The sequence below is a fragment of the Schistocerca americana genome, chromosome 10, assembly GCF_021461395.2.
Source record: "Schistocerca americana isolate TAMUIC-IGC-003095 chromosome 10, iqSchAmer2.1, whole genome shotgun sequence".
NCBI classification, from domain to species: domain Eukaryota; kingdom Metazoa; phylum Arthropoda; class Insecta; order Orthoptera; family Acrididae; genus Schistocerca; species Schistocerca americana.
In genome coordinates this window covers 163,013,355-163,157,533 of record NC_060128.1, presented here as the reverse complement: position 1 = coordinate 163,157,533, position 144,179 = coordinate 163,013,355, and the positions used below count along the sequence as shown (strand labels likewise).

The following is a 144,179-nucleotide window of genomic DNA, read 5'->3' as shown; positions in this document are numbered from 1 at the left end:
ATGGTGTGATTCTTGTTCAAAATGACAGTGGACAGCCATGTGTGTTGATCGCCAAAGTTTGCAAAAAGAAGTGTCACAGTTAATTCACCAAGGACACTGGGGGACTGTTCGTACAAAACCGATAATGCATTGACAATGTACTTGGCAGGGTATAGACACCCAAATAGAACAGATGACATCATAGTGTCACACTCTGCCACAAAAATTCTCTGCTTGGCCTAAGTTGCAATTGCTGTGGCAACAGGTGCACATAGACTTTGTGGGACTTTTTTGGAACACTCGTTGGTTGATTGTGGTTGACTTGTATAGCAAGTTTCCTTTTGCAGTGCCAATAAACTCGACAACATCGCGTAGCCTTCACTTTCTGCACCTCCTCTTGTGCTACCAATGGAGCTGGATCCGTCCACACCACAGCAGTCACCGCCTTCTTCATCTGGTTCATGGCATCAGGAGGTGGACACATACCCTTCTGGTCATTTTCTGGAGGATGTTTCTGCCAGTGCAGAGGCCAGATGGCAGGGTATGACCGGAAGCTTGATATCGCCTGCAGCCACAGCTTCCGGTCCAACACTGCATCCTTCCTCCGCCACTGTTGCACTCCCTACATGACACCAGGAGGGGGAGGGGGGGGGGGGGGGGGAGAAATATTCCAGCGCAATAACAAGTGCCAGCAGGAAGGTCAAGAATGATACAGCGGAAAGGCTGTGGGATGAAGTCAGCCAATAGCATGCTGACTAGGATATCACCACGACAGGAGTGGCATCCACACAAAGAGAATAAAAGCAACGCGCCTCCTAGCTGGGGCCCCACTAGTAGACCCAGACAGTAGAAGATGTGCACTAGAAGAGCCACAGTGATATTAATGACGACAGTGACTTATGAACTCAAGTGATTAGCTTTCGAAGAAATTGTATATATCAAAGGCCATAGATTATTTGTATGTCACCAATTGCTTGCGACCCATCATGTAGAAACAAAAGTTAAGTATTGTTGGTTCAATTTCTGTAATAAACTCCATTAATATGAATTGCTTGTATGTTGTCTAGTTATCTCAGAAGACTGCTTCCTAGGCACCCTATAAGAGATGACGGCGGGATACCACATTGTGTTACACCATCTAGATGATATGTGGGATGTATAACATTATGACCTGAGTCAATTACAGCTGTACAAGTGATACACAGGTGTACACTCTGAAGCCATTGAGCAAATTGCCAGTCAAAGATCACAAACATGGTCTTGGTCGACTGCAAGCAGTGTTCTTTGTTGTTGCAGAGTGCCCACAAATTCTTTATAATAGTAAGTGTATACTGAGCAATTGCAGGTAATTTTAAACTGTTCATAAATTACTTTGAAGCTCTATTGGCACCAAAAAATTGGTTGCTGATGATTTTAACATATACTGCCAGAAAAAAATTAGTACACCTGGAAAGAAAATGTCAATTTTGATCCAGTGATGGCATATGGCACCTAGGGGACAGTAGAGGTACTGATAAAGGTTTCAACATCATCCACCAACAGACAGCTTAGTGGCATAGCTACCAGAGCACCCTCTACGTCTACGCCTTAGTAAGAAATGCTCACAGCCAGAAGGCTCAGTGTGGTGCAAACATGTGAAGCAAGCAACCGTGCCACAATGGTATCAGTGGTCACATGAACATCCCCACACCTGTGGACAAGGTTCTTGATGTCCACGCAGAATAGACACCTGTCAGGATCATCATATTGTAAGTGCAGCAGTGGTAGATCCTACAGCTACCACAGCACAGATAAGAGGGCTTGTGCAAACCGATTACTAGCAGTGGGACCACAGGCACACACATCTCTAGCCCATCTTCCACTCACATCACAGCTCTGGAAATTAATTTTAATTGTATTTAGTATGGCTTATGAGAAATTACTTCAGTTTCCTCTGGAATACATGAGGGTTGTCAGTCGCCTTTTTCATATTCCGTTGGAGCTTACTGTAGATTCTTATTCTGGACTGAGTAACTCGTTTTTGTTCTATACTGAAAGTTATTGAGTCTTTGTTAATGCTTTGCTTTGCCCTGTGCCACGATTGTGATGTACACAGGGCCATGACATGAACGAAAAATACCAAACATTTATCAATAAAGTCCTTACTTTACTCAGAAGCTGTGTCCCCTCCCCAAAAGTAACCCAGGTTGGACCAAAGACTACAAAAAAAGTCATGGAGTACTCAGAGAAATAAGGTATCCTGTAAATCAAAAAGGAAACTGTACCTGTCAGTCATAAAGAACCCTGATGATGGTGCTATAGTTCAGACTGAAAGTATTGAAAATAGTAGTACAGACATCAAAGCAAGGCATTGTGAAAAAGATAGTCATATTAGGTAATAAAAACAATACTGAATACTGTGAAGGAGGAGAAACAAACATACAATAGGGCAATCAGCCAAAAGAGGTAAGGCATCCTGAAGACTAACCAATAAACGTTGTAAAACAATGTTCAAGATGCAAAGTTAACCAGTCAGCATTAGGCATGAAAGCTATCTAGTGGAGGATCCAAATGCAATATGTAATTTATTCAATAAATGCTTTCTCTCTTCTTTCGACAAACCAGACCTGGTTATACATCTACAGACTGAGGCATTAAATAATAGAAATAATATCACACATTGTACAGGAGTTGAGTCAACAGGAGACATTTAAGGCAATCTAAACGCTAAAGAACAAACACTTATCTGGACAGGATAGTATCTCAAGTTGACATTAAAGAAATGTGGCAATGTAATCATTGAACCCCTTAACTATCTTCTTAACTGTAGTATTAGTGGAAACATATATCCAATTGCCTTAAAAATAGGTGTAATTCAGGCATTCCATAACTACTTGAAACTGTTGTCCTACCCCAATTGACACCATTCTTCTCAAGACAAGAAATGCTTACTGAATCACAGCATGGATTTAGGAAAGAGCTATGTATGGCCACTGTTGTCATCTGTTTCTTCCATGAAGTATACAGTAATATAGAACTCAACATGCACACTGCTGAACATTTCTAGACCTGAGTGAAGCTTCTGATTCAGTACATCATGTGCTTCTCTTAAAAATGAGCTACTAAAATGAGTACAGTACAAATCACATTTAGCTGAAATTAGCTGACTAAATGTGTTTCAAACGTGAACATTAGACTACACTACAGGTCAGTCTGTTACCTCAACCTTTATTTCACATTCTCATTTGATGGCTTTGTCATCTCATGAAAGAAAAGAAAGAAATAAATAAATGCATACAATATCAACAATAAACAACTTCTAGTCACATTCCTGATGAATGAGGATCAATTCATGAGAAAATAGTATATGCAGGATAATTGTGGGGGAAGCAAACAGGTGTAAATACTTAGGTGTCTATCTGGACTTAAACCTTTAGTGGATCAACCACATTAATGCTCTGTGCAGTACAGTCAGCAATGACCTGCAACTTCTCAGCAAGCTGTCCAAAATCATGACCTCCCACATCCTGAAAACTGTAATTATGGGACAATTTATCCCAGTCTTAGCTACTGCACACAAACATAGGGTTTTGTTGTAGATGTACACCTTATTAGAGTATTACTGCTACAGAAAAAGAGAGTTAAGTATCATACATGGACTGGGCTATAAAGATTCTTGCTATGAAGTTTTTATGCACCACAAGTGCTCCTCCATATATTCTTTGTACCTTTACAAAGTTACAACCTTTTTTGTCTACCAGAAAGCAGAAGTAATCAAATTTAGAGATATACATGACCACAACATCAGGTCCAAAGGTAACTACTTCAGCCAAAGAAGTAAAAAAATGACAGACTAGAGTCTTTACATTAATGAGTTGATATATGTTCCACATTGTTACGAAATGTCAAATTCATGATCTACGGAACAAGTATTAATAATATTAGAGAAGGAAAGTTGTTACTCACCATATAGTGGAGATGCTGAGTCATGATAGGCACAACAAAAAGATTCACACAATCATAGCTTTCAACCATTAAGGCCTTTGTCAGCAATAGACACATCTACACATACACGCACACACACACACACACACACACACACACACACACACACACACACACACACACTCATGCAAACACAACTTGCAGTCTCAGACAACTGAAACCATACTGCCAGCAGCAGCACCAGACCTGACAGACCTGACAAAGACCTTAATGGCCAAAAGCTATAACTGTGTGAATCTTTTTGTTGTGCCTATCGTGACTCAGCATCTCTGTTATATGGTGAGTAGCAACTTTCCTCCTCTAATATTGTTACATTCCATCCTGGATTTTCCATTGTTTGAACAAGTATTAATGTAATATAATGTGATAAGCTGCTTAAGACCCTGAAATCTAGTATTTTAAAAAGTTCAAAACAAAACTAAAAAAAGAAATTAATGGAACAGCGCCTATATTCATTTAACAAATTGTAAAGCAGTAAAGATCAAGAGCCCACAAGTCCGTTGAAACATATTGTATACGCAAGCTAGATATAAGATGTTTCAAGTGTTTTTATAAATCAACAAGATGATTTTGTAAAATGCAGAATGTACAGTATACAGTAAACTAATGATTCTTGTTGTACTGATATGCGTAAAGATAGTAATGTATTCTGATAAGCATTATTGATCATTGTAAATACTAAATGTGATATTAATATCTGTATGTATTTGCAAAAGCCATTACACAAGTAGTGGCCAAAAAATGATGTCTCAAGTGATGCAGGCCTTTAGTGCATTAGCTGGACCAGATACGTTACCTAAACAGTCATTACACATACATTGGCTGTGAAAATTGCTTGTGAACATTTGCACAGCAATAGCCACTTATCAAGGTTTGTCACTACAAGAGGTAGTGGAGAAGGTAGGTGTTATAGTGAATAGCCTGTCAGAAGTGTCATTGTGCACTGCTGTTGGAAACAAGAGTAATAAGAATCAAGAAAGAGGCACTTAATTGCTGCAAGCCATCAAAGAGTCATGTGGAGATCGTACAGAGCAGCCAACGCAAGAGCAAGGGGAGAGCAGTTGGAAGAACAAATAGCATACTCAAATCTAAATTTATCAAAATAGCAGTGCAAGGTATGATGCCCTTTCGACCGTACTCCAAAGAAGCAGACTGTGTACCAGAAAGAAGTTAGATGCACATCTGAGATGGATACAGATCAGTGGTGCTGTTATCGTGGGCACTCTGGCAAGCTGCACATCATCTTACTACACCCTGCAGTTACCCAAATGCTGTGGATGGATGTTAAAGAATGCCAATGTCTGCCACTAGCGGCTTGTGCATCCACAAAGAAAGTGCAAAGACAGCTAGCAAATACAATGCGGACAGCAGGGCACAAGTCACAGACATCATTTGCACATGACTGCATCTCTGGCAAGAATTTTTTGGTGGATTCTGGCTCTGAGGTGAGCATCTATCTGAAATGGTTAAATGTCAGGCCTGTCACACCAACATAGCATAGACTCACAGCAGCATCGAACCCTACAGAGAACAGAGACAGATATTGAATTTGGGTCTTTCATTTGAATCTATAACACTAACATATTTCACTCTTATAACCAAACATTTAGTCCTGTCACGAGAAAAGCCCTTATTACGCTAACACGCTGTAAAACACGCTAATGTTGCCCAGCGAGAGGATTTCGAAGTTTGGCCGCACGTGTGTCTAATGGACGAGGGTATCGGACTATAATTTTGAATTTGGTGAAATAACAGAAAAATGAAATGGGCTTTAATCTTGGGAGTCAACAAAAGTGGTAAAATCATAAATGAATGAAAAAAAAAAGAATGGTTGCCAGTCCAATTAGGCACATTAGTTTGGAAATATATATTTAAGAAAATTGGATATTAGTTACTGAAGTTATTTTTGTTGAAATTTCCCTTCGAATAGCAAACAGGATACAAACTGACGCGGTGCACTCTGTACTGTGTGTAGCAGCACTTACCAACAGCACACACACCAGTAAATTATGGGGAAATGTCACTGCATGAAGTGCAGAACTAAATTTGGACATGAGGAATTTCTGTCTTGACTGCCATGAAAAACACAAAGGTGTATAACATCATAAATACACTGTTTAAGCTCCTCTACAATTATCAGTTTTCCTTAGCAACAGTAATAGTTCAATTTTTTCCTAATAGGTGGAGAATATCATGGGAACCCATAAACTAGTATAGTTTCACTAGTCTACACTCTTTGATTATTACAGTAATAAAGACTAACTCAAAAAGCTAATCATTCACTTCACTTGGAGTAGTTCATAAATTACTTTACAAGACAATAACATACAACACTGGGCTTAATTAACTTCAAAAAAGGAACCATTCATGATAGAAACCAAAACCACCCCATTTATGAAAATGAGCATGACTTCACTTCTTATATTACTGTCATAAATCTGTTCATTAAAGATTAGTATGTATTTGCCTTTTGATCACCTGTGAAGCAGGTATTCTAGACAATAATATTTACACAATCTTGCACTGTAATCCTACAAAACTATATTTTATAATAAACTAAGCATACTTTAGCAAAAGCCTATCCAACTTCACTTAAATCACTTTTAAACACTTGAAGGCAAGAATTGTTCATTTAAATCAGGATACTCAGTTTTAGTGGCACTTAGGTGAGGACCCTGCATAGGTTCGTGATCAGGATTGAAAATACGGTTCCGGACATGAATTCAGGTTTTATATGGTTATTATTGAAACAACACACAAATAAACTGGTCCATGTCCATATACATTACTTAACTGAATGTATGAAGTTTGTGAAGCAGTAGCGAAGATTGGTGGCAGGCAACATGGTGGCTAACAGTACTTGTGGCTCTCGATGTATGAATGCTCTATAAAATCTCTTCTTGGCATCGGATTTTCAACATATTAGAGTCATTCCATTATGCTGTGAATACCAAATAATACCCAGATCAACATCTGAGCCAAATCCTTTATAATGCAGCTTCCAATTGCCTCTCTCAGCACTGTCAGAGTGTACTGTGCTACAGCTAGCCACATACTACATGCTGTTCACACAAAGGAACCGCTCGCTCAGTGCGACTGCCAAGCCCACCTTTTACATTGTGACAAGCCACTTCCATTGTGGAGGGACTTCCCTACAGCTTTTACATGTTACAAGTACAATTTCCCTAAGCATGAACCAACTTTTAACAAACTTTTTTTTTTATGAACATACTCATATTATAATAACTTATCACTTCAACATGTTATTTTGCTTTTTTTCATCTATTCATTACAAAACTCTAATTTTCTTGCCATAGATCGAGGAGTTTAAACAACATAGAATACACACTTCATAAATTGAAGGTACACAATTACATAATATAAACCTACTCCTAATCGATACAACTGTTACAAGTCCACGTGGACATTCACAGTTGCAAATGTCACTGACCCCGTAATCCGTGCCAACTATTTGTCACACTTTCACCTGTTTCCTGATCTAATCAATAGACAATTAATTACAATTAATTGTGGTTCTGATCTGACAAATGTGTCAGGGTACTGGTAGATGAAGAAGCATCCATCAACAGGGTAAAAACCAATCGACTACACTACACAATAGGATGTCCGACAGATTGAAGGCTATTCAGTCATTGGAAACAGATACTACAGCATTCGTGGATTAACACTTCAGCCAGATAATACAACAGTTCCCACTGCTCAGCCATTAATTCACTGTCGAGATGAGATGCAGACACTCTACGAGGCACCACACCCGTGCAATTCCGAGTCAGCCGGCTGCAGCTCATCCAGGAGACTGCCACCAGACAAACTCTTAGTGGCACAGCCTGGATCTGAAAGCTCCTGCAAGCAGGTACTCCACACAGAGTGGATAGCCTGAGGGGCATCTCCTTTACAAACAGTGAGAAAAAAATACGGATCATGACGATTATTCAGAAACTATAGAGCACTCAGTACTCGATACCTGACTGACACATAGTGCCAAACATAACAGACTATAACAGTGCTCAATTGTTTAGCGTAGTTTACTGTGCAAAAGCCTATTTGCAAATTCCTGTAGCAGCAGAGGATATACTGAAAGCCACAATAACAATACATTTCGGGGTTTTCTAGTACAAATATATGCCCTTCCGGTTGAGGAATACTGCACAGACATGGCAGTGTTTTATGAAGGAGGTACTACGGCGTCTGCCATTTCTTTACTGTTACACAGACTATATCTCACATTTTCACCAACAGCTGAACAACATGCATCCCATTTACAGCAGCTTTTTCAGTGTCTGCGTGAATTTGGCATAATAGTTAATCCCAACAAGTGGAATTTGGCAAACAAGTAGTTCCCTTCTTAGGATATGTCATCTCTTTGGGCAAGCTGGCACCATAATTGAGACAGGTCAAGGCCCATACCAAAAACATTTAAGGGATTACGTAGATTTTTAGGTACAGTGAACTTCTATCAATGACACCATCTGGTTTTTGCAAGGTAGCAGGAACTGCTCACCGTGTTGCTCGTGGATTTACCACTGTGGCCAGCAATTGGAGGTACCTGAGATGACGGCAAGCAAAGTCACATTTATCACCGTCGGGCAGTGTTCGGCATGAGCAGCACAGCTGGCTCATCCACAAATTAATGCTCCGTTGGACATCTGATGCAAGTAAAAATGCTGTAGGAGCTGCACTGCAAATGGCAACAGCTCATCTTTGTTCACACAGGCTTAAGTCGCAGCAAAGGAAATGGAGCGCCACTGTTCAGGAATTGTTGGCAATTCACACGGCCATTAATCAGTTTCAGTCATCAGTACATGAGATCTTTAAAGATCACAAACCACTAAGTAATTCTCCTGACATGCTGCAGATCACAGCTTGCCATGACAATACAGACGGGCAGAATTTACGGCACAATATAAGAGTGGTGTCACCGCCAGACACCACACTTGCTAGGTGGTAGCCTTTAAATCGGCCGCGGTCCGCTAGTATAAGTCGGACACGCGTGTCGCCACTGTCAGTGATTGCAGACCGAGCGCCACCACACGCCAGGTCTAGTGAGACGTCCTAGCACTCGCCCCAGTTGTACAGCCGACGTTAATAGCAATGGTTCACTGACAAATACGCTCTCATTTGCCGAGACGATAGTTAGCATAGCCTTCAGCTATGTCATTTGCTACGACCTAGCAAGGCGCCATTATCAATAGATATTTAACTTGTGATGCCTGTACCGTCAGACCGATGTACACCACTTATGGATTAAAGTTAAGTATTACATCAACTACGTACTTTATTTGCTACTATTAATTCCCTTAACTGTTCCAGACCTCGCGCCAGCCTGCGTGAGCTTAAGCGCATGCTTTTCGGCTTCCTCTCATAGTGACTTGGCTGTCTTGCCAAGTCACAACAATAAGACTGATGTGCAGGCCATATCCAGCAAGGATAACTTTGTCACAGATTGTCTGTCACGAAACTGTGTTAGTTTGTGGGCAGTACCGTGAGTGGAGACAGCAAAAAAGCAGCAAGATAGTACAGTACTAAATGACTTGTTTGCAAATGAACATGCTGCCCTATGACTATGACGCATTCCTGGCCCATGTGGTGACACAACCATTTGGTGAGATCCATTATGAGAAGTACAACAACCTTACATCCTGCACAATTTAGATGTGGGGTTTTCCAAGCACTACATAATTCAGTTCACACAAGCATATATGATATGGCAAAATTAGTGGCGAGCAAAGTGGTGTGGCCCAGAGTACAGAGGCACTGCAGAACTTGGGCACCCTCATGCCTTGGCTACTGATGTGGCAACATCAGTCCACATGTTTTTCCACTGGTTATACAGTTTCTAGCCCCCATCATCAAATTCTCCCATACTTGGACATTTTGGGACTATTACCACATTTGGATCACCATCATTATCTGGCTTCAGTCACAGATCAGTTCACAAAACGGCCAGAAGCAATCCCTACACCAGGCATCTCAGCAGAGATGATAGCAAAGGCATTTATGAGTGGACAGTTTTTGAGATTTGGTGTTCCCCACTCAATTACAATGGATCACATATGACAGTTTGAATCGCAGTTTTATGCAGCAATCCTACAGCTGTGTGCTTGCAACCACCTGTGCACTACTGGCTATCACCCTAAGAGTAACAGAGTGGTGAAAGGCTGCATCTTCCTCTACACAGACGGAGTACTGCCACTCATATTGCTGGTCTGCACATGGCAATCAAGGAGGATTTAAATGCTGTGGGTGTGGGGCTCATAAGCCCATCAATAGTTCAGACCCAAACACCAGAAGTAACAGAGTTCATATGGCAGCTCAGCATATACACGAGATATTTGTGGATAAGCCCACCAGTCAGACACAGAGAAAGATGGATTTTCTTTCACAAGAATCTAAGTACTGTATCACATGTCTGGCTCCGAGACAATACAGCACACCCGCCATTATGGCAACCGTATACTAGGCCATGCAAAGTACGTTCAAAGCACACAAACACCTTTAAAACTGACCAGAACAGTAGAAAGTAAACAGTCTCTGTAGACCAGTTAAAGCTGGCACATTTTGGCATGGTGGAACTGGCACAATGTCAGTTCATGAACTTTCCACTGACACGAGATGATCCATCAGCACCGAGTAATGTCCTCACTGGCTCAGCATTCATTTGCTGCGTTCGGGCTTGGTGATCCCAAAGTTTCTGAGCTGGGGGCCTGTCAAGTGCCACCAGTCTACTATCACTGTAAGCTCTGGGTGCGCTTTAGTGACCACCGTACAGTATGTCAATGGAACAGTGTATATCACATGGAACAGGGATCTTGGTTTGACAGTTAAAACCTGTGTAAAAAAAACCTCAGTCCTAAGGTGTGCTATGCACTGATGTGATGCATGGTCGTTGAAATGAAACAGATATTAGCGGGTAACCTCTGGGGAACGTGCTGGATCTCAGTTTATAAGGCTTACCTAGGCACACGGATCTCTGTCTAGGTGGACTTTTATTTCACTAGCTGCTTGTGGAACCGAAATAGATCCTTCAGAAGTTCCTTCTCCTCCCCATGGAAAGGGTGGGCTCCTGGTAGGTACCAACAGCCAATCAAACAAGAGGGCTTGGATAGGCAACCCTCCAGTAAATAGCAACAGATTGTTTGCTGGTTGTCAGAACGTGTCTACCATAATTAAAATGAAAGAGGTTAGCTTTCATAAATTTTCACCATTATATATACAGAAAGGTTTAGCGGGCATTGCAGGAACTTTAAAATCTGTCAAGTACTTACAAAATTGGATCCTGTTGGTCAAAATATCTAGTTCCTAATAAGAGAAGAATGTCCAGAAAACTCAGTGCCTCACGGAGTACGAAATTGAAATTGGGCTGTACAAAACCTTGACCTACAGCAAAGTGTTGTGACTTGCAGAGATCTAGTTGGCATTCTCTGAGAACAAGTGAAAACTGAGTTGTCCTGGGAAGGCACTGTGAATACGCAAAACATTATGAAAAGGGTGGATGGTGATATTGACAAGTCAGACTCTTTTATTCTTACATTTAACAGCACCAGTCTTCCACAGCATGTCAAGGCAGGTTCCCTGTATCTAAGTATATGGCATTATTTCCTAAACCCAATATGCTGTTTTAAAGGCATGCACTTTTACCACATTATTCTTCATTGCAAGAGGGAAGCCATTTGTGGTAAATGTTGTAAACTTGCCCATGACAGAGTTGGTTGTTCCTCTCCTCCAAACTGTGTCAACTACTCTGGGGATCACTATGTCTGGGGCAGGGACTACAGTGTCTTCCTTGAAGAATGGAAGATCCAGGAGATAAAAATGACAAAGGGAATTCTGTATGGTGAAGCCGAAGCAATATACAAAGACATGCAGCACCAACATTTGCTGCCTCCTTTGCTTCTGTTGTCAAACAGTCTGTCCAGAAGACCAGAGCTGCTACACAATCAGAGGTTGCTAGTGTCAGCACTAGTCCTGTGTTTGTCGATGTACTTCCACTGCTGCAATTACTTTGAAGTCTGCCCTTCCCCCAGAACTTCTGAAAAGGCCATGGTTGCTGACATTGTAGAGCTTCCTGCCCTTCCAAATATCAAATCTTGTCCACTTTCCAGTGCTGCAACTACCACTTCTATGGTTGTGGCACTGAGGCCATATCAGGCAAAAAAATCAAAGTCAAAGGTGACGAATCACCCACTGATGAAGACGGGAAGTGCACAGTCTGACAACGCCTCTCTCGAATATTCTGCATAATCAATGGACCATGATGTCAGAGTGGGGCAATCATTTAGCCCCAAGACCAATTGTGGACTCCCATCTCTGGCAGAAAGTCAGGATGAAAGTGCTACCCTCAAGATAGATGGCTCCTATTCTACAGTGGAACATTAATTGGTTCAGAGCACATGTAGAGGAACTGAAAATCCTAGCACAGGAACACCCCCTGTGCTTTTGATTGCAGGAAACACACTTTAAAGCATCCGATGTCCTTGTACTATGGGGCAATATGCTCTATTGCAAGGATGACATAACTGTGGAAAGGGCTGTGTTTGTCCATAATGCACACCAGTCCTCTGTTTTTCCCCGGTCACTGATCTGCGAGCAGTTGCCATCAAAATTCATTTTTGCCGGAGGATCACTGTTTGCTCCCTGGATCTACCTCTGCAAGATGCAATAGACTCAGAGGCTCTCACAGATATGATGGAACAACTCCTCTGACCATTTTTCCTAGAGGGAGACTTCAATGCCCATCATGTTTGTTGGATTCTGGAGAGCCTCACGATTTCTCACTCACTGTGCATCCTCAGCACAGGTATTCCCACCAATTTCTGTGCTGCTACTGCGTCATTCTCAACCATCGACCTACCTTTCTGATGTCCAACCGTTGTAAACTCTGTTCAGTGGGTCATTGACAATCTTAATTCCAGTAATCAATTCCCACAATGAATTCGCCTACTGGATGGAGCATTACCTGAAGAGAAGCCACCAAAATGGATGATCAGCATGGCTAACTGATGCTGTTCAGCCAGCTGACCGTATTTGAACACAGTGACCGTGTCCAGGAATGAGTGGACCACATTACACGAGTGATCCATCATGCCGCTGACTTACTTATCCCAAAGTCCTCAGGCCATCTTAGAATGCAACCTGTTCCTTGGTGGACTGATGAGTGCCACGCAGCAAACCGGGCCAGGGTTGCAGCTCTTTGATGGTTTAAGTACCTCCCAACAGCAGAGAACCTCACAGCATGTCATGTTGCAAGAGCCAAGGTTCGATGCGTAATTAAGGAGAACAAGAAAAGGTCATGGCGAGCACTGCTGGACTCCATCAATCTTTCCACTCATTCTACAGAAGTATGGGAAACCATCAGGAGGATTTCTGGTAAACACAGTTGTTTAGCAATAGCAGCAGTGCTGAGACACTGGTGCCTCCAAACAATGCCCGGAGACATCACTCAGACACTGGCAGAGAATTTTGCACAGACTGCTGCCAATGCCAATCAGGATCCAGCATTTTGCCTCCGCTGTGTAATTATAAGGAGGGGCAAGTTGGACTTCATATCCACTGATTATGAGTCTTACAACTGCCTTTTCTCCTTGTTGGAGCTGGAATTGGCACTGTCTGATACTCTTGACATTACACCTGGTCACAACCAAATCAGGTACTGCATGCTTCAATATTTGTAAGCGGCATCAAAAGAAATCCTCCTCGAATATTTTAATCTTATATGGCAGACAGACAACTTCCCCAGCTCGTGGAGAGAAGTAATTCTGATACCTTTCCTCAAACCAGGAAATGACCACACATGTCCCAGTAGTTACTAGAGAATCGTCTTGATAAGCTGTGTAAGAAAGACTCTGGAGCACATGGTGAATCATTGCCTGATCTTGTAGTTAGAGATCAGGCAACTGTGTAGCCACTCTCAGTGTGGATTCCAGAGATTCTGGTCCACTGTCGACAACCTTACCGTACTAGAGGCATCTATTCAGCAGGCTCTTCTAAATAAACATCACTGTCTCAGTATATTCTTCAATATCAGTAAAGCATATAACTATTTCTAGACATAACAGTCTCATGTAACTCAATTTTCATGCAGTTATTCCTCTCTATGCACTTTCTTAGGTCTCGAGTTGGTGAGGTGCTGTTGAATCGTTTTGAGCAGGAGAATGGTGTTACTCAGAGCAGTGTTTTAGGTCATACCTCTTTGCCATAGCCATCAACAGTATCACATCTACAATAAAGAGTTCTGTACAGTGCTCCTTATTTGAGGACGATGTTGCTATTTTCTGTTCCTCCTCCAGTGTTGCAATAGCAACCTGTCAGTTGCAAATTACAGTGCAGAGATTAGAGGAGTGGGCTGCAAAGAAGGGTTTTCAGTTTTCTGCACAAAAGTTTGTGTGTGTGTTCATTGTAATCATTCCCATCATATTTTTAATTTACCTGACTTGTATCTGAGAGACACCAATGTACATTTTATAGATTCAGTGAGGTTTCTGGGCCTCATTTTTGACTCCAAGTTGTTATGGTTACCGCACCTGAGGGGCCTGACAGCCAGAGCCCAGAAGGCACTGAATATCATAAAATGCCTTAGCCACAGGTCTTGGGGAGCAGACAGGGTGTGTCTGCTCCAGTTTTATTGGGCTTTTGTGTGTTCACAGTTAGACTGTGGATGCACAGTGTAAGGGTCAGTGAGTCATGCCTTCTTACCTGAAGGTTATTGGTGCTATCCACCATGAGGGTATTAGGCTGCCACAGGTGCTTGCAGGACCAGCTCCATAATCATTCTCTGTGCTGAGGCTGGGGAAGCACCACTCACCATCCAGCAGTAGCACCTCATGGTGTGTCAGGCATGTAAGCTCCTCACAGCTCCAACTTCACCTGCATAACATACTGTTGCTCATCTGCCTCTGGAATGCCTTTCCTCCAACTGCCCAAGAGCTGCAGTGCTGTTTGGGATCTGTGTGCATCATATGTTGGAGTGACTCAGATGGAGCATGTCCAATCTCAGATACAGAGTTTTAAAAACCTACCACTGTGGTTACTGCAGAGCATCAGTGGTATTTTAAATTTGGTGCAGTACAGGGGAGATCGCACACTTGCTTCTGTTTCTAATGCAATATTTTTTAACTTCTGTATGACACGTGAGGCAATACTGACCTTACGACTTATCTTAGAAGAAAGATTAAGAAAAGGCAAACCTACGTTTCTAGCATTTGTAGACTTAGAGAAAGCTTTTGACAATGTTAACTGGAATACTCCCTTTCAAATTCTGAAGGTGGCAGGGGTAAAATACAGGGAGCGAAAGGCTATTTACAATTTGTACAGAAACCAGATGGCAGTTATAAGAGTCGAGGGGCATGAAAGGGAAGCAGTGGTTGGGAAAGGAGTGAGACAGGGTTGTAGCCTCTCCCCGATGTTGTTCAATCTGTATATTTAGCAAGCAGTAAAGGAAACAAAAGAAAAATTCGGAGTAGGCATTAAAATTCATGGACAAGAAGTAAAAACTTTGAGGTTTGCCGATGACATTGTAATTCTGTCAGAGACAGCAAAGGACTTGGAAGAGCAGTTGAACGGAATGGACAGTGTCTTGAAAGGAGGATATAAGATGAACATCAACAAAAGCAAAACAAGGATAATGCAATGTAGTCTAATTAAGTCGGGTGATGCTGAGGGAATTAGATTAGGAAATGAGGCACTTAAAGTAGTAAAGGAGTTTTGCTATTTGGGGAGCAAAATAACTGATGATGGTCGAAGTAGAGAGGATATAAAATGTAGACTGGCAATGGCAAGGAAAGCGTTTCTGAAGAAGAGAAATTTGTTAACATCCAGTATTGATTTAAGTGTCAGGAAGTCGTTTCTGAAAGTATTTCTATGGAATGTAGCCATGCATGGAAGTGAAACATGGACTATAAATAGTTTGGACAAGAAGAGAATAGAAGCTTTCAAAATGTGGTGCTACAGAAGAATGCTGAAGATAAGGTGGGTAGATCACGTAACTAATGAGGAGGTATTGAATAGGACTGGGGAGAAAAGAAGTTTGTGGCACAACTTGACTAGAAGAAGGGATCGGTTGGTAGGACATGGTTTGAGGCATCAAGGGATCACAAATTTAGCATTGGAGGGCACCGTGGAGGGTAAAAATCATAGAGGGAGACCAAGAGATGAATACACTAAGCAGATTCAGAAGGATGTAGGTTGCAGTAGGTACTGGGAGATGAAGAAGCTTGCACAGGATAGAGTAGCATGGAGAGCTGCATCAAACCAGTCTCAGGACTGAAGACCACAACAACAACAATGAGCATCACAACCATGTAGCTGTCTTTACATATGGGTCTAAACAGAGGGACTCTGTTGGTTGCTCTGTTGTTTTCTCAGACTGCCTCAAGTCTTTATTGTTTTCGCTGCAGAATTATATGCAATCTTGCGGGTGCTGGAGCAGATGAGTCATTCTTTAAGTGCTAAATTTCTTGTCTGTTCTGATATTCTGAGTGCTCTTCACTCTCTACAATGTTTGTACTCAGCAGATAAAGTAGCCCAGAATATCCAGGATGCCCTCCAACAACTACAATGAATGGAAAAGAGGTGTCTTTCTGCTGGATGCCAGGGCACATGGGAATTTTGGGGAATGGAATGGCTGATCAAGTGGCCAAGGAGGCATCTCATGATCCTCAGATATTTCAATATTCTGTCCCCCTGCTTGTTATAACCTCATTGTCGAGGTCCAGAGTCTTGTATTGGTGGGAGGAAGAGTGGCTGGAAGTGATAGACAATAAGCTCCATCTTGTAAACCCCACAATGCAGCTGTGGCATATGTCCTCCCAGCCACATTGATGGCATGAGGTTCTCATTACTCATCTTCACATAGGCCACAGCCCTATGATGCATAACTTCTTGCCCAGACAAGAGGACCCTCCAATGTGTGATGCTTGTGGTGTACACATCACTGTGTGCCATATTTTATTATATTATAACAACGAAAACAATCGATTTTTGACAAAATAATTTAACTGGATACATAAAAAATATACCCACCAAGTGGCGACAGTACACACACATAAAAGAGGGTTGTAATTAGGCACGCTTTCAAAGCCAGTGGCTCCTTCTTCTGTTTGACGATTGGGAGAAAACCCTGGAGTCTAATGAAACATAAATTGAAGAAGGAGCCACTTGCTCTGAAAGCTTGTCTAATTACAACCCTCATTTATTTGTGTGTTCTGTCACCACTTGATGAGTATATGTTACCAGACTGTGTTTTATTTTCTGATTAGTGGGTCATAACAGATTTGCTGATGGATCTGCCCTCAATTTTAGGTAATATTCAAACAAATGTGGTTAGAGTTTTAAAGTTTTATGATTTGCCCAACATTTTTCCCAAGATTTTAGGGAGATGGTTTTAATGTGTTACCAGGGTGTCTGGCTCACCCATACTTTTTGTAGGTGGTCAGCCAATCACATTTCCCTGTGCCTTTCTTTTAGCTCCTTTACATTTTACTGTGTTTTAATCTCAAGTACAGCATCTTTCACTCTTTCTTCATTGTCTTTGTCCACAGCAGATGGAAAGATTGTGTGATCAGTCTGAGTGGTGTGGGAGTGAGTGCATGAGTGTCATTTTACAGATTTCCAGCTCATTGCGTGCAACGATTTTAGAGATTTTATCCACATTCATTTGTTTTAACAAGCACACACACACTGCTGTACCATGTCAGAACCTTCGTAGGCTGTTGTTACGAGGACCAGATGTCATATCAAGTGCCAGTCCCCCAACATTCTTGGGACACTGGACTTTAAAAATGGGGGGGGGGGGGGGGGGGGCATTAGTATTTTGCTACAAATTAGCAGCCAAAGAAGCAAGACTAGAGCCTTATAGCATGAAGGAACTAGTTGTTTATTCTTTGATTATTTAGTTGTTGCTAGTGATCAGATAAAGCAGCACAGTACATTATCTTATGTGTGGTTATTTTGGCTTATCAGAATTGGAAAAAAGTAACCACCAAACCATCATATCCATGACTCCATGCAAAAAAGTTAAATAAATAAACTACATTAGTAAATACTCCAATGAACTTTGGTTTGGTAAATAGTGCGTAACTGGCACATATAACTTTCATAAAAGAACCTTTGTTCTGCTTGTAAACTATACTGAGCTTAAGCTGTGTGTCTCCAAGGTAAGTATTTTGCACCTTTTTATACACTGCAGAAGTATGGAACCTATAGCTCCACCAAGCAAAAGAAACTAGATACGTCAGTTTAGATGTAGTGATAATTAAATGATTCACTACTGGGTTTTGACACTGATTAATTAATGAAAAGGCACTCTTTCAAAGATTCTTGGTGCTTTTATTTTGCCTATATGAATTGTAAGCAAATGTTTTCTGAATTGGCAGATTTTTTTTTTAATTTTGTGAATGGAATATCATTTTGTCTATCAGCAATGCCTTTCGGTCAATGTTGTACTAAAGTAACATAGTTTTACTTGCAGTAACAAAGTGTGACAATATTTTTGGAATACACCATATATGGGGCATTACTTATTGAACGACCTCATATCATTGTGCTGGAATCAAGAAACTTTTAAAATATTGACAATTGTGGAGTATTGTGAACTTCTGCAAGTCTATATATAATGATATGAGGGTCGTTCAATAAGTAATGCCCCACATTTTTTTAAAAATCCGTTAATATACATAGACAAATGGCCTTGTTGGTGCTTCACATTTTATGTTTGTTCTGTGCTCCGGTGAAGTTTCAAACTGTTCTGTCAGATGGCAGAGCCGTAGCACAGCATCAAAATGGCATCTACATATGACTCACACTACAAGCGGTGTGCTATTATTGAATTCTTGTGTGCAGAAAAAGAAACTGTGGTAAACAACCACTTTGCTCCAGAAACAAAAAGGCAGTCCATGGAGTGGCATCATCCTCATTCACAACAAAAGAAGAAATTCAAGACAACCCCGTATGCCGGAAAAGTCACGGTGACAGTCTTCAGGGATTGTGATGAAATCATCCTCATGGATGTGATGTCAAGATGGTCAACCATCAATTCAGAGGCATATGTAAAGACTCTGAATAAGCACAAGAACCATTTAACGAGTTCAATTGGACAAGAACCCAGCAGAAATCTTGCTCCAACATGATAATGCACGCCCATACACAAGTCTGAGAATCCGGGAACACATTGCCAAATTGAGTTGGACATCCTTGCCTCAACCACACTACAATCCAGACATGGCACTCTTGGACTTCCATCTCTTTGGGCTGGTTAAGTACTCTCTACAGGGAATACAATTTGAAAATGATGAGAGTGTTAGTCATGCAGTGAAAACATGGCTACACCTACAGGACAAGAGCTTTTACCAGCAGGTAATACATGCTCTTCCACAATGTTGGTGTACGACCATAGAACGTGATGGAGACTATGTAGAAAAATAGGAAATGGACATGACATGTTGATGTATATTGTCACCAAATTCTGGGTCTTAACAATAAATACATTCTGAGAAAAAAAAAAATGCACGGCATTAACGATTGAACAACCCTTGAACATTTTTATTTTCCATCGACAAATGTGGATGTTAATGGCAAAATAGCAATAGAACATTTACTTGTTTCCTCAGATATTTAAAGCTAGTTTTGATGTGACAACAAATCCAATCAGAACATAGTACTGTTCTTAAGGACACAACTGATGAATGATAACTTCATTCTGCACTATGGTATAACATTTTGGTTGTAAAATTTGATACAGGAAAGTGATACTTAAAAGTGGCTGTCATCTCTCAGGACACTGAATGGCTCCAAGAATTTATTTATTCATCCAGGGATCATCTCAAAATGGTAAAAGCTTTGTCATCATCACACAATGAAAACAAATTCCTCGAAATACCTATACACAGAATAAATATATCTGCCAAACGAAAGCGCTGGCACATCGATAGACACACAAACAAACACAAACATACACACAAAATACTAGCTTTCGCAACCAACGGTTGCTTCGTCAGGAAAGAGGGAAGGAGAGGGAAAGACGAAAGGATTTGGGTTTTAAGGGAGAGGGTAAGGAGTCATTCCAATCCCGGGAGCGGAAAGACTTACCTTAGGGGCAAACAGACATATACAGAGGCAAAGAGTTTGGGCAGAGATGTCAGTCGAGGCGGAAGTGCAGAGGCAAAGATGTTGTTGAATGACAGGTGAGGTATGAGTGGCGGCAACTTGAAATTAGCGGAGATTGAGGCCTGGTGGATAACGGGAAGAGAGGATATATTGAAGAGCAAGTTCCCATCTCCAGAGTTCGGACAGGTTGGTGTTAGTGGGAAGTATCCAGATAACCCGGACGGTGTAACACTGTGCCAAGATGTGCTGGCCGTGCACCAAGGCATGTTTAGCCACAGGGTGATCCTCATTACCAACAAACACTGTCTGCCTGTGACCATTAATGCGAATGGACAGTTTGTTGAATGGACAGTTTTGTAGAATGCGTCACAGTGTAGGCAGGTCAGTTGGTAAATCACGTGGGTGCTTTCACATGTGGCTCTGCCTTTGATCGTGTACACCTTCTGGGTTACAGGACTGGAGTAGGTGGTGGTGGGAGGGTGCATGGGACAGGTTTTACACCGGGGGCGGTTACAAGGGTAGGAGCCAGAGGGTAGGGAAGGTGGTTTGGGGATTTCATAGGGATGAACTGAGAGGTTACGAAGGTTAGGTGGATGGCGGAAAGACACTCTTGGTGGACTGGGGAGGATTTCATGAAGGATGGATCTCATTTCAGGGCAGGATTTGAGGAAGTCGTATCCCTGCTGGAGAGCCACATTCAGAGTCTGTTCCAGTCCCGGAAAGTATCCTGTCACAAGTGGGGCACTTTTGTGTTTCTTCTGTGGGAGGTTCTGGGTTTGAGAGGATGAGGAAGTGGCTCTGGTTATTTGCTTCTGTACCAGGTCGGGAGGGTAGTTGCGGGATGCAAAAGCTGTTGTCAGGTTGGTGGTGTAATGGTTCAGGGATTCCGGACTGGAGCAGATTCATTTGCCACGAAGACCTAGGCTGTAGGGAAGGGACCGTTTGATGTGGAATGGGTGGCAGCTGTCATAATGGAGGTACTGTTGCTTGTTGGTGGGTTTGGTGTGGACGGACGTGTGAAGCTGGCCATTGGACAGGTGGAGGTCAACATCAAGGAAAGTGGCATGGGATTTGGAGTGGGACCAGGTGAATCTGATGGAACCAAAGGAGTTGAGGTTGGAGAGGAAATTCTGGAGTTCTTCTTCACTGTGAGTCCAGATCATGAAGATGTCATCAATAAATCTGTACCAAACTTTGGGTTGGCAGGCTTGGGTAACCAAGAAGGCTTCCTCTAAGCGACCCATGAATAGGTTGGCGTATGAGGGGGCCATCCTGGTATCCATGGCTGTTCCCTTTAATTGTTGGTATGTCTGGCCTTCAAAAGTGAAGAAGTTGTGGGTCAGGATGAAGCTGGCTAAGGTAATGAGGAAAGTGCGTCCAGGGCCTCGCTGCAATGGAGCACTTCCTTTCACGCCGATCACCTGCCACCCTACCTAAAACCTCTTTCCTCATTATCTTAGCCAGCATCATCCCGACCCACAACTTCTTCACTTTTGAAGGCCAGACATACCAACAATTAAAGGGAACAGCCATGGCTACCAGGATGGCCCCCTCATACGCCAACCTATTCATGGGTCGCTTAGAGGAAGCCTTCTTGGTTACCCAAGCCTGCCAACCCAAAGTTTGGTACAGATTTATTGATGACATCTTCATGATCTGGACTCACAGTGAAGAAGAACTCCAGACTTTCCTCTCCAACCTCAACTCCTTTGGTTCCATCAGATTCACCTGGTCCCACTCCAAATCCCATGCCACTTTCCTTGATGTTGACCTCCACCTGTCCAATGGCCAGCTTCACACGTCCGTCCACACCAAACCCACCAACAAGCAACAGTACCTCCATTATGACAGCTGCCACCCATTCCACATCAAACGGTCCCTTCCCTACAGCCTAGGCCTTCGTGGCAAACGAATCTGCTCCAGTCCGGAATCCCTGGACCATTACACCACCAACCTGACAACAGCTTTCACATCCCGCAACTACCCTCCTGACCTGGTACAGAAGCAAATAACTAGAGCCACTTCCTCATCCTCTCAAACCCAGAACCTCCCACAGAAGAAACACAAAAGTGCCCCACTTGTGACAGGATACTTTCCGGGACTGGAACAGACTCTGAATGTGGCTCTCCAGCAGGGATACGACTTCCTCAAATCCTGCCCTGAAATGAGATCCATCCTTCATGAAATCCTCCCCAGTCCACCAAGAGTGTCTTTCCGCCGTCCACCTAACCTTCGTAACCTCTTAGTTCCTCCCTATGAAATCCCCAAACCACCTTCCCTACCCTCTGGCTCCTACCCTTGTAACTGCCCCCGGTGTAAAACCTGTCCCATGCACCCTCCCACCACCACCTACTCCAGTCCAGTAACCCAGAAGGTGTACACGATCAAAGGCGGAGCCACATGTGAAAGCACCCACGTGATTTACCAACTGACCTGCCTACACTGTGACGCATTCTACAAAACTGTCCATTCAACAAACTGTCCATTCGCATGAATGGACACAGGCAGACAGTGTTTGTTGGTAATGAGGATCACCCTGTGGCTAAACATGCCTTGGTGCACGGCCAGCACATCTTGGCACAGTGTTACACCGTCCGGGTTATCTGGATACTTCCCACTAACACCAACCTATCCGAACTCTGGAGATGGGAACTTGTTCTTCAATATATCCTCTCTTCCCGTTATCCACCAGGCCTCAATCTCCGCTAATTTCAAGTTGCCGCCACTCATACCTCACCTGCCATTCAACAACATCTTTGCCTCTGCACTTCCGCCTCGACTGACATCTCTGCCCAAACTCTTTGCCTCTGTATATGTCTGCTTGTGTCTGTATATGTGTGGATGGATATGTGTGTGTGTGCGAGTGTATACCCGTCCTTTTTCCCCATAAGGTAAGTCTTTCCGTTCCCGGGATTGGAATGACTCCTTACCCTCTCCCTTAAAACCCAAATCCTTTCGTCTTTCCCTCTCCTTCCCTCTTTTCTGACGAAGCAACCGTTGGTTGCGAAAGCTAGTATTTTGTGTGTATGTTTGTGTTTGTTTGTGTGTCTATCGACGTGCCAGCACTTTCGTTTGCTAAGTCACATCATCTTTGTTTTTAGATATATTTTTCCCATGTGGAATGTTTCCCTCTATTAATTTATACACAGAATAATATATATGTAAGCTTTTAAGAGAATAGGACAAGTGGTCACCTGTGGCCCTGATGAAGGAACTCTTTGTATTGGTATTTGAGGTGGCCATTAAATACAATTAGACATCTAGAAAAAGGTAACACATTGATAAGTTTATTTACACTATATGCTCTTAATAAATGAGTTACGCATACTCGTAACTTTGAATACTGTAGGTTCTTCGGTTGTATTGAGTTATTTACATTGGCAGTAATTTTTTTGATTTTAAGTACATAATCTTGAATGCTGATTCACATAAATATTCAGTAGCATTGTGCTATGTTCATTGTATTATTCTCACTACAGTCTGCCACTACAGTTACATTGATATGTCTTTAGAAGCCCAAACAAGACCAGCCCACTTTGTATTATCATACAACGTGGGCGAGAGTGTCATGGATATGATGAGCAAGTTTAGGGTGGCTATCATTAAAACAAAGACATTTTCCACTGAGGCAAGAATTTTCACAAAATTTCAATCACCAACTTTCTCCTCATTCACTGTTAAGGAGTCGAATAGTAAAGAAACAGTCTGCATGTGTTTGATGTAGAACCATCCGCCAGGCATTTGAGTGTGAATTGCAAAGCAGTCATATAGATGCAGACAGATGCACAGTATCTGGGGCGAGCTCTGAACTGCGACTGCTTAAAAGGATGTGCTGGTCAATCAGTAAGGTCATACAGATCTGAATCCTCTGGTGGTGTGTACATGCCTGATGCCATCTGATGGAGAATAGCAGGTGACTTAAAAGGGTCATCTCTCACATAGCTGCAAACGGTGCACAGGGTGTGGTTCATGAAGATACCATCAATACTGCAGGAACTATCCCAGCATTTGCCTGAAATGATTTAAGATAACTCCAGAAAACTTAAATCAGCGCGGCCAGGCAGAGTATTCTCCATCCTCCAAAATATGAGGTCAGTGTCTTAACAATTTCCCTGCCTCATTAGGATGGTCCCTACCGTACAAAGTTCTTTGATTTACACACAGAAATTGAGTCAGTATCGCCCACGACTAGTGAAATGTTCAGCTAAGGGAATGACAAGATATTACTACTACGCACTACAGATATTGACACGATTTTCTTGTAAAATCTTACATTGTGATCACATACGAGAGGGGACCCAAAAGTAACCGGAATCATAATGTTGCACATCGTGTCCTTGTAGTACCTGGTTGCACTGCCAGAAGGTTGTAGTAGGAGCTCTGCTGAGTCATTCTGCCATGTGGCATCACCCAACAGTGAGAAGTGTGGTTTCTTTGGCAGTTCTTTGAGTGTGCGTACAGTGCAGACGTGACACGAGGAAATGGCTAGTTCTTACGAACAACGTGCGACAGTGAAGTTTTGTTTCTTGCTCAGCAAGAATGCTGCTGAAACTGTTGCAATAATTCAGACAGCCTACAAAGGCCATGCTCTTAGTAAAACCCAAGGGTATGAATGGTCTTCTTGGTTTAAAAAGGGAGAAATGGTGGTTGAAGATAAGCCCCGTTCTGGTCGACCTTCAACTGCTCGAAGCGAAGACAACATCGACAAAATCCGTGATCTCATCAGTGAAGATCGACACAGGACAGTCGACCAACTCAAGAACTTGTCTGGGTTGATCTGGAGCTCAATTTAGCGCATCTTGACCATCGATTTGGGGATGCAAAGAGTGGCAGCAAAATTCGTGCCGAGGCTTCTTACCGGAGATCAAAGGGATCGCCGCGTTCAAGCCTGTCTCCAAATGAAGGATGCGTTCAAATATGATCCACATTTTTTCAACAAAATCATTACAGGTGAGAGTCATGGTGTTATGGGTACAATCCAGAAAGTAAACAACAGACATCACAATGGTAGTCACCTGGCTCACCTCGACCAAAAAAAGCTTGACAAGTGAAATCGAATGAGAAAACGATGTTGATCTGTTTTTTTTTGACATCAAAGGGATCGTACACTCTGAATTTGTCCCTGAAAGCTAGACAGTAAACAAACAATTCTATCTGGAGGTTATGAAATGGCTTCACAGAAGTTTGTCGCGGACATGTCCAGCTTTGTGGGATTCTGGCATGTGGTTTCTGCATCACGACAACGCTCCTGCTCACACGGCTCTCAGCGTTCACCAGTTTTTGGCCTCAACGAAGATGACTATCTAGACCCACACGCCCTATTCGCTGGATTTAGCACCCTCAGATTTCTTCCTATTCTCACACGGCTCTCAGCGTTTGCCAGTTTTTGGCCTCAACGAAGAAGACTATCTAGACCCACACGCCCTATTCGCTGGATTTAGCACCCTCAGACTTCTTCCTATTCCAGAGGATGAAAAGAGACTTGAGAGGGAAGCGTTTTGCGGATGTGGAAGACGTAAAACGCAATGTCATGAAAGTGCTAGCAGGTATCAAAGAGGACGAATTTAAAAGGTGCTTCGGACAATGGAATGAACGTTTGAACAAGTGTATTAATGCTAATGGAGAGCACTTCGAAGGAGATTAAGGTTGTATTTGAAGACAATAAAGTATATGCTTTCTAGAAAGAAATTCCGGTTATTTTTGGGTCCCCCCTTGTATTGCAGTGTGGCAGGTTGTTGCAGTTATCCTCTTTTTATTATTAAGCATTAATTTGAGTCTGCTAAGAAATGTTTAGTCGTGTAGTATGAACTACTGATGAGGATCATTTCAGCTGCCTTTATTTAAACAGATGTATTTTAGTAATCTTTTTCATCTCTTGGAGAAATTTATTAATCTGTGATAGAAAATGTTGTTTTTGAGTTTTACTTGTTTGTTTCTCCTTGGTAAATGTAAGTCCAAACTGGCTCTTGTTCCAAGATTGCACACACATCATAAAAAGTTTTGCATCACCCCAGTTCCCAGAACTCCTGAAGATGGATGTTGACTATAGATATTGTATCAGAGACACAGTCCCTTTGACTGTTCAGAGATGTCACTAAACCCGCCCAAAGATGTAAACAACCATGCATGAGCAGTGCCTAATAGATTGGGGGGGGGGGGGCGGGGGGGTTCCGACAGCCAATCAGTTCCAGTCATTCTACCAGGAACGAGGTACACGGGTCATGTTGTGTGTACTACAACCATGACTAGACGGTCAATACTGCGGTTCAATTGTGTCCACATTGTTACTTTCTGCCAGGAAGGGGTCTCAACAAGGGAAGTGTCCAGGCATCTTGGAGTGAACCAAAGTGATATTGTTCAGACATGGTGGAGATACAGAGAGACAGGAACTGTCGATGACATGTCCCAAGGGCTACTGCTGCAGTAGATGACCGCTACCTATGGATTATGGCTTGGAGGAATTTTGACAGGAATGCCACCATATTGAATAATGATTTTCGCCCACAGCCACAGGATGTCGTGTTACAACTCAAACTGTGTGCAGTAGGTTGCGTGATGCACAGCTTCACTCCCGACATCCGACAAGGTCCAGCTTTGCAACCATCACACCATGCAGCGCCATACGGATGGGCCCAACAACATGCCGAATGGGCCGCTCAGGAATGGCATCATGTTCTCTTCACCGATGGGTGTTGCATGTGCCTTCAACCAGACAATCATCGGAGACGTGTTTGGAGGCAATCTGGTCAGAATGAACACCTTAGACGCACTGACCAGTGAATGCAGCAAGGTGGAGGTTCCTTGCTGTTTTGGGGTGTCATTATGTGGGGCCGATGTGCACCACTGGTGGTCATGGAAGGCACCATAATGGGTGTATGATACGTGAATGCCATCCTCCAACCGATAGTGCAACCATACTGGCAGCATATTGGTGAGGCATTCATCTTCATGGATGACAATTTGCTTCCCCATCGTGCACATCTTGTGAATGATTTCCTTCAGGATAACAAAATCGCTCAATTAGAGTGGTCAGCATGTTTTCCAGACATGAACGCTATCGAACATGCATGGGATAGATTGAAAAGGGCTGTTTATAGATGACATGACCCACCAACGATGCTGAGGGATCTACGCCGAATCGACGTTGAGGAGTGGGACAATCTGTATCAACAGTGCCTTGATGAAGTTGTGGACAGTATGCCACAATGAATATAGGCACACATCAATGCAAGAGGATTTGCTCCTGGGTATTAGAGGTACCGGTGTGTACAGAAATCTGGACCAAAGCCTCTGAAGGTCTCGCTGTATGCTGGTACAACATGCAATGTGTGGTTTTCATGAGCAAAAAACAGGGTGGAAATGGTGTTTATGTTGATTCCTATTCCAATTTTCTGTACAGGTTTTGGAACTCTCACAACTGAAATGATGCAAAACTTTTTTTTATGTGTGTGTGTAGAACTGCTACTGAAATAGTAATGTTTTTCCTGATATATATATGATAAACTGCTAGATATACTCACTTGGTGCAGTAAGGATGCCTAGTTTTTAAGTAGTTCTTTACAATGAGTCCCGCTTTGAACTGAGCCCCGATGACCAGGGAAGACGTGTCTGGAGACGCCTGCAACAGCTGTCGGTTACCAATCTTACTGTCACCCACCATATGATTGTCCAACTGGGACTGATGGTCTGGGGTGCCATTTCTTTTCAGAGCAGGATCCTTTACGGTGTCATCCACAGCACCCTTATGGCACTGTAGTACCTCGATGATACTTTATGTCTTGTTTGGTTGCCATTCATGGCAAGCTATTCTGGGCTTACATTTCAGTAGGATAATGCTGCTGCATATCTTTGTGCTTGGCATACCATACCTTCACCTGCAAAGTCACCACATCTTTCCACAATTGAGAACGTTTGGAGCATTATGGACAGTGCCCTCCAGCAAGCTCAGGATTTTGATGATCTAAGGCACCAACTGGACAGAATTTTGCATGACTTCCCTAAGGAGGACATCCAACAACTCAGTCAGTCAATGCCAGGCCAAATAATTGCTTGCATAAGGGCCAGAGGTGGACCAACACATTAATGACTTGTTCAATTTTGTGAATCTCTTTCTTTTGAATAAAACATCCAGTTTTTCAGATTTTTTTTTTTTTTTTTTTTTTTTTTTTTTTTTTTAATGTACATCATATCTATCAGTTTCCATTCCATTCAGATAATTCCTTCATGGTGTATCTTTTTTTTCATTGTTTTTATTTTAGGAACAGAATTGAACCCAATACAGTGTCCTGAGGAAAACCTATGTTTATATATCGCTTGTTTGACTGTTTTGTCACTAAACATTTATCATCAGCAGACATGTGAACAACCTCCACTTTTTATACCCTCCTTTCCATGTAAGACTGAAAGCTCTCATTCACTATTCCTCTTATACGTAATGCCGCTAACTTGTTCAATAGTATTTTATGGTCCACAGTGTCAAAAGCCTTTGCCAAGTCTCAGAAAAGGCTTGTAACACAATCATCCCTATCAAGAGCTTCAAGTTTGTGAACTCTGCAATGGCTGATATGCACTTCTTCCATTTCTGAAACCAAACTATGCTTCGTTACAGAGGCTGTATTTTCTCACATAAGTTATCAGTCTCTCTTTCATGGTTGCTTCTACTGTATTACTTTTGAGAATGATGACAGCAGTGAAACTGGCCTGTTGTTTTCAGTGCTTTCTGCATTACCTTTCATTGGTAAGGGCACTACTCCTATAGGCTTTAGGTACTCTGGGAAAATATATGAACTACAAGAATGACATATTATGTTTATTAATGGGCCTTGTATGCTGTTTATAAACGCCTTGAGAACAGAGACAGGAACGTCATCTATGACTGCTGAATTCATTTTTTAATTGCTGTACTGTCTTTCTAACTTCAAGAAATAACACCATTTTGCTTGCTGTGTAAGTCATTGTGGGTGCTACATCTGTTTTAGGAAGCTCTTGCTACAGATTCTTCACAATACCACAGAAATAATCGTTAACAAAATTTGCTGATTCCTGGGAACTTTCTATTATTCTATTACTGTCTTTGATTTGTATGCTATTATGTTTGTGGGTGCCTTTTCCAGTTTCTTGTTTTATAACATCCCACAACATTTTGCTTTTATTTTCTGCATGATATATTATTTTGGCATTGATTTTTTTCCAGAAAATAATACCCTCCTGTAAATTTTTTTTATACCTGTGCTACTACTCAAAGAACTGTGTATTAATGCAGCCCTTTACCAAAAATGTGAGAAACTTAAGTATCTCTCACGACTTCCTAATACCTGCAGTTATCTATTTTCATAGATTTTTTTTTTTTTCATTTTTCTCTAGCAAGCTGTACCCTCTGCAATTTTTTTTTTATATCTGTGATAGTACATGAGATACTGAGTATTACTGTAGCCCTTTAGCAAAGAGGTGAGAAATTTAAGTGTCCTTGAGGATTTCCTAATACCTATAGTTATCCTTCTATTTTCATAGATTTTTTTCAGCAAGCAGTACCCTCCTGCACATTTTTTTATACCTGTGATAGTACTCAAGGAACTGTGTATTAGTGTAGCCCTTTACACATCATCATAGGTTTGATTTTCCAATGTCCTAGAAAAAATATCTTTTTTTTCCACAGATCCTGTCTTTAACTTTATTATCTGATAAAGTAATGATCCAAAATGACAAGATCTGTCATAAATACTTTACAGTTTTCTCTGTCATTATTCATAAGTACATGGCCTCAAATTGAAGCTGAACTTTTTGAAACTCTCATAGCAGTATAAATGATTTGTGCCATGCCAAAAGTGCTCAAAATGTGGAGGAAGTTATTACTAATTTACCCTCAACACCTGCGTTTAACATTCATGTCTCCACATATTATGACATTATTATTGGAGGCTGAGACTATTTCTAGGACTTCACTTAATTTGTTGAAGAAAGTGGCCACATTACCACAGGTTGGTGGTAAACACATAGAATTATCACATTATTATTATTTTTATTATTTATTCATCCAACTTTAAGGATTTGGATGAAATCATTGCGTCACGTATAATGTACAAGAGATTTTATAAATTATGATTCATATGTTACGAAACATATTTACATTGACCTTAGAGATTTACTCCTCAATTTGGTCCTACAGAACTGGACGTCTAAATGAATAATACATAATTGCACTGCACGTGATCTAACTAAAGTACACTTAATAGAAGAAGAAAAGAATAAAATAATGTAGGTGATACATAAATATTTCTCCATGTCTTTAATGGTTAAATAAGGAACTAAGCATTGTTAAGTTGCTTATTAAGGTATACACAATGAAAGAATTGAGGTTATACACAAAAATTTGCCAGTGACGTTAAAAGTAAACTATGATATGAAGGCGATGACGAGAAAGGATAATAATTGTTATAAATATTTCTGTTTTCCCTTTCAATGTCTTTAAATATATATGGTCTACGACTGTTGCTGATCTTTTTGAGGCCCCAGTGGCAGCTTTTACCATTTGTACCACGCTAAATGTGTTCAAAATGTTTAGGAAGTTGTTACTAATTTCACCCTCAACACCGTGTTAAAACTAATGTCTCCATATTTTTTTATTTAATTTTTGGGAGCTGAGAATGTTTCCAGGACTCCAGTTAACTGACTGAGGAAAGTGACCCTATCACCACTCGGTGATCGGTACACATACAGCTCCGGTAGTACAATAGCTGCCAATTCAAAAGGTTTATTTATACTTATTATGTATTAAAAAAACCAATGTGGCGAGTATTGGTAAGCAATACGTCGCATATAAATTTGGAAATCGTGCATTTTTGGAACCCAGTACGCCCTGATAAATTCCCCAGTGTCTGATACCTTATCATAAATCGTATGTACTTTAATGTGAGTTAGATGGCTTCTCTAATACGTGTATATAGTATCTACCTCCTGTAAATACAAAAAAGCTAAACCGTAAAATGAAATCGATTTTTTTGCATTCGAAAATTGTTTACGAACGACAATTTGCCCCCTGCTAATAACACTCTCTCAGTGCGTTTGAAGCCTTTAAGTGATTTATACGTGTAATCTATTTCTTCGCCCTACTTCTGTGGAACAGATTTTTTTCTAGCCTCCGAGGGTTATAGTGAGGTGATTAATGAGCAAGTTTTCGTTGCGTTGCTCGTTGTATGTCTGGGAAATAGTCTTCGTCCATACTGGACCCTTGTGAGAACTGATATTATGGTCAATATGACTTAATTACCTATGAAACTCTGAACTTCAAACTAATACTTAATTATCTATTATTACTAACAACCACTGATCACGAAAAAAAATCTACCGAAGGTGTATTGGTTGGCAACTGCTATTACGGTGATAAATCCAAAACTATTTTTGATACATTTTACATTCTACATCTACATCTAAATTCTCATAATTTAATTTCCATTGACTCAACTTCATCTCAAATATTTGAAAGATTTCAGTTCTAGAATTTTTTTCAGGTTTAAAAAAATTATTACGGATCTACTTCTTTAATACGAGCATTCATGCTCATACATTATCTTTGAAATGGCTGAGTAGTATAATGGCGAATTGTGCTTGTTTATGAATGTTATTTAATGTTTGTTAAAGGAGAAAAAGTGCATTAGTGTTGTTATTTGGTTAGAGAAACTGAAGCGGAATAACAATATACAGAACTTATATCACGTACGTGTAGTTGGCTACCGTTTATAGAAATGGTAGCGTCTTCTAAACGTATTTCCAAACGCGCCGATGTTGGGGGAGAGGATAAAGCAAGTGTAAACTGTGCAATCGGTTTTGTATAATATTGATCTTTTGCAGTCTGAAAGGTATAAATTTCATGACTCCCTCATGGAAACAGGAAGAGAACTCTTACGCAGAATGTGCTTTGGGGATTAAATTCGACCTGTTTCAGATAACCTTCTGGCGTCGAAATGGATATACCATTGCCAGGAGAATCGGACCCAGCTCCGATATTACCATCGAGTCCACCCCCAGTTGTTTCAACGCCAGCATTCAACATTCCGTTGCCTACCTGTGGTATGCAGTTCAACGCGTCAATTCCTCCACCATTACCATTGCCTCCAATGAACAAACCACCCCCCTCTTTGCTGGGTGTTCCTTTACCACCGCCGCCGTTGCCGTCCGGTCCACCACCGTCTCTGCCTCCCCCAGATCAAGAAGATCCCAACAAGTAAGTACAAAGAAACTGCGGATTCTTTTTTTTTTTTATTTTCGCGTCGTAAATTTTTTTAGATTCTACCAATCCTGAACTTCCTGAAACAAAGCCGTAACAACTACAGCGCCCTTCGGTTTCACTACAGTTAAACATGTACTTTCAGAATAGGTTACTGCAACAGATGATTTCCCAGTAGGCTAAAATTTGTATGTAGCGTGTTTTTTTTTTTTTTTTTTTTTTTTTTTTCTTCCAGTCATTGCCCTTTCTGAGCTTGTGCTCTCCGATTTGATATTTACATTGCCAGGGGTCAGTAATGAACTCTTGTCTTTCTTCCTTTTTCATGTGGGTACCATTTTATTATACAGTGAAATGCCTTTTTTTTTTTTTTTTTTTTTTTTTTTTTTTTGCATGGTTCTATTTTAAAATCCGTTCATATCTTTGTGCAAAAATGTTAAATGATTGTTGGGTAAAATACTGAAACTGTTATCCTTTTTATAAGATTCAGATTCAACGTTACACATGTTGTTGATGAGTGTAATGAGATCTTTTTCTGGAGAAACAGGCTATCAGTATGCTTCAATAAAACAATGTAAAAAAAATTGAAGTAGTTGAGCAGAGGGAGTTATTGTTCTTCATCGGTGAATTGGTTTGGTGATGGAGCTGCACTAATGCTGCGTAAAATCCATCAATTGCTTTATGTTGTGGTTTTCTCACAGCATATGGCTCCATGAAGAATGCAAGAAAAATGTAATAAAATAACCATATGCATAGAGCTCTACTAAATATTAAACGGAATGGTTGTGGTACTGGCTTCATAAAAAGTATTCAGTTGCCGCACAGTCAGCTCTTGGAAGGAACATTAATTAATGTACACCTCTGTAAATTCAATATAGTATGAAATTTAGGTTTTAAATGTTCCATTGGCAGAGGTTACTTTGCAGCATAGCATTTAACCTGAAAAACAGTAAAAAACTTGAGTCCGGCATTGATATTTTTGTAGTACAGTGGCTGTTTAAAAACATTCACAAATGAATAAAAGAATTACACATGTTGCAGCTAGTGGCATTAAAGGAGCATTCCTCCTCATTAAATCTTGTTCTTGTATGATTCCCTTACAGTGGAAATATCTGATTTATTGTAATGTTCAACTGAAATACGTTGACACACATGTATTGTCCACATTAGAGGACAAACAATTGAAAGGAACAAATTTTGTTCTACTGACATTTGTGCATCTGGGGGCAATTCCATAGTTACGGGTGTTACATGCACACACCTTAAAATCGGGAAAAATAATGTAAGGAAAAATATTTATTGGATTTAATATTGAAAACTTTTAAGGCTTACATTATATTTCATGTTATAAATGTTGATACTGGAATTGTTTTATTGTTCTCCTGGTTATTAATCAAAAAAGTAGTGTTACGGGTGTTACCAAAAGCAGACCTGGCCCCTGTTATGAGTTAGGGAATTCTCTAATTTCTGTGAACTTGATGAAGCTTTTGTTCTTGTAAAACAACTGTTAAAAGGTATTGCCCCAAATTTTATTTTGAAATATAAATTTTTATTTTTTTGGACATCATAACTCAGTATTTATATGTGATTCTTGAGTTTCTCCCGGCGTATTTGATAATCAAAATATCCACGGGTGTGCTGCCAGTCTATAGTGTCCAACGGGAACAATATTTCGGCGATCATACATGTCGCCATCATCAGGTGAATTGACGGACTGAGCTCCTGTGAACGTGCTGGCATGGAGATCCGTACGCTAAGGCTGCTCAGAGGGAACTGGGTTTGGTCGCGGCGGCGGCCGATTATCGCCGCCGCCGCGACCGAACCCAGTTCCCTCTGAGCAGCCTTAGCGTACGGATCTCCGTGCCAGCACGTTCACAGGAGCTCAGTCCGTCAATTCACCTGATGATGGCGACATGTATGATCGCTGAAATATTGTTCCCGTTGGACACTATATACTGGCAGCACACCCGTGGATATTTCAGTATTTATATATTTTTTGCTGTTACGGGTGTTACATTAAATGTTACGGGTGCTACATAGATTCATCAGATTTCATTCTTAAAGGAATAAATCTACCTCTTACAATTGCATAAAAAGAAAAGAAGTATTATAGTTTATTTGGAATAGAAGTATGTACTTAAGAAAACATATTTGAAGGATAAAGCTATTTATTACACAAAAAATTTTGTTCACAGTTTTAAAGCACAACTAGGCCAAGATATCGTTACTTACATTTACCTCATTTTGTAGGCCTGACAAATTTATGACAAAAATGTTTTCTTATTATTGATAGGTTTAAAAACTTTTTAATAATCTTTTTCAGCAACATCCAATTCAAAATTGAAGTCATAGTACAAACGGTTACCTTGTTGTTTGATTTCTGGTGTTGTTACCTTAGATCAGGCTGTTCCAGCTCGTGGGCTCCGTTGTGAGCCGTGGAGCGCTCCCTGCTCCAGGGAGCCGTGTCGCTCGCTGTGACCAGTCAAGTGGGCCAGCACGTGGCACGGCTGGCTGAGGCAGGCGGCAAGGCAAGCGTTTTGATGTGCCAGCTGCGTCTTACAAGATCGACAACCTCACACTCTTAGCTGCTAAGACGTGGTGACGTGCTACACCAGGAAATACGATCTTCAGGAAATAAATATGAAACAAATGTTTTACAAGAAATTGCATACTAAATTTATTGGGCCTCTGTAGTTTGAAATTTTCTTTTCATTGCAAGATCGGAAATATCTGGCGTCAAAGTGTTCGCAGCGTTAATGCGGAGGATGGCCTTCATTGTTGCATCCTGAAGAAGCGATCATTCCTTACTTTGTAACTGTTTTCATTGCTCAGAAAAGCTGCTCACATCAAAACGTAGATCCGAACATGAACATGATCTGAGCGGCATTGTTGTGAAGTTTGAGAAATGTTTTTTCTGTAATGAACACTACCATCGTGACAAATACAACGTGTTGTAGTACCTCTCTTTCAACAAAGTTGAATTTTGCAAATCAATAATCTCCAATTGAAGTGACGATGACAAGTCATCGGTGGAAACTGAAAAAGGAGTGCTGAACACCTTAAGTTCCATTTCCAAACTAGTGAGGTCTCGGAATCGTGTGTCAAACGACGTGATGAGCTGCTTTAAGTTTGCTTGGTAATCGCCGAGAGTAGTACCTTCAGGTAGTTTTAAAGAAGCAAGATGATTGAAGAACGTTAGATGTCCATTACTCATCTGCCTCTCAAATAAACGTATTTTTTCCATGAACACTTTGATCTGGTCGTGCATGTCAATGATTAGCTGCCCTTTGCCCTGCAATGACAGATTTAAATTATTCAGATGCATAGTTATGTCAGCTAGGAACGCCAGGTCTGATATCCATTTTATATCTTTCAGACAACGCATTACTTCCCCTTTCATTTCTAGAAAAGGGGTATTTCTTCACTAATGGCAAAGAAAACATCAAGAACTTTTCCACGACTCAGCCAACGAACTGTACTGTGGTAAGATATATCCCCATACTCCACTTCCACATCTTTCAGGAATCCTTTGGCGACGCACAAAATTCACACACTTCACGACATCTTTCATCACGCCTCCTAGTCTGCTGTTTCAGCACACAGTGCCTCTTGATGCATTACAGAACACGAACTATGTTGCATGTTTTGATACCCTCCGTATTACGAATCCGTTTTTAAACATACATCTACTGGTATGTCGTTCTTAAGCCTGGCTACCAGTTCTCTGCGTGTAATGCCTTCTACCTGACTGTATTTAATTCTGTATATTGTACCTCTTCGCAGAATTAAATACTTTATGACATACAAAACACTGCGGTCGACCATGCCTCTCAATGAATAGAAAGGTATCCTCCAACAGAGGTACAGGGCTCCCGCGGCTAGTCATAGCTGTCATTGAGCATGGATTATTACGGCTGCATGCGGCCAGGGGGCAGTGAGTTCGCTTTCCCCCGCCACGCGGGCTCCGAGCTGCCGCAGTGAGCGCTCCGGAGCGCTCCGGCTCCCTGGAGCTCGGTTGGAACAGCCTGCCTTAGGTAGTACTTGACTGAATTTCACAAAACAAACATCAGTTTCATCTAGTTTAAAAAGTGTTTTACTTTTTCCTACTGACTTCAGAAACATTATTTTCACATCCTCCTCTTCATCAACCTCACTCTGGCAGATTCCCAAGTAACAGTATTGAATTTTGGATAGGGTTGGCTTCTTTTTGTCATTTGGAATGTCATCCAAGACAAATAACCCAAATTTTAAATCAGACTTTTCAATTTTATTAGTTAGGCTTAACTCACAAGCACTTCCAATATTGACTTGTGATTCAGATAGTGAAACAGTCTCCTGATCAGAATCATCAGAACTGCACACTTCATAGAAGTTTATGCATCTTTTTGCATGTAATGTTTTAACTTTGGCCTCCTCAGTAATAAATACTGACACCCTCGTCATTAATGACTCTGCTGTTTTTGAAACCAGCAAATCAGTTGTGTTATAAGGCCAAAAGTGATGACAGCCCTGAATTTGAGGAATCCCTTGTAAAATTTTCCACCTTTCATCCAAAATAGGACTGTTATGCTCCACTGTTATGTTATCAACCCATAATACCTTAATTTTAGAAAAATTCTTCAGAGTGTGGTCATAACAGTCAGTTGTGTTATTAATAATAATTTTCCTAGATCTAACAGCTGTACACATGCTCCTCTTTAGTGCACCTCCAATGCCATCCATGGCTCCTTTACCATGTGAACTGCCAAAAAATTCCACTCAACTGTCAGTCCAAAGTTTCTCTCAAAATAACATAGATTGGACAGAGTATATTTGTTTTTGAACTGCCCAGCACAGTACATTGTTAAACATAGACTCTTATGAATGACTAGAATTTGCCTCAATAAGCAGTTTACTGGGCCTATATAAAATTTAAAACTGAGGTTATAAATATTGTTGTTCTTGGAAAAGTTGGAATGGAAAACATAAACTATATGTAATCTAAAGAATTTTGGGCTTAATTAACATTTTAGGAGAACATCAGTTGAGTCAGGTTAATGCTCTAATTAACTTTTATAATGTAGTTGTAGTGCTTAAAAGATGTATGCAGAGGAATAAAAATTTTAGTTTTCATGCTTAAAACTGTTTTCATATGTAATAAACATAGTTAAAATTTTTTTTTCATTCATAATAATACCCTTTGGTTATAATTTAAATGTAGGGCCTAGGCCTACTAAAGATGAAGGTGGCATTAAACCTTCCCATTCAAGTTACGGGTGCTACACATGTGTTAAGTAACACCCGAAACAAAAATTAGTAACACCTGTAACAGCTCTAAGAGTGTTAAATAAGATTTCAAAATGCCATATAATGGTATGATATTGTAAAACATGTGCATAACCTCACTTTTACAGAAAGGTATTGTACAGAACAAATTTACTAGATTACAAATTAAACTTTTGTATCTTTTTTGCTACGGGTGTTACAAGCGGCATATATATTATAAAACTAACAAAATAAAGAAATGCAATTAGCTTACTTCAACAAAACGAATTATTATGAGCTATAACAATGTTGACTTCAATATTCTTTGCAACAATAGAACAATCAGCCATAGATAACACAACTAATACTCATCTGGAAATAGCATAAAACATACCTCTCTGTGGTGCCATAGAGTAGTGCACTTTAAAGACTTAGTGAAGGTAGAAATTTAATGTTTTCATGTTCATGATTATTTTGCAATGAACATATGTACTTTTAACTTGGCATTTTTTAAGGTTATATTTGTAATATTGTCATTTTAATTTTTTGTCACAAAGTCTCTTTAACATGGAATGACCCCTGGTCTTAATTTAGTAAGATGATTTCTTAACATGTTTAACATACAGCATTTGTAAATGTTTCGTATATAAATTAAACAACTTTTAATGTGTTTTAATATATGGCCAATTTGTCAGTTATTAGCATCTTGGAAACAAATATTCGGTATTTGATTCTTTAAATTGAGAATCTAAACTGATCTGACTTTTTAGCTGACGTTAAAATTACCACTTATGCCGATCACACAACTCCTTTCTAATATTTTTTTGTGTGGTGTTTCATTGCTGTATACAAAGCACCTTAGTTTGTATGAGAGAAAGCTGGTATCTTACTGAAACAGTGTTCTCTATTGTCATTAACAAATTAATGGTAGGAAATTATGTATTATTTACGCCTGTCAGCACTACTTCTCCAGATACTGTAGACTTAGTGTTAAGTGCATGTGTTTTGAATTGAAAACTTCAATTATTTTTATTTCTCTGGAGAAGATGCTAGACATTCAATGTATTAGTCAACTTAGGGTCAGGAAGGTGCTTTTTCTGCTTTACAAATACTTTCAGACTTGCTTGTATTAATAGTATTGCAAAAATCGATACAGGTAAAGTATTTGACTTGGGTCTTAGTTATGTTTGGTTTGCTATCCTATTTTGCTTGGATGATGGTGAACCACACTTACATGGAAGCAATAGCCCCAATGACTAGTTATAAGTGTGGTGCAGGCAAACCGAAGTATAGTTCTCAGGCAACAATATTATGAAAAGGATAGTTTCTAATCACCAGAAGCAGAGATGCTGAGGTGCAGATTGGCAACAAAAAGACTGTCACACAATAAGCTTTTGGCCAACAAGGCCTTTGTCAAAAACAGGCCACACACACCCACCTGTGCGTGTGCAAACGCAGCTACTCTGGCTTCAGCTTCCAGTGACTGTGTGTGTTTGTGTTTTTGTGTGTGTGTGTGTGTGTGTGTGTGTGTGTGTGTGTGTGCGTGTGCGTGTGCGTTTTGAGAAAGGCCTTGGCCGAAAACTTCTTGTTGTGACAGTCTTTTTTTTTGTTGTTGTGCCTATCTGCAACTCGGCATCTCTGCTATATGATGCGTAGCAACTATCCTGAATTTTCCTTTGTTATATAAGCAGTTGAAGACTAGAACAGTGTCATAATTAGCAAGACTCTCTTACAGGTTTTCCTCCTGATTTAGGTTAAGGTAATGTGACAGCAGGAAGGGCACAGCAATAAAATGACTCATTTCCTGTGATTTTTCAGATACCAAGAAAATAAATGAACAGTGCAAATCGAAATGGAAGAATTAGTATATGTGCAAAGATTGAAAGCAGCTCAAATTGAATTGACACATATCAGTTGACAATTGACAGCATTTTATTGAAGAATTGTTAGTGCTGCTTTCGCCTTAATGAAACAATTCAAGCATATTTGTTTCGTATATACCATAAGTTTTCTAACGTGGTTCTTGTTTAAAACAAGTTGTTACGTGAACATATCCGATCAGTCCAAAATGTTTTAACATTGAATTAATAAAAAGTTAAGGTGATCTACGTGGTCCTCTCTCCTCCCCCCTTCCCCACCCTCACTTTGTGCCACACACAGAACTTTCATACAACATTGTGAAACTGTTAGAAAAGTCCTCCTTTGGGATGTAGTGCATCACATTCACACCATCTGCAGTTTTGCTGGCTCATCAGAAACCCATTTTACACTTGATCATTTTGCGGTTGGTTCATATTGATAACACCAAACTTTGTCACTAATTATTGGTTTTTCCAGACGAGAATTTGCCCAATTTTTTTCATTTCAATCAAGATGTGGCAGGTGTCCACTTAGTCATGGGTCATTCCATGTTAAAGAGACTTTGTGACAAAAAAAATTAAAATGACAAAATTACAAATATAACCCTAAAAATGCCAAGTTAAAAGTACATTTGTTCATTGCAAAATAATCATGAATATGAAAAAAATAAATTTCTACCTTCACTAAGTGTTTAAAGTGCACTACTCTATGGCACCACATAGAGGTATGTTTTATGCAATTTCCAGGTGAGTATTAGTTGTGTTATCTATGGCTGATTGTTCTATTGTTGCAAAGAATATTGAAGTCAACATTGTTATAGCTCATAATAATTCGTTTTGTTGAAGTAAGCTAAATGCATTTTGTTAGTTTTATAATATATATGCAGCTTGTAACACCCGTAACAAAAAAGATACAAAAGTTTAATTTGTAATCTAGTAAATTTGTTCTGTACAATACCTTTCTGTAAAAGTGAGGTTATGCACATGTTTTACAATATCATACCATTACATGGCATTTTGAAATCTTATTTAACACTCTTAGAGCTGTTACGGGTGTTACTAATTTTCGTTTCGGGTGTTACTTAACACATGCGTAACATCCATAACTTGAATTGGAAGGTTTAATGCCACCTTCATCTTTAGTAGGCCTAGGCCCTACATTTAAATTATAACCAAAGGGTATTATTATGAATGAAAAAAGTTTTTTAACTATGTTTATTACATATGAAAACAGTTGTAAGCATGAAAACAAAAATTTTTATTCCTCTGCATACATTTTTTAAGCACTACACCTACATTATAAAAGTTAATTAGAGCATTAACCTGACTCAACTGATGTTCCCCTAAAAAGTTAATTAAGCCCAAAATTCTTTACATATAGTTTGTTTTCCATTCTGACTTTTCCAAGAACAACAATATTTATAACCTCAGTTTTAAATTTTATATATGCCCAGTAAACTGCTTATTGAGGCAAATTCTAGTCATTCATAAGAGCCTATGTTTAACAATGTACTGTGCTGGGCAGTTCAAAAATAAATATACTTTGTCCAATCTATGTTATTTTGAGAGAGACTTTGGATTGACAGTTAAGTGGAATTTTTTTGCCAGTTCACATGGTAAAGGAGCCATGGATGGCTTGGAGGTGCACTGAAGAGGAGCATGTGGACATGCTGTTAGATCTAGGAAAATTATTATTAACAATACAATTGAGTTTTATGACTACACTCTGAAGAATTTTATTAAGTTTAAGATATTATGGGTTGATAAGATAGGAGCATAACATTCCTATTTTGGATGAAAGGTGGAAAAATTTACAAACGATTCCTCAAATCCAGGGCTGACATCACTTTTGGCCTTATAACACAACTGATTTGCTGGTTTCAAAAACAGCAGAGTCATTAATGACAAGGGTGTCAGTATTTATTTCTGAGGACGCCAAAGTTAAAACATTACATGCAAAAAGATGCATAAACTTCTATGAAGTGTGCAGTTCTGATGCTTCTGATCAGGAGACTGCTTCACTATCTGAATCACAAGACAACATTGGAAGTGCTTGTGAGTTAAGCTTAACTAATAAAATTGAAAACTCTGATTTAAAATTTGTCTTGGTTTACTTTGCAAGTGGTAAAAAGAAGCCAACCCTATCCAAAATTCAATACTGTTACTTGGGAATCTGCCAGAGTGAGGTTGATGAAGAGGAGGATGTGAAAATAATGTTTCTGAAGTCAGTAGGAAAAAGTAAAACACTTTTTAAACTAGATGAAACTGTTGTTAGTATTTGACTGAATTTCACAAAACAATCTAAGATAACACCAGAAATTAAAGAACAAGGTAACCGTTCATACTATGAGTTCAATTTTGAGTTGGATGTGGCTGAAAAAGATTATTAAATGAAGTTTTTAAACCTATCAATAATAAGAAAACATTTTTGTCATAAATTTATTAGGCCCACAAAATTAGGTAAATGTAAGTAATGATATCTTGGCCTAGTTGTACTATAAAATTGGAACAAAATTTTTTGTGTGATAAATAGCTTTATCCTTCAAATATGTTTTCTTAAGTACATACTTTTATTCCAAATAAACTACAGTACTTCTTTTATTTTGATGCAATTGTAAGAGGTAGATTTATTCCTTCAAGAATCAAATCTGATGCATCTATGTAACACCCGTAACATTTAATGTAACACCCGTAACAGAAAAAAATATATATATACTGAGTTACGATGTCCAAAAAAAATAAAAATTTATATTTCAAAATAAAATTTGGGGCAATGCCTCTTAACAGTTGTTTTACAAGAATAAAGGCTTCATCGAGTTTGCAGAAATTAGAGAATTCCCTAACTCATAACAGGGGCCAGGTCTGCTTTTGGTAACACCCGTAACACTACGTTTTTGATTAATAACCAGGAGAATAATAAAACAATTCCAGTATCAACATTTGTCACATGAAATATAATGTAAGCCTTAAAAGTTTTCAATATTAAATTCAATAAATATTATTCCTTACATGATTTTTCCTGATTTTAAGGTGTGTACATGTAACACCCGTAACTATGGAATTGCCCTCACTTTTGTCCTGCACTTGATGTGTGGGATACACTTTTTACACACACTTCTGGAAATTACTTGCTAGTGGACACATGTCTTCAGCTAATGCTTTAGTGTGAACCTAACCATCTGTAACTAATTCTGTTTTGGGACTGTAACATATATTTTGAGTACAATGGGATGTGAAATGTATGTAGTTAACAAAACTGTTACCTTCGCACGTACTAATGGGCTGGTGTCTTAAATCTTACGATAATTATGACACCTACACAAATAGGCGCAATAATGGTGGAAATTGTTTAAATATACTCAAATGCAGATACTCTTAAAGTATTATGTACCATCAGCGAAAATTTTGTAAGATGCTTTGTAATAATCTAAGACTGAAATTGTACAACCATGCAACCAATAACGGAACAATGAGACCTACAGGTGGCACTAAATCATTGAAACACTTCATCACAACTGTGAAACTGATCACATTCAAGAATGCTATGGAGAATTCCATTTTTAGGGCAAATAGTTGGATGGTAGGAGATGGTGCACAAGCGAATGTAAAGCATTGTGGGCAAGTTGAGTGGTGCTCAGATAACACAGTCAGTAGAATATTTACACATGAAAGGCAGAGGTCTTGGCTTCGAGTCTCACACACTTTTTTAATCTGACGGGAAGTTCTATTTTTGATGAAGGCCTGATGTGTTCAAAGCTTTATTTGGAACAGTCTTTTTGTTGTGCCTATCTGTGACTCAGCATCTCTGCTATATGGTGAGTAGCAACTTCCCTTTTCATAATATTGTTACATTCCATCCTGTCCTTCCCATTGTTTGTGTTAAGAAATGAACTATTTTTGCTTTATCTTAATTTTTGTAAAAGGTATGGCCCTTTGAGAAATATATATTTTGCAAATAACTGTTAAAACATTAGAAAACAAAAAATATAACTCATAAACCAAAGTACTGGAGACCTGGCAGATGTTTTACATTAAAGCCCCCTCTTAGTTTGTATTCCTAGGTGTGACGTAGTTGATGTGTTGAATGTTACCATTTCTGCTCTAGCTCCTATTGCATACATTAAATAGCTGGAAAAGGTAAGAAGCACAAGAAGAAAACAGTATGTAAAAATAAAAATGGAAGAAATTGAAACAAGTTTCACCCAAGCACCTTCTTCAAAACTTTGTGAAGTGTATAATGTAGATGCATATGAAGATAGTGATATGTCCACGAAATGTAATGCATAGTTTCGAAACCTAAATACTGGTATCTCAGCAGCCACCAATACTGAGAAGGTACAATTATTGATCCTGATACCAGGTAGCTACTTTAAGCAGCAGATTCAGAAATACTTACCTACTTCCTCACATCATTTGATTTCAGGAGCTCGTAAAATAAAGAATGACAAAGGTATTTGGGCATGCCCAGATTCTTACTGCAGGCGTCCTTTGCAAGATGATATGCTTATTGTTGCCCTGGAATATTACCTAAGTGATGACAAAGATTGCAGCAGGCAAAATCCTAACCAGGGTGATGTTATATCTGTTAGTGATAATGGTGAGAAAGTTCAAAATATATAACAAGATCTCCTAATGAAAAAGGAAGACCCGATTTTAAAAATTGGTATCACAAAATTCTACTCATGACCAAAATGGGTAAATTGCCAGCCTGTGAAAGAAGTATGCATGTATATTTACCGCACTAATTTGAAGCTTGTTGTTTCACCATAAGTAGTGTCACAGGAAAGAAGTATACAGAGATAGACCTAATGCTTTTGTGTATACTACCCTCCATAAGTTTGGAAACGCCTTGTAATTATAGACAGTGGAAAGGAAATATAGTATAAAATGCATTTTGTTGTTTTCCAAATGTTTATTAAGCTCAAATAATACACAGGAAGATGCAACAATTAAATTTTAGATTCCTCAAAATAGCCACCCTAATCACTGCCTTGCACACACTCGGCCTGCGATGCATCAGTTTTGCCAAGGTTTCAGTTGGAATCAATCTCAATTCTTGCTGCAGGACCTCCCACAATTGTGACCCCACTCATGATTTCCCGTTTTCGGATCCTCCTGTCCAATTCATCCCATAGCAGCTCGATTGGGTTACAATCAGGAGATTGGTGTGGCCATTTCATGTTTTTTCAATATTTTGCGAACCTCCAGGGACTTCACATAGTTCTGACACAAGTGAGATGTATGTTTCGGGTCGTTGTCTTGCTGCAAGACAAACCCTTTCCCAATCGGACTCAAACCAGATGTCCTAGCATGTCGCTGGAGAACGGCATCATAATCCTTTCAGTTCATTTTTCTATCTATTTTCACCAACTCTCCAACTTTATTCCCTCCAAAGGATCCCCATACCATCACAGAACCCCCTCCGTGCTTTACAGTTATAATTACGCACTGAGGATTGAAGTGTTCATGTGGTAAACAGTGCACAAATTGATGGTGTTTACTTCCAAATATTTTGAACTTGGATTCATCAGTGAATAAGACTCTTTCCCAATCCCCCACTGTCCAATGTTGGTGTGTCTTAGCCCACTGAAACCTTTTCTTCTTTTAACAGGGTGCTACAGTGGTTTCCTTGTTGCTACATAACCTCGGAGGTTGTTGTCTGCCAGGCGTCGTCTCACTGTTGACTCACTCACTGGCGTATCCCTCATTGTGTTTAGCTCAGCAGTCAATTCACGTACAGTTTTTAATCTGTTACATTTACTGGTCACTACCAAATACTTTTCCTGGTGTTCTGATATTTTCCTGGATACTCCTCAGTGAGGACGATCTCCATAGGAGCCTGTTTCTTGATGTCTGTGTGTGGTTTTGACAACTCCGCTGATGGAAGTCATCAGTTTCTTTGCTGTTTGTCAGACACTATTGCCTTCTTGGTGCAAAGTGATTATCATTACCCGTTATTCGTAAGGAACCTGGCACTTCAGGGCCATTTTCAATTACTTTTGTGGCATGTTATACCATCATGCAAACGCAACTACAGGTGAACAGAAATGTAATCTATGTACCTCTACATAGCCATGCAGTCTACTCATGCCACCTGGCATGTTCAGTAGAACTACTTGGACAGGTAACATCGGTTTACATAAAATGGAGCAATACATAGTATGTTGCAATATGTATATATATGTACAATAATTCATTGTACAATACTGTATGTGTCATTATTAACCGTTATTTGAGCTTGCTATTCCATATTCTAACTAATAACTCACATTGATCAATTCCATTTTGCTCCTTTGTAATACGCAGCATGGTGTTTCCAAACTTATGGAGGGCAGTGTATATGTCAACAGCCGCAAGATAAATGTCGGTTGTAGAAGTGTGCGATGTGTCCTTGTGCTGTGCTGAAGTGATGACTGTTGAAGCATTACACCTTCAGGATACTGACAATGACAAAATGTATGCATTGTAGGAGGGAGAAGAGTTGGTGAAGGAGATACTACAGCCAGAGAAGTTCATTACAGAGGTCAGGCATTGGGTCATGAAAGGAATAGCTCACCATCATATCTGTAGGATTGAGAGAAAAGCCATATCAGAAGTAAAATCAGCCACATGCTAGAATACTGATACACTAGTTCTTCGTTTTGACTTTGTTGAGAACTGGTCTGTTCCTTTGCAAAATGAAATTCAAAGTTACCACTAGCACACATCACCGGTCCTTAGCGATATATATAATGCTTCGCTGGCACAGGGGCCTTTTCCAGACAGATTGAAATACGCAGTTGTCAAACCTCTTCATAAGAAAGGGGACAAGAGTGACTTAAATAATTATAGACCAATCTCATGTTGACTTCATTTTCTAAAATATTTGAAAAATTTATGTATTCAAGAGTAGTCTCACATTTAAGCGAAAATAATTTAGTCAGCATGTCACAGTTCGGATTCTGGAAGGGTTACTCAACTGGGAATGCTGTCCACACATTTACCCATCAAATAGTACAAGCCCTAAATAACAAATTATTGCCAGTTGGTATTTTTATGATCTCTCCAAGGCATTTGACTGTGTGGATCATGTCACACTCTTAGAAAAACTCAGGTTTTATGGAATTGAAGGCTATACACACAGCTGGTTTGAATCATACTTAATGAACAGAAAGCAAAAAGTTGTGTTGAATAGCAGAAATAATGTTGGGAGGTTGGTAAATTCTAGTGAATGGGAGTTATCACAAAGGGAGTCCCACAGGGTTCAATTTTAGGTCCTGCTGTTCCTTATTCATGTGAATGACCTCCCACTTAACGTTCAGCAAGCAGAACTAGTTCTTTTTGCAGATGACATGAGAGTTATAATAAATCACATTCCAGAAGAAGCAGCTGAAGATATTGTTAAGGATGTCGTTCAAAGAATTATTAAATGGTTCTCAGAAAAAGAACTCTCCCTGAAGGGGACCACACCCTGCCCATCTAACCCATTTTAATTTAGGCAAGTATTTGACCCATTTCTGAAAAAAACTATTTGATGCAGTGCCTTAATATTTTTACTGTGTGTTGCATGATGCTAATAGTCAACTGTACTAAAATCTACTTTATCCATTTTATAGTTTTTAAGAAATACTTTTCTAAATTTATTAACAAAAAATATTAAGTTTTTTCTGTGCAGAAAATATTTTTTTTGTTAACTTCCTAATGGGGAAATATTAATGAATGTAGTACCAGAGGTGGCTTTTTATGTTATGCAGAGTCTCAGAAAATTTCGTTCATTTATCTATGATGGGGCATATTTACTGAAAATTTTAGTTTGTGGGTCATTCCACATCAAATCACCCAATAAAAAATAAATTTTACACCCACCTCCTTAGATTTTCATGAAATTTGGCTCAAATGGTTCTAATACCATCCTGACAACACCTGCAAAAATTTTTTACTGTATCTCTTATAGTTTTTTTTTATAAATTTTTTAAGTTTTTATGTTATGTGTTTTCCGAACCTTCCGAAATGGTAAATTTAATTTGTATTCAAAATTTTAAAATTGCTTATCTTAAAAACTCTTCTAGATAACATCATGAATTTTTGCAGCAAGTTTATTTATTATACATATTTGAAGATAAAAATGATACTATTAAAATATATTTTCTATGAAAAAAATATATATATGTATTTTTTTTATTTTTTTTTTTATTTTTTATTTTTTTTAATGGATGTTTTGTTTTATAAGAATTGCAATATCTAGAGTCTCAGACCTGATAGAATGCTCAAATTTGTTTTAATTTACTCTTAAACATATAGGCTACTTGATAAAACAAAAATAATGATGGCTTTTTAACATGTTTATTAATTATAGTAGATTACATTAGAATTATGTACAAAGATAGTGCACTTACGACACATATGTATAACCCAACTGATTGCTTGAAACATTGAATTTTTTGAGTAATTTTGTCTTTTTAATAAACATTAATGCTGATTCAACTTGTTTTTCCACTTCATCCAAGAGCTTTCAGTTCTTTTGATACAGTCTTTATTGAAGTAATACATTCTTTCAGTGCCGCTTGATTGAGGTGCGTCTACTACACAGACTATGTGCTCCAAAGGCACTATGCAAGAATCTTCTCTTTCAGGCCAATAAAATGATGCAGCTGGTCCTGAAGGATGTAGAAATAGAATTTCTGGATCTTCTTCATCATTGAATATTGTTTTTACCAGTCCAAAGTACCAGTTACCATCATAATTTACAGCCACATAGCTATTTATGGATGGTTCAACACGAACCCAATCAGAAGATGAATGGAAAGAAAAGAGTAAGGAGGGTTTTACACTATCTGTAGTCCTTCTAATTTCAAGGTTGTTTGTTGGAAGTGGTTTGAAGTTATGAAAACTTGTTGTTCCAGGAATGGTTCGGGTTGCTGAAAAACGGTTTTCTAGTTTTAACCGTAGCAAATCAGCTTCTTTTTTGTCAATAAAGTGAAAATGAACACACATCGATTACTGTCATTATTTGTTCTTTGTCTGAAAGCTGTAGATTAGCTTTCCTTAAAATTCTTTTAATAGTTCCTCCTAGGCCATCACAAATTGACTTCCCATGACTTGTTGCAAAAAAAGAGTGTTGGGTCTTCAAATTAAAGTCTCTCAAGTGTTCAGTCAAATTTTTAAAACTGTTTCTATTTTTGTACTGCCCAGCACAACCATCTGTAAAGTAGTGAACTGAGTCAATGTCAGTATGATGTGATGACAGCCACTTTGTAATTTCTCTTTGTACAAAGTTAACAAAACCAGTATCACGTTCTTGGTCATCACTAATAAAACATTGGTTGGAAACAAAAACATTGTTTTCCTCATTTCTTAGAAAAACTCCAACTGGGTGTAGAGTACAACCACCTCTATTCCAGTGGTAACTTTGGATCTCATTTTGTATAACGAAGGAATAATTTTCACTGAAACCCATCACAATAATTGCTGTTTTGGGTGTTGGGTCTTCTTTCAATCTTTTAAAGGCTGCTGATTGGGATTTTGCTATAAACGAATGCGGGGTGAGCTTTTCCAATGACCTAACCAATAAAGAAATGTAATCTTCAACACTGATACGACTTTTTGATCATTTCTGCCCTGTCTGTGTTAACCCACTGACTGATTACAATTTCTTCTTCTAAATCATAATCTTCACTTAGTTTTTCAGATAAGTACTCAGTTAGTGCAGTATTTGCAGTACAGCTGTCGCAATGACGTAGCATGCAGTTTTGGTTTTCCGTGTTGCACACAAGCATCTTAATTAGGTCTTTATAAGATTCTTCAATTTTCACAGCATCCAGTAATAGTTTAACATTCTGGTGGATACTGCATACACATACAGTGTGTGTGCCTGCAGCACCAGCAAGGATACACCATTTAGGTCTCAAGAAACAAAATTTTGAAAATCCTACTTCTACCTTGGGATTCTCCCATTAGAAAGAATATAGAGTTCTCTCAAGTTACACAAAATGAGTCTTTTCTGCATGTACACATTTTTTTGAACACTTACTTTGTCTTTTGTTCCAGGTAGCACTCTGGAACTTTCATCCTTTTCATAAAAATCTGTTACAAGTTGTACTGTATTTTCAGAAAGAGTTTTACCTTTTTTTGGACCGGGAGTTTCCAAAATACCCTTTTCGGATTTTAGCTTTCTAGCTTGTCGCACCATGTACTCACTTACATTAAATTCTTTCATCACTTTATTTTGACTCCAAGAATCTGGAACCAAGGTCAGAATCTGGATTTTTCTAGACCTCCCAACAGATGAAATCTTCTTTCATAAGAGAAATCATTACATCAAAATCCTTTGCTTTCTCAACCACACTTGTATCTTCTTCGTCATCATCAGAACTTGGTGCATCATATTTTAATGCTTTTGAAACCGCCTTTTTTGCAGTCTTTTCAATACTGTTAACCTTCCTTTTAAAATAAGACCCTTTACTTTGTTCTGACAAGCCATGAAGCTCTATAAGTGTTAAACCTAAATTATCAAGAGCAATGTTTGTTTGTACGAGGGATTCATTTCTGGATTCCTGTGATTCTAATTCAACCATGACTTCATCATCTGTTTCACTTTCATTGACTTCAATTCTTTATTTTTCCTCACAAAAGTTACGGCATGTTGAGCAAAACTTTTGTCCAGGTTTTATGCTAATATTTTTTGTCAGTAATTGTTTAGAAAGATTCAAGCCTACACTTCTCAGTGATTTTTTGATGGGCTTTTTGTGTTTTTTTAGTGGGTCTACACATGTTGTTTGATACTTTTCAAAAACATTTAAAAAGTAGTAGCTGTGGTAGGAACCTATATTCTTAAATTCACACAGATTAATTCCAGATCGTAAGTGGATCAAATCTTTTTCTTCCTCGCTCAATTCAGATACCGGCTGTAACTGTTTTGAAGGTGTGTAGGTTGTTTGGAAACAGTCAGATTTTTTAAATAACCCTACGCTACAGGTTTGAATATCTGACATACTGATTTCACTTTTGGTCTGATTACTGTTCTGGTTACTTTTATAGGATATTGGAAAAGAATGTCTGTAAACTAAGTAACAGTACTTACTGAAAGTTCGAATAAACTTAATAAAATACTATCCAAGCACTATTTAACACTGTAATAATTTTTTACTTCAAAACACAGGAGTAACAAAACAAAATCCAAGTGTACATTGTTACTCGAAGAAGACAAAAACTTATTTTCGGTGTCTAAGTCACTTGGTACTTTTTATTTTTAAAATATAATTAATATTATTTTAAAAATTAGATAACTATTAAACAGGTTAAAAAGCCAACATAATTTTTCTTTTATCTAATAGCCTATACAATTAAGAGTATTTTAAAACAAATTTGAGCTTTCTATCAGGTCTGAGACTCTAGATATTGCAGCCCGCATCTCGTGGTCATGCGGTAGCATTCTCGCTTCCCACGCTCGGGTTCCCGGGTTCGATTCCCGGCGGGGTCAGGGATTTTCTCTGCCTCGTGATGGCTGGGTGTTGTGTGCTGTCCTTGGGTTAGTTAGGTTTAAGTAGTTCTAAGTTCTAGGGGACTGATGACCATAGCTGTTAAGTCCCATAGTGCTCAGAGCCATTTGAACCATTTTTTTTCTAGATATTGCAGTTTTTGTAAAACTAAACATCCGTTAGCTAAAAAAAAACTTGTAAATTTTTATTCATTTGGAAGGTTTTAATATATCTTTATGGTAATTTTTTTTAACATTTAGATATAATACACGAACTTATTCCAAAATTTCATACTGATATCTTGAGTATTCTTTAATATACAAATTTTTTTAGTTGTGAGGACACGTTTAAGTTAAGATTTCCGACTGCTGAAACAACGCCAAATCTAAAAACTTTAAAAATTTATTAAAAAAACTATAAGAGATGGAGCAAAAAAATTTTACAAGTACTTTCAGGATGATAAAAGAAATAATTGTAGCAAGTTTCATCAAAATCTGACATGGTTGGTGTCAAGGCCTGGGTGACTTGACATGGAATGACTCTTGTGGGAAATTGACTTTACATAAAACTTTCGAAATTTGTTACTTACAGTTAATTAAAACTGACCTGCTGCATATGATAGCCCTTCTTTGGCCTCTAGCAGGTCTTCCAGCTTCTTTTTCACCTTCCTGGATGTTCGTCTCGCTTTCTTGGCCATTATAGATGCAGACCTGTCTGCATCAGCTATCGTCATTTTATCGCAATGTTGCAGCCCAGTGATAATATTTTACCAGAATTAATTTACAGCTTTTTCAGTACCCAACACTTTCCAACATTGCCACAATTGAATGTAATAACAGCATCATGAACTCCTAATTTCATTGTGTGCATGCCTTCAAATACAGTTTTGGGAAGGCAGTTCCAAATTATGCTGTTGAAATGTTCATTTGGGTTCTGTGTCTGCCCATGCAGACATTTCCTTAGAAGTCTCTGAAAATAGGTTTAATTGCTGTAATAACAGCAGCAGGAAGAGAATGCTGGTAAGAATAAGATTCTCCAGTTGCCTGAGCCCTATTGTATTTCACCACGAATTTTCTCCTGATGGACACAATCCATGACATGGCTTATCGTCCATAGACGACTTACGGAAGAATATGGCCCAAACATCTCTCTTCATTGCCTCCAGATTTTCTTTTTTTCTCCTAATTGCCTGCCCATAGTATACCTACAAGTTTTCTATTTCAGTTTTAGTTAACTGACCCTGTCTGGTCAATAATTTTCCATCTTCAAATTTTTTTCCTCTCATATCAACAGTTAGTTTTCTCAGTCTTGTTCCCAAACGTTTTTGAATATGGCCAACACATTTTATTTTGCTAATAATGGCATCTCCATAAGGCTTAGAGTTCACCACATTGTTGTATGCCTTACTGTCACCATCGCCCAAATATTTGGTGTACTGTACGCCTCGTTTCTACGGAGCAATGAAATATTTGTTGTACTCCATGAACTTCCATACCACCATTTGTTCCTCTAAAATTAGCCACACAGTTGTGTTTTATGTTCATTGACTTTACAACATTTGCAATATTTAGACATTATCTCCACATCTAACACTTTACTGGTGTCTACACTCATGGCAGTCACTACTCCATTCAGAGTAAGGCCTCTTTTCTGCCAGCTTCCATCAAGTGCAACTGCAATCTCTGAACATCCACAGCTCAGAAGTGTCTGTATTGGGAACAAAGTATTTACTGAAAATAAATTCAGATCTCTATCACTTTTGATTTCTTTATTGCAATTTTTCAATTTTTCCCTTTCGTTGCAACATTTTCACAAATACTCTCATTGAGAGGTCTGTAGCATTTTAACAAATCATCATAAAATCAAAATATTGTAGTTTTTGGAGAGGTATCTTGTGGAACTTCAACATATATATATTTTTAGCAAACTTTGAAATAGTGGCATGACACATTAACTCTTGATCTGTATGATTTGAGATGAAATCGCCCTATAGAAGTCTCCGTAGCTGATGTGCACATGAAGGCTGTTATCCTTGCAACTTCTTCCTTTAGCACTCATCAGTCGAGCTTTGTTCAAAGAACTGCATACAAATAAAAGGACTGTTTACTTGCAAAAATTTTGTGGTAGATGTACAAACATCTGGAAAAATGGGACATTGTAATTTTGGAAACTTGAAATTTTTCACTAGTGGCACTTCTTGGACACTTGGCCTGGACATAATACCACATCTGTGTTTCAGGAGGACAGTAAAAAGACAGTTAATGTATGTGAATTTTCATGTGAAAACCTAATGTGATTTAACATCATGATAAACAATTGTTTGGCAAAGGAAAGTGATTTTTCAAGAAATTGTGGGACACTTACAATTTCTGGTAGCTTTTTGTCATTTCTGGTGTATTACTGGTACATTGTTCTTAAACTTCACTCATTTGTGCAATATAATTTTGCATCCTTGCATTTTAAAAACTTCAGAAAGCATGATTGGTAGTACCACAGTGTGGAGACCAGTGGACCGGAACCATTTCTTACTCTAGCTAAGTTTTGCCTAAGTAAAACCCACCATTTCTGGAAGTGTGTAAATGTGTTAATTTATCTTTCGTTATGTGTGCTTGACGTGAGGAAGATGTTTTTCGTCAATCAGTATATTGTTTTTATGTTAGTGATGACAGTAAGGAGTAAACAAGGGACTGTTTCATTATAAGTGTGAGTAAAATATACAAATATTTCAAGAAAGGTACTGATGTCAGCCAAAATTGGGCACAGAAATAATTCAGTGTCAAAAATTGCAAATTTGTACCAGACCAACACTCGAACCCAGATTTCCCTTTTCACATGAGCAGTCACCTTAACCACTTCAGCTAACGAAGCTTGCTTTCTGTCCGACCCAAACCATGAACTTATCACACCTACTAAGTAGTGTCCCCATCCATTTATCTCATTTGCTCACTGTGTTGACTGCATTTGTACTTCAGGTTTGGGCCCTGTTGTGCATCCACTAGCTTACAGGTGCACTACATATGTACATAAGTGTGTGTGTGTGTGTGTGTTCGGGCAGGCGCACGCGCTTTGTCGGATGTGCCAAACAGAATTTACGGCTGTTTTATCAGAAATGGTGTCTGTATATCAGATATGTCTGATAGAACACACCCACACACATATATAGATCAGTAAGCTTGACTGTTGCGATGTCATCAGTGTGAATGCACGGTAGTGTCTGAAACTCGGGTGGGAATACAGGAAACACTGTGAGCAAATGAGGTAAATGGACAACCATGTTACTTAGTTATGTACGATATGTTGAGAATTGAGTTGGACAGAAAGTGTGCTCAGATAGCTGAACGTTCAAGGTGACCACTTGCATAAAGTGGGAAATCTGGGTTCAAGTCCCTGTATGGCAGAAAATGTTCAACTTTTGCCATTCAGTTATTTCAGTGTCCAGTTCCAGTTGGGCATCAGTACCTCCTTCGAAATATTGATATTTAGTGCCATTATGCTAAAAACATAAAACTTAAATTATATAAGACTTCTTTGGTATGGTTGATGTGCTGGAAATTACCCTTGTGTGCTGTGTTGGAGCCTTGCACTATATCACTTTGTTACAGCTGGTTCTGCAAATTTGCTGATCGGCATGCTCGGCAGAAAGGTTTCTACACTGCTGTTAAATGGTTCTGTGGCAGCACATCCTACGCATGCATACTGTGTGTGTGGTGGGGGGGGGGGGGGGGGGGGGGCATAAGGTTGAACCGGTTAGTGTGGTCAGCTCGAAGGACATATTTTTATGTTGATTGGTGCAGTTTTTTTAAATAACATGAGCATTTTTCGTAATTCTATATACACTGTTTTATTATTTCAATCATTTCTTATTGCCAAGTGGATGATTCATTGGCACATTCTTGGTGCTTACGTTGGAATGTCCCAATAGTTCTCTCTCTTACTCTGTTACTGTTGTGTTACCTCTCTTACATAGGTTATTGAACCAGCTATCTAGTTGCTGTTTTGTATTTTGCGCTGGGTTTGTTAGTCGTATTCTTTCAGCATCAACCACATTTTTCATAAGCCTGTAGAAAGGATCTCTGATGCTGCCGAGCCATTGCAGCAGTTAGTAAATTTCTGATCAGTAAGTGTCTCCCACCCCCTGCTTTCTCTTTTTGGTGGTTATACTTCCTGATCCTTGCATAGGTGCAGGATTTCCCTCGGATTAAGCTTATATGTAGTCCATGTAACTTTAAAGTTGAATGTCTAGTTGGTGACTTGCTCAGTGCCTCATAGTCAGTGTTACTTGCCAAATTCTCTTTTTGCCTACTCCGTATCTGGAAGTAGGGAGGGAGGGTGAACTAACTGGCAGACCACTTTGTGTACTCATTTCCCAGTAATTTGATTTTCCAAGCGTTTGTCTGTGCTTTGCTGATATTTATTACATGTTCAGCAGTTTACTAATTGTGCCTTCGCCCAAAGTTTTATCTGTACGATGCATGCAAGTTATTAAACATGTTGACTGTTCTCGTAATGTTTCCACAGGATGATTTCATACAGTTTCGCTGAAGCTCCCAGCTATGTGGTTGAATATTAGCACTCCGTGTTATTTCTTGGGATGGTTGCTCTGAGTGATCGTACTCCACGCAATTACGTAAAGGTCTTTCTGTGACAGCACTTAAATGTTAAGAGATTTCTTCTGTGGATGAATGCTGGACAGTTTTCATGTTTCCTTTGTGGAAATGATGGTGCTCTCTTCCAGAACTAATTCTATTGACACAGTTTCTCTGTGAGCTCCAGTTGTCTGTTCCCTATAATTTGTGATCCTTGGCACAGGTATGATGCGGCCAGCATATGAATGACCTTTGGTCACCTTGGAAGCTAGTTTGGATGAGTAATTCTGCTAATACCTGAAATTGTGGTATATGCACCTCATCAAGAGATTTGCTAGTGTAAACTACTTTGTGCTGAACATACAACAAACATAATATTCTGTGCCTTCTTCTATTTTATGACTTTCTAGAAGTAGTATTTCAGCAGTCTGCTTCTTCATTTCTGTGGGTATCAGAATTCTGAAAGAATACATAAAAGTTGCCTCACAATTTGTCAGATGCATAGGAGAAAATGACTTGCTCCAGCTTTCTCCTATGGTACTGCATCTGCAGCTCTTGTTTGCAACATGTTGACACTACAGTGTCATGAATATGCTGTCACACCTGCTGGGCTGATGGTTAGTTGCACATGTGACAAATGTGCTGTGTCACTGCCCTGGGCTGACTGACATGTTGGTGTTTCTATGGTCCTGATGGGCTTGCTATGCTCCAATGGCCCTCCATGAATGAGTTCCTTGTGGTTTGGTTATTGGCAGATCTTGTATCTGCTTTTGTCCTGCACAACTGTAAATAAATTCCACACCACCATAACCATTTTGACAGAACTCAATAAAGTTAACATAACCAAGGATTCCCTTCAGAGAATAAGATCATGTTTCCAGAGTTGACACACAGTTTGTGGAACATGAACTCTACAATACAAGTACGTCAGCACCGTTAATTAAGTGTAGGTAATAAAAATAATTTGCAACACTGTCCAAAGGGCTAAGACTGAAACAGACTACCTGTTTCACTGTAGGCAAGCTAATTATTTAGAAGAAGATTCTAAGTGTTCAGCGACCACAAACTGCTGCCAGCACTTGACAGCTTCAGAAATCCTTTCTCCAGGCTTATAAAAATGTTATCTGTATTTGTTAAGATACCTTGCTGCATATCATAAGCTGCATTCAAACTGTTTAATTGCTAGTTCAGTATTCGACTGTATAGCCTTTGTAAGTGGTATCTGACAAACAAATGTGTGCATAACAATATCTACAACATAGTATTTATATGCATAACAGTAGAAGCGTAATGTTGCTTACATATTTTGCACAGCCATATCAAGTGATGTGTGTGTCAATTATAGAATCTCTGTGATGTCAGAATTAATGCGGATCTAGAAAACATAGAACCCCATGGATATTTAAAATCTTACTATAACTATGTGTGTGTGTGATCACTCTAGGATCCTACATGCCATACCCTCTTTATTGCTCAAAAGCTAAATAGCCATAATTCCAGGTCACATTGGACACTGTCATGGAATGAAAACATGCAACTGGTGGACAGGCCAAGAAGTCTATACTACAAGTCTCTAGCTACTATGAGATTCTATCTAGACACATTCATGATATCCATCCACACATGTATTGAATACTAAACTTGGACAATTAGTATGTAGTTGTTGAAGAGTAGGGCACATATAAAAAGCTAAAACTGTTAGTTGCCACGAACAATACATTGAGCAAGATGGACATAATGTAACAAAATCTATCTAGCATACAATGGGGTTGTCAACTTGCATCTATCTAGTCATATTTAGCGATTTTATGTGCAGGAAAATGGAGAACACTGTAATCAAAACCTATTTGGTTAAAACACAGTTACAGTTATATACCTACAGTGTATTCTGCCTGTTGAGAATACACTGAACAGGTGAGAACCCAACCTCCTCCCCCTCACCCCCCTCTTGTATGTTGACTTTAAGCTCCAAAAAATTAATACTACCTTTTTTTTCTCATTGTTTATGGTAAAAGCGATATCCCTATTTAATGTATTAAACTGTAGTAAAATATATTAGCTTCGTCACTAGTGTCATTGAACAGAGCAAGTGTGTAGTGTACATAACAGTGACAATAAAGAACATTCTTAGTCAGACTATAGCAAAGTGGTGGTGGTGGTGGTGGTGGTGGTGGTGGTGGTGGTGGTGGTAATTTTTGTCAAACATAATCTAGAAAAATATTTGCTAATGACGCTGATGGGCAGCTCGCCATAGCTTGCCTTATTTTTGTTTGTATGTAAGGTGTGATCAAAAAATATAGTAAATAATTGTATTAGAAATAAAGTAATAGCCTTCCATGGAATTTGATTTTAATCTACTTGAAATACTGTCCTGGGATAGCATGACTCATTGAACATTGAACCCATGACGGGAAGCATTTCTGGAAGGCTTCTTTTGTAAGGACATTCAGCTGCTTCTTCGTGGCCCTCTTAATGTCAAGAATAGTGTCAAAACATTGTTCTTTAAGCATGGTTTTAACTTTTGGGAAAAGCCAGAAGTTGCATAGTGCTAAAGATGGACAAGGAAAGCAGATGTTGAATGATAGGAACACTTTTTCCAGCCAGAAATTTGTGACTCAAAAGTGAGTACAATAGCGCAAAAGAAGGAACCTATTGGCCCGTTTTTCAGTCTCTTTCTTCATACATCGTTTTACAAATCTTGCAGTACACCAATGTTAAATTCTCTCAAATAGTTGTTTACCTGTTTGAGAGAACAAGTTTTTCCATTTTCTGCACATTGTCTTCTGTTCCTGAGATTAATGGATGTCCCAAATATTGCTGTCTTTACCAATTCATTTCTGCTTTTAAATCAGTCATACCAATTCTAAAGTTTTCATAGTTATAGCATTATCATCATATGCCAATTTCAACATTTCATGAGTTTGCTTCTCACTTTTTTTCAACTTGGAACTGGACTTAATGTTGATCGTTGGATCAGAATCCATAATGCGTGATCCACAGTAAATGTAACGGCATTCTAGCATTTCTGGTCACTAGCTGACAAATCAGAATGTGTTCCAATGTAACGCTGCCTGTCTCAAGAGATCAGGGTATCAGACAAATAATGTCAAATGGTTGTAGCTTCAGCAGTTGCAGCTAAAAAAATTCATTCACTGTACGTAGATATCACTAACTCTACAAGCTCACTTGATTTCATCAGTTTCTATTTGTTTTACTTTATTAAATTTGGATAAGTTCATTTTGATAGCAGATACGGTTTCAGCTCTGAGAATATTTGTATAAATGTTAGTGACATGTAGGGAGAAGACTCAACCATTCATTGGGATGTGAATGTCTTTAATCTGGTTTATGATGTCTGCTGAGCTTTTAATCATATTTTTCTGTAAAGTTAAAATATTAACAATAAAATCACTTTTCACTTATCAGATAAGTGAGCCTATTAATGTAATTGACGAAGGATCTGATTAGAACACCGCCTGTGTGAATCATGAGTGTTTGGGAGATTAGGGGTTCATCACTCCATACTGCCCCTTTTCCAATAAGTTAGTAGGAATTGACATTTGGTTACAGCTTCCTTTACTCAAGCTTGATGTTTTATCAGTCGTGCACCGAGATCAACACCTCTTCAACGGCTGTCCTTATTGATCCACATTACACCCCTAGCAGCTCTACTCTGTGAGTTTAAATGCATATGACCCTCGACTCTCTCTCCATCAACATGTGTTTATCCTGGAAAGATAGCAGATTTGATCAAAAAAACCTTCAATGAAAACAGCTATATCACTGGACGCATCTCAGTACAACTTAACAGACTCGAGGGAAGAAGACTGAACAGAGGCTTGCCCTCCACACTTCAGGAACTTGACCTGCATAAGAAAGAAACATCCTGATGGACTCTGGTGGGGTAAGGCTCCATCTCCAAAATGCAATTCTGGAGCAACCAAGAAAACCATTTGTCACATTACAGAACATCCCAGCAGGGCCCATCGTGGTATTTTTGGCGATTTCCTTACAGGAGCAAATGACACAATTGATTATACTAAAAATTTAGATGTCCATAAATTAAATGTTTTATTAATATTGTGCTTGAAACCCATACAGTAAAATATAAATAAATATAAACAATTTGTGCGTTAACAGTACAACTGTAGCGTACATTAATGGTTGTTTTGCAACTAGTATGGGCATTGCAAATACGTAATCTTTACTGTACAGTCATTTGCTCTCTCTTGTAAATATGGTAGCTGATCTTAATGTGTTTTTGTTGATATGATGCTTTGGTGGGCCATTGGGTAAGTGGCAGACCACAAATCCAAATTTCTAGGGTTCAACTAAAACTTGGTTCAGAGAGTCTTTTTCAGCCAGTTATCACTTTGTTCGTCTCTGGAAATAATTGTTAATGTGAAAAATGCTGAGTTGCACTATGATCCAGAGTTCGCCTTAAACTGTAGGACCCCTTATAATTGGCTAATAAGGAAGGTCCCCATTGGTGGAATCTTCTTTTTGAAAGTGGAATCTACCCCACTTGGCAGTTGTTTGCAAGCAAATGATGAAACAAAATTTCAAAATTTTGTATAATACTCTATAGCTTTACAAAAGTAATGTCATACTGACTGATTGTATAGCATAATGGATAGGGTACTGTCCTCAATGCAAAAAGGTGTGGGTTTGAATCTCGAGTGCTTTATATTTTGCATTTTTAAATCTTTGTCGAAACAACTGTGATCCATACTTTAATTCTCTTAATTGGTTTAAATGAAATTATTTTTAAGTTCCTTTTGTTCCTTCATTTTAATCATGGTACAAGCTTTTTCATTTGCTATCTTTTTTGTCTTGGAATTTTTGAGCATGTGAATGTAATGATTTTTCTTTATCTATTATAATGTTAAAAGATTTGAAAATGTTGGTTAAAAAACATGAGACAAAATAATCTGTGTATAGTGTGTGCAGTGGTGTCAGAAATGTAATTTTTGGTGCAATGTGTACATTTTTTGAATGGTAATCAGCATGCAGACATTTAAAACGTAAATTCCCTTTACACTATAAACAAAATAACACAGATGAAGGTTTAAATGAAAGAAGCGATTTTAAGTAAAATGAAAGTTATGCATGAGGAATAGAACTAATGAATGCAGTAACATGTATGAACATATAGAATGGTAAAATGAAAGAACTTAATTCAAAGTTAATGAACAAAAATAATTAAAATAACATGAACAAAAATTCCAAGTGGAAAAAGAATGATAGGAAGAAAAAAGGAAAGCAAATAGAAAAACTTAATACAAAGAGTAAAATGGTCTGACAAAGGAATAAAAATAATGATCAGTCATTTCGATAAATATTTAAAAATAAAAAATTCCACTGAACACTCAGTATTTTTTGTTGAGCAATTTGATGCATGATACAACGATTTTTGATGGATCAATAGTGATTAGTCTGTCTTTCCACATTGCACATGAAATTTGCTAATGTTTCAGGTGTAAGGACGTGAGTGCAGAATGACAAGTTATACATTTAACACATTCACTAGGAAAACAAAATGATGTGTACTGAAAAAAAAAGACAATGCCAAAAAATTATTTGAGTAATGAATTTTCGGGAATCCATTTGTCTAGTTCATATGTTTAAGTGATTAACATTGCAAGATCACAGGTTGATGTAAGTGTGAGATAAGCCATTGAAAATGTGAAATGCTGCTACATTAACAAGCAGTGTAACCATCTAAATGCTGAATGCAAACATGCCAAAGTGCATGTGTTGGGTTGTACGGATGCTTAATTTCAGTTTGTACAGATGCTTAATTTCAGTTTGTGGGATGTAGTTCCATGCCTGTTGCACTTGGTCAGCCAATACAGGAATGGTTAAAACTGTTTGTGTATTATGCTGGAGTTGTCATCCAGTGAAGTCTCATATGTGCTCGATTGAAGATAGAACTGGTAATTGAGTAGGCCAAGGTGACATGTTGACACACGTTAGAGCATTTGTGGTTACAACAGACATATGTGGACAAATTTTATCCTATTTGGAATCAACCCCCTGGAATGCTGTTCACAGATGGCTACACAACATCACCAGATTGACATAAAATTTTGCAGTAAGGCTGCATGGGAGAACCGTGAGAGTGCTTCTGCTGTCACACGGAATCTCAGCCCGGACCATAACTCCAGGTGTAGGTCTGGTGTTTCTAGCATGGAGACATGCTGATTGCAGGCCCTAAACTGGTCTCCTTCTAACCTACACACGGCCATCACAGGCACTGAGGCAGAACCAGCTTTCATAAGAAAATGCAACCTCCAATGAGTTTGCACTTGATACCACTGAAGTGGCAAATGGTGGTGATATGCAATGCACACCATAGGGCATCTGACTCAGGACTGTCCGACTTGTAACTGTTCAGTTTGTCACTGTGGTGCCAACTGCTGCTCAAATTGCAGCAGCAGGTACAGTATCAGCAGCAGGTACAGTATGATGTGATGGAGCCCTATGCCGAACATGATGGTCTTCCCCCTCGGTAGTGCGATGTGGCTGTCCAGAGCCCAGGTACATTCGCATGACCACCACTGCCTGCAGTCATGTACATTAGCTACATTCCTGCAAAGTCATTCTTAAAGATCGCTCAAGGAACATCCAGCTTCTCATAGCCCTATTACTTGACCTTGTTGAACTGGTGATATTTTGATAACGGCATCTTTATTGCCTTAAAGGCATTCTTGACTAACTTCAGTTCACCCCATCCAGTCTCAAAGTTAACTAATGCTCACGACTGTTACAGCGTGTATTTAAAGTAAACCTGTTTTGCAGCTTCATAGTGACGCTACTAGCGTCACTCTCAGGTGATTGGTGTGAAATTTGAATAGATACCATCTTCCAGATGTAGAACTATGCATGCCAACTTTTGTTTATAACTCCTTCTTGGTGTTCCAATTTTTTTTTCATGTAATGGATTTATGTAGGACAGTAGTAATTTATTGAACTGAAGGCTTGAGGTTACACTTGCAAGAGGGTTTACCCCCGGACTACTGTTACATTATCAATTTCTAAACACTCTCTTTTGCAGAAATACTTAAATTCAGGAATTTTTTATTAAGAATTTCACTAGTCATGTAAAATGAATCTGTAGGGACAGTAGCTTGAACTATACCCACTAGTTCATTCTCAGAACACAGCATACTTTACTCAAATAAAATGGAGAATGATGAAGAGACACGCGTAGAACTTTCATGAAACAGCTGAAGTTGGGAGTATTACCCATGCCTGCTACATGTTGGAAAATAGGGCGGGCGGGATTTCTTTGATCTTGGACATTGTACTAGTGATGAACTGTGCCAAGAAGTCATTAGAAATTGGGTAGGGATGCTTGATTAAAAAGACAGTGTAATGGATCTGAATGGGAAAGAAATAGAACAATGGAGAACAAGAACAGGAGATAAAAAGGCATCAGAAGCAAACAGGCAGAAATTGAGCTACAGGATGGGGTTAGAAGAGGCCCAAGGTATTCCTGCCTGTCGTAAGAGGTGACTAAAAGGAGTTTCACAAGTTTCGGCTTTTATGTGATCGTCCCCTGTAGGGTTTGACTTCCATTCTTCAAAATTTTCCCAAAGAGTGAGCCAATTGGGGAAAGGTGCCTTATATTGTGCATGTGTCTGTCGTGCATTGAGATCTTTAGCCCATTTTCTCGTCGTTGCATTTCAGTCCTACTCATTCTCCATCTCTTGGGTGAGGACACCTTCCTGGGTGCATTTTTCACCATGCACTATGCAGTGTCGCTTTCTGTGTCGACGATGACCATGGACTTCTTTACACCAGATATCCAGCTTGGTAGCCAGTCTGTTGTCGTGCGGCCGCCATGTGCCCTGTTGGTTGTAGCCCCCCACATAGGGATCGCTCTACTGATGCCTGCACCATTAACTCCCCACGCATGCCAAGGGGTAGATGCCCATCCCCTGGGGCACCGGGACTCCTAGCAATGGCCATCCTGCCAGGTGGTCTTTGCTGCAGCTGGGTGGCGCCCATGGGGAGGGCCCCTGGTCGGAGTGGGTGGCATCAGGGCAGATGGCATGCGATGAAGTGTAGTCCATCATCTCTTGCTGGTGGTGAAACACCAGCAGTCTCTAAGCGATCACAAGCTCAATTCAACACACTGAAGAACGACCCCAAATTGTTCCCTCCCTGGCCACACCATGGGAGGAACGTCAGGCTAAGGATGGCAGCGGATCTTACTCGCCTCGGTACCTTGTATGTTCGAGAGCTGATGGGGATCTTTCATGATGATGAAGCCTCAGTTTTTTGTTGAGCATTTAGAGGACAAGTTCGGGGAGGTGGAGGGCTTGTCCAAAATGAGATCTGGGTCAGTCTTCATCAAAACAGCACCCTCTGCCCAGTCAAGGGAGTTACTCGCTTGTGACAAGCTGGGGAATGTTTCGGTAACCACACGCCCCATAAGAGTGGACCAGGGTACATATTTCACAGGGACCTTCTTTTGCAGTCCAACAGTGAGCTGTGCGCCAATTTAGAGCGGCGAGGTGTGCATTTTGTGCGACGTGTCCACTGGGATCCGAAGGATAATCAGGTTGCCACCGGTGCCTTCATCTTGGCCTTTGAGGGTGATTCATTGCCTGAGAAGGTCAAGGTGGTGGTCTACCAGTGTGATGTAAAGCACTACATCCCTCCCCCAATGCGGTGCTTTAAGTCCTGGAACTTTGGCCATATGTCTTCCCAGTGTACTTCCAGCGCCACATGCTGAGATTGTGGACGCACATCACATCCCAGTACTCCATGTACCCCGGATCCCATCAGTGTCAACGGTGGAGAGCACCATTTGCCTTGCTCACCTGACTGCAGGATTCTACAGAAAGAAAGGAAAATCATGGAGTAAAAGACCCTGGACAGACTGACCTACACTGAGACTAAGAGAAAATTTGAACGCCTGCACCCTTTGCATATGACATCGTTGTACGCCACTGCTACAACAGTTCTGGCACCATCAGCTCTGCCAACCCCAGTCACCTCTCAGAGCCGGAAGACTACACCTGCCCCCTTGATGGTGGGGGGTCATTGCTCTCCCTGTTGCTCCTGCACCACCTACTTCAGGAGCAGCACCTCCCCAGCCATCAGGGACATCCGTCCCCACTTCTAAGCCGGTGAAGCGTAAGTCTTCTTCAGCTTCTCTCGCTAGGAAGGGGTCCCTTGGGCCACTCCCTTCCCAGATTTCTTCTGGTGGGAAAGATGACATCCGCCAGTGGCTGAAGTGCCCAAAAGCAGCTGGTCGTACGGCTTCACACTCATCCTTAGTGCCGGAGACTGAGCCAGTGAAGTCCTCCCAGCCAGGGAATCCCAGCAATGCGGACTCCTGCTCTCGGTGGCTATATGGGATATTACAGGAACCATAGTGACTGTAATCAAGTGTCAGGTGGAGCTTGCATTTATGTTGTAAACTCGGTCTGTAGTGAACATGTGCCCCTTCAAATCCCTCTTGAAGCTGTGGCTGTCAGAATAAGGATGACACAGGAAATAACTGTCTGCAATGTGTATCTTCCTCCAGATGTTGCAGTACCCCTGAATGTATTAGCTGCACTGATTGATCAACTCCCTAAACATTTTCTTACTTTTGGGAGATCCTAATGCCCATGACCCCTTTTGGGGTGGTACCATGCTTACTGGCCGAGGCAGAGGTGTCTGAACTTTACTGTCGCAATTCGACCTCTGCCTCTTAAATACTGGGACCACCACACATTTCAGTGAGGCTCATGGTAGTTATTCGGCCAATGATTTATCAATTTGGAGCCCAGGACTTCTCCCATCTTTCCACTGGAGAGCACATGATGACCTGTGTGGTAGTGACCACTTCCCCATCTTCCTGTCACTGCCCCAGTGTCAGGCACACAGATGCCTGCCCAGATGGGCTTTGAACAAGGCGGACTGGGAGCTTTCACCTCTGCTGTCATCGCTGAATCTCCCCCACACGGTAACATCGATGTGATGGTTGAGCAGGTGACTAGCACAGTTGTTTCTGCTGCCAGAAATGTGATCCCTCTCTCTTTAGGGTGCCCAATGCGTAAGGCAGTCCCTTGTGGTTGCCGGAAGTCACTGAAGCAATTAAGGAGCATCGGTAAGCTCTACAGTGGTATAAGCGGCACCCTTCCCTGGAGCACCTCATAGCCTTTAAACAGCTCCATGCCCATGCTCACTTCCTTATTAAGCAACGGAAGGAGTGGTGTCGGGAGAGATACATCTCCACCATTGTGTGTCTCACGGCACCTTCCCAAGTCTGGCCAAAGATCAAATGTCTTTCTGGGTACCAGGCCCCAACAGCTGTCCCCGGTGTTACCATAAATGGCGAGTTATGTATCAAGGCAAAAGCGATTGCCGAGCACTTTGCTCGAGCTTCTGCGTCGGAGAATTACCCCCCAGCCTTTCGCACACTCAAACAACGGCTGGAACGGAACGTCCTCTCATTCACTACACGCTGCAGTGAATCCTATAACGCCCCATTTACAGAGTGGGAGCTCATCAGTGCCCTTGCACATTGCCCCGACACAGCTCCTGGGCCTGATTGCGTCCACAGCCAGATGATTAAACATCTCTCATCTGACTACAAGCGACATCTTCTCGTTATATTCAACCGAATCTGGTGCGATAGCGTCTTTCCATCGCAGTGGCAGGAGAGCACCATCGTTCCGGTGCTCAAACCCGGTAAAAATGATTATATGTAATTTGAAAAGCTACATAAATAAAACTTTTCCTGTCTGGGAGTAATAAAAATGTCTGATACATTTGGTGACATATGGTGTGCCGCATCTTGAAGAAATTGCACATATGACATATCAATAATTATACACTATGCATGGTGTATACGACCTGGGAATTTTTTCATCCGGGAGAAAACCGGGAAAGACTCGGGAATCATTTAGAATTCCAGGAATTTTTCATTGTTTTAGTTTTCAGTTAATTTTTTGTGATTTTGGCTGGTAAGAACCAATACTCTAACAAAGGATATTACTGTATCCTGGTACTGCTGAATAATACTGCAGCAACAAAACATGAACGAGAGGGGGGGGGGGGGGGGGGGGGGTAGAAGAAGAAAATAAAACTTAAGTTGCAAATGAAATGCGCCGTATACAACAACAAAACAGTGCTCATACAAGAGCATCTGCCAGAAGCAAAGTGTGTCAAAGGTTTTAGGAAAAGTATGCAATGCTTTATAATAAATTGCCTCCAATGAGCCTGACGTGACAACTGTTTAAATTAGATTCATTTGAGCAGTTGCGGGCGGGCTCTGGGCGTGTGCAGTTGAATCGGGTATGAGTAGTACATTCTCCTGCCTCTGGTTACAGAAGTGTGGCTGGGCGCCACTACTTAATATTGCCCCGGTTCGGAAATACAGTAAATCTGGGGCTGATGCACAAAGCAGTCTGAGTTGTGGTGGGGAGGTGGGTCATCTCCACGTGACCTGTGTTTACGTTCAGTGATTTTATTTTTTTTCCCAGAGTTCGAGTCTCGGTCTGGCACAGAGGTTTGATCTGCTAGGGAGTTTCAGTGATTTTGTTGTTTACTTTTTGTTTATTGCTCGTTAAATGATGACAAAACGGATTTTTGTGGCGGGAACTATCAAATTGATTAAAATACATACACATAATTACAGAAGGCTAAAATATGTTGTTAGTTTCAGATTTTATTTCCACATTTCTGTCAGTCAACCATTAATCGCCTTACAGAACAAAAGAGATTTTGGTTTTTATTAACCTTTTCTGCCGAGGCAGTCAATTTATTTGAAACGAAGTGTTTAATTTCACACTATTGGCTAGTTTGAACTATTCGCTGTATTTCAAGTGCACGTATGGCATTATGCCATAATAAAGAACCAAACATGAGATAATACGGTACTGATACTCCAAGGAAATTTACATACAGATGCGCATTTTAAGCCAAATTATGCGCTTTAATATGGTTCACGAAATTCCGACGCTCTTGAAGTATCGTCTGATGTCTTGTTTCTTTTATGACATATGTAAGATCTTTTAATGTTTTACACGTACGAACATATGGGCTTCCTGCGTCATCGTAGGTGCGCAAGTGCGGTGACCCCTGTTATCTGGCGCTCTCTTGTAACTACTGAAACAAACCTATTTCTAAAAGGTCGCGGAAAAATATTGCGAATCGTGGTTTGAAAAGCGTTGCATTCAAAGCAGATTTCCTTTTACGCAAGATGAACTATGTGCGAGAATGTACGATGAATTTCTTAAATCACAAAGCATTTGACTCTAATTAAAAAATCAACTTTTTGAGGACGACCATTTAGAATAATTTCGAGCCCAGATCAGACATTTATGTTGTTATTAAAAATTTTACTGGCATATTTGTGTGATTTATCTTAAAGTGTAACGCGCGCAAAAAAGATCAACATTATATGTGGAAGCTTTTTCTCTTCCAGCTTGTTAATCTTCGAGACCAATATTATATGTGAATGCTACGTATATTAATTTAAACAATTAACTTTTCTTATTTGTGTGTTCGCGCTACTTAAGAGTGATCTTGCTATTGGCTGACTACATCACATGGCCTATGCTGTCATCAGCTGGTGAGATCACGTGACATGAGCTATGACTGGCTTATAAAAGTGCATCACAATCTCGATTTCAATGCTTCGGATAGTGACATGCGGTGTTTGGTGGAATTCAAATTTATACCTTCGTTATACGAAAACATGCAGCGTACGTCTTGCTGCCCATCAAAGGTCTTAAAAACGTGTCTAAACCCCCCCTCCCCCACTCGAGTTTCGTTTTCTAAAGTGCGGGGAAATTCTACTCCGGTATATAAAACATAAAACCATAAACATTCAAAGGATTGATGAATTCACAGTGCCGAGGAAGAGTATACTGTCACTTAACACAGAAAAAGTGTATTTTGACCCAGGAAAAAGTGTATTTTTAACCGGGAAATCTGGGAATTTTTTTTTTTTCACGTATACACCCTGCTATGTGATCAAAAGTATCAGGACCCCTAGCTGAAAATGACTTAAAAGTTCGTAGCACCCTCCATCGGTAATGCTGGAATTCAGTATGGTGTTGCCCCACCTTGAGCCTTGATGACAGCTTCCACTCTCGCAAGCATACATTCAATCAGGTGCTGGAAGGTTTCTTGGCAAATGGCAGCCCATTCTTAATGGAGTGCTGCACTGAGGAGAGGTATCAATGTCGGTCGGTGAGACTGGCATGAAGTCGCCATTCCAAAACATCCCAAAGGAGTTCTATAGGATTTAGGTCAGGACTCTGTGCGCTCCAGTCCATAACAGGGAAGTTATTGTCGTTTAACCACTCTGCCACAGGCCGTGCATTACGAACAGGTGCTCGATCGTGTTGAAAGATGCAGTCACCATGCCCAAATTGCTCTTCAACAGTGGGAACCAAGAAGGTGCTTAAAACATCAACGTAGGCCTTGTGCTGTGATAGTGCCACGCAAAACAAGGGGTGCAAGCCCCCTCCATGAAAAACACGACCTCACCGTAACACCACCGCCTCCGAATTTTTACTGTTGGCACTACACACGCTGGCAGATGATGTTCACCGGGCATTCGCCATACCCTCACCCTGTCATCGGATCGCCACATTGTGTACCAGGATTTGTCACTCCACACAACGCTTTTACACTGTACAATCATCCAATGTTTATGCTCCTTACACCAAAAAAGGCGTTATTTGGCATTTACCGGGATGATGTGTGGCTTATGTGCAGCCACTTGACAGTGAAATCAAAGTTTTCTCACCTTCTGCCTAACTATTACAGTACTTCTAGTGGATCCTGATGAAGTTTGGAATTCCTGTGTGATGGTGTGGATAGATGTCTGCCTATTACACGTTACGTCGCTCTTCAACTGTCAGCGGTCTCTGTCAGTCAACAGACGAGGTTGGCCTGTACGCTTTTGTGCTGTGTATGTCCCTTCGTGTTTCCACTTCACTATCACATTGGAGACAGTGGACCTAGGGAAGATTAGGAGTGTGGAAATCTTGTGTACGGACATATGACACAAGTGACATCGGATCACCTGACCACGTTTGAAGTCCGTGAGTTCCACGGAGCGCCCCATTCTGCTCTGTCACGATGTCTAATGACTACCGAGGCCACTGATATGGAGTACCTGACTGTAGGTGGCAGCACAATGCACCTAATATGAAAAACATGTGTTTTTGGGGGTGCTCGGATACTTTTGATCACATAGTGTATGTTTGACGTAAGCTTATGTCAAATACACAGTTACTAATGTACATATTTGCAAAACTATTCCATCAATTGACTTGAAACTTTACTTCGTAATTCAACATGATGTGCAAACATAAAGAAAACCAAAATTCACTACCATCAGTGGCATCACTGTGCCTTATAAAGAGGTTTCCACCTGCCACTGGTAAAGGTGACACTTATTTATTTGAAATGATGCCGTAATGCAAACGGGTATTCCTGAACATTCCCTCTTCTCCAACCTATATGCACCATAGTGTTATACGAAGCTTTTTCTTTTTAAGTAAGTACACTAAGCTTTTTCATTTTCATTAATACTTCTGTTTCCAGAGCGTGATCTGTTATACTATACTATGCACATGTAATTATTTGGAGCATCTTGACACAAATCTAGGTGCTGCTGCTGCAAACGTGGTGGGGATACTTCCTCTCATTGTGATATGACCATTTTTGTGGAACTGCGCGTATATTACTAAGTCAGTCAGTCAGTAATGGCCACGTCCACAGACGTTTGGTATATACCCCACACTAACTGTAAACAAATAAAAAACACAGCCATTTGATCTTTAGTGAACATTAAATTTCTCATTGTTTTCTGTACCTCACTAGCATCTGCATTTTCTGTTAAATTCTCTTAACCATAATGCTTCGTAATTGCAAGAGGTTTAAAAATATTTAATTGATGTCCTCAGTAGAACTTCCTTATTTATCATAAAATTGTACATAGATTTTGATTGTTATGCAATGAGATATGCGATACTTGTGGTTAGAAGAGGAATCATAAAGTGAGCCCAAAATTGGGCAGTTGGTGAAATATTCTGTGCAATCCTACGGCATACTCCTCTCCCACTGTGCTCTTACGAATCTGAAGATACAGATTTATTGATGCAGTGCTCAAGAAACTGTCCAAATACGTAGCACAGTGTGCTGTCACTCCACACACAGTGACCTCACTCTCGAGAATCGGGATATCGTGAGAAATCGGTAGGATAGGGGCGGGATGCTTGCTGTAAAATGTTCCAGTTGGTGAAAGTAGATTATTGGTCCAGATTGAATCTGCTGCTGGTTAACAGAGGCTGTACAAAATACTGTCAAGCCCCACAGCCTGTGGCATAGAAATACCTCATCTGTCGAGATGAGTCACAGGTGTGTGGTGTCAGCTTGTGGATGTTGTTAAACCACAATTTGGAGGAGAGCAACTAGTTTACTCGTGTGAGGACAGTTAATGATTTGGGGGAGGGGGGTGACATGCCATCTCTTTTGTGTGACAGTGTTTGTTATATGTCTTCCTAAACAAGAAACAACTGTGCCCCAGTCCTTAGTTGGTACCTTTGCTGGTAAAAATTTAACTTTGAGGTGTAGAAGCTAGCCTGCATATGGGCTGCAAAGTTATTGAGGATGACTGCTGCAGTAGATGAAGACCTCAGTCCAATGCACTAACAGTCCTTGTCTGGTAACTCATTGTGACACACTTACTCTGTAGTAGCCTCACAGATCATGACTAATATGCTGAACATAGACTGCCACGACACACACGGGAACTGCCAAGTGTACGTAAATAGCAGCCTGTGGTGACAGCGCCATGAAACTACCTGAAGACGTTGGCTCCAGGACCTGCTGTGGTTGGCAGCTCTGGGCTGGTCTCAAATAGGCTTAATAATTTGCCTGGAAGTGTCAGTTTTGGAATCTCTGATACGTAACAGATGACACTGTAGCATTCTATGTCAAATCCACAATAAATTTGCTCAGTAAACGTTTTCTCGTAGGGAGAAACCAGTTTTTGATCGGTTCATATTGCTTTGTACACCCACTGCCTTTTCTGTGTGTTGTCTTAAACTTTGTCCACATTGTCGGTGTAGCCACACAATTTACGCTTGGAATTGTTTGACTGTCACTTAGCTATAAAATGTATTTTGACAATATCAAGAAAAGTGTTTCCAAAACAGAAAAATTTCGTAACAGTGAATATGTCTAAATGTTAGACTGTAATTTCTGAAGGTATTTTTATAAAGTGTAGCCTTGTATGGAAGTGAAATGTGGACAATAGACAGTTCAGACAATAAGAGAATGGAACCTTTCGAAATGTGATGGGATGTATTATATATAGCTTCAGATGAATCTAGTCTGAGCAATGGACAACTGAGGTTAATGCATTTACTTTGCGTACAGACAGTTCACTTTTTCAGAAGCGTTGGAAGTTTTGAAGATATCACCATACACACACAGTGCAATGAGATGTACGATGATAAGGTTTTGTATACAGAGAGAGAGAAAGCATGTACAACATGCAAGTGTAATAAACATAAGGGCTGTGATGTTTGTGAGTGAAAACTAATGTCTGTGTCTGAAGCAGATTTACTTCATCTGTAGGTAAGAAAATGAAACTTCAGAAGTTCAAACAATAATGATACAAACAGGCCAGTATGAAGGTAAACATTGTTTCTAATAAAATAATAAGTGTTTGGTCACATTAACTAGAAAATATCTTTTTGAACGTGATGTGTGTGAACAGTTTTGCAAGTGTAAGTGCATGTAAACATCAAGGAAAACGTGATTTGGTCTTCATATTAGGGAACTATTGAGTTGTTTTTACCAATAGGTTAAAATATTCGTTCAGGCAGGATTCGAACCAGCAGTCCATGGATATCATGTTACATAATTCAACAGCCTACCATTCTAACAACCGAGATACAAATAATCTACATAAAACGACAATTTTCACTAAGAGTAATTTCATTGAATGACGCTGTCTTTCCTTGTAACAGTGGAAGAGCATATATCATAGGTAAATTAATGTTAACTTCAAAGTGCAAGACATTTTCAATCAAATTAGGGAACTTGTGCATCAACATGGTGGTCTGTATAGTGCAACCACATTTTATGCATCTTCTCATTCTTTGGAACACCCAAAAACCGTTTTCCAGGAGTTTTTATGGGTGTATTTGTACAGTGTGCAACTACAGACCATTTGTAACCATTTTCCGAAATGTACATTCCAAAGCAAGACTCACTGTTAATGAGCTTTCTTACAGTAGGAGCAGCAAGCTAACGGGTGACATCACGGGCATCACATGACTCAAATGAGCATATTAGCAGGAATTCGAATTATTTTAATTGAATTCCTGTGTTTATAAAAGAATGCTGAAATTCAAGAGAGAGAGAGAGAAGCATTACGGGCATAAAATGACGTGACTAACCATTTAAGAAGTATCTAGAAAACAGTCATTCACTATTAGTGTCAGTGGTGTTTAGAAACAGCTGAAATTAAAACTGAACAAAGCTCCGGGGCCCATTGGAATCACTTGATTCTATACTGAATTTGTGGCTAAGTTAGCCCCTGTTCCAGCAATAATTTATCATAGATCCCGTGAACAAAAGACTGTTCTTGCACAAAAAAAGTGCATGTCACGCTCGTCCACAAGAATGGTAGAAGAAATGATCCACAATACTACCATCCAGTATCCTTGACACAGATTTGTTGTAGAATCTTGAAACATATTCTGAGCTCAAACATACTGAGTCAATAACATTGATCGTGTGAAACCCAACTTGCACTTTTCTCACATGACATTCTGAAAGCCGTGAATCAAGGCAGTCAGGTAGGTGCAGTATTTCTTGATTTCTGAAAAACATTTGACTCAGTACTGCACCTATGCTTATTGTCATAAGTATGTACATATAGGGTATCAAGTGAAAATTGTAACTGGATTGTGGACTTTTTAGTAGGGAGGAATGGAGAGTTATCGTCAGATGTAGAAGTAACTTCAGGTGTAGCCAGGGAACTGTGTTGGTACTCTTGCTGTTCTTGCTGTATATTGCTCACCTTGCAGACAATATTAATACTAACCTCAACTTTTTGCCCATGATACGGTTATCTGTAATGAAGTACTGTCTGAAAGAAGCTGCGTACATACTCAGTCAGATCTTGATCAGATTTTGAAATGGTGCAAAGATTACACATGGGCTGCACATTTTTGGAAAGCTTTCATTTGTTTTGTTTGACATGTTTCAAGATAAGTGAGTAGTCTTAGTGCAACTGGACCCCACGCTAGCATAGCTCTGTTGTTTCTCCCCCTTTATTTCAGAAAGATTAAAAAGGGGCCTTTGGGGAGTAACACTTTAAAGTTCTTGAAGCATTTAGGGTAGTGCACATGCTGCATTCAATTATTATATAGATGTGGAGTCAGTTCCTGTCAGATTAAAACAGTGTACTGGATGAGGACTTCAACCCTGAATGTTACTTTTCATGGGCAGAAATGAAGCTGTGAGGGCAGGAGACAAAGTATACCTGGCAGCTCAGGCGGTAGAGCATAGTGTGCTAAAGGTTCAAGTACTTGGGTGCACACATTTTTAATTGGTGGAAGTTTCAAAACACAAATTCTGCTTTGGGGTGGTTGGGGGAAAGGGGGGAGGAGGTCGGTGTGTGTGTGTGTGTGTGTGTGTGTGTGTGTGTGTGTGTGCGTGTGTGCGTGTGTGCGTGCGTGCGTGCGTGCGTGTGTGTGTGTGTGTGTGTGTGTAAAATATTCATTCAGGGATTATATTCTTCCATCATTAAACACAGCTATATAGAGATATAACATAGAGTGCGATGATTCATAATTTTGTCAAATAAAAGGTTTACATACCTGGACACATTCTGAGTGAGAGTTCATGATCACCCGATGGAATAAAGTTCTAAGACGGTTGTGGTGGAAAAAGAGTTAAATAACATGAAATGGAAATCTATCAAAGTAGTGGGTTTTGTTTTAAAAACTAGCAAAATCTACCAACCATCCTCACATTTAGATGATGAGGTAAGAGACCTCTTAAGAGTCACAGAAAAAGTAAATGTCCACAAATTCCACTATGGGAAGAAAACGAATGATTTTTTTTAAAGGACAATAGATGACTAATTCTTTAGTGGGAAACTCTGTATGTAAATCAGAATGAACAGTCAAGATCGCAATAGTATTTATTTATTTACCAATTTCTGCTTACGTAATAGCAATCTTCAGAATTTTAGGCCCCCTATGGCTGGTGCTGGGGGCTCTCAGTTGTCTCATGATACCACAATAGTGGTGTACAATCACAGTATTACAGGATAACCGAGGAGCCACCAGCACCAGCCATAGAGGACCAAAAATTCTGAAGGTGGCTTCTACATAAGCCGAAACTCGTAAATAAATAAATATTATTGCAATCCTGACTGTTAATTCTAACTAAAATATAGCATCAGGTCCCTGTTCTCTATAGACTATGTTGTCGAAATTTATGAACATTGTAAGTGACAACAAAAATTAGAGGTTAGATGTTAGCATAATTTGTCACAATATGTTAAAGTTTGCCAAGAAGAAAAACCTGTTTGGCCTTACTACATTGTCCAAGAAGAAAACAGTTTCAGTGTGGGCTTGCCAAGACCTGCAATTGGAAATGATAAGTTTTACAGAATAATAAAGATATTGGATACGATAATCATAAACTGCTTTACAATTTCAGCTGGTTAGTGACTAGTTGGAGACAGAAATAGAAAGAAAGTAACCAGGCAGTAAAACAGAAATGTTGACCACAAGAGTTTTAGTAATGAGAAGTCATACCAGATCAAATTAAGCATCTTAGAAAGTCCACATAACACTGATATAGATGAAAGGGGGTGTTAGCAACATATGATGAAAGTACAAGTAATACAGAAGAAAAGAAATCTGAAATCGAACAAGACAGTTATTAAAGAGAGTATCAGACTTTAAGCAAGTGATAGAACGTGATAAAGTATGCTGAATTAAAACCAGTCACAAACATTTTGAGGAGGATGTCAGAAAATAAAATGAAAATTTGATTGAAGAAAATTGCAAGCAGTGTAAGTACAGATAAAATAGAACACTTGCATTGGGTAGACACCCCATTTTATTAGATTCTGTGGCAGTTGAGACAGTAACTGATAGAAAGAAAATTGTCTGAGCATTCAAAGATCTCCTTAAATGTTTGTATAGTTGAAAGATTAATCAACAACTTATGTAATTAACAATGAAATTAATGACATTCCAGAAGTAATACAAAATGATGCGTCTGAAGCCATTCAAGGTTTGAATACAGGAAACGCACCTTGGTGGTGGTGGTGGTGGTGGTGGTGGTGGTGGGGGTGGTGGTGAAGATTCAGTAGAAATGGTTAAAGCTGGAGGAAAAGCAGTACAAACAGTAGTTGTAAAATTATTTGCAGAATGTTGACAGAAGAAAATACTGTCACACATCTGTAAGAATGCTGCTGCTTTTATATTTCACAAGGAAAGAGGCAGTTGAAATGTAAAAGATATTAAATTTCATAGAATAACTGTTGATCTTTATCAAGCAAAGGAACGAGAACTGTATAAAAAACAACAGGCCATTTTCCAGTTGTGAACAAATTTAGAAAGTGAGGTAATGAGTATGAATTAGTACTGTCGAGAATTCATAGTTTTGAAAAACCTTTTGACTGTGATTCAGACAAAGTTTATACTGATAACACTACAGAAATGTGGTATTGATACACATATATTAGTATATGGAAAAACACACATGCCAGTGGTACAGCTACTGTTACACTTCATTAGTATAGTGCCGAATCGAATTTTCAGTAGTTCTATAAGGAGTTTTCGGGTCGTTAAATTGGGAAAACAATAAAGAAATCAGTGTTAATGGAACATATCTGAAGCTCTTTCATTTTGACGATTATGCTGTACTGTTTACTCCTAGTGCAGCTATGAGTGGAGTAACTTAAAAGAGCAAACTTCCAAATACGCTGTATTAAATAGTCAGGGAGGAAAATGAGTGTAAATAAATCATGTAATGAATAATTCTGTAAGAAATGGCATATTATTGGCATATTGTGTACTAAGTTGAGATTATTCCCTAACAGGAACCTTTTTTTCAGCACAGTATAATTTAATCATAAATTCACAGTATTTTCCCCATTGGTAAATGTTAAGATATCAGTGGAATGTTATTGAAACTAAGCAAGGTTCTCTTCTTTATTAATTTTGTGTGTGTGTGTGTGTGTGTGTGTGTGTGTGTGTGTGTGTGTGAGTGAGAGAGAGAGAGGTGATACTGTTTGGAAATGTAAATGGGGAGAAAACATCTATTTAAGGACATCTTGAAACACCCTGAGCTTCATTTGAAATGTTTAATAGGCAAACTGGTATATGAGTGTAGAACCCATCATTGGCATCTTACACAAAGGACAACAAACAGTTGTATGCATATCATATTTGTAATGTAACAATTGTATACATAAGAGTAGGAGTGTAAGTTAACTCATTATGTATCTGTATATTGATGGTGTATTAATTATAAATTCTTCGTAATGCTCAAATTCATGCTCATGTAGAAAACATATAACTGTGCAGATATTTAAAATCTAGTTATAACTATGTCTATGTTAATTTGATCAAGTGTGAAATTTGCCCTTCCTCACAGTACACAGATCGTCCTGTATGTTGCTGCTGTCGGATCTTAAATGGTTACATTTCTTGGTCATATTAGACACAACTGTCATATAATGTAAAAATGCTACTGATAGGCCAGAAAGTCTGTATTACATCTCTCTTTGACCTATCTATGAGTTAAGTTTCCATTATGATAGTTGTTTCCAATCTGAGCAAGAAATGTCACCATTTAAGTTCTGAGAGCAGGAACGTATACAACAACCTGTGTGCTGTGGTAGGACAAATTTGATATATCATATTAACATATTCACAAGAAAGAAAGAAAATTTGATAATATTTGTAAGAAATCCCTTCTTGAACTAGAGTGCAAAAATATACACATGCTTATACGCTTTCTAGATGAACATTGACTTACACACAACAGAGTATTTATAGTTAACACACGTCATTGACAGAGAGATAGAAATATACGTTTACTTACTTATTATCTACCCTTATTTTTGCTATTGTTACATTCTGAATATCAGTATGCATGCAGTTGTTTCTTTGCCACTGTATCGGATGCCACTGATGATGGGTTCTTTGCCCAAATACCAGTTTTGCTAGGAAATAATTTGAATGCAGCTCAGATCTTTAAAGAAGTGTCCTATAACTAATGTGTACAAGCTGTGGAGCAAAAAACATTCAATGAAGAAAAGGTGTCTTGTTTTGCATATTCAGGTTAATTTCAAAATGCACACTGCCGATATTGTGGCAGTAATAGTGCCCTCATCACTGTGTCTTCGAAGTCAGAAACTCTTACCAGTGGAAATTTTTTTCCACATGTCTGTTTGTTCTTGTGTTATTTTCTGCTGCAGAAAACTACTGAAGCAGAGCTTTAGTTTAGAAAACTATTGAAGCAGAGCTTTAGTTTGGGTGAAGTAGATCTGCAGATAGCTTATTGTAGAAGTGCAATCAGCATTCGTATTGTTTCCACAGGTATTCTCCAAGTCGTGCCACGACGGATGACGACTTTCCGATCCTTCCCCCACTGCCAAAGGATCCGCCCCCTCCATTGCTGGCACCGGGAGGTGGGAAGACCACGTCGCGTGCCACCGTACTCGGCAAAGCTCAGGCGAAGAAGCGCCTCCTGGCCTTCTCAATGACAAAGCAGGGCGGCGGAGCAGGCCTGTCATTTGGGTTCGCGCGCAAAGCTGCAACGCGGGTCTCCTCCTCGGCACCTGCGAAGGCATTCGGTCCTGGCGGCGAGGAGGGAGTAGATGCTGGTGGAGCATCTACTGGTGGCGGCAGGAGTGGCCACATGTCTGCTGCGGATGGGCCGCCTGTGGAGCGCAGAGAGAAGAGAGGGAAAAAGAAGGTGTCGACACGGGAGGACAGGGCTAAAGCGGTGGTGTCCGCTATTGAAGAGATCAAGCGAGAGGAGCTGATGATGCGCGGGCTGGCATTCGGGGGACTGGGTGTACAGCCTCTCCTGAGTTCCCAGATGGCCAACACTGGTCCACTGCCTCTGCTGGAGAAGCCAATACTTCCGCCGAGTAAGTGAATTGCCTTCATTAACTTAGTTACACTAATATTTTACTAACCAAATATTTTGAACAGTATGTTACAATTTTTGGTCTGCATTTAGAACTCTTTTGTCATGTAATGACTATTACTTTTTGTTCTAAAGCCGTATTTCACCCACTTGTGTTGCTGTCTTCTGTAGCTGCTGTCATTTTTTTGCTCTACCCCCATCCCATTTACTCTTCGTCGTTCTTGCTTTCCTGAATGGTGGTCCATCTGTCCAGGCTTTTATAACTTTCCAAATAAATTATGTGTAATAAGACATAATTGTGATAGAAAGCAATTGTTTTCTTTAATTAATGTACAAAGCTTGATGTGCCCTTTTATTTTCAGTGTTGCATCACTCAACTGTCTCTGTACTTCATGTACTTTATTATTGTCTCCTGGCAAGTAGATATTTCAGGTACTCTAATGGTCTGTATACTTTAATATAATGGAAGGAAACATTCCACGTGGGAAAAATTATATATAAAAACAAAGATGAGGTGACTTACCGAACAAAAGCGCTGGCAGGTCGATAGACACACAAACAAACACAAACATACACACAAAATTCAAGCTTTCGCAACAAACTGTTGCCTCATCAGGAAAGAGGGAAGGAGAGGGGAAGACGAAAGGAAGTGGGTTTTAAAGGAGAGGGTAAGGAGTCATTCCAATCCCGGGAGCGGAAAGACTTACCTTAGGGGAAAAAAAGGACAGGTATACACTCGCACACACGCACATATCCATCCACACATACAGACACAAGCAGACATATTTGTCTTTAAATATGTCTGCTTGTGTCTGTATGTGTGGATGGATATGTGCGTGTGTGCGAGTGTATACCTGTCCTTTTTTTCCCCTAAGGTAAGTCTTTCCGCTCCCGGGATTGGAATGACTCCTTACCCTCTCCTTTAAAACCCACTTCCTTTCGTCTTCCCCTCTCCTTCCCTCTTTCCTGATGAGGCAACAGTTTGTTGCGAAAGCTTGAATTTTGTGTGTATGTTTGTGTTTGTTTGTGTGTCTATCGACCTGCCAGCGCTTTTGTTCGGTAAGTCACCTCATCTTTGTTTTTATATATAATGGTCTGTATACTTTGACATACGTAAGCCACTTCTTCCCTTTTTCTGTTTCAGAGCAAAGAGACTTATGTGTACATACACTTGTAACAGGACATACTCCTCTAGCATTACTTTTCCTCAACTGTAGTTGTCAATATCAGTATTATTTTTTTAATTTTGGACAGGTCAATATTATCTCAGTTGCTTTTCAAAAAAATTTCGTATAATTTAATACACAGTATGTTATATTTCAAGTATAAAATTTATGAAAAGAAATTACTTCATAAAATATTTTAGTTTTGACGTTATAATCAATAAGTGCTAGTTCCGAATGTACAGTTAAAATTTTTTAGAAGCATTTGAGATTACGAATTATTGCCACACTTAAAATTTCTATTATTAATTATGCAATCCTATAATGTTTACAATGTTTCTTTCTGGATTCATTTATGCTGAAGTGCCAAAGAAACTGGTGAAGCAAATGTATTGCAATACAGAGATATGTTAACAGACAGAATTAGGCGCTGCGGTTGGCAATGCCTATATAAGGCAACAAGTGCCTTGCACAGTTGTTAGATAGGTTACTGCACCTACAATGGCAGATTATCAACGTTTAAGTTAGTTTTAATGTGGTGGTATAGTCAGCACATGAGCGATGGGTCACAGCATCTCCCATGTAGCGATGAAGTGGGGATTGTCCTGTACAGTCATTTCATGAGTGTACTATGAGTATCAGGAGTGTAGTAAAACATCAGATCTCCAACAGCGCTGCAGCTGGAAAAAGATCCTGCAAGATAGGGACGGCGATGACTCAAGGGAATCGTTCAACGTGACAGAAGTGCAACCCTTCGGCAAATTGCTGCAGAATTCAAAGGTGGCACGTCAACAAGTGTCAGAGTGCAAACCATTCAACAAAACGTCATCGTTATGGGCTTTCCGAGCTGAAGGCTAGTTTGTGCACCCTTGATGACTGTACAACACAAAGCTTTATGCCTCGCAGGCATAAGCATCCTGTCTGATCACCTGCATCCATTCATGTCCATTATGCATTGTGACAGACATGGGTAATTCCAGCAGGACAATGCAACACCCCACATGTCCAGAATTACTACAGAGTGGCTCCAAGAACACTCTTCTGAGTTCAAAAACTTCCGCTGGCCACCAAACTCCCCAGACATGAACATTATTGAGCATATCTGGGATGCTTTGCAAGATGCTGCTCAGGAGAGATCTCCACCCACTTGTACTCTTACGGATTTATGAACAGCCCTGCAGGATTCATAGTTTCATTTCCCTCCATCACCACTACAGACATTAGTAGAGTTCATACACTTCATGTTACGCACTTCTGTGTGCTCGCGGGGGCGCTACAGGTGTACCAGTTTCTTTGGCTTTTCAGTGTACATTTTCCTTATGTGTTCTGGGAACATTACAGTCCCTATTGGTAGGCAGTATTTTCCATTAGTGCTTCCTGTTGTAGGCTCAAAACTGTGAAACTGTAGTAGCAAAAATCTGATTATCTAACATTGCACAATTATATTAGAGGTAAAAGGTTTGATAATCTTGATTTGCATAGCGTGTTTCAATCCATCTTTTGAATGGTTTTCTTTGTAATGTGAAGTTATGCCATCATAATTCAAAATCACACAACTGTTGTTAGAATCTGAGAACTTTTGATGCATTTCTGCTGCTGCTGCTGCATTTCCCCAGAATGCTTGGGTAGTTCAGAGAAGGTAAACTTTGATTGAAGTTATAGAGCATTGACATTGTGATTTGGTTGTTGACTTACGCCCCCACAGTATCATTTTCTTAGGTAGAAATTCTTGTGTGAACTAAGTTTTAGAATTTTTTAGGCACTACAAAACCATAATTATGTGGCACCCCTTCGTGCCCCTACACCCACTCCACCCTAACCAAACCTAACACGAGGAGGGCTAGGCATGTCATTGGCCTATAGCATTGTTCCAGAAGGCAAGTCCTATGTATACATAATTTGGTTAAAATTACCCCAAATGCTCCACCTTAATGGGTTACTTAAATGTCTCCCATTCCTTTTGCTGCCTTTACCCCTATGGGGTTGAAGGTTACCTGGACATTTTTCCATGATATTATCTATTACTTTCAAAGGAGATGTTTTATTGTTTAGATTCCATACCGGGCACTCGGTAAAGCAACTGGATATGATTTTTTTGGAATATGTTTTGGTTACAAATTGTTTTATCTATTTTTGGCAGTGATGTATTTTGCCCTTGTGGGGCACCTTTAGTTTAATCTAGAGATGTAAAATAACGTTATGAGGCATAGCTACATTAAAAATGGGGAATGGAAGTAGTATGAGGCAAAGTTCTAGGTTGTGAACGTGGTTAAGAAGTACTGCGGTGAGCCAGCATCTGTCCATTAATGTTAGCACATAATTGCATGATCAGTTGGTTAGCCGAAACCAGTTTTATTATGATGCTCACTATACTAACCCATGAGCAGTTCTTTATCATGAATGCGATGCTACCTTATTCATTTCTATATCTCTTTTCTTGTCCTTTCCTGACTTCTTATGCATTATATTTACGTTTCATCCTCTATACGCAAAGCTCCATGCAGTGTGTGCCAGAACGTGGTTGGCTGCATGTTACACAAGTTCTTTTAAATACAGGGTGCACATAAAGTCTGGGGAACACTTTCAGTTGTTTATTGCACAAGAACTAAACATTGTACAGATGTCGTACATATTGCATTTTGAAGAGAAACTCTAAAAGTTTGTGCAAACCATGAGTGACCTGGCAGATGTCAGTAAGGTAATCGAATTCTTACCATACCCATCCCAGCATGGCATTCTCGACTGTGGCAGTCGCTTCCCGTGTTCTCTCCTGGAGCTCTGCAATATCACTTAATAGTGGTACATACACCGGATCTTTAATGTGTCCCCACAGAAAAAAGTCACTTGGAGTGAGATCTGGTGATTGGGGAGGCCATTTTATAAGACAGCTGTCCCCTTCTGTAGCGTGGCACCTGCACTCACTATGTTTATAACTATCGCTGACTATCAGCAAATTACCAAACTATGCTGTGGCGGTACACTTTCCGGGGTTTTCTGAATGACATATGTATTATATCTGTACAATGTTTGGTTCTTGTGCAATAAATAATTGAAAGTGTTCCTGGACTATATGTACACCCTGTATTTTTCTTGGTTTTCGATAGTTTTTCTTTCCAGTAGATATCATAGTTACACTTCAGCATTTTATTCCTGATTTCAGGTCCTATAAATTACTTCTTACACAAGTTCACAGTTATAGTTTAGTTGTAGAGATAACTACACAATCTGGAACGTTGCCTCTTTCTACCCCCATCCTCAAATTTTTAATGTGCCTATGCCTCATAATGTTATTTTACACCCCTGGGGTAATCTGAAATGCCCACAAGAGCAAAACGTATCATTGCCAATAAACAGGTAAAACAATTTGCGACCAAGACAGTCTTATTTTGAGAGACGTAATATAATTGGGTAGATGAATAATGTACTCACCAAGCAGCAGCAACAGGAGAAAACACATAAATACCGTCTTTACTCGGATCTAAGCTGCACTTGAATCTAAGCCGCACCTGAGAAATGAGACTCGAAATAAAGGGGAAAAAAATTCCCGAATCTAAGCCGCACGTGAAATTTGAGATTCGAAATTCAAGGGAAGAGAAAAGTTTTAGGCCGCACCTCCAAATCGAAACAAAGTTGGTCCATTGTAATATGAGACACAATTTAGATCGAATGAGTGACGATACAGCTACAGTAGTTTGGTTCGAGTCGTAAGCTTTGCAGTTAAGCTTTACCAGGTAGCCATTGCTATGCGTCAGGCGCTCCGTCCATATTTATGCGGGTACGCTTCCTTTTTCACGTGCTTCGTCTGGTTTGAAACGATTGGTTATTTTGCTGTGATCTGATAAGTGCCGTTTTCTTTGTTATAGGTGTTTACGTCACTCTAAGCTGAAAATGCATTACTGTACTGTGTCAGGCATTGTTTGTCGCATTCTGATACTGCGTGTTTATGACCTGTCACCGCTCGCGGCATGGCTTGCTTTTGCGCGCGCTGCCGCCGCTTACAATTAAAGAGAGAGAGAGAGAGAGAGAGAGAGAGAGAGAGAGAGAGAGAGAGAGAGAGAGAGAGAGGTATCATCTCATTAGCGAAACAATGGCAAGAGACTGCTATTTGTTGTTACTTACACTGCTGCTTTCTTTGATAATGATCAACAAGAACCAAATAATAGACTGCATATGATAGAACATGTTCTGAACGAGAGTTAGGTGAAAATTTTTCTCCGTTTGAAAATCTTTGCGGCCGCTTCTTTAGTACATCAAATTCTGCACAGAAATTAGTCATCTTGGATTTCAAAATCTAGTCAGTTGCCGTGCTTCATTTCTGACTGTATCACTATTAGGCATAAGAATAATACGAATATAAACCTGACATGATATGTATATTCTTCTGCATTTGCTGTTGTCTCACTGTAGTTTCGTAGTTTATTAGGCAGACAGGATTTAAATGAGATAGCAGCAAACATGAAAGAATATATGGCAAAATATTTATTTTCGTATTATTCTTGTGGTGAAGAGAACGCTGCATGTGATTCATATTTCATCAGGTTCCTATTAGCAACCATCTCTCCTCACAGGTAGGAAAAAATTCAGAACATAGAGTTGGCCATATTGACAAACATCCCAAACAGTCTTGCCAATCGGATTTTCGTAGTACATTGAAATTCTGCTACAATCGAAGATGAACAGTACGGAATTTGTATTTGCTTCGTTGGATAATGTATGAAAATGTAGTGGTTGAAACTCGGGGCAGAGAAAAAAAAGCTTGTCTTCCACCTTTTTTTAAAAATTTATTTACTGACGTAGAGGTTTTGGCGCCAGTATTTATCTTTGTGCCTGCAAAGAATGCCTGTGTAGCACTACATATATTCGATGGCAGAAGTTAGTTGTGGGGGCACCTACCAACGTTTTTCAGAACTTCCGCTTCCGTTGCACTCGATTCTAAGCTGCAGGCGGTTTTTTGGATTACAAAAACCGGAAAAAAGTGCGGCTTAGATTCGAGTAAATACGGTAGTTATGGGTATGTGCAAGATTTTGGGGCTAGTGGCATCTTCTTCTAGAAGAGTGGTTGAAGAGGAGGAAAGAGGAATGAAGAAAACGGACTGGCAAGATTTAGGAATTGATGATAGTTATGGAAAAGTTGCCTAAAACCCAGGCCAGGGGAGTATTACCAGATGGGATGAGAAGGAAAGACTGACTGACTGAGGACTGCATCATGCAGGTAGAAGATAAGGTAATAAGTTAGAAAGAGATTACTGACAAAGCTAAGTGTATTATAGATTGAAGAATGGTGAGTTGGTGGGGGGGGGGGGGGGGGGGGAGGAGGAGAGGGAGATAAAGTTAGAAAATAAGACATAGAACACTGAAAGGGTATGACGAAAGGAATAATTATTGAGATGAAATGCTGAGACTAAAGAAATAATTGTAAATATAGGCTACGTTGGTGGTAAGCTGTTGGATGATGAGTGGGCATAGTTAGAGGATGTATACTGGTAACACACAATATCATGTTGCAGAGCGTGCTTTACAGCATGACAGTCATGACCTCGGTGCCTTTTTCACTGAATGTGCCATCGTGATCCCCTTTCCTCTCCAACACCAATTTCTCAGAACTCCACAAGAGGAAACTGATGCAGCGTGTTGCCACCAACATGATCTAAATTTAAATTAATTTCTTGAATCTTATAATTTATTTTCAGTAATTATTCCTTTTCTTCTCTCCCTTTAGTTTTCTATTTATTTTTTCCTGCACCTCACCTCACCTCTCTTCCACATGTAATACACTCAGCTTTCTTATGTAATTAGCTCTTCCGCAATGTTTTGTCAGTGATCTCTGTTGTGCTTAATCCCCTATCTTCTATCTTTAATTGCAGTCCCCGACACAGTGTCTTTCCTTCTCATTACGTCTGGTAAGTCTGCCCTGCCCCATGGTTTTGGGCGACTTTTCTTTAACAGTTTCTAATCCTTACCAGTCCTTTACCTTCATCCCTTCAGCGCTTCTGAAAGAGGAGGAGCCACTGGCCTCCAAAAGCTTGCATATTTTCATAACTTTTGTGTGTGTTTTCTTCTTGCCACCACATGTGGGGTTATTTTTTTATTCATCTAATTATATTTTCAAACATGGGCTATTTTCTAAGGAGAGTTTTATTTATGTGGCTGTAGCCGATGCAGTATTTGGTTTGCAAACATAAAGCCTACAGCTACCCTTTGCCCCCCCCCCCCCCCCTCCCTGCCACTCTCTGCTTGCCCCACCCAGCTAGTATCAGAGTCACAGCCCCGTTCCCTAGTACTTATTCATGTACATGGCCAAGCTGTTAGGTTGGAACAATTGCACATTAGAGAATGGGGCTGCGACCCTGAAATGAAATATAAATAAAATAAAAACAAAGTAAAAAAGTGGAACTATTGTTTCCAAAAAAGTCGTCGTCAGTCAGGCTAACGATCCCAAAAACACTGAATCCAACATCAAATGTTTGTCGCCTTTATGTGTTGCTCCCTTCTCTTCCTCATTTGGATTGTCAGGATGTTGGAGGTGTCTTCTCCAACATAAGTTTTCAAGATAGTGAGTCATGTATGTACCACATTCGGCTAAAATTTGCTTCACGCATTCCTGAGCTCTACTCTGGTATATACACTGCCTACCGAGAAAGTGAAGCACCCAAAAGACTTGATCAGATGTCAGTGTAACTTCTCACATGCATGCACCATTGTTGGGTATGTAAATGGAGTCGCAATTATCTGTATTAAGTAGAGCAGCTACCAGAGTGCACTAGTGTAGTTTGCGTTTGGTGGTGTTACGTGGCCTGGTAGGGTATATAAGGAGGTGAACAGCATCAGATGTTGAGTGATCATCGTGAAGGGCAGATGCCACTTCCTTGTTTATGACAGTATTATCGGCACTTGAGAGAGTGAGATAGTTTGAAAGAGGCCTCATTGTGGATATTCGTAGAGTCAAAATTTAAAGGCTATTCTTGAAACTTTGTAAGTAGGCTTTCTTGGAATAGTTTTCTGTCTATCTTGAAGAGTCTGTCAGTTCAATTTCTTTGGTATCTTTGTCGGTCTCCACGGGTCAAACAAACCTGTGACTATTTGTACTGCTCTTATCTGTTGACATTCAATATCTTGTGTTAGTCCTGTTTGGTATGAGTTTCACACACCAGAGCACTATTCTAGTATCACATCATTGATTTGTAAGGAACTTCTTTGTAGATTGATTGAATTTCCATAATATTTTACCAATAAATTGAAGTCTGACACCTGCTTTACCTATGACTGACTGAACTTACGTGATAATTCCATTTCATATCCCTATAAATTGTTACACACAGGTATTTGTAAGAGTTGACAGATTCCAACTGTCTCTTTTTGATACTGTTGTCATAAGATACTATCTCTGCCATTTTATGAAGTGCACAGTTTTGAACATTTAAAAGAAGTTGCCTGTCTTTGCACCACTTCGAAATATTATAACAATCTGACTGAATATTTGTGCAACTTTCATCAGACAATACTTCTGTACAGATAACCACATCATCCTGTACAGATAACCACATCATCCTCAAATGTTTGAGGTTACTATTACTATTTTCTGCAATGTCATTAATATACAACATAAACAGCAAGGGTCTAAACACATTTCACTTGGCTCCCACTCGAAGTTACTTGTACATCCGTCAAGTCTCTCAGTCGAAGATAATATGCTGCATCCTCCCTACCAAAAAATCCCCAGTTGTATCACAATTTGTCGTACCCCAAACAATGATATTTTTGACAATAAGCTTAGATGGAGAATGGACTTGAATGCATTTCAGAAGTTGAGAAATACTTCCGTAACCTGACTGGCTTGATTCCGCACCAGTAAAGCACAAGTTGAGTTCGTGTGATTGATGTTTTCAGACTCTGTACTACTTGTCATGGATGACAAGTTGAAAGTCAGAATGTGATTTAAGACTCTACAATTGGATGTCAAGGATATTGGATGGTAGTTTTGTGGATCGCTTCTGTAGGCAGGTGTGACCTGTGCTTTCTTCAACCTACCAGTCAGTTTTTTAATTTTTTTTAATGTTTTATTTTTTAATTATTTTTTATTCAAATATAGTTAAAAGACAGGTAATTCAGCAGCAAATCCAGTACAGAATCTGTAGGGATTCCATCGAACCTGGAGCTTTGTTCAATTTTAGTAATTTCAGATGTTTCTCGAGACCATCGACTTGAAAATCTGTTTTGCACATCTTTGCAGTGATGTGAGAATTACATTGGGGCAGTACCACCCTGATTTTCATTTGTAAAGGGACATTCGAAAACAATGTTCAGCAATTCTGGTGTTGCTGATTGAGTTCCTGTCTAGTCCATGAGTGACTTAATATTAACTTTGGTACCACTAACAACTTTTACATATGACCAGAATTTATTTGGATTTTGTGAGAGATCCTTCTATAATATTCTGCTACAGTTGTCCTTGAAGGCTTTACACATGTTTCTCTTGACAGCCAAATGAGTTTCATTCAGATCTCCATACTTATACCACTATGCCTTGTTTTCCACCTATTATACAGTAATTCTGCTCTCCAGAGCTAAAAGTTTCAGAGTTACTTATTGAGGTATGACATTGCTTCCTCTTTACCTGGTTACTGAAAATATAAATCCTTCAACTTGTTCTGTTTGCACTTTGTACTTCAGTATTCACAGTTGCTACAGCTGTATTAACGTCAGTGATACCAGTTTCAGTGTGTTCAAACTCACAGATCAGGTCTGTTTGTTGCTTTTAGATCCAATATACACTATCCAGTCACACTGATGTGACCACCTGTCAAAAGCTTGAATGACCACCTTTTCTGGTGTGAACCATTGTGAGATATGCAGGAAGAGTGTCTGTGAGGTTCTGGAAGGTATTGACAGGGCTGTGGCGCCATGCCGACTCCAGTGACTTAGCCAGCTGCACTATGTTTCTTGGTTGAGAATCCATGGTGCATACACCCTGGTCGAGATGGCTCCACAAAGATTATGGTAAACTCATCCTGGTGCTCTTCAAACCACACACGTACGCTGTGAACTGTGCAACTCATTGCATTGTCCTGCTGGTAGATGCCATCATGCTAAGGAAAAACAAACTACATAGAGGGTTGGACATGATCTCCAAGGATAGATGTGTGCTTGTGTTGATTTGTTGTGCATTTCATAATGACAAGATTACCCATGGGATGCCACGAAACATTCTCAAGACCATGACACTCCCTCCTCTGACCTGCACCTTTCTGATGATTGTTGCAGGGTGTTTGCTTTCAGACCGTAAATTCCACGCTTTGTCACTGACTGCTAGCCGTCAGCATGGATGTATGGACCCGGAACCTTCAGGGGAAGCCCAAGCCCATATTCAGTTATTTGCTGAACAGTCATTGAGGAGACATTGTTGGTAGCCCCTTAGGTCATCAAGGTGGTCAGTTGCTCAATAGTTGCACATCTACTTGTCAGCACACATGTTCTCAGCCATTGTTCACCCATGTCATCTGTGGCCCATGGTGCATCACAGTTGCCTCGACACCCATTTTGGATAGCACTGTTTTGCTGTGCACAGTATACTTTTAACTGTTGCGGCACAGAACAGTTAACAAACTTTGCTGTTTCGGAAATGTTTTCAATGATGATGTCTTTTTGGACATCAGATAAATTGCTCTGTTTCTGCATAACAACGATGACTGCACTGTTAACTATGTCCTCCTGACTTGTTATATATAACCACCACTACTAGCACTGTCACCTACCGACTGTGAGTGGTTATTGCACTGTGAAGTTGAACATAGCCTGTAGTCACATTAATGTGACTAGACAGTGTATTTCAGCCATGAGAGGGGTACTGAAAAATCAGTTGTAGGTAGTTTTCAGAGAAAACAACCAGAAAAGTTTCAAGAAATGTCTTGTCACTCCCACCACTTACAAAACTGTAGTTCCTCAGTTCATGATAGTTGGAGTAAAGTCTCCTCCAATAATGGCACTATGATTGGGGGAACTAATGTACTAGTAAACTTAGGTTTTTCTGAATTTTTGGTTATATCTGGAGGTGAGTCTGGTGATCAGTAGAAGGATTTGATTGTGAGTTTATGACCAACCTTAATAACAGTATGGCATGCAGTTTTAATGTCTGTCTTGCTGTATTTAATTGTCTTGTGTGTGTGTGTGTGTGTGTGTGTGTGTGTGTGTGTGTGTGTGTGTGTGTTTGTAGTTGTTGTTGTTGTTGTTGTCTTCAGTCCTGAGACTGGTTTGATGCAGCTCTCCATTCTACTCTATCCTGTGCAAGCTTCAACATCTCCCACTACTTACAGCAGCCTACAACCTTCTGAATCTGCTTAGTGTATTCACCTCTTGGTCTTCCTCTAGGATTTTTACCCTCCAATGCTAAATTTGTGATCCCTTGATGCCTCAGAACATGTCCTACCAACCGGTCCGTTCTTCTTGTCAAGTTGTGCCACAAACTCCTCCCCAATTCTATTCAATACCTGGGATCTACCCAACTAATCTTCAGCATTCTTCTCTAGCACCACATTTCAAAAACTTCTATTCTCTTCTTGTCCAAACTATTTATTGTCCATGTTTCACTTCCACACATGGCTACACTCCATACAAATACTTTCAGAAACAACTTCCTGACACTTAAATCTATACTCGATGTTAACAAATTTCTCTTCTTCAGAAACGCTTTCCTTGCCGTTGCCAGTCTACATTTTATATCCTCTCTACTTCGACCATCATCAGTTATTTTGCTCCCCAAATAGCAAAACTCCTTTACTACTTTAAGTGTCTCATTTCCTAATCTAATTCCCTCAGCATCACCCGACTTAATTCGACTACATTCCATTATTCTTGTTTTGCCTTTGTTGATGTTCATCTTACATCCTCCTTTCAAGACCCTGTCCATTCCATTCAACTGCTCTTCCAACTCTTTTGCTGTCTCTTGACAGAATTACAATGTTATCGGCAAACCTCAAAGTTTTTATTTCTTCTCCAAATTTTTCTTTTGTTTCCTTTACTGCTTGCTCAATATACAGATTGAATAACATCGGGGAGAGGCCACAACCCTGTTTCACTCCCTTCCCAACCACTGCTTCCCTTTTGTCCCCCCATGACTCATAACTGCCATCTGGTTTCTGTACAAATTGTAAATAGCCTTTTGCTATTTGTATTTTACCCCTGCCACCTTTAGAATTTGAAAGAGAGTATTCCAGTCAACATTGTCAAAAGCTTTCTCTAAGTCTACAAATGCTAGAAATGTAGGTTTGCCTTTGCTTAATCTTTCTTCTAAGATAAGTCATAAGGTCAGTATTGCCTCACATGTTCCAACATTTCTATGGAATCCAAACTGATCTTTCCCTTGGTCGGCTTCTACCAGTTTTTTCATTCGTCTGTACAGAATTCGCGTTAGTATTTTCCAGCCGTGACTTATTAAACTGATAGTTTGGTAATTTTAACATCTGTCAACACTTGCTTTCTTTGGGATTGGAATTATTATATTCTTCTTGAAGTCTGATGGTATTTCGCCTGTCTCATACATCTTGCTCACCAGATGGTAGAGTTTTGTCAGTAGTTCTAATGGAATGTTGTCTACTCCGGGGGCCTTGTTTCGACTCAGGTCTTTCAGTGCTCTGTCAAACTCTTCACGCAGTATCATATCTCCCATTTCATCTTCATCTATGTCCTCTTCCATTTCCATAATATTGTCCTCAAGTATATCGCACTTGTATAGACCCTCTATTATACTCCTTCCACCTTTCTGCTTTCCCTTCTTTGCTTAGAACTGGGTTTTCATCTGAGCTCTTGATACTCATACAAGTGGTTCTCTTTTCTCCAAAGGTCTCTTTAATTTTCCTTTAGGCAGTATCTATCTTGCCCCTAGTGAGATAAGCCTCTACATCCTTACATTTGTCCTCTAGCCATCCCTGCTTAGCCATTTTGCACTGCCTGTCGATCTCATTTTTGTGACGTTTGTATTCCTTTTTGCCTGCTTCATTTACTGCATTTTTATATTTTCTACTTTCATAAATTAAATTCAATGTTTCTTTTGTTACCCAAAGATTTCTACTAGCCCTCGTCTTTTTACCTACTTGATCCTCTGCTGCCTTCACTACTTCATATCTCAGAGCTACCCATTCTTCTTCTACTGTATTTCTTTCCCCCATTCCTGTCAATTGTTCCCTTATGCTCTCCCTGAAACTCTGTACAACCTCTGGTTTAGTCAGGTTTTCCAGGTCGCATCTCCTTAAATTCCCACTTCTTTGCAGTTTCTTCAGTTTTAATCTACAGCTCATAACCAATAGATTGTGGTCAATCCACATCTGCCCCTGGAAATCTTTTAAAATTTAAAACCTGGTTCCTAAATCTCTGTCTTAATATTATATAATCTATCTGATACCTTCTAGTATCTCCAGGATTCTTCCATGTATACAACCTTCTTTTATGATTCTTGAACCAAGTGTTAGCTATGATTAAGTTACGCTCTGTGCGAAATTCTGCCAGACGGTTTCCTCTTTCAGTTCTTACCTCCAATCCATATTCACCTACTATGTTTCCTTCTCTCCCTTTTCCTACTGACAAATTCCAGTCACCCATGACTATTAAATTTTCATCTCCCTTCACTACCTGAATAATTTCTTTTATCTCATCATACATTTCATCAATTTCTTCATCACCTGCAGAGCTAGTTGGCATATAAATTTGTACTACTGTAGTAGGCATGGGCTTCGTGTCTATCTTGGCCACAATAGTGTGTTCAGTATCCTGTTCGTAGTAGCTTACCCGCACTCCTATTTTTTTTATTCATTATTAAACCTACTCCTGCATTACCCCTATTTGATTGTGTATTTATAACCCTATATTCACCTGACCAAAAGTCTTGTTCCTCCTGCCACCGAACTTCAGTAATTCCCACTATATCTAACTGTAACCTATCCATTTCCCTTTTTAAATTTTCTAACCTACCTGCCTGATTAAGGGATCTGACATTCCACGCCCCAATCCGTAGAACGCCAGTTTTCTTTCTCCTGATAACGACATCTTCTTGAGTAGTCCCCGCGCGGAGATCCGAATGGGGGGACTATTTTACCTCCAGAATATTTTACCCAAGAGGACGTCATCATCATTTAACCATGCAGTAAAGCTGCATGACCGTGGGAAAAATTACGGCTGTAGTTTCCCGTTGCTTTCAGCCATTCGCAGTACCAGCACAGCAAGGCCGTTTTGGTTAGTGTTACAAGGCCAGGTCAGTCAATCATCCAGACTGTTGGCCCCTGCAACTACTGAAAATGCTGCTTGCCCCTCTTCAGGATCCACACATTCGTCTGGCCTCTCAACAAATGCCCCTCTGTTGTGGTTGCACCTACGGTACAGCCATCTGTATCGCTGTGGCATGCAAGCCTCCCCACCAACGGCAAGGTCCATGGTTCATGGCTTGGGGGGGGGGGGGGGGGGCTGCGACAAATACACCATCTCTTTTTACCATTAGGCTATCTTTTTGTCACCTGGAGAAGCATTTGTCTTGCTCTTATACTTAAACTTTGCATCCCCTAGAGCTTTTGTTATTTGTACTGGATGCAGAGTTGCATAACCTACAAGAACACTGTGTGTACCCCCACTAAACCAGCCAGGTAGCTAACTAGATAGCAACCTATGACATGTAGTGCACGCATGACCCATTTAGGGGGACCACACAGTTTTCAAACCTATGGCACAAGTCCAGGAAGTTGCAGTCTTAACTTGTTGCAGAAAGTCTGTCTTCCAGTCCTTCCGCCCGACTCTGAACCTGGAGGCTACAATCAGCCCTGTGGTCAATGCTGCAGAAAGTGAATTTCATTGAAGCCCCGTGAGCAAGACTGGTCTTCTCATCGCTGTCTGTGAGTCAGTGGAATGATCCGAGTATGAACGCAGTGCCCAGATCCAGGCATTGTTTGTTTGAACATGTATGCCATTTCCTTGGTGGGTACCAATGTTCACTGGATGTTTGAAGTGCTGACAATTAATATCAGGCTGCGGGGGGATCAATTTAAGATCCTGATTGCTACCTGGTCACTGTCTCCCTGTGCTGGACACCTAGACCTACTACTGACAAATTGCTCACAGTCAAGTAAATGTGTAGTGGTAGATCCTGCACTTCCATGTAGATGAGACAGGATCCATGGGAAAGGATAGTACTTGGGGAAGATTCAGTACCTCTGGTACATGACACCCAGGAGCTCTCCCAGCATACATATTCTTTGCAGCTTCCAGCCATTTGACAGCAGTCATTGTGATTTCCAGCTGCTTATGAACATCAAACCAACTCGTCCTGAGAGAACAGCAGTCACATTGGGGCTGTGTTGTGACTGGTGTAGTGTTTTACAGAACTGTAGAAAGAGAACTTTTGAATTGACCTGGTGATTCTCTTTGGATTTCTGGTTCTGTTAAGCTAAAAGTGTAGTAGCTGGTCAGTATGCTCTCTTCTGCTTGCAGCCAACTTGCGCACAAGTGTAACAGTTTTCAACTGCAACTAATTCTCCTCTGTATTCTCGCATTCCATAATCACTTTCATCTTAACAGTGTCTGAGGCTTCTAGTAGAGTGGGAGGACTTGGAAATTAGAAGAAAGAATAAAACAGATCTACTGACGAGACTGCCTACAATATGCTTGTCTGACCTCTTCTGGAGTACTGCTGCATGGTTTGGGACCCTTACCAGATAGGATTAATGGACTATATTGAAAAAGTTCAAAGAAGAGCAGCACGTTTTGTATTATCGCAAAATAGGGGAGAAAGTGTCACTGACACAATGCAGGATTTTGGGTGGACATCGTTAAAATGGAGGCATTGTCGTTGTGGCGGAATCTTGTCACGAAATTTCAATCACCAGCTTTCTCCTCCAAATGTGAAAATATTTTGTTGACACCGACCTACATAGGGAGAAAGGATCATCCTAATAAAATAATGGAAATCGGAGCTTGCACGGAAAGTATTGTTCGGTATTGAAATAATAGAGAATTATTGTGAAGGTAGTTCGATGAACCCTCTGCCAGGCATTCAAGTGTGATTCGCAGAGTATGCATGCAGGTGTAGATAATGGAATCAGCTGACTGGCCTTCAGGTCGTGTGGTGTTTTTCTAGCCTTAGGATTGAACAATGCTGTGTATTTTGTTTTGTTTTCGTGTACAGTAAATCACATTTTTGCTCCTTCGGCTTCCATTTTTTTGTACATCTCTCTCCACAGTGGCGGGATGTGCTTATGCATGTAACTGACGGGATTTCATCACCTTTGTACCTCTCTTGTTAATTTTTTGTATCTGACTTTGCGGTGGTAAATTAAAGAGGACTGCAGATGGACTATCAACCTGTTCCACTCCATCTGAAAAGTTGAGCTTCTGGTCATTTTGTTGTTCACCTTTACATTTGCCTCTGTGTCTTTCATTGTCAACTTGACTAACCTCCTTAGCTTGTCATAGATGCTTCATTCTCTTAGTGCTTCATACAATGCTGTCTTGTTAACAGTATCAAAACCTTGCTTAAGCTCGACACAGGAAGTGAAGGTCTATGTCGTATCCATAAAAGTTTTCCATTATTTGTCTGTCAACAAACAAACTGGTCAGAAGTGCCCCTATTTGGCCAGAGACCTCATTGGTATTCTCTGAGAATATTTTTGGCACATTTACTCATGTTTCCATCCTGTTTCTTTTATATAGGGCAAGTACCTCTCTCCTGGCTTCCATATGTCAGAAATTTTCCAGCATGCTTAGTGCGACTAGCACTCCTGAGAGAGCTGATGATGTGGAGATTGATTCCAGAAAGAATTTACACTTAGCAGTGGAGTGTGCACTGTTTTCAAATGTCTGGCCAGATTAAAACTGTCCCTGATAGACACTCAAACCCAAAACGTTGTTCCCCAGTTCCTGCCCATCGCAGGTAGTGTTATTACAGACCTATGGTTAGGTTGTGTTAAAAGTTTATGATCACTTGCTCAGATACAACATGATGTAGGTGTTCTTAAACCTCCATACTTTCCACACATGTGATCAACATTTAGTTATTACTGTTGTAGTTTTCAAATATTGTAATACAAGGCGTATTTCAAAACTAAGGTCCGCTGACCAGTATTTAAATGTTGCTTGGCCTGAATGAAGTTCCACATACGCAGCACTGTCTACTGACTCTTAGGAAGCTACTGCAGTTTTGGTTTGATTCAGTAGTTGTTTACCAGTCTGTGAGAGAAGATCACGATGGCCGAGACAATTGTAGATCCTGCCTGTTGTGAAATGTGCATTGTGATTAGATTTTTACTGGAAAAAGGATCATCACCTGCTGAAATCCATCATGAGTTATGCCTAGTGTATGCACCTGAAGTAATGAGTAACAAACAAGTGAAAAAACACTGTTGGGAATTTCAAGATGCACACACAATTTCACGATGAACAGGAGAGTGCCAGGCCAAGTATTTGGACCAATGACAGTGTTGATAAAGTGCACCAAAAACTTGAAAGGGATCAGTGATTGATGATTAGTGGTCTAGCTAATGAATTCCAGAATGTTGCTTGAACCTAATATTACAGGATTGTGCTATTGCAAACTGTGTGTGAGATGGGTTACAGAAATGCTCACTGATCAGCACAAAGAGCAAAGAACACATATTGCATGACAGTTTTTGGAGTGCTATGGACAAATGGAGACTTTTCCCCATTGTTACAGGCGACCACTATTGGTTCACCCAAGTCAAAAAAGTTTAAGCAATCTCCATTCTAAAATCAGAAACTGTGGGTACTGTTTCTTGGGAGGAAAAGGGCTTTATTTTGATTGATTTAGTGGACCGTGGGTTAACAATTATGCCTGACTTATACTGTGAAATGTAACCAAACTGAGATGCGTGATCCAAAATTGACGCTACGGAAAAATTTGGCTGGCATAATCCTCCTCCATGACAATGCACACCCTCATGTAGCCGCCAAAATCCAAGAGAACTTTCAAGATTTTCATTGGGAACTTTCTGTGCACACTTTGTACAGTCGTGACCTTGCACTAAGGGACTATTTCCTCTTCTTGCATTTGAAAATGGGGCTGGATGGTTCAGTTACCAGGTGCCAGATTTCTATGCAGTGAGGTTAAAGAAGCTGGTGCAGTCTTACAGAAAGTGTCTATATTTGAATGGCATTTATGTGGAAGAGTAAAATAGATCTGTAGTAAAATATTACTGTCAATAAAAGTCTTTCTAGTTTGAATCGAACAGAATGTGTATTAGTAAGCTTGAATCAAACGGAATGAATACCTTGAACCTGGGTCATTGTGCCAATTCATTTCATTAGTAAAGGTCTTCCCAATTAAAAAATTTTCAGGCTCGTGTGTTACTTCTTCTGGTTATTGTAATTAATTGCTTACTTTGTGCTTAGAAATCGTAGGAAGAGGCTGATGATTGACATATCAGTCTTTGTATTATTCTGTTGTTGACAGTTAATTTTGGGTAGCAAAGTGTTTATTTTTCCATGTAAAATATTATTTTCCTTCTGTGTATATACTGTGCTGTTCTTTTGTTGTGCAGCTTATTTCATTCCACTGTATTCTGTTACTGTTATTTTTTACATTTGTGATTATATTTTACGAAACAGTAGCTGAACCAAGGAAAGAGCCAGAGTTGAACAGACAGATACCTCTTTCGAGGGAGCAGAAGGGTGCCATTAATTCGATGGTGGACAGCCTTCTGATAGCACAGGACTCCCTGAAGACTCCTGCAGAGGGTGGGTCAGGCAGCCACGAGAAGCGACCTTCGGAGAAAAGTCAGCGTCAGCACAGTCGATCGAGTCGCCATGCTGAACGGGAAGAGAGACGGAGCTCAAAGGTAGGCTCCATCACTTTACCTCATATTGTTTCATTGTGCAGTTGCATGAAATTACAGTGAAACTGAAAATGATTAATAGTTATCAGTTTTGTAGCAGCTTAACACTCATTTTCCATTGCGTAAACTATTGTAAATTTAGGAGAAGGAAATGGTTATTGATGTCTCATACTGTATAACCCAGCTTTTACGTTGCCTAAATTACCTTGCCTTTTACAACATTTTTTTGTTCCTGTCAAATTTCCAGTGTCCACAATGTTATTTTGCACCTGATTTTGTTATGAAAAAATCGTTTTGGATGAAAAAATGACGTTGGCCATCCAGTACAATCTACAAATATTATGTGGTTAAGTTTCTTGACACCAGAGCACTCTACTCATTGTATTTGAACATGAAAATGTCTAAAAGTTGGTACAATTCGTGCCATATCTCCCGTCACTGCCAAGCTCTACGTGGCATGGTGGCTGATAGGAGTAACTAGGTTTGTTCGAATAATGATATCATGACCAATCACGACCATCTCCAAACTGTCTCTATTATGCAAACACGGTTTCGCGATTGTTGTTGAACCATATTTAGTGTGTTTCAGCGTTTGGCGATTTGTAGTGCTAGTTGACACTGTCATTCTCTTTGTGTTGCGTTTTAGTTAAAACACTGCACTGGATATGTATTGTTTTCGTGCTGAACAAAACATGTTTCGAGAATTTATTCTCATTGTAAAGTTCAGTATTTACTTGTGCATTTTTTGTAATGTTATGCAAACAAACAATGTGAGTGACAGTTTGCGTGTGTGTGGTTTCCCACAAAACTGAGGAGGCACAGTACTTGATAACTTCAAAAAGATGGCTACAGTGTAAGAGCTGCGGAATAATATGAATTCAAACACCACACAAAATACATATCTGCATACTTGCACTTGACAACGAGAAAAAATTCTCAAAATGCTTCATGCTAAGCATGAAAAATACCTAACTAGTGCAGTATTTCATTATTTAAATAATGAATGACAGCTGCAGGCTTTCAAAACCATGGATTATGACCTATGAAACAGTAAACTTTCCACTTCCCAGATAGTTATCAGTTCCAGTTACATCAGTGGTTTTCATTAGATAATTAACCTTTATTAGTTAATAAACAAGTCCCTGGCATGTCTTTTGATGCCTGTTGTGTAAATATACCATACATAAAGTGCGAAAATGCAAGGGGGTTTCCTACAAAGTAACTTTTACAGCTTGGAACATTATTTCCCACATTTTATATTTTCCCGCATTTTACACAATTTTTTGAAGTCCCTTGAAAAGTGTAAAAGTGGGATTTCACTGTATGAAATCTGAAGAAACATTTTTTATCCATTCACTGTGTCTAATTTCGTACTGCATGTACTCTTTCTGTGTTGCGTATAAAATGTTTGGAAATGAAAGTTGTGCTGAGAGTTATCATACATTACTTTGGTTAATAATTTAAGCCGTTAATTTCAGATGTTTATAGATATATTGGAATCATTGTAAGATTTCTGATAATTACCAGGGGTGGATGTATGTTATTTTTTTTCTCACTTTGTAAAGAGGAATGGAAATCGACAAGTATGGAAGCAAAAAAAATTCATTGTTTGGATTGCAACGGAAAGGGGATGATAATGTGCTACACAGGCTGCTATAGCAAGAACAAACACAATCTTTGGAACATAGTACTTCATCGAGCAACATGTAAGGTACAGTGAAATAGAGATTTTGCGTAGCACTGAACACATTGACTGGACAACAGTAATCGAGGTTGCAAAATGGGCTGAGAACTTGCTTATGATCGTTTAGATTGTATTGTTTCTTCGGCGGCTCACCAGAGTGCACCAAGTGGTCAACCCAGATGTGCTCAGGCCTGTGAATTGTACGGATGTGCAATCTCTGAAATTGCACTTGTCGTCTTCATCATCATCATCTTTCATCCCCATTACGGTCGGAGGAAGGCAATGGCAAACCACCTCCACTAGGACCTTGCCTAGTAAGGCGGCGCGGGTCTCCCGCGTCGCTCCCCTACGCTCTGTAAAGAAGTATGGGACTCATCATAATCATGAGTGAAGGTACATCACAGGCAGTCCAGGAAATTGTATCTCTATTTATGCAAGGGCTTAAGACGTTAGTGTTCACTGTACTCAATTTCTCGAGGGCTCTCTGCCTTCAAATGCCAGTAAGTGGCTAATCCTCTTAGTTGCTTAGACATCTTATTTTGTACCTCAGTAGAAAAGTTAGAAGCATTGATGAAACAATAAAATACTTCAGGTTTCATGTACATCTTTGTGCTGGAAACCTTTTTAGATATCTTTTAATGATTCCGTATAACTGTCGTAGTTCATACCATCTTAGAAAGAAGAGCAGAATAACAATATTAAGATTAAAGGGTTTTGAAAGACAATTATGTAAATCTTCTCTGCGTCTTTCACTCAGTCTGTAAGGTAATTTTATGTAGGATTAGAAGGATGTATAATTTAATAGCATACACGTTTGAGCACACATCAGTAGTAATTTAGAGTATGTTATTAAGGGGGGATGGATTGCACAGGATAGATCTGCAGTGAAGTAGTAAATGCATCTGTTCAAATTTTGTGTATGCAAAATTGTTATTTTGTAAATTCAATTTCTTGAGACAACTGGATGGTTTTTGACCACAGTAAAGAATTACTGATTGTGATTCCAGCTGAGTGCCCTAAACATTTTTGCTGTGTTACCATCAGTAACCAGGGTACTAAGTAAGAGGTTTTTGTACAAGGTTATGAGCACTTGTGGTATCCTAAATAACTTCAGACACTGGGTACGATGAATTCCTTGCAGTAGTGTTCTGCACTGGTCTGTTAATTTTTTAGCCGGCCGAAGTGGCCGTGCGGTTAAAGGCGCTGCAGTGTGGAACCGCAAGACCGCTACGATCGCAGGTTCGAATCCTGCCTCGGGCATGGATGTTTGTGATGTCCTTAGGTTAGTTAGGTTTAACTAGTTCTAAGTTCTAGGGGACTAATGACCTCAGCAGTTGAGTCCCATAGTGCTCAGAGCCATTTGACCCATTTGTTAATTTTTTATTTAGTAAACTGAAGTAATAAGTGTATTAATATATTATGATCATCCTGAGCAAAATTATGCATGAGAATGCTCGGAATGCAACTGCACAGTATTACTACAGGAAGGAAGATGTTCTTTTGCTTATCTAAACACATCATATGTCGATACTACTCTGGTATTGGAGCTCCATAAATTGTTGATCTATGGATCAAGTGTTTGCTCTTAAGGGGACAAATGTGGTGTGTGTTCTCAGTCACACTGTTTGCCAGATCTTTCCATACAAGAGCCACTGACGGCACAGTTTTGGCCACTCAAAGTGATAAAAGAATTTTATTTATTTATGGCTTTCTGAAAGCTGCTGTGTGTCATTACGGATCATGCGATAATTTGAATTTCCTCTATATAATTTAACATTCTTTTAAAAAATTATTGGCTCAAATGATGTCACGAAACATGACACAAAAAGACACAATGATTGACCCATACACTAGCAAGAAGATTAAATTACTAAAGTATTTCTTGACTTACGTGAAACATAAGACTTCCAAACCAAAGTGAAATTTGTGACGGTCTCTTCTTCTTTCTTTCGTTCTTTCTTTCTCGCACAAATAAACATGCAGATCTTCAAACAAAAATTGGCAACTTATTTTAAATGTACATATAAACTGCAGAACAGTAATAACGTATGACTAAAATGTCAGTCAGTCAAAATTGGAATCAGTGAGCTCCTACAAGTACCAGGGCATGACAGTTCGTTGGGATGTCAAATGGTTTGATCACATAGGCTCAGTTGTAGGTAAAACAACGGCAGACTTTTGTTCAGTTGTAGGAAACCATGAAGAGGCAGCCACTCTACAAAGGAGATTGCTTACAAATCACTTGTACATTTGAGAACATTGACAAGATCTTGGTACCTGTACCATATAGAACCAACAAAGGATATTTAATGTATATGAAAACATGCAGTACAAACAACAACATGTCAGTAGTAGACTTGCTGCAAAACTTTGAACTAGCAGCCACTCTTAACAAGGGAACTATCCAATATGATGTGTTGAAACCTGACCAGAAATTTTTTGTACAGGAAGAATACACTGAAAGAAACACAAGGACAGAATTTTAGTTGCAAATACTCACTGCAAGTTTTTTTTTTTTTTTTTTTTAAATTGTTAAATTCATAGGTTGGCAGGTGGCTGAAGGAATGTACGTTTCTGCAGTAGCTGCAGCAGACTGCATGTGCAACACAATGTGTGCATAGCCTTTGTTGACTGCAAATTGGTAAACAGATAACATGCAACAATGTAGTCATAATTTGTAAGGTAAATTCCAGTTTCTGTAGACATGTTTTTTTAACAACTGTTTGCTGGAATTAGCAATTTATTTTTACCTTCCATAATCAGTAGCAGTTGTCTTTTTGCGGTATCACTAAGTGTTAACAATGGAGGTTCGACTGAATTAATTTTCTGTGTGTTTTCATGATATATGCTAGCTAGTAGAATTTGCCTTTACAAAGGTTTGAGAGTTCACAGTAATCTGAAATCCAGTTAATGTTTTCAACTGGGTGAAGATGAAAACACGAAGAATGTGGTATGCACTCGAAATCATCTATTTCTTCTGAAGACTTACATATGTGCTATTTATTACTTAATTTCATGTACATGTATTTGTATGATGCTGATGTTGCGTTAGAAACTGTGGCAACATTAGAAGGAACAGGAAATAGTTGATGACTGCGAATTGTAGTTTGGACTGTGATTGTCGTGCTAATTAAAGTCCAGATCAAAACACAATGCCTTCCTAACCCAAAGAAAACAAGCACGATAATAGCTTTCAGTATCAAAGAAAAGGCTGTCAGGTTTTTTGTTAACTGAAGGAGGGAGAGAAAACGGCTAAAGTTGAGCAGTCTGTGAAGCTGGTTCCGTTTTGTAAAATCTGAACATGAATTACTGAAGTGGATCAAAGATTTATTAGAAAGTTTATTTCAGGTAAATGTTTAGAGAAGATGCTGTCAATAGGTAATACTATAGAGAAATTCTTAGCTGATGTAGAGACAGAGCTTCTAGTAAACCCCAAAAATGCTGTGTACAAAGCCAGGTAGTCTGGTTTTGTGTGAGAACTTTGTCACTTCACGTGAAAGACAGACAAAGTTGCTTGTGCAGTTGGTGGCTCATTAAAAGCAGGACTTTTTAGTTGCAAAAACCTTGTAATCGATGTGCCAAAATCTGGAAAAATGAATGAGAATAATTTTCAATATTACATCCAAAACATCATCTTAACAGCTGCAGCAAATAATTCATCACTTTTGTTGTGCTCTCTGCCTGGAAATAACATCACATATGTCTGTAGAAAACGATGAAAGGTCACTCTTGATAAAGAAAGAAGAAAGGGGGGGGGGGGGAATACCAGTACTGCCGATAGGCACAAATAAAACTAATGTTAGCTTTTGGAACTATTCGTACCTCAGGGAGGAGATAGGGATGTGTTGGCGAAGGTAAGAAAAAACTAACAGGTCAAACAAATCCTAGGATGAGAGGGAGCCGCAAGTAATGAGGTAGAGGGGAGACAAAGATGTAGGGGGCCACAGTCTCTCACAGGTGTTGGAATGTGACTGACTTGCCCTCCTGTTTGTAGTTCCATACTTTCCTCAAGTGAATTTTCCTTGTTAGAGAATCTATGTTGCTAAACAGCTAATCTGGTGCATGGTCACACAGTCCCAGCTGCAGGTTGCATACCTAACGGCTTCTAGGAGCAACAAAAATTTGATTGTCAGTATTCCGTAGAGTTATTGACCAAATCTACAAATTTGAAATGCTGTCATAACCTCATATTTTTCAATCTGCATTCTAACGCGGCCTTCACCTGGCAACGATGTGAGGAGTTACCTGAAATGACATGTGGTTTGGATTCCACATTAAACTGTAGGTCCCCTTTTCCTGTTTGGAAAAGAGGTAGGTTAAGGACACAAGAGTTGCGGAAGTGGCAACCAATCAAAAGGCTTGCACCAGACATCTGACCCACAAAAATAACAATAATAATATTTTTCTCACTAACATGGTTAATCTCAAATTTTCAGCCTGAAGTTTCCATTGTTTGGTTTAACACATGAACTCATTTGTAAAGTATTTGCACACTTGGAGCTGTTGCATACATGGGAGATCAGATTCTTTACAGAACTGAACGTGAGTGGTTTGCTGGTCAGTACCAAAGTTAGCACTTTATACGATGCAACATAACTTAAAAAAATACTTTCAATATTATGAAATGGATAGATTGCTACTCACCATATAGCAGAGATTTTAAGTCACAGACAGGCACAACAGAAAGAATGCTAAACACACAAGTTTTCGGCCAGGAGGCCTTATTCTGAAAAGATAACATACAAGTACATATTCACACAAACGCAGCTCACACGTGTGACCACTGTCTCTGGCTGCCGAAGCAGACGATGAGCAACTGGATATGATGGGAAAAGCAATTTGGTTGATGAGCAACTGGATATGATGGAAGAAGCAATTTGGTTCGTGCGGTGGTGGGGTGAAGAGGAGACTGGGAGGGGAGGCATAACAGAGTAGGGGTGGGGGGCAGTAAAATGCTGCTTGTGTGAGTGTACAGGGATGATGTGGGAAGAGGGTAAGGCAGCTAGGTGCAGTCGGGAGGTTAGAGAAATGACCTTTGGGGGGCGGGGAGGGGGGGGGGGGGGAGTGGAGGAGGAAGACAAAAAGACGGTGGGTGTGTTGGTCAAATAGAAGGCTGTGTAGTGGACAATGACTAACAAAGATGGAAATATGGAGGCCAGGAAGATTACGGGAATGTAGGATAAATTGCAGAGATAGTTCCTAACTGTGCAGTTCAGGAAACGTGGTGTTGGTAGTAAGCATTCAGATGGAATAATCTGTGAAGCAGTCATTAAAATGAAGACAGTTGTGTTGGGTAGCATGCTCAGCAACTGGATGGTCCAGCTGTTTCTTGGCCACAATTTGTTGTTGGAAATTCATGTGGACAGCATGCTTGTTGGCTGTCACGCCCACGTAGAACGAAGCACAGTGATTATGACTTATCTCGTAGATCACGTGACTGGTTTCACAGGTAGTCCTGACTTTGATGAGATAGATGATGGGTGTGACTGGACTGGAGTAGGTTGTGGTGGGAGGACACATGAGACAGATCTCGCATCTAGGTCTATTACAGGGCTGTGAGCCATGAGGCAAGGGGTTGGGAGCAGGGTTTGTGTAGGTATGGACAAAAATGGGCGTCAGAATACGACTGTGGGAGGTTTGGGGAGGATAGTGGATAGGATGTTATTCATTCCAGGGCATGGAGAAAGGTACTGGAAACCCTGGCAGAGAATGTGATTCAATTGCTCCCATCTTGGATGGTGCTGAATCACAAGGGGAATGCTCCTCTGTGGCCAGATGGTGGGATGTTGAGAGATGGTGATGACTGAAGAGATAAGGCATGCGCGATCTGTTTTTGTACAAGGTTGGGAAGGTAATTATGGTCTGTGAAGGCCTCAGTGAGACCCTTGTTATATTTCAAAATTGACTGCTGATCACTACAGATGCAATGGCCACGGGTGGCTAGGCTGTATGGAAGGGACTTTTTGGTATGGAATGGGTGACAGCTGTTAAAGTAGAGGTATTGCTGGTGGTTTGATATAGACAGAGGTACTGTTGTAGCCATCTTTGAGGTGTAGGTCAACATCAAGTAGGTGGATTGTTGGGTTGAGGAGTAGCAGGTGAATCAAATGGGGGAGAAGGTGTTGAGATTGTGGAGGAATGTGGGTAGGGTGTCCTCGTTATTTCATCTTGAATTTTCCATTATTCATAAATACTTTGTTAGAAATAAATTGAAATGAAAATAACTAATTAATAAAACAAAATTCGTAAAATTTATTTCTTCATTTTTGTTTTATGAACTACTTTATTACTGATGAACTTTGATTTTTCAGTGTCTTTGTGGTTATGTTACATAAACTGACATTTTTAGTGTTACTTAATTAGAGCAAAGAATTTGAAAACCTCATGTAGAGGGTGCTCAGGTTACTCCAACCTTCTTTCCACACTCAAAGGAGCAGGTTTTGGAAAACAACAAAAAATAATTACTTAAAGAAGAGTGTAAGTGTAAATTAGCACCAGTAAAAGTAACCATTAAACATTAAAACAGCCGAAAAGTAGATGGATACACAAACAAAAGGTTGAGTTGCAGGTTATTTGTATTATTATTGTAAGAACTCCAATCAAAATTTTTTGTTATTTTACAAATTAGTACCTCATTGCTTTGATGTTAAACTGACAGATTAGTTTTTATCTCTGTTGTGGTGAGATAATTATTCACTCAGAGTAAGGTAGTACTAACAGTTTATTAACTGTACATGTAAAGGCCACTGTAAACAAACTTGTTTGTCCAATGAGCCCTTGTCTAGCTGCAGATGTGTCAAACTTGTACATGTACAAACAAAGTTTGTCAGCTTAACCCCACTTTCGAGAAGACACTGTTAGTGTTCATATTTTGACAGTAGTGAGAATGGCCATAGATGCAGACAAAGCAGTCTGGACATTGACTTTGGTATTGCATTTAAAGGCAGAGAAGTAAACAAGATGCTGGTCCATGTAATGGCTGAAAATGAGAGATTTACCCATGAAAATCAGCTAAAGAAAATATTGCTCTCAGAACCTGATCACATCAGCTTTCTGCAGGTGGACAGTGAAATGTTTAACTTGTTCAGAGTTACTTCACCCTCACATTGAAAATAATACACATGTATGTGAAAATTTATTCTCTTGTACTTGCTCATGTAATGAAATTTCTTCAAAATACCATAATGTAGCCCGCATGGTCTGAGGGTGAACTAGAGAATTTAGATTTCTTTCATTTCGTTGCACTCCTGCTTGTATGTTAAGCATAAAATAGTGATTTTGTTCATAACCTCTTCCTGCGTAATACATGGCTGGATAAAATGTGATTTGTCTACCATTTTGGTAATTGTGCTATTTTGTTTTTGAACTTGATTGTAGTTTTCATAGTTGTGGAAACTCGTCATACAGGGTGATAAATTGTAATAAAACCATTATTCGCTAAACACGTGTGGCAAAACATTGACATAAACAATGTCCACCATCTTGTCAAACTTTCTGTCAATTGGAACTTTTTGTACACACGTCAAACACGATCTATGCTTGACAAACCCATCAAACAACATCGTACACGATCAAGTATTTGACAAGCATAGTTAAATTTGACAAAATGTTTGACCGTTTACAGGGCACTTAAGAGCACAGCAGGCTGGACATTCACACGACAACAAAATGTTGAATTTTAGTGCAGGTAATAAATAAGCAACTGAAAGTATTAATAATAGGACATTACAGACTGGCCCACATACATTCTTTTCCTACTTCAAATTCTTTAAGTTCAGTGCTTGGAAACTAATTTCGTAAAGCATTAAGATCCAGCTCTCAAAACCACATGATAAAGTTGACTTCAAAAACTTGTGAGCATCAAATATAAACAAAAAATCTAGCTGTTTAACACAGCTGTCTGTAGCTGTGTGTGTAGGATCTGGTATTGTAATTGCATGGTTACTGGTTACTGCAAGGTTGCTGGTTTGGTTCTTGCTAGATGTAACATTTTTTACATTTATTTGAATTCAGTATTTATTACGAGATTAAGTTGCTAAGTAACAAAAAAAATAGATTTTTCTTTACTAATTGTATGAAAATGCGAGATTTATAATAAATTAAAATTTCGTGTAAAGCTACAAAACATTGGATTGAAACTAAAACATGTATTCTGTCTCTAGAAGTTTTGAATAAATTCAAAAACTGTATTGAAAAGTGTTATTTACATTTTCCATATAACAAAAAGTGCATCATACTACTTTACGAAATTAATGTCCTGGCTCTCATCTTCAGATCCAACAAACATGAATAAAATCAAAGATTGCCAATCTTTAAGGTCTCCTTAGATCAAAACTGAGGTTTGCATATTTTTAGTGTGTTAATTGTTCTCTAGTCGCATTACGGGCATTTCACAGGGTGAGTTAGGTGCTCTAATGACAAATTTCCTTTCCATCCTTTCCCAATCCAACCTTGTCATTGGAGTCATCATCATCATCATCAGTTTTTTGTTATATTAGCAGATCATTTGTGTCTCCATAATCTGTGATCCATGCACCCTCCTTAATGCTGCGTATGTACTGCCGTCCATCATATCATCCAGAATTTGAAATCTCTTCCTTCCTTGCCTCCTCTTCCCTTCCACATACCCCTCTAAGACTGTTTTTATAAGCCATTCCTTCTTATGTCCTTATAAAATGCCCTTTTCGCCACTGCTATTGTGGTTTTAATTTCTGTTCTACTCTTCCATTTGGTTTATATCCAACTTCAGAGGTGTTCTCATATTTCTCCATTCAACATTGTCTTTATCCTTTTATTTCCTCCTTTTGTTTTCTTTGTGTTGACTTTCAGTGCATAAATCTTTCCTTTAGTTTCAGTGGCATCCATTATATTTTGTAATTCTTTTTCATCTGTTGCTAAAAGGTTCATCCTCTCTGCGAACATCAAACATCATGTTCTTCTTCCTCGATTATTATCCTCTTGTCACCTCGTGGGCAAGTGGTCAGTCATATTTTAGGTATGGATTGAAAAGGCTAGGAGACTGACAGCAGTTTTGTTTTGCTTCTTTCCCTAGTTTTATCCAGTAAAGATATTTCAGCATGAAAAGTAAACCCAATGTGAACTCATTGCTGTAAGGAACCTTAAATAGTTTCAAGCTATATTTGCTTCAAGATGGATTTCATTAATTCATTTATATAAATATGAGTTAAAAGTCAAATTTTGAAATAAACGTAACATCCTCTAACATTAAATCAGCTTTTATGCAATGTTACTCATAGAAATTTAAAGTTAAGCTAATGTTTGCATACACTATAGTGATCTATTTGTTCCTTCTTTATAAATTTGCTTTTATTTCTTTGGCAAACTTGTTTTTTCAGTTGATTGTGTATTAGAACAATTATTTCACAGGCTAGAAAGTAACATTCCATTGTCCTCTTCTTTTCTCAATCTGGTTAAGCTGTGTTACATATTATGTTATTAATACACATCCTACTCTTGCACTGTGCTAATAAGTTTTCATCGATAATTTGAAGAAAACTCTAGTTAATATTCATCGTTCTGCTCTCTGTACTGAGGCAGTTAAAGCCAAATCACAGTTGTTTGGCTACCGTGTAGACAAAATATACATTTCAAACTGGTTCTCAAATTCAGTAACAGCCATCCAGTACATTTGTGAACTATCTGAAGGAACGTGAACGCGAGAGAGAGCGGAAACGTGAGAGTCGACGGTCGAGTCGCCGTCGGTCTTCACGACATGGTGATGAGCTGCCGTCCGACTGGAAAGAATTTCATGCCGGCGGATACCGGATTGACGAGATGCGGAGACTAAAGCTGAAGTTGGAGCGCACCAAAGTGACGGGAGCCCCGGCAGGTTCTCGTGACCATCACAGCCGGCGCCGCCGATCGAGGTGAGTTCTTAGTTTTATGGTGTGTCTTTCTGTTAAGTGTTTAGATTTTCTGTTAAGGTGTGATAGTTATTGTCATATGTTGGGCTACATTACTGCTAGTCACACAGATCATTTTATTTGCTTTCAACATTTCCTCCATTTGAAGTACAAATGAGGAGCTGCTAACAAACTGAATTATCATTTGATAATTTACTACCTCTGCCAGGTGAATATGACTGCATCAGAAAAATGTCCAGTGTCAGAAATCTATACATGGCATGTTTCTCATAAAGAAGTTTGTGTCTCTTTTTGTAATAATATGATGGAAACACGAGGGAATTGTACTGCATTTTTTTTTTTTAATCCTAGAGGACAGAGATTCCGTTTTTGTACTGTGTAACGGTCTGGGGCAAGAGGTTGTCACTTCTATTTTATTGTTACAATCTGTTAACTTTGTTGCTTCCCAAAGCCTAGAGTATTTGTTATGTTCTGCACATACTTGATCATGTGTTACACTGGTATCTGCAGGGACCAATGTACTGCACTATTGTACACACTTAGGAAGAATACATTTTTGTGAAGGAGAATAGTTACATTTCTTATTCATGCTTCATTGGTATATATTTGGCCTTTACCACATAGACCAAATGTCTGGTTTATGCTACAGGCTGTAGATAAATATTTACTTGAGTCATCAGGATGTGGGAAGATAGCCTTTTTGTGTTTTCACAGATTCTTCGCAGGTAATTTATATGGTGATTAAGGTATCGTGGCGTGTTTTTTAATGTGTGTATGGGATCACTTTCCACTTCTTGTATAGTATCAGGACGAGCTTGAAGACTATAGCAGTTAAATAATATACTTCTTTAACTTTTCTCATTTGTGTTTGAGATGACAATACTTTCATTAGACAGCTGTAATGGTGGTTCAGTTTATGCCACAAGTGGAATAAATTGGACATCAAATATGTATACCATGTAATTTCCTTACCTTTTGGTTACAGTCAATTTATGTTTGCAAAATTTTCTTTCAATTTCATTGTGTATACTCTTCAACATGGATATCATTTTGAAAAATATTTTGATTATGTTAATGATTTTGGTGTATGGTATTTAGTTATCAGTTGAATATGGGAAAAGAATTTTAAAATTTGCTGGTACTGGTATTTGCACCATTTCAACTTCATGAATACCTAAATATCGTAACTAATTTTTTATTTGACTATCCAGCATTAGCTATTCATAGTGCTTGGACTCTATAGTTACCACTTGAAGAAAAGCTAAGAAATACAAACTTCAGACCTAACAAGTTGAAGATAAGGAAAAGCACAGTTTGCTGTAAAATGAATGGGTTTCAGATTTGGCGTGAATTTAATTTTTGAAATAGGAAGTTCCATCTTTAAAGCAGAGAGATGGAGGAAGGGGCATTGAAAGCCAGAAGTAAAGGAAAGATTAGATTCCCTGGCACTTTGAATGTAGCAAGGGAGAACAATGTTTTCTGCTTTTCATCCCCCCCCTCCTCCCCCCAAGACTTGCCTGTCGAAAATTTTTTACCTCTGTATCATCAGAGGCGAGTACTGAATACTTTTTTAAACTTTAGCCCATTTTGATTCTTGTGCAATTGGAAATGGTTTAACTGATTTCCCAGTACACAAGTTGTTGAGCCAAATGAAGTAAGAGTTATCGTGTATCTTTCTATAACAGTATCAAAGAGAAACAACTTTTCCTCCAACCTGCTCTCACCCCCCCACCACTCCCCTCTCTATTGATATGTGGACAAAGGAATTAGAAATAATGTATCTAAGACATTGAACAAATAGTAGAACTCTTGCGATTCTAAAATGTACAGATTTCTATGGGAATCATTCATTTTTTATATCTGATATAATTCATTAAGTCTGAAGTTATACTGTCATTTGATTTACTGTAGGGTTATCAGTTTTGTGCTGTAACAAACTACTAAAAGGAAGGGAAATAAAGTAGATGGTAATCATCATACTTGAAAAGATGAACACTCAAAAATGAGCATATAACTGTTTGTTGTAATTTTAATGGGTCACATTTACTTCATCTTGATGTCCACAAAGAGGTTATGCGAACAGCGATTCGTGTGTTCACTTGAGGGAGAGTATGAGGTGACTCTCATTATCAAAAAGATATGAACACAACTTTAGGTGTGTCCTTCGTTGAGAATGGGGTAGCTGAGCTTTCCTGTTGTTCCCTTTGTGTTAAAATGTTAAGTTACTCTCCTTTTCCAGTTCCCCTATCATGCTAATGGCATCAGCAAGACTATTTCTCCTGTGGAGATGGATTTGTTAATCTCTTTCTGCCTGAAGCAGCACGCACCAAAGGAAGGAACACGCTTGGTATCAAGGAATTGTAACACATTTTCTTTAACATTAAATGAAGCTTAGTGGTTGTTGCCTTTTATTTGTGTCAGTATTTTATATAAATCATGAACTATTTCTTTAATCCTTCATAGACAGTTTGAGGCAACTATATTTTCCTTTAATTTGTTTATAATTAGTTTCTTGATTTCATAAAACACAATATTTTGTAGGATTATTTTGTTTCTGGTGAAATAATGATGATGGTGTGTGTGTGTGTGTTTGTGTATGTGTGTGTGCATAACATAGCTATTTGAACTGTGAAACTGTAACCAATGTATATTGGTTGATGCTTTTAGCGTTGAACGATAAACGAGGCAAGTGCACGAGAGCAGCTGTGCTGTTCGAGAGACAAAGAGAGAAAGCATATCATTTCTGAGCTCCGATGTCCGATTCTAGTCTCGGGGGTCTCAGAAGATTCTGTACACGGACCACCAGCACTGGCATGCTGCAGGAGATTGCTTTTCCACAAATGGAAACACTGATTTTTTTGTTGAGAGTTACAGACACACTTATTGACAATCTATTGTAAAAATAAAGAAAAATAAATTTTTATACTTTTTGTTATAAGTTCGTCTTGCATTGTATGTAATTATTGCTATAACATATACCCTTGATATGACAAAGTTAAAAAACAAAAACAAAACAGTTTGATAATGTACATAAGTCTGCTAGACTCAAGTTTTACCCTTTGATTACAGGTATATTAGATTAGGCAATATCATTTATTGTTTCACACAAGTAGTTGATTAGTCTGCATAAAACACGTGGGGTATAAATTTTTTCAGTTGTGTTGTTCCAGATTGGCAGTCTTCTCTTGATTTCATTTGCTTTGTCCAATAAAATGAGTTACTTCATAATGCAACTTCTACCACACTGTTTCCTTAAGTCACTTAAGTTCATGATTGTCATATTTATTTTAATATTTCAGTAGTAAGTGCAATCCTGTTAATGAACTAGCATTGTTTTCAGTACTTAAACATATTAGATATATTGAATATATGAATTAATGTTGAGGCATGTTGAGGCATCTTTGACATTCAATATTCTTTCAACAATTTCAAGCCAAGTTTCCACTATATTATGGACACAGTATGTCACCTCTGGTACATACACAGTGATATCAGATGCACTTTAGTATAAATGTGTTAAGAAATGTTGCCACACTTTACAGAAGTTGTAATGAAAATGTATTGAACAAGTTTATGGTGGTGCTTCAAAATGTTTCCAAGCTTAATTTATTCAACCTGTTTTGTGCTTAGCATGTCATACATTTGTGTCAGCCACCAACATAATTACCTTGTTCTGAAACATGTTTATCTGCAATGTCATTAAAAACTAAAATGGCATCAGACTGTGATTTAGAAGTGGAGCCACATCTGAGCCGTAAGCGTGTGAGACATCTCCGACATTTTTAAAGTGAAGCCTCATATGTAGAAGATGCAGATTAAAAGAGTAATGCACAGAGCACATAAAAATTGGTTGCATGTGTGATACTGATTCCACTTTATGATAGGATTTGAAGATAGATGTGTCCACTTTATGATAGGATTTGAAGATAGATGTGAAACAATTAGTTCCTCTATGTACCCCCCCCCCCCCCCCCCCCCCCCCCCCCCCCCCACCACCACCACCACCACCACCATCACCACCAGAAATAGAATATTCAAATTTTGACATGTGTTAAATTACCAGTACTAATTAATGCTGTTGCAATATCAAATACGTTATTCAGTGATTGATCACTTCCTCCAGTGTGCTTCACAATCAATTTCTGGAATTTGAAGACTTTATTAACACTTTTGAGACTGGCCTGAGTCACATTGAGCACTAAACTGTAACCATAGACATTGTGCCATTCAGTGATACACTTTTGCAGGCATATTCAGTAGTATGTGTGGATAGTACCCCCAAAATATGTTGCAAATAGTGTGTGGTAAATAAGTATCAAATAAAATCATGTCTGGAAACTCTGTCCCCGTCTCTAAAGTGTTAACTAAGGACAATGCATCACAGGCATGGACACCCAATAACACCCGTCAACCTGCTTTCAGACAGGCAATACTGGGTATGATTCCACCAGGTTGTCGCACTGTGCAGCATTTCATGCCTCATCCTGCACATGTTCTAGCATTCACCCCTGAAAGCTGTCAAGCTGGCACAGCCTAAAATAGTTGATAGGGCTACTGAACAAAACATTAAGACTAGCTTCTGTTCCACTGGTTACAGTGAATATCGTGTTAGTGCTTCTCAAGGTGATAGGGTGCTGGAAATACTAGACTTCCCAGCAGTGAAGGAACAGGCTTTAAAGTTTCTGTCCAATCCTCTGATTTAGATTTTCTGCAATTTCACTCATTTAGGCAAATGTTGGAAAGGTTTTTGTCATACCTTCCCCCAATACTGATTAGTTTCAAAACAAGTGTAATATTATGCAGTGCCATTTGGAAATTTTCTGCAATCTCCTTATTCTCCTTCATTCGTTTTGTTTTAGCCTTTTTCTCCATCAGTTCTTATGTTTGTACCATGTTATGGGCTATTTTTTCTGAAGCTGTGCTCTGCATGTGCTGCCTATATGGCTTTGACATGACTTACACATATAATACAGGCACTTCCATTGCACACATAGCAACTGTCACTAGGTACTCCTTTATGGTGTCTTTTGTTGGTGAAATGTCATTTGTTTTCAGATTGGGGGGGGGGGGGGGGGGATTTAGTGAAGTGCCCTTGTTGGTGTAACTGGTGAGTTTCTGTTATTGGTTTGTTTCTGTTAGTGGCTTGTTTCTGACTATAGAAATCTCATTTATTCAATTACCAGTGCACAAGGAATTGTGGTACGTGTTAACCATTACTGGAGAGAAATGGAGAGGGAGCAAAGATTCACAACACTTCAGAAAAAAGAATTGATTTTCCAGAATTCCCTAACATCTGACTTCATATGTTCGAGATAGTTCTGTTGGTTGTGAGTGTTGCTGATCTTTCTGAATGTACTTCAGTTTTGAATTTCAAATGAAAATTAACATAACTACAGACCAGTTTGAGAGGTGGAATGGTATAGGTTTCTTATGCCCTCAGTGAAACAAAGGCTGTATACACAGAGTGGAACAGACAGAAAAACTGTTGCCTGCAGTAGGACAACAGACGTTGCTTGTCAATTGGGTTCATAAATTCAGTTCTGGAATCTCATTGCCTGTTTTTGGCCTAGAAAGAGAGCAATTATGAGCAACAGTCCACATATTTGATTCACATGTTGTTGCTGGTGTAGTTTCTAATTAGGGTAAGAATTTCATGGTGCAGCGAAGGGGAAGGTGAAATTGAGATTAGACAGTATTGTCATTTATTATTAAAGATGTTTTTCTCTGCTTGTATCAGTCAACATGCGTCATGCAAATGTAAATTTTTGAGGTTCATTTGGAACAGTCTTTTTTTATAGTAGATGAGAGGCGAGGGGTAACAGAAACAAAGAAGTGCAAGCAGAGGTTCAAATATAAGCAGAATGGAAGTTTCTGAAAGTTAAGAAAGTAGGGTTGAACAGAGCAGATTCAGGCATTAACCATTTATTTGGGGGGGGGGGGGGGGGGGTGTAAATGTATAGCAGTAATATGATACAGGGAGTACAGATATCTATAAGGTGTACAACTTTGCTTCCCCCATTAGCCAACAGTAAGTAGCGGCCGAAAGAAACAAATCGGAGACGTCAGGCAATTAGCTTAGATGTCGGTCAACATAATCTCATTCAAACATTAGTCGATTTGTGTCTGCATCATAAAGTTGTTCTTGATTGAAAATGTCAGTTTACGAGCCTAATTCTCATCATTTGCAGGACGTGTTACTGTTTTGTTTCAGTATGAAGAAAACGGGCTGAGTCTCATTGAAAGCTCTCAATTACGTATGGCAAGGACGCTATTGGTGAAAGAACGTGTCGTGAGTGGTTTCAACACTTCAGGAACGGTGATTTTAACATCGTAGTCTGGCATAATGGTAGAAGAGAGAATGTTTTCGCAGATGCAGAATTGGAGACATTGCTGAGTGAATACTCGCGTCAAACTCAAGAAGATTAGCACGATTACTGGGAGTGACACAGCGAGCCATTTCAAAACATCTCAAGGCTGTGGACATGATTCAGAAATAAGGAACTTGGGTCCCATGTGAGCTGAAACCAAGAGACGTTGAAAGGCGATGTGTGTTTGTGAACAGTTGCTTCAGAGGCAAAAACGGAAGGGATTTTTGCATCACATTGTGACCGGGAACGAAAAATGGGTTCATTACAATAACCCTAAATGCAAAAAGTCATGGGGTATCCCAGCCATGCTTCCACGTCAACGGCCAAATCGAATATTCATGACTCCAAGATCATGCTCTGCATTTGGTGGAACCAGTTCGGTGTCATGTACCATGAGGTGTTAAAACCAAGTGAAACTATCACAGGTGCTCGTTATCAAACACAATTAATGCGTTTGAGCAGAGCATTAAAAGACAAACGGACGCAACCCAGCGAGAGGCAAGATAAGAGCGATTTTGCAGCACTACAACGCTTGACCCCCACGTTGCAAAAGAGTTCAAAACGTACTTGGAAACATTAAAATTCCAACCCCCCCCACCGTATTCTCCAGATATTGCTCCCTCGGACTATCACCTGTTTAGATCAATGGCACATGGTCAGGCTGATCGACATTTCCAATCTCATGAAGAAGTCACAAATTGGATCGCTTCAAAACATGAACAATTTTTTCGACGCAGGATTCGTACACTGCTCGAAAGATGGAAAAAAGTATTGGCCAAAAATGGAAAGTACTTTGAATGATACATGTGTAACCAATTTGTTTCATTAGAGCCTCAAATGTTGGGGAAAAAAAATAGCAGAAGCAAAGTTGTACACCTTGTACAAGAAACATAGTTTTGCAGGTTTTTAATGTAATGCTTTTAGTCATATGATAAATAGTACACTTGTCACCCAGGATCATTTGTGTATTACAATCACAGTTTAAGCAAGTTTTTGAAGCAACGAGGATTTGCAGCTTTTCTGATGACAAGCAACTTCAGTAGCTCCATCCCATCAGCTTTGGTGTGAGCTTGTACAATATATCTGTGCTGAGCTCCCCTTTGCCACACCAGGCAAGGTTTTTACTGTTTAAGAATTGTCCGGCACAAGTTTGAGAAACAGTGCAAATTGATCTGCCTTAAATAGGCCACACTTTGCATACTATGCCATCAGACATGCTAAGACACCATTTTTCCAGATGGTAATACCATCTTGGTTCACAAATTTTGTCTCACCTCAATTCTTTGATAAATTCTACCACACCCCTAAAACCTATCAAGTTGATCTGCATATGCACCAGAATTTTCTATTAAAAAAAGACATTTGCTTGGATAACTGGTCCACTTGGAAGAATTAACACAGCTTGGTGTGTCCACAGTATTCACAATGTTGGACACAGCATCCCTAGAGATTCGTATTCTCCTGAACTACTGCTGCCTTGCACTGAAACTGATTTCTTCTGTATTTAGCCATTACACAAAACCTGATACACTTTATTGTATCTAAATGAAAACATTGTTACCTGATTACACGTTTTGTCACCATTTTGTGAGTGATTAAGTCGGCTTCACCATAGTGAAGAATGTGATTGCCAGCCAGAAGCCGGGAATGCAGCTAGAACAGAAGTTTCCTGTGTTCCTGTACCAACAGCAGCTCATCCTTACTCTTGGTGTTACCTCATAAATTGTCTCTCAACTGCTGTCAGAGTTTTGTGTCTCGCAGAGCTTACCAAAAATGTCTCCCAGAGCTTACGTGGGCGATGAGCTCTTTAAATGGGAGATACTATATAGTTTCATATGGGAAGTTCCTCGAAATGAGATGTAATTAATGAGGTTTCACTTGGCTTCTCACATTTAGATTATATTCTGTTTTAAGTTACAATATAAACAGCTTGCCTGATATACCATTTACTAGTGTGTATCTTTGTATATATATAGTCTTCAGATATTGCTCATAATTTTTTTCACATAAATGTATCAGTGTCCTATCTTGGATGATGGAGGATTGTGGCTGTTTGTAAAAACAGCCATTGAGGATGGGAAGGGAAATCAGGTAAATTGTGGGCCATTCTGGATAATGTTAAAAAAATTCTTGGGTGGTATGAATTGAGAAACAGAATACTCATTGGCTTCTTGATGTTGCTGATTCACAATTTGTCACACTTCTGTTGGATGTGTAGCAAGTTTGGATGTGGTGGAGATCAAGGTAGCACAATATAAGGATTGAATCAGTCCCTCTTAATACGACTAAAATAGTGTAGGTCAACGGTGCCTCCAGAAACGCCCTGAAATCTTATAACAATAGATGCATATAAATCATGAACAAACGTTAATGGAGTCTGACTGTTCCTCACAAATCAACTGTTCCATGTGGTTAATGGGCTTTGATTTGACCCAGTATGGGCCACAATGGTCCAATAATATTAAAGTCCAGTTGTTGTAAAGGCTGAAAAATACATATTCATTCCCATTCTCTCAAAATAGATTTGAATGTTTATTGCCATCTGCATAGGAGTATTATTCACTATCATCATCTAAAAAATTTCACTTCCATTGCGTTTCCTTTCACAGTGACTGTAGGATCCTTACAAATTATTATGACTACCTAATTCATTGTGGGTCCTCCACAGTGCTTAAGTTGGAAAAAGTCAAGATTGTCCTACTCAGTGATGATGTGTTACATGTTTCCATAGCTCGTTAGATCAACTTACGTGCTCCTCACACTGCTGAAGCCTTTTGCTTGCTACCACCTGGTTGAAAAGGTTTTTCGAATAATCTCTTATTCACTGGATAGATAATGCAGTTCCCATTATGCTACTTAGCTTATGATGCTGTATGTCGTGTGTGTGTGTGTGTGTGTGTGTGTGTGTGTGTGTGTGTGTGTGTGTGTGGTCACGGAGTTGTGAGAAACTCGCATAGAGGTAACGATCAAGAACACACACAGTGTACACTTGTGAGAAGTTTGCAAGCTCCACAATAATGGTAGGTCAACATAACACCACAACAAATTTAGTGGTGGTTTGGAAGATCCTGCAAATGTTAGTCCATGGGGTAAACAAGACAATGTCAGTGTTTTGCAGAAAAGTCAGGGAAACCTCTGGAAATGAAGTATTTATACCAGGGCAGTCTTGTAGTTTATTCATGTATGAGATTCGCATGGAGGAATGGCATTAATAGCTAGCAGCAGCTCGGAGGACATCGTCAATGAAGATTGCAAAAGTTCTCTGCACCAGGTAAACTTAATTGGAAAAAAATATTATTGTGATCGTCGTCGTCATTTGTGGTTGTTTGTCATCTGGCTGCTTACATCTGCGTGCAGTTATTTGGACAAATAATGAGGACTGAACAAGCTACCAAAATCTGGTATTTCTGTGGAATACAGTGAGCAGTATTCCAAACCTAAAGCTGCGTGCCTAGGAAGCATGTGGTGAAAATGAGACTGTCATAATTCTTCTAGTGTGTTAATCTTTGTTTTGTGTGTCTGCGTGATACACCAACACTGAAAACAAGGTTTTTGAAATTTAAATCATAGAGAAGCCATTTGCTTTTACAAATGGGTTGGCACAAAAGCTGTAATACACCTTTTACAGCTTTCTTAACTGTACTGTTGACTATCATGTTGACATCTGTGCCACTACAAAGACAGCAGCCATCATAAACTGAAGCACTGGAGAGGCACCTGCAAAAACACTGGAAGACTTGCTCAAAACAGCCCTCATAATATTTTCACCTGGCTGTACTGATATAGTGATGTGACTAGCACTCCTTGTTATGTTAATGAGATAGAAAAATCTGAGAGTATCTCTAAAATTGAGATTTTACAAAAGTGCTGACTTGTGAGTACAGCAAATTGTGGGATGTTGTTGTAACAGAGATGAGTGTGTACTTGTTGATCTAAAATGGACTGTAGTTCACAGTTTTGCACTCAACAAATCATACATTATATATGAACATGAAATTTAAATTCGATTATAAAGACAGTAGATGCCAATAACATTTCCTTTGGCTGCACAAATAACATCGTGACATCCCACACCTGATAAAGATTGTTGTAAATAATTGAGCTAACTTCTGCTGCGACATGATTTTTAGTTCATCCCACATTGTTGATGGATGTGATATGCAAACACCTTATTTAGTGAAAGCTCATAAGAAAAGAAAATCACAGAGTGCAGTATCAAGAAAGTTTGATAGTCCAGACTGAAGTGTTTAGTCTACTTACCACGTTTGACATATCCATTGTTGAGGTAGAGATTCCTTGGAAATAATTAAAGTCTCTGTTCCAGTGGTGTGGAGCCCTGTCCTATGGAAAACTGAAATTCTGTAAATATTAATCATTTTGATAAAGGACACTTTCATCAAAAAGACGTCTGTAAATCTCTGCTCGTAATACAGCATAAAACAAATTCATTTTTGGAGAGTCCCTTTTGTGTTGCAGTGCTGTATGTGAGTTTTGCAGTCCCCTTTTGGAGATACTAGGTCTGTTGGTTCTCTGTCTTCGATTGAACGTTGCCTCACTGCCAAAGATTACGACTGGCAGAAAACTGTCATTTTTCCCAATGTTTTGAAGCACATGTTCACAAAATTTTATATCATTTGCCATCCTTTTTGTGTGTAGTGTGTGTACAAGGTGCAGTGCAGGTGGTTTGAATAGCGAATTGACACATGCTATAGTTCAGCCAGCGTAAGATGATCTCTCACAGATCACAGTGCAGCTTTCAACTGTGAATCGCAAATGGCTACAGGCAAAAACAGTAGCAGTCTATAGACATCTGAGAACCCTGAGGCATTGCCGGAGAGACGATTTCAAAATTGTTACATTATTGGTTGAGTAAGCACATGGAGCTGCCGCGTCCAGCCCACTGCAGCTGTCGCAGATCAACTTGTGCCAGCTGAACTGTAGGCGGTGTTTTGTAGCAGTCGGTTCTGCACTTCTTATGTTGTTTGATTTCTTAGAACCAGACACCAAAAATGTGTGACATTTTCTTCATAGAAAGTTCAAATTGGAATATCAACAGCTGTTGACCTTCCCTTCTGATAAGCAAGGACTAGTTGGGCTTTATACTTTTGCACACAGAGCCAGTTTGATCAAAGTGTTTCTTCCAACATCGCATGGAGATTGGAGATCGAATATTTAATTGGCAACAAAATGCGCGGTGCATTTTTACTAAACTCGTTTAAGCAAATTAAAAATAAAAACTGTTGATCATTAGTAGCTATTTCCATCTCAGTAGAAGCTGTTATGCCCTAAGAACAATATAACTGCAGTACTTTGAAACTTCATCTACACTTGAGTGGTATTTTTTGACAATGACTACTTCTAAATGATACATATTTCATTCAAATTCATTGTATGGTTCACTGGATGTGGATATTTGAATCTGAATCAAAATGTACTAAGAAAATTAGTGTTATAACACAACAGTTACAAATGCAACAACAATTAGAAATTGGGACTGAAACCTGACATTCCTGCTTATTGCAAGGAGTCGCTCTTATCACTATGCCGCCTGAGCATGGCTCCAGCCCTTACTCGAACTTTGCCGTAACGTTTTGCTTCAGGCATTTAATTAGTTATTTCAAATCTAATAGACATTTGCTCATGTTGAGACACTGAAAGCTGTGTTGCAACTATTGGGGCAAGTTCTAGATGTTTATTCCTTATGCATGTGTCACTGATTCAGTATGCCATTAATCAATAATAGAATGTTACATAATTTGATACTGAGACTTTTTGTGCAAATTAATTGTTGAGACTTAATTTGCTGAGGGAACTGAATTCATAAATATTGCAATGTTAGAAGTATACTGATTGTTCCATCATGAAATGTCAGCAAAGAACATATCTGGCATCAAGAAGCTGTTAAAGCCCACAGATTTGCGATCTTGTGTTCCATTATACAAACTAGTTTCGCATTATTACATTTGGGTAGTAAATTCTTGTTCATTTTGGCTGTTCCTGTGCGGAACAAGCAAGCAGGCAGTATGATGTTTAATAACGCCACAAGGTTGTAATAATGGTTGAAAATGAAATGTTGGGCTATGAAAATGTAATGTTGGACCATCTCGAAAAGCTAACAGATAATGAAGTGGAAATAGTAGTAAATCGTAGTCTGCAAAGCTCAGAACCCAAGTTTCAGTGGTTTGAAAATCCAACTGTGCCCTAAATACTTGCTTCAGAGGTTAATGAAGTATTTTGATGCAAATACTTCATTGATAGTGGTGGAGCATGTTCATTACAATTCAGACTGTGCTAAATATGAACATAACAAAAGGAAAAGTGTGTTTATGATAAAGAACACCTGTTATCTTCCGTGGAATGACAAAGGGACCAGCCGCCTTGTAAGACAAACAGGTAGTTACAAGGATGGAGAAGTTAATGAAGTGTTGTATAAAAAAATTTGAAATCCTACAACAGTTAGATAAAGTTTTATTTGTGGGACATCTACAACTGTTCTGCAACATGTTTGTCAACCAAATCTGTCACGTTATAAAATGCTTTTATTGACCAATGTTTTATGTGAAAGAAGTTGCTATGCACTACCAAGGTTTTGGGGTCTTGCCCAATCATCAGGTGCATTTGAAACCTAAAGTAAAACAATAGTTGTAACCTTCTCCTTTTAACACTTGAAAAATTTAAAACATTAAAATTTAGAACTAAAGAATTAGATGAAATGATTAGAAAAACAACCTACCTAGCAGTAGCAAGATATCATGTCCGTGATGAAACTCGTAGGCAATCATCTATTGTGTATGGTCTGTCGTCATAGCATCCCTAGCTGTGGTTGCAAAGAACTCCAACTTTCAAGTGCAGCCCAAGAAAATGGCTCGTCACAAAACTCTACCAAGAATGCATGCAGTCTACAAAAACAAAGCCACCCTAGGACATCAGGTGGAGATCACACACTAGACCACTGTTAAACTAAGTAATGATCCTGTGTTGCAAATGCAAAGCAACTTTAAAAAACTGATATTGCGGATCACAAGAAAATGGCGGTAATGTTTGAGGGCAACACTTAACAAACACTGATACATTGTGCCTGTGTGACCCATGTGTCTATGGCAAGGGGCCTGAGCAGCAGTAACATGGCTTGGACAGGAAGTGAAGTAATGGTACATACGAACTTGGAAACAAAAAAAGAATCGGGAAGAAATATAGGTAATAACTGAAATTAGTGGCTTAACAAGCAAATAGGAAAAAGCAGCATGAGTTGTAACAAAAGTGCGACAAAGCAACAGAGAACCAACATACAATGCATAAATAATAGCAGAAGCCAGAAACTGAAATACATAAAAAATGCCAAAATCTGCATCCAATAGCAGAAAAGCCCAAACATAACAAATGAAAGTTTGTGAACCAGTCAAATCAAAAGGCAAAACAAACACTTTTTAAAAAATTAAAAAGTATATTGTTTTACAATAATTATCTATCAAATGTTACTAGAATAAAAAGGGATACATAATGCAGGTTAAGGGACTGTGGCAGATTTAAGAAATAGGAACAGAGAAGACAGGGAGCTATATACAAAACAGACTATTGAAAGCATTGTATAAAGCTGTTCAAGAGAGTTTTATGCCTGAGCTCAACTTGATGGTCAAGAGAAGTGTCAGACTTGTTCAGTTGAAGTTTGAAAATCTCAATCTCTTCCAAAATGTTTAAAGTCAAGCCCTTGGAGTAGAGATGAAGTATACAGAGATCCTCCTTCATTTTACCTAGTTTATGATTATTTAGTGCTAAGTACATAGACATCAGTGATTTGGGCTTGTTAATGTTACTGTGCTCCTTACACCTAGTCTGAAAACTCTACCAGTTTGTCCATCATAGCGGCTAATGGAGAGCCCATTGCCAAATGTGCATTCTGCTGACACTTCCTCCCCAACTTGAAATAGTTATATTCAGATAGCAGTATGAGCAAATTCGTAAACTGTTTGACGGACTCTTCCTCTAAGTTATTAAAAATATGTTATTTTCAATAAAGTACAAAACATCGTGTATAGGGATATTAGTATACATGCTCTTGAGATTGAAAGAAGCTAACGTAGCTCCCTGAGGAACACTGGTTGCTTGCAATATTTGTATAATTTCCTTCAGATTATTCACCATATAATGATGAGGGTAATAGTAAAGTTGGATGAGGATGCTGTTAAGGTATCTAGCCAATTCACGACTAGCATCCTCAACCAGCAATACTGTCACTAAGTGAGAAAGTGGTTGAAGACTTACATATTTTTCCTGCTTTCTTTGTTCCTCATAATAATGAGCAACGTCTTACCGCTAATACAGAGAACCTAAACCACATAGTAGAACAGGCATTTATTCTGTTCCGCAGTGTGATTGCTGCCACATTGGAGAAAGTGGCAGATAACTTCAGACTAGGTTTAAGGAGCTGTATAACATTAACAAGCCGAAGTCACCAATGTCAATGTACTTAGCATTAAATAATAATAAACTATGGAATATTAAGGAGGGTCTCTCTAAACTTCATGTCTATATCAAGGGCTTGACTTTAAATATTTTGGAAGAGTTTGAGATTTTCAAATCTAGATTTAACAGTCCCGACAATGTCCTTGGCTATAAACTTGAGTTAAAGCATAAAAATATCTTGAATAACTTTGTACAATGCTTTCAGTAGTCTGTTTTGAATGTACTTGCTGTCTTCTCTGTTCCTATTTCCTGAACATGCTACAGCCCCTTAACCTGCATCCTGTATCCTTCTTTATTGTAATAACATCCGATGGTTCATTATTGTAACAATTTTAATTTTTTAAATTGCTTAGTTTTTTAAAAAATCTTTCAGATGTTTTACCTTTTAATTTCTCTAGTTCACAACATGTCATTTGTCATGTTTGGGGTACTGTGGTATTGCTGGCAGATCATGGCATTTTGTATGTATTTTGCCCTTTGACTTCTGCTATTATTTGTGCATTCTGTGTCATGTGTCTGTTGCTTTGTTGCACATCTTCTGTTATTAGTTATGCTGCTTTTTCCAATTTGCTTGTTAAGGTGAATATCTCTCGTACTGGATTGCTATTACTTTAGGTATACCTGTATTTCTATGTATTCTTTTTTCAGCATTTGAATGTACTTTTACTGTAGTTTCTCTTCATGCCATGTTATGTACCCCCTTCACAGAGTACACAATACGTACAGCTTACAGCCACACGGGTCTCACTGGTGTGATGTATTACTGTTCATTAAGTGTTGGTCTCAAAGGCTACAACTGTTTCTTGTGGTTCACCATATCGGGCCTAAAGTTGATTTAATTTTTGCAGCACAGGATCGCTACTTAGTTTAACTTTAGATGGAAGTCACAAGCTAGAGCAATGCCCTATGGTGACTTCATTTATGTAGGCTGTGTGTATTACTAGTGGCAATTTTGGGACAAGAAGCATTTTCCCAGGCCATGCTTAAAAGTTGGGGCTCTTTGCGACCACAGTTTGGGATGCTATTATGGCGGCCCAAGTACAATACGTGTTCATGTACTGGTTGTTTGGGCACAGACATGTCCTTCTACTTTGAGGTACGCTATTTTTTAACATTTCATCTGATTTTTTAGTTTCTAAATTTTATTTTATTTTTTAATTGTTTAAAGGTGTAGGTTACAACTATTGTTTTACTCTAGAGTTCAGATACACCTGACGATGGGGCTAAGACCCCGAAACTGTGGTAGTGTATTGTGACTTCTGTCACCTAGGACTTTGATCAATATAAGCATTTTGCAACTGTGGTGGATTTTGTTACCGTCACCAAAAAATAAGATCTTTAAGCAAACAATTAATAATATGTCAGTTTTAATAGTATACTACAAAGAAAAATGTTTGTTAATAACAATGTTAGTCTGTCAGAACCTTTTTGCAATTTACCTAATTTGCCAGGGAATATTGGGGGAAAATATACCAAATAAACACCTCTCTCTCTCTCTCTCTCTCTCTCTCTCTCTCTCTCTCTCTGTAGTGGTCAATCCAAGGATTGGTTTGCATCAGTTACAATGACAGCTTGTCTCCATTCTGTGCGTCTTTCAGCTTTTCTCTTCATTTCTTTATAGGTGTTACATCCCACATCTTTCACAATTTGATCCATGTACCTCAGTCGTGATCTTCCTCTTGGTCTTTTTCCCTCGACATATCCCTCTATGATTGCGTTCAGGAGTCCTTTATGTCTTAATAGATGGCCTGTAAATTGCACTCTTCTTTTAACAATGAAACTCGAGAAGCTTCTCTTCTCACCTGCTCTTTCCAGAACCACTTCGTTTGTGACATTGTCGATGCATTTTATTTTGAGCATGCGTCTATAGCACTACATTTCAAAAGAATTTAACTTCTGGTCTTCCTCTGTCCCGAGAGTCCATGTTTCACACCCATAGCATGCCACACTCCACACATATGATTTAAAAAATCTTTTCCTGGTTTCAAAGCTGATGCTCTTAGATGTTAAGATGTTTTTCTTCTTGTTAAAAGCAGCCTTTGCTTGAGCAATTCTACTTCTCACTTCTGCCTTGCTCCTTCCATCCTTGGTAATATTACTGCCCAGATAAGTAAATTTATCAACTTGTTCAAGCAGTTCATTGCCTACATGAACTTGGACTTTCACTTAAGATATAAAATAGGAAATCATTTTTATTATATATGATAACAAGAATAATTGTAACACAAATGTGATAAGTGTTAAAATGCAATTGGAAATCATTGCAGTCTTTTTATGGTGATTAGCCAATGCATATTACATACTCTGTTATACTGAAAAGTTGGAGATTACATGTAACAGTACACTACAGGATGTAAAGGAAGAAATTTTAGCAACTTTAAAAATTGATCCTCAAACAAATAACAAATTTCAGTTTTAAAATAAAATTAGTGTATTAAACTGATAGAAAAGCAATTGGCCATTGGTCTCATAAGGTTCATAATAAAAAAAAAAAAACAACAACAATCATGTCATTCTCTCTCAGGGTAATTCTTCTAGGAACTAAGTCATTGTAAGAACCATCACCATTATAGCTGATGCTGCTGCTAAAATCATGTTGTTGCTCTTGGCAGTGTTAGTATCATATTTCATTGTTGCATCTTTTAGGCTTTGTTTTTAGATATATTGCTTAAGTTTTAGGCTATACTGAAATGGTTGTAAAGTAGAAATGCTTTACATTTAAATTTAAAAACAGCCATTTAATTTCATCATTGTACTGCCCATTTTTGAAGTTACTCAGTACATACAACTAGATTATGTGAAGTCGATGTACTGAAGACTGAAGCTTAATTCAAGTACATAACATGTACTGAATGGCACTGTGATTAATGCACATGACTCTCATATATGAGGAGCACATTTTAAATCCACATCTCACTATTCGGGTTTATATTTTCAGAGTTTTAAGTTGTATAAGATAAATTTTGGTATCTTTTGTTTGAAAAGACACAGCTGATTTTTATTCCCTTTTTCTTCTTTGCTAGATCTGTTGTAGACTGTGTACAGTCTTTCATCTGCCCTGCACCCCTTCATTAATCTGCCCCAGTATGTAGCTTTTTTTCCCCTCACAGCTCTCCAAGCATTCCTGTTCCTCTCCTCTTTCCTGCATTGCTTTCTTAGACAACTCTTCATTGCAGGCAATATTTTTGCACTATACCAAGTGTGTCTCGTGAGCCATGCTGTGCATTTTTTTATGATGTTTTGGCAGATAGTGGCAATTTCATTTTTGCAAACTGTAGGTGGAGTCAGGCTAATCAAGTATTTGCCCATCACATTTTGTTATGTTACATGCAATTTCCAATATAGATTAGAATTTATTTAAAGTGGAACTTTATGTTCCCATTCAATAGGATTCCAAATTAGTCTGGTGTAATGTTTGGTTTAACAGTATGTCCCATGGTGCTTGTCAAATCAGTGAATAATTGTTAGGCTTGTAGTGTGCTGTCTGCTACAGCTGTGTAGCTGTGGTACCCAGCATATGCTTGAGTTCCGGTTATTCTCCAGAAATTTTTTGTTTGTTCAAGAAACAAACTGATGTTTTATATTGACATAGGGCCTCATTTGAACCATGTGAGTATTATTTGTGTGGGATGACTACATACGTAAAAAAGAATTTGAAAATATGATATAGAACACCAGAGAAACTGCGACTGATGACTCTTAAGAGAGATGTGTGCTGTACCCCACCAATGATGTTTCACTTGTTTTTATTTCAACTAGTCATCTTCCCTCGGTCATTTTTTAAAACATTTCTTATTTTGTCAATCCATTTCACTTTAATCCTTTTGTTGCTACAGACAAGCTCTTTGCATTGCGTGCTGAGGTGGCTTTCGTTGTGGATGTATTGCTCACATGTACTGCTCGCTAACTGTGGGTGCCTGTGCTAGAGATACTGTGTTTCGGCTGATATGAAATACTTATCAACAAATTGTTTTGAAAAATATTAGGTGAAAAAATTTGGTTTTCGCTCACCTTACAGTCTGATAACTTCGCTTGATAAAGGACTGACATAGTTACTGTGCGGCATTTAATTAAGTAAAACACTGCATGAAATTTTAAAGACTTTGCAGAGGTAGAAACGCATTGTGTAAACTTTGCAAATGGTTGATTTTAGCTCACACATTGCATTAAATGAAATGTAGACAAGGTATTGAAATTTCATTTTAAAATTGAAAGCAGAAGGATATTTCGTTCAGGAGTTACTGGGTTTTATATCCGAAGGACAGCTGCATGCCAATTTGTGTTCTAGCTCATCGCAAATCATGTGGCCTTAACAATTGTCATATCTCAAAAATGATTAAAGATATTGAAACGAGGCTGTCTGCAAATGATAGCAAGCAATGAGAAACACAAGTAGTATGATAAATACTTGAAACATATTTTATTCACTGACACATGGAAGTAGCTCAACCACAGCAGTGAAAGGTTGGTGGCTCAGGACACATTCAGATGTTCATAGCAGTGTAGGAAAACCCAAGCAATGTGCATACACATATCCACAACATGTAGGGAACAGAGTGGCAGGACATGTATTCATTTGACAGTAGTGAAAGGGTTAAGCATTTTTCTCAAATAAATCACTTTCGAAAACCATCAAAATATTTTTCTTCCTCTTCAGTTGTCCTCAGTTCTCTACAATATATTTCTAAATTCCAGTTAAAACACATTGCTAATATCTTTTTAAATTCTGTTGGCGTTGTTCTTGCTGTCAACAAAAATTTCAATCTTCTGTAAGCTTTTTTACCCGTGTTTTATTTCTCCCTTTCAGTTTCTGTTTTTCATTACCATACTTCGTAGATAACAAAATATTTTACATATTCCAAAAATTTCAACTTAACATCACTTTTGGGCGTTATCTGTGGCTGACAATGTTTCTAAGCCGGATGCAGTTGTCCACTCTGTCCCAGAGGAAGCTTCTTGGCCTGCAAGGTTTGGGCATTCACAGAGGGTGTGTTTGCAGGTAGTTGAGAGCTCCAACATTAGGCGCGTAATGGTGCCCCCTTAGGAACATGGGTGCCAAGGAGGGGAGATAAGCCAGTGTGCACATCGGGGGGAAGTCATTCCGGATGTCGAAAGGCTGCTTTCGGATGCCATGAAGAGTACAGGGTGCAGCCAACTGCAGGTGGTGGCTCATGTTGGTACCAATGATGTGTGTCACTGTGGATCGGAGGAGATTCTCTCTGGTTTCAGGCGGCTAGAGTCTAGGCTGCAGATTCCTTGACTTGCGCTATCAGGTGGTGGGATTCCATGTTCTGCTTAGTAGATCAGGAGTCCATTACACACGGGAAACGGCTACACGTGTAGCGGGGGCTGTGTGGAAGGGACTGGGTGGTTTTTAAGGTTAGAGGGTTTCAGGGAACCACAGAAAGGGTGTCCGTCTAAAAGCGGGCAGGTGAAACACAGTAAGTTAGTTGTAGAAACGATCGGTATTGTAGTTGTAAATGGTCGTAGCTGTGTTGGGAAAGAACCAGTGCTCCAAGCCCTAATAGAAAGCGCTGAAGTTCAAATATTCATAGACACGGAAAGCTGGCTAAAGCCAGAAATAAGTTTAACTGAATTTTTTTCAAAGGATCTAACAGTGTTCAGAAAGGATAGAGTAAATACAGTTGGTGATGTATTTATTGCTGTCAGAAGTAGTTTGCCTTGAAATGAAATTGAAGTAAATAGTTCCTGCAAAATAGTATGGGAAGAGGTTATACTTGACAGTCAGACTAAACTATTAACTGGATAGTTTTACATACCCCCCTACTCAGAAGATATAGTTGCTGAACAGTTCAAAGAAAACTTGAGTCTCAATTCAAATAGGTACCCCACTCATAAAATTATAGTCGTTGGTGACTTCAATCTACCCTCGATATGCTGGAAAAATTGTACATTTAAAGCCAGTGACAGGCATAAAACATCATCCGAAATTGTACTGAATGCTTTCTCAGAAAATTATTTGAACAGTTACTTCACGAGCCCACTCGAAGTGTAAATGGTTACGAAAGCATACTTGAGCTCTTAGCAACAAATAATCCTGGACAAACAGGGAATATCGTGATGAATACAGGGATTAACGACCACAAGGCAGTTGCTGCTAGGCTGAATACCATAACGCCTACAACCATCAAAAAGAAACGCAAAGTATGTCTATTTAAAAAAGCTGATAAAAATGCTCTTAACGCTATATTAAAACACAGTTTTCACTCCTTCCGAACTGATCAGGTAAGCATAGAAAAGGTGTGGAATGATTTCAAAGAGATAGTATCGACAACAATTGAGAGATGTATACCACATAAATTAATAAGTGATGGTACTGATCTCCCATGGTACACAAAATGGGTCAGATCGTTATTGCAGAAGCAGCAAAAAACCCATGTCAAATTTAAAAGAACACAAAATCCCCAAGACTGGCAAAGTTTTGCAGAAGTTCGAAATATAGCATGTACTTAAATGTGAGATCCTTTTAATAATTTCCACAACAAAACTCTGTCTTGAAATCTCGCAGAAAATCCAAAGAGAACCTGATCATGCACAAAGCACACCAGTGGCAAGATGCAATCAATACTTTCTTTGTGCAATAACAACGGTGAAGTCACTGATGACATTGCCACTAAAGCAGAGTTATTAAACACAGTTTTACGAAACTCCTTCACCTAAGAAGATGAAGTAAATATTCCTGAATTCCAATCAAGAACAACTGCCAAGATCAGAAACATAGAAGTAGATATTGTCAGTGTTGCAAAGCAGCTTAAATCACCCAATAAAGGCAAGGCTCCCAGTCCAGATTGTTTACCAGTCAGGTCCCTCTCAGAGGATGCTGATACAATAGCTCCATATTTAGCAATTGTATACAACTGCTCACCCACAGAAAGATCCGTTCATAAAGACTGGAAAATTGCTCAAGTCACACCAATACCCAAAAAGACCAGTAGGAGTAATCCATTGAATTGCAGGCCCATATCACTAACGTTGACTTGCAGTAGGGTTATGGAACATATACTGTATTCGAACTTTATAAAGTACCTCGAAGAAAACGATTTATTGACACACAATCAGCACAGATTCAGAAAATATTGTTCTTGTGAAACACAACAGGGGATGTCAAATTGATTCCATATTTTTAGATTTCCAGAAGGCTTTCAACACCATTCCTCACAAGCGTCTTCTCACCAAACTGCGTGCCTAAGGAATATTGCCTCAGTTGTGCGACTGGATTCGTGATTTCCTATCAGAAGGGTCACAGTTCATAGTAATAAACGGAAAATCATAGAGTAAAACAGAAGTAATATAGTGTTCCCCAAGGAAGTGTTAATAGGCCCTCTATTGTTCCTGATCTATGTTAACGACATAGGTGACAATCTCAGTAGCCGTCATAGATTGTTTGCAGATGATCCTGTCATTTACCATCTTGTAAAGTCATCAGATGACCAAAATGAATTGCGAAATGATTTAGATATATCTGTGTGGTGCAAAAAGTGGCAATTGACCCTGAATAAAGAGAAGTATGAAGTTATTCACATGAGTACTAAAAGAAATCCACTAAATTTTGATTATGTGATAAGTCTCACAAATCTAGAGGCTGTAAATTCAACTAAATACTTAGGGATTACAAATAACCTAAATTGGAACGGTCACATAGATAATGTTGTGGGTAGAGCAAACCATTGGTAGAACACTTAGAAGCTGCAACAGGTTTACTAGAGAGACTGCTTACACCACACTTGTCTGCCATATACTGGAGTATTTCTGTGCGGTTTGGGATCCGCATCAGGTGGAACTGATAGGTGACATCGAAAAAGTACAAAGAAGGGCAGCTTGTTTTGTATTATTGTAAAATAGGGGAGATAGTGCCACAGACATCATGCGTGAATTGGAGTGGCAATCATTAAAACAAAGGCATTTTTCATTCCGACAGGATCTTCTCATGAAATTTCAATCACCAGTTTTCTCCTCTGATTGCGATAACGTTCTGCTGGCACCCACCTGTATAGGGAGAAATGATCATCACGATAAAATAAGAAAAATCAAGGCTCGCACAGAAAAATTTAATTGCTTGTTTTTCCAGCACGTCGTTTGATAGTGGAATGGTAGAGAGACAGCTTGAAGGTGGTTCATTGAACCCCCTGTCAGGCACTTCATTGAGAATAGCAGAGAAATCATGTAGATGTAGGTGCAGACTGATTAACTTAATGATAATACAAAAATGATTAGTATTATGAAATCAGCTGTGGAAGCCCACTGTGACGAACTCGGGGAATATCTAAATGTAGAATCTAAGTTATACTGGACATGTTCCTGGGAAATTTTCCTTCATATGTTGTGTACGCAAGTCCACAAAACGACAACAGTGGTTGCCAGAAGACCGTGACAAGTTTCTGACTGTTCTTCAAGTTTATTTGGTGGGTGCTGCGACAGGTAAATGTCCAGCCAAATAGGCAGTGCGAGTTGGTGTAAGAAGACCTACCCATTCCTCTCCTCATGTACTTGGGATTTATTTTGCTGAAATATGGCATGGGAAGGTATGTGATGCAGTGCCAATGCTTACACCCAAACCTCCAGATTTCAGTCAGTCAGATCGGTACCAAACGTTGCATGTCTATAGAGCATCAGCAGAAACTCTGATTTAGTTTGTATTATGTGCTGTCATCCAGTAGAACGGGTGTAAACTTACTTAAAAATAACACCAGAGCTATGGAGCACATCAGAAGCAGTAACACGTGAGTACATAACACATGTTGCTTCCGTGGGGGAAGTTGATAGAGCATTAGATTCTCATACCAAAGTTCCTGGGTTCAAACCCCAGTGGTGACAAGTGTTGTTGTTGTTGTTTTTTTACTGCATTATGCGTGAAAGTGTTATATGGGACAATGTGTGCATGACATGTAATAGGGCCGTTTGGAGTTTACAGTAATGTCTCTTGGCAGTCTGCTTTCGCTTTGTTTCTTTGAAAGTAGTAAACCTATAGAGTACATTTTTAGTCTCACAGAACAAACAGTCAGAACCGAAAAATAAAGAAACAATTACATCACATGTGCCGAGGCAATAGTAGTAGTAGTAGTAGTAGTAGTAGTAGTAGTAGTAAACAAAATAATAAGATCAGTAATAAGTACATAACGTTCAACTAACGAAGCAAAAGCAGACTGTCAAAGGAACATTGCTACAACTCCCACTTAGATGTCAGGAAAATGTTTTCCCCCTGTAACAGTTTCAGGCATAAAAAGTTAAAAAAAAATTGTTATCAGTGGGGTTTGAATGCAGGACCTTTGGGGTTTGAATGCAGGACCTTTGGTACACTGACCGAATACTCTACCTTCTCACTCCATAGGTCTGATGATACTTTTAATTATTGTTTATGCATGGTCTTCTGGACAACAGCACATAGCACAAACTAAACTGGTGTTTTGATTCATACTCTATTGACATACAATTTTTGGTACTGATCTGAGTGCCTGAGTTCAGGAGGTTTGGGTGTTAGTTCCCTGACAACATTGTCCTACTATCCTGGAGCATATCATACTAACAAAGAGTAAAACAGTATTATAAGCAACAAAAAAAGTTTTTACTTTATTTACAGAAGATGTAATTTGGGAAACTGGCAAAGAAGAAATAGCAAAGTTACAAAGAGCATGTAAACTCATTGACACACATAGGAGTTGTAGAAACTATGGCATTATAATGATTGCTAAAACGTGAGTATTTTATGCAATTAAAACAGTAACAGGTGACAGCTTGATTCAAAAACATTAAAAAGAGAAAAGAAAGATACAGAGAAAAATCCAAGGACCAATATCCGAAAAAGGGATTTGAATGAGGAAGAAACTAAAGTAAATCTATGTAGTTAAAAAAATCACTGATACAGTCAGAAAGTAGTGATTACAGTTTTGTGGCACCTTAATCAGAGTGAATAGCAACAGGCTCTGCATGCAAATAAAACTCTGATTGTAGCATTGTTGATAAAGAGCCCAAATAATATGCTAAATTAAATTAATAGAAGAGTTCAGTGGGAGTCCATGTGATGAGAAGGAAAGAGAAAGAGGAACAAGTAGTTTCAAGAATACTCGTGGAGAAGTCATTTGGTAAGAGACTAATCGGAAAACCTATTAAAACAATATGCAGAGTGTGTGCATAAGTAACTGGTGGGAACCAGCAAAAAGTAGCAGCATTTGGAAGCAACATGTGAGATCAGCATGGGGCCTTAGATTCCCTTAAAAGCCAAGAATAAGAAGAAATTAATGAAGACCTTAAGGAAATTGGTACAGTTGCAGAAATCTGTCAAGGTAGGACAAAATTTGGAACCCTACTTGAAAACCACAAATTTCCTGATAGCCCAATTGACAAGGAACACAGTAGACAGAACTTTATAAGGGGAACAGTGAACAGATGAAGAGAGATTCAGAGGAAAATAAGTTCTGCTTGAGAGAACTCAACTTCACATCTGCATTCACATCTACAGGTACTCTGCACAAGGCACCTCCTGATATGCGATTGAGGATACATTGTGTATCATTCACATCCCCCCCCCCCCCCCCTTCCCCACCCATCAACTCATTTTTTCCACTCTCCCTCCTATTACTCACAAACTTCATTCACGAATAGTTCACAGGAAGAATGGCTGTTAGTAAGCCTCAGTACAAGCTTAATCTTCTCAGACTTCACTATTGTGGGTATTTTGCGAGATATACCTTTGGAAGGAAGCTATTTATTTCTTGATTCAGAAAAACTTGTGATATATATTTAGTTAGTTAGTTGGTTGGTTGGTTGCGTGTTCCATTGATCAATCACACGGTATGGTAGCCATTATGATGTGGAATGTGTCAAGTGCACAAGAAATGCACATATGAAACAAGATTTTTTTTTATATTTTATAATACGGAGTTAAGGATGAATATTTCTATTACTTACCCAATTACCTTAAATGGCACAAAATGCATATACTATATTTATACATTTATTTATTCATATTCAAGAATTCATCTATGGTATAGAAGGAGTTGTCAAGGAGATGTGATTTCAATTTATTTTTGAAGCTATTACTGCTGTCTGTCAGATATTTTATTTCATCTGGTAAATTGTCTTAAATTTTTATAGCAGCATATTTTACCCCTTTCTGTGCCAAATATAGGTTGTGTAAAGGATAGTGTAAGTCTTTCTTTTCTCTGGTATTGTAACCATGAATGTCACTGTTGTTTTTAAACTGGTCCGTGTTGTTAAGAACAAATTTCATTAGTGAGTAAATCTACTGTGAGGCTGTTATAAGAATTCTCAATCTTTTAAAAAGATGCCTACAAGATGTGCAACTATGAACCCCACACATTATTCTAAACACTTTCTACAGGGACTGTATGACACAATACGAGGGTTGCCCAAAAAATAATCCACCAAATTTTTTCTTCAACAATTCTTTATTGAACATAATGGGAATTACACACACGAAAGAATGTTGTTTTATCTACACACTCTATTTTTCCACTTAATCTCCATTCCGCGGTACGGCTTTCATCCAGCGCGAAACGACGACGTGTATTCTCTGTCTGTACAAATTCTTGTCCTGGTGGCAGAGCCAGTGCTTCGCTGTCTTAGCTTCCTTGAATGACAACATCAGCTCACTGCAATATGTCAGGTGTGACAGCCGTGCATGGTCTCTCCGACTGCTGAAAATCGTGGAGCTCCGCCGAACCACCTTTTGATGACCTCATCCTCCGTGCCCAGCGACTAACTGTACTTCCGTCAACAGCAGATGCTCCGTTGACTTTGCACGAGCATTTGTGAACATTCCCCACAGTTTCTTTCTCTGCAGTGAGAAATTTGGTGATGGCACATTGCTTGTAATGTATATCACCTACAGACGCCATTTTGGGATTGTCCTGCAGCTACGCTATCTGTTGGAAGTGACAGAAACTTGGTGTGCTCACTCAGGAGACTTCAAATAATACGTGCGTAATGTTTCACATTCGTAGCGTTGTTTTTGGCTGAGAAAAAACATGCGGTGCATTACTTTCTGGGCATCCCTCGTATATACAACAGCTATAATTTCATAGAAATACATCTGAAATGGCTGAAGAGGGAGTATTGCTTGGAATTAAGTTTTTTCATGATGAATATTTGGTGGCATTGAGTTCACTGTATCTTTGCTCAGGTCTTGGGAAAGTACATATCCGGGCACAAACTGCTCTAGGTTTATAATCTGTTCTACACCATATTTGCACATTGTCAACTCCTCTCTCAGGGATGTAAGTTGGATCTTGGCATTATGATGCCATTTTGCAGACAATTACGTGTCTTCTGAGTGGCCCAGTTTTGTGTGTGTAGTAGCAGCAGCAGTTGTGTGGCACCACATGTGCTCTTAATAGTGCTTACTCCTGTCATCATGCTTACTAACTGCCTGTACGGGTTCCTGAGGTGTTGCAAAAAATGCTCTGAATCATTTTGCTGCTCAGGTTGAATTAGAAACTGTAACTTTTGACAATGTCCTTGTTATTTACAACAGACTAACTGCTGCTGTAACAACCTTTGGTAACTGACTGCAGTTGGTCAGCCTATTTCAACTTGTCATCTTGCTACCTGATGTCATGCTGGATACTAGTGGCACAATATTACATTGACATCCAGTTGTCAAGATGCAGAGAGAATGAGAGAGACAGAGAAAGAGAGAGAGAGAGAGAGAGAGAGAGAGAGAGAGAGAATTTTGAAGTGTTTGCGAAGAATCCAAATAAGGTGGGTGGCTCGTATATTCAGTTTATCCTAAGCCAACACACACTGACCTATATCTCACCATGCAGAGCTTCCACAAACCTAGCCAGAAGAAAATGATTTTGAATACCCTCTAATACAAACAATGATACACCATGTAGGAATTATCTGAATTGGACAGAAATCGTTAGATGTGATGTGCATCTGTACACAAACAAATGATCACCGTTTCAGAAAAATTGGATGATTTATTCGAGAGAAAGGACTTCACAAATGAAGCAAGTCAGTAACATGTTGATTCATCTCTGGCCCATGTGCAAGCAGTTGTTTGGCCTGGAGTTCAGTAATAGTTATTGGATTTTCTTCTCAGGTATATCATGCCAAATTCTATTCCATTGATGTGTTGGATCATCAAAATCCTGAGCTGCTTGGAGGATCGTGCCCATAATGCTCCATGCATTCTTAATTGGGGAGAGATCCAGTGACCTTCCTGTCCAAGTCCAGGATGATTTGCCATGAAGGACAACAAAACGCGATGTAGGATGTTGCCGACATACCTCTATGCTATAAGGGTCCTGTGTTTGATAACTAAGGAGGTCCTGCTATGAAAAGAAATGGTGCCTCAGACCATCACTCATGGTTGTCAGGCTGTATGGGGGCAACAGTCAAGTTGGTATCCCACTGCATCTCCAGACATGACTTCGGCCTGGAATCTCATTGACTGGAGTAGAATTGCCTCAGTTGATGATTCCTGTTTCAAATTGAGCCCAAGTGACCAACAATGATGTGCCTGGAGATGCCTGCAAAAACGTATTATACCAACCTGATTTGTCACTGGCCACACGACCTGACAATCAGGAGTGATGGTCTAGGGTGCCATTTCTTTTCATAGCAGGACCCCCTGTGGTTGTCATCTGCAGTACCCTTACAGTATAGCAGTATGTCGATGATATTCTACGCAATGTTGTGTTGCGCTTCATAGGAAGCCAGTCTGGTCATATATTTCAGCAAGATAATTCCAGTCTGTGCATGGCAAGAGTTTCTACTTCTAGCATTAATGGTTGTCAAACACTGTCTTGATCAGTAAGGTCATCGGATCTCTCTCCAATTAAAACATTTGAAGCAGTATGGGCAGGGCCCTCCAACCAGCTCAGGATTTTGTTGATATAACATGCCGTTTGGAGAGTTTTTGGCACAATATTCCTCAAGAGGACATCCGACAACTCGTGTCAATCAGTGCCAAGCTGAATAACTGGTTGCATAAGGGCCAGAGGTGGACCAACGCATTATTGAGTTGCTCAATTTGTGAAGCTCTTTCTCTGGAAGAAATCGTCCAATTTTTCTAAACCATAATCATTTGTTTGTGTGTACATGTCATCACATCTACTGATTTCCACCCCATTCAGATAATTCCTTTGAGGTGCATATTTTTTTGGTCCTCACTGTAACAGACAATAGCAGTGTCATCTGGGAATATTATAAATTACATCCTTTCATGCTGAACTTTCCTAATTCCACTTCTGAAGCATTATTTTATTCCTATCATTGGTTCTGTAATGTATGGATTGAGCAGTAGACTCGAAAGACAGCCTCGTATCCTTTTTGAGTTTTTCCCTCTTGGTCTTCCCTTGTTATAGTTTATTCTTGGTTCTTATACATATGATACTTTATCCATCTTTCCCTGTAGTACACTTATTTTTCTGAAGATTTTTCTTATGTCTTGCATCACTTTGACACACTTTCTCTCTGGGTCAACAAATTTTATAAAAATGTCTTGCTTCCATTGTTAAGAGTACCAGAACTGCCTCTCTGGTGTTTTTACCTTTTCTAAAACCAAACTGATGTTATCTAATGGTTCCTCGATTTCTTTTCCATTCTTCTGTATATTATTATTTTAAGCAACTTGGATGCATGAACTTTTGAAACTGATTGTGTGATAGTTCTGACATATCTATTTACCACGTAAGTTTTCAGTTTTATTTCCAGTCTCATTAAGTATGCACAGTAATTTGAAGAATTATGTGGTTGCCACTTCTCCAAATGATTCGAAAAGTCCTGGAGGAATATTAAGTGTCACACCCACCTTTGTAGATTGTTGGTCCTCTGTAGATCTGTCAAACTGTGACACTTATGTACAAATATATATGTCTATACTATGTCTTTCAACTAGATACCTATTCCTTCTTCAGTTATGTTAGCAGACTGTTCCTCCCCCTTGTTGAGGCAGTACTCTTTCCATTAGTCCACTTTCTCTTTGGTACTTAATAGTGGAATTCCTCCTTATCTCTTAATGTTTATACCTTAGCCTTTAAATACTCAAAAAATTATTTTGACTTTTCTACATTCTGAATCTGTCCTTATGATGACCATTTATTTTTTGATTTCTTCACATTTTTTGCAGCAATTTTGCTTTAATTTTCTTGAATTTCTATTGATTTAATTTTCATGTGATTTACATTGCTTTTTCCTCCATTTTTGTATTTCCCTCTTTCGTTGATTAATTAATGTATTACTTCTGTCACCTACAGATCATTTGAAAGTTCCTTTCTTATATCTCTATTTGTCTGCCCACCTTCTGTGATGTGCCTTTTAGAGACAGTCATTCCTCCATAACTGAACCACCTACTGTGATATTCAGTACCACACTATATGCAGCATCAGGGAATTTCAAACTTCATCCTACTACAGTACTTTTGTATCCCACAGCTTTGTATCTAGATTCTTCCTTTCACCATCACCACCTTGAACAGTTTCCAGTCCCAGGCTGGGTCTGTTTGAAACATAAGCCTCACCATCTAGTCCTGTTTTCCCACCATCTTTCTGTACTCACACTGGTCCAGTCTTCACCCCCTTTTTCTTTCCTCAACACACTCCTCCACCCCTTCAACCAGCTATCCCTTAGTCTTCTTCTTGGTCATTTCCCTCGCATCTCCATTTTATATATCTCCTGGTGCATTCTATTGTTTTCATTCTCGTTAAGTGCCCGTATCATCTTAGAAGTTAACCTGATGTTTCTGTTGTGTCCTCTTTTACTGTTCCCCTTATCCTCTCATTCCTTATCCTCTCACTCCTGGTCACTCCTATTCTACTACTGAGGAACCTCATTTTACATGCCTGTAATCTGCTTACATATCTTTCCTTCATTACAAAAAATGGAAACTCCAGGGTGGAATAATGTCACGTAGAAGAAGGTGAAATTAGATGAATGACGAAACTGACTTCACTTACGAAGGTTTATTCAGCACTCGCACATACAAGAGCGCGGAGTGAACTGCCTCCAGCCAGAACACATACAGTATATATACAGGTACAGAATATTCCAGTGCAATGATTCTTGACATTTGTGGATACTTCTAGAATGTTCTCGAACCGAATATAGAAAATAAAATTCTACAGTCCAGGTGAGTTTTGAACTCACAACCCTCCATGCATCAGTTTAGTATCATAACCACTACTCCACAGTGCTATTCGGCTTCTTCTGTGACATTGCTCCCTCCTTAAGAGAACAGTGTCTCGGTGTTAAGTCGTCCTAGTCCGGGAACGAGTCATTGGTCCTGCATACTCCGACTCCAGATGACTGATTCTCACCCTGGCAGTGATCTTCTTAGAACTTCTTTTGCCGTTATGCTCTTCGTCACCTTTCCGCTTGTTGCCTGTCTCTGGAGCTTCGAATTTACCCTGGGTTGCAGGATCCTTATTGGGCTTCATTCGAAGGACGTGGACCATATCTCTGATCTTTTGTCGTCTTGTGTTGGGGTCGAAATCTTCAGCTTAATAAGTAACATCAGACAACTGTCTTACAACCTTATAAGGTCCAAAGTAGCTCCTGAGGAGCTTCTCAGAGAGACCAACCTTCGGAACAGGCGTGAAGATCCAGACGAGATCACCAGGCTGGTAGACAACAGGGTGGTGGCTCGCGTCATACATTCAGCAATTGTTTTCTTGAGCCTGCAGCATGCAGAGTTGAGCTAACTGCCAAGCTTCCTCAGCTGTGGTTAACACCTGGCTGATGCAGTCGTCGTCCACATCATCAGGATGTAACAGAAACACACTGTCCATCGTTGCAGTCGCCTCACACTCATGCACGAGGAAAAATGGCATAAATCCTGGGCTGTCTTGTTCGGTGGTCTTGTAGGCAAACGTCATGAAAGGTAGCACCTCATCCCAGTTGCTCTGCTCAACATTGATGAACATTGATAGCATCTCGGCCAAGGGCTTATTAAGGCGTTCAGTAAGCCCGTTAGTTTGTGGGTGGTAGGCAGTTGTCATGTGATGAGTAATGTTGCGTCAACAGTTTATCTCTGTCACAAGATTCGATTGAAAAAACTTTCCCTTGATCCGTGATTAACAACCTTGGGACACTGTGTTTTAATACAACGTCTTCCACGATGAATTTGGCTACCTCGGATGCTTCGGTTGTTTTCACGGCCTTTGTAATGGTATAGCGTGTCAGATAATCAGTGCAAACAATAATCCATCTATTGCCACAAGCAGATGTTGGAAATCATCCAAGGAGGTCAATCCCAACACGCTGGAAAGGTGTTCCGGCTGGTGGAATTGGTATGAGTCGGCCAGGTGGTTTCTGAGGAACTGCCTTTCTCCTCTGGCACTCTCTACAGTGTGACACATAGTGACGGACACTCCTAAATAAACTTGGCCAGAAAAATCTCTTGCGGATTCTATCATATGTCTTAATAAATCCTAAATGTCCAGCCTCCGGTGTGTCATGGAATTTCTGTAGAACATCTAAGTGCATGTGTTTAGGAATCACTGGTAGCCACCTCTTTCCAAACGGATCAAAGTTTTTCTTGCAAAGTAATCCATTAACTACCTTAAATTGTCCTTTCACATCCTCTGACCGATTTAAGGCAAGCAGAATTTGAGATATCTTGGCATCCTTATTCTGCTCAGCAGAGAGATCCTGGAGTGCATTGAGACAGTCACTATCTTCATCAAAGTCTTGATGGTCTTGCTCAGGGTTTCTTCAGAAACAGTTGGTATCTTCGTATTTTCTTCAACTCTTGTACCTTATGGTAATGTCACACTCCTGAAGACGTAGTGCCCACCTGGTGAGTCGTCCTGTTGGATCCTAAAGACCTGTCAACCAACAAAGTGAATGATGGTCTGTAACAACTGTGAATGGCCTTCCATAGAGATACTGTCGAAATTTGCACATGTCCCAGATCACAGCAAGACATTCTCTTTCTGTAGTTGAGTAGTTTCTCTCAGTTTTAGTAAGTAGTCTGTCTGAAATTTGCACCAGAATAGCACCGATCCCGGCATCTGTGCATAGTTCTGTAGGTGCTCTCTCATCATACAGACCAAGTACAGGGTCAGTCGTCAGAGCTTTTCGCAGCACATGGAAAGAATCTTGTTGAGCACCACCCCAGATAAATTTAGCATCAGTTTTTGGCAACTCTTGGAGAGGCCTGGCTTTGATACAAAAGTCTTTGATACAATGGCGATAATAAGAACATAATCCAAGGAACCTTCTCACGTCTCTAATACTTTTAGGAATAGGAAATTCCGTTATAGATCTCACCTTTTCTGGGTGTGGCCACACACCTTCATTTGACACAAGATGTCCAAGTATTTTGATTTCTTTTGCTCCAAAGAAATACTTTCTTGGATTAAGTTTCAGTCCCCCTTGTTGGAGACACTTAAGAACAGCCCCCAGTCTTTTTATATGTTCATCAAATGTCTCTGAGAACACTATAATGTCATCTAAATAACAAAGATACATCATCCACTTCAGGTGACTTACAAGATTATCTAACATTCGTTCAAAAGTTGCTGGTGCATTACACAAACCAAACTCATACAGGCCCTCAGGGGTAATGAATGCAGTTTTCTCACGATCAGCCTCATCTACTTTGATTTGCTAGTATCCCGAGTACATGTCCATGGTTGAGAAAAACTTACCCCTTCAGACCATCTAGTGCATCGTCAATTCGTGGAAGAGGGTAAACGCCCTTTTTAGTTATCTTATTAAGCTTCCTGTAATCAACACAGAGCGCCAACTGCCATCCTTCTTCCTGACAAGGACCACTGGTGATGACCATGGGCTCTGCGAAGGCTGAATGATGTCATTCTTCATCAATTGCTCCATCTCGTTGTGAATTATTCAACATTCCGTTGCTGACACACGGCATGCTCTCTGGCTTATCGGTCGATGGTCTCCAGTGCTAATCCGGTGCTTCACCATTGTTTTGTCTAATTTGCTCTTCACCTGTAGATTGAAGCATTCAGAGAACTCTTGAAGAAAGGCAAGTAGCTTCTTCTGTTGTTCCTTAGTGAGATCTGGTGATAGTTGAGCTAGAAGAACTTGTCTCGTAGTGGTAGCGCTAATTTTGCTCGCAGACTCGGCATAGTAGGTTTCTATGACACTCAGCTGTTCTTCAATTAACAGCTCAATGTTTGCTATGCACATGCGTCTTGGTAGGATCTGTGGTTCTCGGCGACAGTTAACTATCCACAATTCACTGAATTGGTTCTTAAATGAGATGAGAGAGGCTGGGATGACCAAGTTATTCTTCAGTGGTATGCTTCTCTCACATTCCACTGCAAGATCCATTGGTTGATGCATGGCATGACACATGACAGTTACCTTTCTAGCACTGACTGCAGCAGTGATCACTTCATCCAGCACACACAGTCTCCACACACTTGGATGCACATCTTCCTGTCCACAGTATCTCATCTCGTCTAGCATAATCTTCGAGTGACCACAATCTATATTTGCCTGAGAAGCTTTCAAAAAGTCCCATCCAAGAATGACGTCATGACTACACTCTTGTAAGATGATGAATTCTAAGGGCTGTGTATGGCCACTTATACCCACACGAATAGTACATCTTCCTGTAGGTTTTACATATTTCCCATTAGCCACGTTCAGCAGAGATGTTTTGTTGTCAACGAATACGGTTTTCTGCAACTGGCGATGGTACTTCTCCGAAATGACTGAATATGATGCTCCAGAGTCCACAAGAGCTTGTGCTGGTCGGCCATCCATGAAGATGTAGTTTCCTGTCATTTTTGTAGTGATCGATGGCAGAGGATTTTTCTCTTCGGCAGTCTCACCTCCAAGGAAGGTCGCACCCTTTAGTTTTCCAGGTTGCGGCAGCTAGGTGATCGACTGGAGCTACTAAACAGCCATGGAGACCTTGATCGGCTTGTTGTGGAGCATCCTCTCCAGCGACTAGCTTGTAAGGATGGTGACCTGCTTTATCCCACACCCACATCGTCTTCTTCATCTTCGTTGTCCCGGAGTTGGTGTTGGCTAAGATCGGTCTGCTGTCTTCTGGCGTGGGTGTCATCAAATATCCGCCGCCTTCTCGTCAACAACGTACCACATGTCCCGGTCATCCACAGTGGAAACATACTGGTTGGTTATCCTGGGTCCTCCAGAAGTCAGTCTTCCTTGGTGCGCAAACAGGTTCCTCACGCGGCATTGTAGGAACGTAACTCCACC

The 144,179-nt window shown here is 39.4% G+C and overlaps 1 protein-coding gene across 2 annotated transcripts; it reads left to right on the top strand.

The window, feature by feature from the left end:
- The first annotated feature begins 31,643 nt into the window (after positions 1-31,643).
- On the top strand, positions 31,644-112,101 carry LOC124552527 (cleavage and polyadenylation specificity factor subunit 6-like). 2 transcript variants are annotated; one of them, XM_047126841.1, is made up of 6 exons: positions 31,644-31,937; positions 32,024-32,302; positions 78,055-78,611; positions 97,369-97,598; positions 108,946-109,166; positions 111,831-112,101. In XM_047126841.1, exons 2-6 carry the CDS (start codon positions 32,043-32,045, stop codon positions 111,841-111,843), a joined length of 1,281 nt encoding a protein of 426 aa, XP_046982797.1. In that variant the 5' UTR covers positions 31,644-31,937; positions 32,024-32,042; the 3' UTR covers positions 111,844-112,101. The 2 variants fall into 2 exon arrangements, with proteins under 2 accessions (XP_046982797.1, XP_046982798.1); XM_047126842.1 differs by having other exon boundaries at positions 31,644-32,302.
- Positions 112,102-144,179: the final 32,078 nt, after the last annotated feature.

Excerpts from the sequence above, each read along its gene's own strand:
- LOC124552527 (XM_047126841.1), top strand. The coding sequence starts at position 32,043 with ATGGATATACCATTGCCAGGAGAATCGGACCCAGCTCCGATATTACCA. Across the intron at positions 32,303-78,054 it reads GATCAAGAAGATCCCAACAA|GTATTCTCCAAGTCGTGCCA; the intron begins GTAAGTACAAAG and ends TTGTTTCCACAG. Across the intron at positions 97,599-108,945 it reads AAGAGAGACGGAGCTCAAAG|GAACGTGAACGCGAGAGAGA; the intron begins GTAGGCTCCATC and ends AACTATCTGAAG.